The sequence below is a fragment of the Phocoena sinus genome, chromosome 12 (genome assembly GCF_008692025.1).
Source record: "Phocoena sinus isolate mPhoSin1 chromosome 12, mPhoSin1.pri, whole genome shotgun sequence".
In the NCBI taxonomy this organism is placed as follows: Eukaryota; Metazoa; Chordata; class Mammalia; order Artiodactyla; family Phocoenidae; genus Phocoena; species Phocoena sinus.
Window position 1 is genome coordinate 60194917 of NC_045774.1, and position 144179 is coordinate 60339095.

Here is a 144179-nt window from a genome sequence, read left to right on the forward strand (position 1 = left end):
TATAGATGTATTGAAAGTAAACCTCTGAGAAAATTCAACCCATTTTTACAGTTGTATCTATGGTAGAGTACAACAGTTATATCCCTAGAATAATGACTGGAATAGAATGTTCTTAATTACTGTAATTTCTAAGAAAAGAAAGATATGAATAGTTTTTATAAAAGCTGAAAACCAAAACAATATTCTAGTAAGCACTCAACCGAAAAGGAAATTCAATGGAATTTTAAAGCCCCATTCAGTTAACGTAAAGGCCGTACTATATATAGGAAACATCATGAGATTTCTCTCCTTAAATCTTCCATAAATTCAAAGGTGACATAAACAACTGGGAACTTTCACTGAAGAAACAGAAAAAGTGGTGAACTCAATGAACGCTTAATTTTCTGGTAACATTTCCACTGGAATTCTTGAATGCAGATACTACAGGCATGTTGGGGGCCAGTAAGTTAGTCCACATTTAATAGAAGTGTGCTGACTCTCACTGAACAGACCTCAGTTTGCACCATAATCCAACTAAAACAGTGCACTGTCTCTCCCAATTCTCAGCTCCTTCTCGTGGCTCGTATTCTGACAGATTTAGAGTTTCAAATATTCACTTACTTGTTCTTAAATTCTGGTTCCAAATACTAGCAGGCTTTTGTTTTAACTCTCAGATGAGATAATAAAAATTAATTAAAATGCAATTATCCAATAAAATGAAACTTTCATTCAGTCTATAACCATGTGTCCTCTGACTCATTCCAAATGGACATTTTGTAGACCACATCCTCGCTTCCAGATCATGTTATGGGGAAATAGGTTGCTTGGTTCTTGCCGGCCTCCTATTCTTTTTGAGAAGTTAGCTATTTTGCTGTGCTTTACTATAAACCTCTAAAGTGATAAAACTGCTGTCTAATTACTTAGATTTAGGTGCAGAATCAGATGTAAATCAGACTCAAACTTATTTGATAAAAAATCGGCAATAAAGAAGTTCCAGAGAACTGAACTGATGGCTTGGTACAACGGTTATGTACTGTGATACACTCTGTTTTACCCTCTTTTCATCAAACCAGCCTCTATTTCTTATACTTCGAATCACTTCCCAAAACATGAGAAGTTTTATTAGCTTTTTTGTGTTAAATAGGTCTTTCTCCAATAAGATGTCATCAAATTTTCATACTGAAACATGTATTTTTCTCATTCCTGAGGATTGGTGGGATATATTATCAAGTAAGTTATGCTCAAAATTATGCATCCAGTCCTATTTAGATATGTTTGAAATATTACTTAAAGATTTTTTTTAATCCATGCATCCATCCTCCCATGCAACTAACATTTATTAGGAAAACTGAATATGTGATATGTGCTCTGCTAGGTGACTTCACCTTCAGTCTCATCTCATATGTAAGAGTGCTTGCTTGGCCCAGAAAGTCCTCAAACAAATACAAGCATCTTTATGAACATAAATAAAAGCATATTATAGAAAACTGATCATTTCAATTATGATATTTATAATATTCCTAAATGTTTGCATGTAAGCCTTTGCAGGAAGTTCAACTTACTCGATGATTTATTTGCCACCCTCATTCTCAGTTAAGACTATTAGTACACAAACAATAGAACCGGTCAGAATCATACATGTAATCTTAGTATATTCTCTTGCCTCAAGTGGTTGATAGTCTCATGGGAAGACAGAAAGATAAATATACAATCTAATTTTTAAACCATTTCAAGTGATGTGGGAATACAGCATTTTAGGTATGGTGCTCCAACTAAAAGTTTTCGGGAAAGGTTTCCCAGAGTAGATGATGTTCTAGCTGAATCTTACAAGATGAGTTCTATTTGGCCAGAAAAAGATAGGTGAAAAAAGCATCCAGGAACAGAGAACAGCACCAGGACAGGTATGAAGGGTAGGCAGGGAATTACAACCATTTAAGTAAAGCATGAGGTATGCTAGTGGGACCTGGGACTGGAGACTGTATGGCCTCCATTTCAAAACTGGTCAGGCTATTTCAAAAACATTCAAAATGTACCACAGATCAAAAGGAGCCAGTGGAAGGATTTAAGGGGATATGAAATAATTAGGTTTGCATTTTAGAGTGATTGTTCTGAGTGCAATCACTGCTGTAGGTTGACTAAGAAAGAAAAAACAGAGGCAAGAGCTCCCATTCAGTGTCAGGAGGAAGAGATTTTCTGGAGAGCCCTCTCTCCCAGTGGGATCTGTTCATGCTATGGATGACTGAAGCTGTGGGTTTCTTCTTCACACTTGATTCTGGGCTCACATCCTCTACATCCCTTCTCCTCCCCTTCATGAGTTAAGCCTCATGCCCATTCTCTTGCCCTATAACCTGATTTCACTTCCTTAATCCTCTCATTCTTTAAGACCCCAGTCAACTCCTACAACTATTTTCTCCTGAACAGGAGACAATAAAAAAGAAGCAAATAAGTTGTATTGTTCAAAAAAACAGTATTGTAAAATTATAGCATAAATCTTATGTTTATGTATTTCACATACCTAATTATTCTTAAAAAAAACATATAGTATGGCTCTATTTAGCTTCCTTATATTTTATGCTTAGCCAGTGATATCTACATTTTAGGAAAAAATAACTTTAGTAGATACATATGCAACACCAGCCACTGACATAAAGAATACATAATGAAATAGTTATATTCCAAGAGAAAAATCAGATGATTAATTTCCAAGTATTTTTAGTGGAACATTAAAAGAGAAACAAATAGTATAACTATACATATGGGTACCCACTTATACTAATACACACATACAAACTATACATTATTTTTCTATTTTAAGCTATGCCATTGAACTTACTTGGTTACTAGAAAAATCTTTTAAAAATCACCCTGAAACAGCATTGTGGAGACTTAAGACAAAAAAAAAAAAAAAAAAATCCACTACTATATAGCTTTCAGTGTAGAACCCATAATGTCCTTGATAGAGACCATCATGTATTGGGACACATATGCTCTTTTCTACTATTTCTTTGATTAGCCCTCATTCTTGCTCTTCAGGGTTTCTATCATAATACAAAAAAATAAAATTTTAAGCCCAGAAGGATTTTTACAGTAATGCAAGCTATTGATCAATGCAATTTTTTCAACCACAGCTTACTACTGCATCCAGATTCCTTACAGCTCCAATATGCCCAGCGGGTTAATACTGGGTAAGGTACAAGCTGTTAGAAAACTACCAGTAAATTTTTTTCCCTCAAAGTTGCTACATATTTCAAGCTCCTGTGGGGCAGTAACAAGACCTTTATTTTTTGCTTTTGTCCAAACCTCAGACTTCAGACATACTTTGAGTGATAAAGATTAGTCATGAAACGCATATTCAAACCATGATTTTCTTGTGTTGGTTAATCCTAAAGCACTGGGGCATATCATGCCTGTTGTCCAGCCCAGAAAGACATCTTAAACACCTACCATCACCCCCATTCCAAGAAGACCATGAGCGAACTATAAATGGTGATTGCTATTGCCTTCTCTAATTGGACATTTTATCTTTCCACTATCTGCCTCCCCCAGGCTCTGTTTTGAATCTTCTACTTCTGCCTCCTGATCACAAGCCCGTTGGTTTGTAGCTAGGTCCATCCTATGTCTAACCTCTAGAGATTGTCTCTGCTTCAGAGGCAATTTTATAGGAAGCTTAATCTTCAAGGTCCCTCATTTGCACAGGCCCCTTCCATGACCCTGAATAGGAAACTAGCAATTTGCCCATAAAGTCTTTCTTTTCATTTACATTGAAAAGTAAGAATTTTGGGGACTTCCCTGGCGGTCCAGTGATTAAGACTCTGCACTTCCAATGTAGGGGGCACAGGTTCAATCCCTGGTCAGGGAACTAAGATCCCACATGCCATGCAGTGCAGCCAAAAAAAAAAAAAAGTAACAATTTTTATTTTTTTCTCCAAGAGGACCCCCCCCCCCCACCATATATTTTTATAAGCTTCGGACTCCACAAAACTCAGATCAGCCCCTAACTTCATCCCTAAGCTGGCTTTTTGGTTGAGGTCCCCCTTGTAGAACTCTTTTCTCTTCATTTCTATCAGCTGGGTTCCCCTTGCTGAGGCCAACAGCTATGTTCCAGCTTGGCCTAGGCTCCTCTAGGCTTCTGGGCACAAAACCCTGCCAGGCTCACCTCTGAGCCCTGCTTATCGGCATAGGAGAATAAGCACCTGAACTGCAATAAATAGTATAAGACAAATATTGCCCTGAAAGCATGTATGTGTATAAAATGCAAAATTAAGTCCCAACATAGGATAGAAAACAGTTTACATTCATCTGCTGCCAATTTCTCTGGGACATTTCCTAGAATCACATGAAAACTGAGAAAAAGAAAACTACTTCTAATGCCAGACATATCTAAGTATCTCTGAGTGACAAGGTTTAGCCACAGATCGAGGGTCTTGAAAGTATGTTTGTTCCCACCTAAGTTCTTGGCACCATCGGAGACTACAGTCCAAGTGGATAAAGCTGTACATGCGGGGCTGTCCACCTGCAGAATGGCAGGTGGAAAATTATTCAGGGGAAAGAGTTTAATTGGTGACCTTTAAAATAATGATTCATTACCTTAAAACACTTTTATTATGTCAGCGTGAGTGCTTCAATTGAGACTAATGTATTTAAATCAAAAACAGTAGGTCTTATTTAACCTACCTCAACCAAAATAGTACGCTTTAAAGAATTTGTTAGACTTCTTTATCTTTCCCTCCCCTTCCCCCATTCCCTTTTCATTCTTTTCCCTCCCTCTTTTCTTTGCTTCTTTCTTCCTTCCTTCCTTTTCCTCCCTTCTTTCTTTCTTCCCTTCTTCTTCCCCTCCCTCCACTAAGTACTGCTTTTGTTACTTGGGCATTCTCCATTTGTTCATTTGCAAATGAGGTGGTATCTGCAGAGTAGACTCTAACCCTAAATAGTGCAAATCCTTTCTCCATTTCCTGGAAGCAGCTGGCCAAAAATGACTTCAGGAATAACTCTTCCAACCAGGGAAGGAAGTCAGGCAGATGAGCATTTAATTTTTGATTCGACTCATTAGCTACTACATGGAGTTGCTTGGGTATGAAAGTGAGATAATACCTGTAAAGCACCTCATGAGGTTCTGGACCCTTAATAAAGGTTAGTTCATTGCATTCTTCCTCACAATCTAATACTAAGTCCTCCATCATTACCCAGGGTTATGGCACATATTACTATATGTCTAGCCCAATGGCAACCTTTTTAGGTCTTCCTTTTGGCCTGGATTTGCCCAGAAAGGAAAACTGGGAAAGTTGGCAGCCTATTAACCAATATGCTGAATGTGTTGCAAGAGTCACAAAAATCAGATTCCTACATGCTAACATGAATCCGAACCTAGAGCAGACATATGCAAGCCGGCAGCTACTCTAGTACCAAGAAAATAAACGGCTGGGCAGAAGCTATATTTACTAGGACATGTTTGTGATTTTTGAAGCAAAAATTTGTGACCAGTTTTCATTATATGCTGGGCTATGTAAGTTTTTATGGCATACACATTTATAAATAAAAGTATGAGAGCCTCTAAATCACTGACTTAGGCTGAAATGATGCCTCTAGGGTTTGGGATTATAAAAAAATAAAAGGAGACTGAGCAGGGATCATAAGGCAATATCCTACAGGAAGCAAATTGATACCTGGGATTACAGTAGCAATTCCTTTCTGGCATTCACGAAGGAACATATTTTAGATAAACAAATAGGCAGAACATTTTGGATCTCTGTAAATAGATCTGAAAAGTCAGGCAAGAGCCTTTCGCTATATGGGTGCAAATGACATCATTCATAACCTTTTGAGCAATTGGTGCATTTGAAGAGCTATAATTTGCACATATGAAACCGAAGTTGAACTATTCATTCTATTTCACATTATAGTCCTATTGGCAGAGCATGAGAAAGGCAAGCTATGACTAAATTTTTCATGACTATATTTTTAATAAGAAAATTTCACCTGTAATATTTCCATATTAATGTACATATGTGTTTTTCTGGATCTGAAAACAATAATAAGTGCTGATTTATTTCCATATCAGTCTTTTATGCTAAATGCCATAATTGCTGTTTTTTCTAATGGACGTACAGACATAGGAAGTTAAGTGACAGACAGAAGAGATCCTAAACCATAGTCATTTTCTATCTTTTAGTCATGTGTTCAACAAGTACCAGTGTGTAAAGTACTGAGTGAGAAGTTTGGAGGAGCTTGAAATGAAAAAGGACACATCACGTTATTCCTTAAGGAATTTAGAAACAATAGGAAAGAGGAAATGCTACACAAATATTTATGATGCAAGAAGCAGTTTAACATGTGCCATGAGAAATGTACAAACACTGGAGCCATAGAATTTCAAAGAAGGCAGAAGTCTGTCCAAGATAACTCAAAAAATCTTCATGAAAAAATGTTATTCAATCTAGACCTTGAGTTATAAACAGAATTTGAAACAAAGAAAATGTTGGTGAGCTGTATTCCAAGAACCTGATTTTAAGTAAACTCCCATTTGTTCCTGTTGGACAAAAACTCTGAGAGGTAAAATTAAAATCTAACAAAAGAAGGGAAATCCTTTGACTTTGGTGCTCATAATTTTCACCAATTATTTCTAATTGAGTGCAAAGATCAAAGCATACTAGGGGTCGGGCTTCCCTGGTGGCGCAGTGGTTGACAGTCCGCCTGCCGATGCAGGGGACACGGGTTCGTGCCCCGGTCCGGGAGGATCCCACATGCCGCGGAGCGGCTGGGCCTGTGAGCCATGGCCGCTGAGCCTGCACGTCCGGAGCCTGTGCTCCGCAACGGAGAGGCCACAACAGTGAGAGGCCCACGTACAGCAGAAAAAAAAAAAAAAAAAAAAAGCATACTAGGGGTAAGAAATAGCATGAGCAAAAAAAAAATCACTAGCTCTCTACTGGTTACTGTATTTGAGGCCTAATGACCAGAGATGGAAGGATGGAGGAGCATCATTGACATCGTCCTCTGGGGAACACAGGGAGCACTATAGTTTCAAATAAGAACACACACACCCTAACTCATGTAGTTGAGGACTTATTTTAAAATACATCAGAATAAGAAACATCAGTAATAAATTACTACAGGTTTGTTACATTTTCTTTTTTAGTGTGTTTTTCCATTTACCTAACAATGAAAAACATTATATTCTTTTGATTTTATTTGAATATACATTCATCTGGGATGGGGTGCAGGACATAAACTGGTTTATGCTGCTTTGATAAAGTACATAAATTAGTCTCCCTTTTATTCATGCCATTCCCTCTCATTATTTATAGCTATGCTCACCAAAGAGAACAAATAAATCCTATGACGACACTATACAAGCCCCTGTTGGAAATATTATGTGTTCACATACGCTAATCCCTTTCACAGGGTGGAAGGCACTGCAAACAGCTCCTCAGGCCCCGAGTTTCCAATATGCACTTAGGGTCACTCATGGGCATCTCCATAAACAAATGTTACTACTGGTTAAAAGCAGGCACTCAGGCACTTGGGACCTGGAGGAAAAAAGTGTAGTAGTGTTTGATACATGAATAACTATAAACTAGAATTCCCACCTACTTAAAAATTACTTGCAGGGTTATTACTAAAGCAACTTTCCCATTAATTCATGTTAATAACTCTTGGGTTTGAAAACAGTATCTTGGGTCAGTGCTGGTATATTTCACCTTCTCCAAGGTAATAATTTAAGTATCAGTAAATGTAAGATATATCTGACTACATCTTTTGCATAAGCAGTGCAAAAATATTCAGAACCAACAGGAAAAAATGCATTTGTATACTCAATTTGAATAGAATTAGTGAATCAGGTCCATACAAAGTAAACTTGAGCGTGAAGGAAACATATCCAGAGAGACAAGGCGCAGGATGAGCAGGGGTTGCCAGAGGAGGGAGAGAAGGGGGAGATGTGGGAAGACCACGCAAATAGCCTCTTTATACATTGAGATGGTTTTGAGAATAATAATGTGCTAGTTTCTTTTTTTTTTTTTTAATCCAAGTAGCTATTGAAGATTGTAATGATTTCAGTCTAAAAAGCAATGCTGGAAAGCCTCTTCAGAGATTGCCAGCTCCCACTGTGCAGAAACACTGTGTTCTTGCATGCTGGTGTAATGGAGACAAACAAAAGAAACACTTCAAGGAAAAGGGATGCAGAAGAGGGAGGGCGGAAAAAGCACGAAAGATGTGGTTCCCAGAAAAACAGTAAGAGTTTTAGCAATGACCAAAAGCAAGCATAACAACACCCAAGTTTGAAACTGATGTAAGTTAAATAAAAAGGTCAACAATTTAAGTAATATATTACATAATGATATTCTCAGTCAAAATAACAGTAACTTGTCATCAACAATAATGATCTAGTCCCACTTTCAGTGATACCCACTCCCCACTTTAAACTGGCTCAATTTGATTTCACCTTTTACAGATATCTGTTTAGGTTCCTATTGGGAACAAATTTATTTAAAAGATTTTTAGTTATGTAAACACGTTGCTTTGTTGCTTCTGTCTGCTTGCACATATCTCTCTTTTTCTCTCCCTTTCTTTTGGCAAAATAAATACTTTAAAAATCAACACACATAACTACACAATGAAAGTATCCTAATTAAGATGATTCTCCTTAGTTACTTCAGCTCCTATAAAGATTTAAACATGGTTTATTACCTCCAGATTCTGACCATTATAAAAAGGTCAATAATAATTACTATTTGCTTTCAAATGCTCTTAATGTTAAAACTTTCATGAGATGAAAATTACACGAGGTGAAAACCGGTATTGCGTGCATGTTCTAGAAAAATCTATGAAGATAAATATTCTAGGAAAGTATATTTAAATTTGTTTTTAATCTCACAAAATTTTAATCATCGTGTCTGTTTTTAAACCTACAAAATGAGGACTAACTCTGCTTAATGCCATTATTTCTATTCTAGGAACTGATGCTTCTTGGATATTCATTATATATCATTATAAACCAACGTATAATTACTAACTGTGTTATTCACCTTTGAATAAGGTTTATCTGTAGGTTTCATCAAAGTATTTTGGTGTTACTACATTTCGTATGGTGCAGTGTAAATGAGACATCTACTTCTTGTAACCAGAAACTCACTCTCTGGATAAGATCACACAGGATTATTCTGATAGAAGATCCTCACATCTCTATTTAGAAAGCAAATTATTATATCTGAAAACTGAAGAAAGGCGTTTCAGGACGAAAAAACAAAAAGAAATGGGCAAGACATGGTAGCCAAAAACTCCAAACCACCAATGCTGTCAAAATTATTTTTAGGGTCACAAAATAATCTGAGAACAATATATTACTTAAGCTTCTGTTTTTTGAGACATGATCTTGATTATGCTAGCATTATTATCACTGCATTACAAAGCTGAATTCTAAAATTTACCAAAGTATAGAACTTCCGTTAACTATTATACAAAAATATTTTACCAATGGACACAAAATATCATTGAATAATACTCTTTTATATAGTCCACTTAAATAATAGTTGTTTAATACAATATTTATACACTTAATATCTGAATAGCTATTAAACATACCTGGCTATATGAAAGGAGAATAACAAAGAACAATACAGGAGTTCTGCTCTCACTGTCAGTTGCTGTTTATGATTCTTGAACAAAGAAAACCTTTTATTGTTTAATATTATTCAAGAACTTGAAAGACCTAGCTGTTAACCACAGGCAGATCCATTCTTATTCATAACGCTCAAATGTTTTATTTTGATATATCCTGTCCCTTTTGTTTTTAATTATTTATTATTAGTGATAGCATATTATATATAATATGATAGTTATTATTACATAATGGCTAATATTTATGAAACATTTACCATGTGCCATGCATTTTTATAAGAGCTTTACATATACTGACACATTTAATTCAAACAACAACCTGAGAGATGTATTTTATTATCTCAGTTATATAGATGAAAGGTTAAATAACTTGCCCAAGAGCAAATACATTTTAAGTGGAAGTCAGAATTAAACCTTGGCCTTCCTTCTACACAATACTAGTATTGACAAGTCAATGCTTTCAGTGTCTAAATATATCTATATATTTGAATATATTCAAAATGCCATATAAGTTTACAGTATTCCCAAACAGTAAAACATATATGATTTACCAATAAAATTGTAATATACTTTTCAGGGAAACACTATTATAATCACATATGACTGTCCCTCCTCTGGAAAATAAAATTTTAAAAGATAAAGAAAAGGGAAAAGCATCTCTGATTGACCTCAAGAAGGGAGAAAAAGATGGAGGTCAACTAAGACTCCAAGGAAGAGCAATGGATTTCAGCCACTTCCTTCCTTTACCTTTTTTTTTGGTGATTTTAATAGGGTTATAGTTTGTATTATTTTCTTTGCTTACATTTTATTTTTAAAAAGGAAGAAAAAGAAGTGTTTGTCAATTAAAAATGATTAAGGGGAATGGAGTTTTATTTTACTCTTTCCTTTCAAGATCCAGACAGTTATTTTTCTAGAATACAAGTTTTTTTTGGAAGACAGTTTAATAGCACATTCTGTCTCTCTCCATTCATTATGATGCTGAACAAGACAGTGGGTGGGTGGCTGCTCATCTGGAGTTTGGTAGTGGGTTGCTGGCTAAACAATAGCAGGTCACTCTAAAGAAACAACTCTGATAATAGTAGAGAACTCTAGATGATGATGATCTGTGGTAGTCTCGCCTGCACCCATAAGTCTGTCTATGGCCTCTCACTCCTGGAACTGAGTTTCTGTTTACATTCAGATTAGATAGAGAAAGGGTGTAAGTAAAGCAACCTGCGACAGCAAAGTACAAAACTGGAAAGACCTAGTCTGTGCCCTCTAGAAGCTCACAACCTAGTGAATGAGTGAGTGGCAGAGACTAAGAGCGTTTACTATGGCTCTGAGGTACTGTACAAGTTGTTGGGGAAGACAACGCCACATAATCCAAGAAGGGGCAGAGGCCAAGGCAGGGTAATCAGGAAGCCTTCATGGAAGAGGTAACTTGTGTTTGGGTCTTGCAGAAGGTTTTATCATCAAGCCAACTAAAGAGAACAGGGAGAGGGATATGCAGAGATGAAAACATTTCTTGCCAGAAGAAAAATAAAGCAATCCAATCAATTTCACTTGTGCAGAAATCAGTTCTTAGGAACTACTTAAAAACTCCAGCAGGGCAGAAGGTTTCTCAGCCATTCCCAGCAAGTTTGTAATCCCACATGGGGCTCTCCTCATTCATTTGCCGAGAGTATGAATATGGGGCAACAGTGGTGAAATCATCCAGCTATGATTTTAACCCCTCAGCCCTTCTTCATTTAGCACCTTCCCCCCATTTTGCTGTTTCTGTATTTGGAGTTCTGTTAAGCAGGGTGCTTGTGGCTTTAAAAATGCAAAATGGTTGCCAAAAAGAACAGTTTTGCCATGTAGCAAATGTTCATACTCTGCAATGCTAATTTATGTCCTTTCCTATAGTTATACAGGTTGCTATGTGCAATGAATTAAACATTAATAAAAATTATTTGATGATGCTATTAGGGAATATATTGAGAAAAATAGATGCTTGAGTACAGGGGTTGCCATTCTAAGGAGACAGCGTTTTTTGGGTTTTTTTTTCAAGATTTGAAAAGCCACTGAAAGGAAAGCATTTGGAAAATGCAACTATTGAAAAACTTAGCATGAGTAAATTTCTGTTGTTTTACCTGGGTACTGGCTACATGGACGTGTACAGTTGGAAATAATTCTCCAGCTCTACACTTATGATAAGTATACTTTCATTTATGTATATTATATATATTAATAAAAACTTTAAGAAATTTTAGCATTAGCAATGAAATGTTTAATACATTCAAAAATACAGAAATACAACCATATTTTTCAGTTCCAAATCTAAAGTAAAAACAACATAAAAATAGGAGAAAGTGCTTCTCCATATAGAAATGGATTGTTTCATCTCTTGAAGAAATTCAATAAACGTAGTAGGAATGCTGGCTATGATATTTGTGGAAAATTCCCGCAAAATGTATACTTATGAATGAAGTATGAAACGTTATTTTTAAAAATCGTACTTGAGTTCAATACATTGCTGCTTTTGTTTCCACCTTTGTGTTTCTGTATAAGAGAACTGAACAGCCCTAGAGGCTGACAGATAGTTTATGTGGCATTTAACAACAGAGAAGGAGGCTCCATCAGCCAAGAGTGGCAATGAGCTGACTGACTTCATGGAATACTATAGGTGGGAAAATTACCTTGGTGCTTTCTACTTGCACTGATTTTTTCTTCTGCTGACACTTCTGATGCTCTGAAAGTTGCTTTGCTCACATCCTCTGCTACTGGTGTCAAAGAACACTCTCAATCTTCACATGCCAAAAGAGGAGGAAAACCTTATTTCAATGCCCAAAAGACTTAGCTCCTGTCAAAGATATTCATTTAACACTCACAGTTGGTCTATGGCAACTTGAAGATGTTGTCTTAAGAAGTAGGGCTGGTAGGGGGTGGGGTGGAGAAGAAAAGGCCTGGCTTTCTAGGGAAATCTTGTGCTTTCCATATCCTGAAGGCATGTAATAAGAAGAGGCTGTACACTCATAAATAGAGGGCAATTTCAACTGTTACTTACAAAGTCTGTGCTTCTTCAGGAAAAGGGGGTAGGGTTAAGCAAGCATAATAAGATCATTACAATTGGCTAAGAATGGGGATATTCTAAAAACAATAAAAAGTTTATTATTAGCAAAGCTTTCTCCTATAAAATTAACTGCCACTCCGTCTTATTTCTTATTTAGTTTTGGCCAGCTACAGCTAATAAATTTCATGATAAGAAAAGTCATCACCAGCATTAATTGCAAACTTTGAATCTTCTTAATGTTTCAAGTACTCTAAATACCATATCAAAAACATGGCCATTCCTAAATATGTGCGGCATTTAATCCTAATCTACATAAAACAAGCACATAAAGCGGGAAGTCACTTATAAAAAGGTAATCAAATATATTAGTAGAGATTTGCTATCTGGCTAATGGCCAACGGATGGCAAGCCATTCTTCAGTTTACTCTGACCACGTACACATTCATATCGCATGTCAATTTCAGACCATTTATTCATCTTCCACCCTTACCCACACCATAATATTCTTCTCTGATGGTATTATTTGTTACATCCTGAAATCCATCCCAGAACATGGTGAAGTACACAAACTTAGTTCATTGAGTGAGCCCTCTTTTCTTTCTTTAGGCTATTTTTAAAAACTGTATTCTACACAATAAATCCTAATTCAGCCAATACCAATTCATTCAAACAGCATCTGAATTTTAAAATTGGCTCCTTTTCAGACAATTAGCCGGAGTGCCAATTTCCCAGTCAAATAAAATCATTTTCCCATTAACATTTTTGGTTATATAATCTGCTATACAAATATAATACTATTAAAACTCAATGTGCAAATTAAGTCCCTAGAATATCTCAGTTGCTAATTTGGTCAGATAATTCCAAGCATACATTTTGCTGTCATTTAAATTGGAGATTTTTCTGCTGGCTGATTGCTTTCCAAGGGTGAGAGTGTGGCTGAAGAGCCCAGTGCATGTCTCAGATTTTCCACACTTTGTACACATGGAAACTGTCTTTGGGCTGGGACTCTCTCCTCTGTCTGTAGAGCATATTGTACTTGCAGCCCTGCCTTTCCTCCTTCTAGGCTGCCAGACACATTTGCCCAAAATGAGTCACTCAGTCTTTGATTTTTTGCATTTAAGTTTGGCCTGTCTGATGTTGTTTGCACAGCCATGCCACATTGTTAGAAGTTGTGATTCAGTGTGTTCTGGGAGCTTTTCTTTTGCCAGCCCTGCCTACTTGTAATGCCCTTATTTCAGTTCATGGTTGAACAGCTGACTCAGGACCTTAAAGTGAACCATCCCCCATGTTTGCCCAGTTCCCAACTTGCTGCTGTGCTGATCTTTGCTTCACAGCTACAGGCCCAGCTGGGGGCATACTTTTAGTAATCTTGCTTTCCCATTTTTGTCACATATGTCTTGCAGGTGATGCGGGAAGCTGCCTGCGACATCTGTGACAGATCCAGACCCCCCAACCATATGGAAGGTTGGACAGTACCAAACATTTGATTGGATCCAGAGTTTGGTGCCACATTTACTGCCAACCTTCTAAAAGGCACACAGGCCATCTTGAGTTGGTTTTATTTCTTTGTTTCCCAGAGCTACAATTCAGAGTAGTTTGATATTCAACAACATCAGTAGTACACCACTATCACCTACAGATTACTGGTTACTGGTTGTACAAATTACTTAACCACTTTAAGTCTTAGTTCCCTTATTTATCAAATTATTATAATAATCATTTCTGTTTCATAAAGTTAATAAAAAAGATAAACTGAGAGATGATACATGTAAATCACTTAGTATACACAAATGCTCAATATAGGTTAGCTATTGGAGTATATATGAATAAACCAGTTTCTTTAGGCATTAGCATAGCATAAGTAGCTTGTAAAAGGTGTATGTCAAAACATTTACTTGATCAGTTCTCATTTTATTCCTTGTAAATTAAAAATTTCTTGTACATAATTTTCATTAAATCTGTCTTCGAAAATGTAAGAACGTAAAGTTTCTAACGCTTGCTTCAGTCCCTAGACCAAGTAAAATATTTCAGCCCATTTCATACTTATTTCCCAAATAGCATTAATACTAATGTTCCATCCTCTCTGTGAAGGAAGGTAGGATTCCACTCTTGAATGTTCCAAGTCAGCAAGAGTTCTTGAAGCCACTTGGACTTCTGCCCACTGTTGGTTTTTCCATTGTGTGTCCATATCTCTGTTACTCAATTCTGAAAACTGGAGGCTAAGACTGGTTTTCTAGACCCTCATTCAGTTTCATGTGTTTGACCTCTGAGTCCCCATTAATGAAACCATTTTCTCTAGCTCTGTTTCACAGACTGACTTGTCACTGTGATATCGTCTAACCTTACAATATCCTCAAACAGGTGAAATGAAAGGTATCTGAACAGGCATCCTATCTTCCAAAGGATCTTTTTCTGCCTGTTGAGTAGTCTACTGAAAGATTTTTGGTGAGGGAGGTCTTGTTCAGCTGCAAATTCTTTTCAATGTTAATATTCACTGCCTTTTATACAGTCAAAAATCTGCATACTTTGGAGTCTATTATATAGTGTATCATGAATAAGTATACTATATTTTCCCATGCCTGATTTTCAAAATTTTGAAAACAACTACAACGCCATTTTCAAATTTTACTTTTTTTAAATGGAAGCACCTTCAATTCTATCATTCTTCATATCTAGCCTTCCTCCTATTTGAGTGGCCCTCTTCATTTAGTTCTTAAACATATGTGAACTACATTTTATTCTGTAGAAAGAACTTTTTCTTTGAAAAAGCACCATAAAGCAACAAAGAATTAAGTAATTTTTTTCCTTCTTTTTATCATAACAATATATTTTCCCAAAGGCAGAGGACTTATTCCTTTTCTTGTCCTAAATTTTGCTCCTTAGGGCTCTTTTTTCCTGATCACTCTTCTGTGAAGATTAAGATTTGGGGCACTTGTTTCAGCATTGCTGTCACAAATTTGTTACTTATTTGAACTCCTCCTTGTTTCCAGACTCCTTCCTCTACTTCTTATGTTTATATAATTTCTGGGTGTGGATAACACATGGCATTACAAACACACTGGTACCATCCCATGCCTCTTGCCTTTGTCACTATAGCTATTTTAAATTATAAATCAAAATTCCTTTTTTTAACACATCATCATTTTTTAACTGTACATAGAATTGTATATTATATTTCTCTGAACTTTCTGAAATTTACTAACTGGAATTATAAGGTTATCATATTTGGCTATGCAATCATATCACTATTTAAAATTCTAATATAAAAATATGATTTTTTCTCAAGGTTGAGAAAGTTCTTATACAAAAACAGTAGAATTTATCACACTGCTTTCTCACTCTTATGAGAAACTATGAGAGTAAAAACACATCAAATGTATTTTAGATTACTGGTATATAACAACAGGGCCATTCTTCATCACTGACTCTGCCAATGGACCAGTCCTATTATTGATAATAGGAAAGTTTCAGACACACCTTCCTTTTGGCTGGGCTGTGGATTCACCCACACATATACAAACATATTTTCTCAATGCCAAATACTACAAATTACATGTATCTTGTAAACAAGGTTTAGTCATCCATTCACTCATAAGTCTAATCCAATCAATTTTGGTGATACCAACAACATTACTTTAGTTATTTTAGCATTATATATAAAAATATGGTTGATTTTGACATATGCATATGTGCATATGTGCAATTTGAATGTGTATATATGTGATTATATATGTATAAATATTTGTAAAATTGTCCACTATTCTGTGCCCTGATCCTTTCCTCTGTTGTTTCTTCCTTAGAATTACTGGGCACTTTCTTGACACAGTTTCATATTTTTTACTAGGCCATACAAATTGTTCATACTTGCTTCTATGATTTCCTTTCATTATTATGTATATTATTATACTTATTAAACTGAGTAGCATGTAGTTTTTAAAATATTGATTGGAATTATTTATCTTTCTCAAAAGTTATTTTAACTTTTTAAAATTAGATCACTGAGTCTATTGCAAAATATACTCTTCCTTATGTTCTAAGAAGAACTCTACCACCAATCAAGTGGCAATTTGTCTGAAAATGTCAGCCATTGGCCACAAAAATATTAAAGATCTTTCTTTCTTGATGGTACATTCCTTTTACCTATCCAGAAAAATGACTTTACACTGGAAGAAGACATCAAAACATTAACTGTGTCTTCAAAGCCTTCAGTTTCCTTCCTAGGAAGACATATTCCATGATCCTTTAACCAAACTTGTTTGATTATTTAACGAATCTTCACTGAATGCCTTCTCTGTGACAGCCAGTCTCCTGGCTGGACAGGTAGGAGAATCTACCATAATGGGAAAGATTTAGTTAGCTGGTCAAGGGTGTATTGACATGTTGTGCATAAATCATGATTGCACTGGAGACAGGACTTCAGGTCTGAAACCAAATTCTACTTAGGATGGGCAGATCTATTAAGTGCCTCAAACTGACCTCTGATTCAAGTCATCCTACAGAATTTCCTCAGGAGTATGCTGAGACATTTGTTATACATGATCAGAAAGATTTGTTTCAACTCTCTACCTGAGCTTAGAAAGACTCAGAATTGGTTCCTTAAATGATGTGATGGGTCCTTATTCTGAAAAGGTAGATGCATTGGTTGTTGAGTATTTTTGTGTAAGCAACTTGAGAGTCAGGAAAGCAACACTTCCCACTAGGAGATTGCTATCTTTCTCCTGTTTTCAGGCATTCTTCATACCTATAAGTTTTCATAGTCTTGTCATTAAATAAATCCTACATCACCTTACTTTGTCTGTTGGCACCTTGCCACCCAAGACCATCACCACTTTAAAAACCTCAGAAATACTTTCAGAAGTCAATGTACGTCTATTTAGCCATATCAAGTCAACATTCTACCAATACAGCTCTATCTCCAGGCAACTTTGATAGAACTTTTATAGGACTCCTTGGTGCCCCTAAATTTATCTGCTCTAGGATAAATCTATCTTTTTATAGCTCATGGTTCTAATGTTTCCTCTATTGTCTGCTTCCACACACACGAGGGCAATGGCAATAAACATAGTGACTAAATCTTCCAGATAAATGGCTACTTCAGAAATGACCTAGTTGCTACTATCAATGGCATTCATAGGTAGGGTCCTAAGATCTTAGACATTAACTATGTCCTTGTGGGCATTTAAAATTTTTCATAATTCTCAAAGAAATGGCCATTATATCAAGGAGATAGCGTCATTATAAAGTACTTTTTGATCCTTAAAAAGAACATAGAGCAAGGGTAAAAAGTTATTTCTAAAAACAAACACTAAAGATCTGCACAGAACATAAATCAATAATTATTTACACAGAGTAAACTCAACATAATGAACATTCCAAAGCTATTGGTGTTTGAACTATCATAGCAGTGTTCCATAAGAAGTCCTTGTCTCCAGTGTGTTTACAGCCTTTTCTTCATGGACTACTGCTACTCAGACATAACTATCTATAATAATTTTATATTTTCGTGCATGTAAAATCTAAATTTTTAAGCTGGCATCCCTAGCCCTATTCCAGTACTGATTTCTAAAGTACCTTGAGCTCACTCTCCACTGCATACTTTTTGTACTCCTTCTTCAAGAACTAGCCAAAGAATTACTTCTTTTATGATATCTCTGCTCCTTGCCAATATCTGTACCTTTCTACCACTCCTAAAACTTGTCAAAATATGTTTTTCTGCTTTCCTTTATAAGTAAACTTTTTATAGAAGTAAAACATGTCTTAGTTAGCTCAGGCTACCATAACAAAATACTATAGACTGGGCGGCTTAAACAACACACATTTATTTTCTCATAGTTTTAGAGGCTGGAATTCAGAGATGAATGTATCAGTGTGTTCCGGTTCTAGAGAAGGTTCTCTTCCTGGATTGCAGATGTCCACTTTCTTGTTGCGTTCTCACATGGCAAAGAAAGACAGCAAGCTCTCTGGTGTCTCTTCTTATGAGGGTACTAATCCCATCCTGAGGCCCCCACCCTCATGATCTCAATTAATCCCAATTATCTCCCTAAAACCCCACCTCCACATATGATCACATTGAGGGTTAGGGTTATGTTAGGGTTCCGACATAAGAATTTTGAAGGAACACAATTCAGTCCATAGCAAATATACATTCAGGGAAGTGCAAAAATCATACGAATACACTTTGGTTAACTATTTCAAAGTAAATATACCCATGTGTCCATTCACTCCATGGATCAAGAAATAAAAATTGCCAGGAGGCATGAAGTCACCCTCTGCTACTTCCTCGTCATTGCTGTCTACAAATGGACCTATTATTCTGACTTCCACCACGAAAGATAGTTCCCCTGTTTTTGAATATTATACAAATAGAATTGCTTTGTGCCTGGCTTCTTTTGTTCAGCATTATGTTTGTGAGGTTTATCCACAATTTCACATGTAGCAGTAGTTGGCTCATTTTATCTTATTAATACTTATCTTAAAATATTTAATTAAATATTTTATTTACACATCACAATTTATTGTCTATTCTACAGAAGATAGATATTTGCTGTTTCCAGTTAGAAACTATTATCAGTAATGTCTTTTTACTTTTACATGCTATGGTACACATATCTATGCACTGTGCAAGTATATATAGTTAGAAGTAGATCTTCTAGGTCTAGCATTATGCTGAACCTTAGTTAGTATACAATTTATTATTCTCAATAATTTAAGTTTTGTTGAAGCCTTTGTTAGATTAAGACAGTACTTTTCTGTTCTGAGACTGCTAAGATCTTGTATCATTAATCAGTATGGAATTTTATCAAATGCTTTTCTTCACCTTTTGAATGATCATATGATTTTTCTCCTTTATATGGTTAATGGAGTGAAATACACTGATCAATATTTTTAATATTGAACAAGACTGCTAAAACAAATCTAACTTTTTTGTTGTGTATTAAAATTTTCATGTGCTGGTGGATTTTATGTGCTTACACTAAGTTTAAGAATTTTTTCTATGTCCATAAAAGATGGCTTTGTAATTTCCCTTTCTTGAAAAGTCCTTGTTAGGTTTGAGTATAAAGTTTATGCTAGTCTCCTAAAATACATATTTATGAGATAAAAAAGCGTTCCATCTTTTTTCCCTTAGAAAAGTTTGTGTAAGACTGTTGTTATGTCTTTCTTTAAGGTTAAGGTTATCTAAGCCTAGACTTTTCTTTATAGGAGGGTTTTAAATAACACGTTCAGTTTATTAAATAGATATAATACTAGTATACATAATTATATTATTTTTTGTATCCAGTTTGACAAGGTGAAGTTTTCCAGGAATTTGAATTTCGTATACATGTTCAATTTTATTGGCATAATGTTCACATGATTAAGACTGATAACTGTTCGTATTATCAGGATCTCTGATTATGTGCCTTTTTTTAATCCTAGCATGGATACGTTATATCTTTTTTGTTTTTTTCCTTGACCAATCTTTGGAAGGCTGTAAGTCCTATTATTCTTTCCAAGGGCCCAGCTCCTGGCTGTGCTGACTTTTTCAATTTTGCATTTGTTTATTACATTATCAATTTTGGTTCATACTGTAATTATTTATTTCTACTTTCTCTGGATTTAGTTCTTCTTATTTTTCAGTCTCTTGAGATGGATACTAAGATTACTGATTTTCAGACCTTTTTGTATATATACATTTTATAACTATGTATTTCCCTCTAAGCAGGGTTTAGCTGTATCCCATAGGTTGTTTTATTTTTTATTTCCATGGGGCTTGCCGGATCTTAGTTCCCCGACCAGGGATTACACCCGGGCCCTCACAGTGAAAGCATGGAGCCCTAACCACTGGACAGCCAGGGAATTTTCACATCCAATAGGTTTTAATATATTATTCTCATTATTGTTCAATTCACAACATTCCCTTCATATTTTCTCTGACTTTTGGAGAGTTTAGAGGCATAATGGTTAATTTTCAAACATCTGGGTATTTTCTTGTTGTATCTTTTGTTAATAAATTCAACCTTGATTTCACCATTGTCAGAGAACATACTCTGAGTTCAGTTCTTTGAAATGTATTGAGACTGCTTTATTGAAATATGTATATTTTGCTATCAGGGATTCAGTGTTATAAATAGATCAATTAGATAAAAGTTGTTAATTGTGGTTTTCACATCTTCGACTGTTATGTTAATTTCTTGTCTCTTTATTTTATCAGTTAGAGAAGTGGGTTTAATCTCCAAATATGATTCTGAAGAATTCTAGTTTGCCTTATAATCTTTTCAGTTATTGCTTTGTCTATATTAATGCTATGTTATTATCTGTACATAAATTTAGAAATGTTTTATTTTCCTAGTAGATCGTTTAATCATCATGAAATTTTCATCTTTAGGAACATTTTATTGCCTTGAAGTCCACTATCTTTTTACTGAAGTAATTACAATGGATTTTTAATATGTGCCTTCTGCCTTTTTTGTTCTTTTATTTATGGTGTGTCTTTTAAGAACTACATATTGTAGCATTTTTATTTCTTATAGTGACATTTCTCTTTCAATTAAATCTGTTTATATTTAATGAGACTATTAATATATTTGAATATAAATCTATCATCTATTTGCTTTGTGTTTATCCACTTTGTTGTTGCTATTTTTTCTCCTTTCTTGTTTTATTTTGAGCTAAGAAATTTTTATTCTTCAATTTTCCCTTCTATTAGCTTGTTACATATTTTTAAAGCACCTATTTAAGAGGTTACTATAGACATTACTAGCATGCATTTTGATTATAAATTAGTAGTTCTCTACCTTCTGGAAATAAAAAAGTACTTAGAACAGGTTCTTAGAATGTTTACTTAATACTCTCCACCATGTGTGCTATCATTTTAACGCATTATATATATATATACATATTTGTTGTATACAATGTTTTAAAAATACCACATTTTTATCATCTTTTTTACAATTTAATCCTTTGTGCATTTTTGCACTTTTTTATGGTTATATTTATCTTGTGCCTAAAGAATCCCTTTAGTATTTCTTTTCATTTTTAAAATCTTTTATTGGAGTATAGTTGATTTAGAATGTTGTATTAGTTTCAGGTGTACAGCAAAGTGAACCAGTTATACTCAGTTATACATATACATGTATCCACTCTATTTTTTTTTTTTAAGATTCTTTTCCCATATAGGCCATTACAGAATATTGAGTAGGGTTCCCTGTGATATACAGCAGGTTCTTATTAGTTAACTGTAGGGTTTGTCTTCTACATCCGTGACTCTACTTCTGTTTTGTAAATAAGTTCATTTGTACCCCTTTTTTTCAGATTCCACATATTAGTGATATCATATATTTGTCTTTCTGTGTCTGACTTACTTCACTTAGTATGATAATCTCTAGTTCCGTCCACGTTGCTGCAAATGGCATTATTTTGTTCTTTTTTATGGCTGAGTAATATCCCATTGTATATAGGTACCAAGTCTTCCTTATCCATTCCTCTATCAGGGGACATTTAGGTTGCTTCCATGACCTGGCTATTGTAAATATTGCTGTAATGAACATTGGGGTGCTTGTGTCTTTTTGAATTTTGGTTTTCTCTGGGTATATGCACAGTAGTGGGATTGCTGGGTCACATGGTAGCTCTATTTGTAGTTTTTTAAGGAAACTCCATACTGTTCGCCATAGTGGCTGTATCAATTTACATTCCCACCAACAGTGCAAGAGGGTTCCCTTTTCTCCACACCCTCTCCAGCACTGTTGTTTGTAGATTTTCTGATGATGCCCATTCTAACTGGTGTGAGGTGATAGCTCATTGTAGTTTTCAATGACATTTCTCTAATAATTAGTGATGTTGAGCAGCTTTTCATTTGATTCTTGTCCATCTGTATGTCTTCTTTGGAGAAATTCTATTTAGGTCTTCTTCCCATTCTTTGATTGGGTTGTTTGTATTTTTTTAATATTGAGCTGCATGAGCTATTTATATATTTTGAAGATGAATCCTTTCTCCGTTGATTTGTTTGCAAATATTTTCTCCCATAATGAGGGTTGTCTTTTCGTCTTCTTTATGGTTTCCTTTACTTTGCAAAAGCTTTTAAGTTTCATTAGGTCCCATTTGTTTATTTTTGTTCTTGTTTCCATTACTCTAGGAGGTGGATCAAAAAAGATCTTGCTGTGATTTATGTCAAAGACTGTTCTTCCTATATTTTCCTCTAAGAGTTTTATAGTGCCTGGTCTTACATTTAGGTCTCTAAACCATTTCGAGTTTATTTTTCTGTATGGTGTTAGGGAGGTTCTAATTTCATTCTTTTACATGTAGCTGTTCAGTTTTCCCAGTACCACTTACTGAAGAGACTTTCCTTTCTCCATTGTATATCCTTGCCTCCTTTGTCATACATTAGTTGACCATAGGTGCGTGGGTTTATCTCTGGGATTTCTATCCTTTCCATTGATCTACATTTCTGTTTTGTGCCAGTACCATACTGTCTTGATTACTGTAGCTTTGTAGTATACTCTGAAATCAGGGAGGCTGATTCCTCCAGCTCCATTTTTTTCCCTCAAGACTGCTTTGGCTATTTGGGGCCTTTTGTGTCTCCATACAAATTTTAAGATTTTTTTGTTCTAGTTCTGTAAAAAATGCTGTTCGTAATCTGATAAGGGTTGCACCGAATCTGTAGATTGCTTTGGGCAGTATAGTCATTTTCTCACTATTGATTCTTCCAATCCAAAAACACGGTATATCTCTCCATCTGTTGGTATCATCTTTAATTTCTTCATCAGCGTCTTACAGTTTTTTGCATATAGGTCTTTGGTCTCTTTAGGTAGGTTTATTCCTAGGTATTTTATTCTTTTTGTTGCAATGGTAAATGGGAGTGTTTTCTTCATTTCTTTTTCAGATTTTTCATCATTAGTGTATAGGAATGCAAGAGATTTCTGTGCATTAATTTTGTATCCTGCTACTTTTCCAGATTCATTGATTAGCTCTAGTAGTTTTCTGGTGGCATCTTTTGGATTATCTATGTATAGTATCATGTCCTCTGTGAACAGTGACAGTTTTACTTCTTCTTTTCCAATTTGTATTCCTTTTATTTCTTTTTCTTCTCTGATTGCCATGGCTAGGACTTCCAAACCTATGTTGAATAATAGTGGTGAGAGTGGACATCCTTGTCTTGTTCCTGATCTTAGAGGAAATGCTTTCAGCTTTTCACCATTGAGAATGATGTTTGCTGTGAGTTTGTCATATATGGCCTTTATTATGTTGAGGTAGGTTCCCTCTATGCCCAGTTTCTGCAGAGTTTTTATCGTAAGTGGGTGTTGAATTTTCTCAAAAGCTTTTTCTGCATCTATTGAGATGATCACATGGTTTTTCTTCTTCAATTTGTTAATACGGTGTATCACATTGATTGATTTGCATATATTGAAGAATCCTTGCATCCCTGGGATAAATCCCACTTGATCATGGTGTATGATCCTTTTAATGTGTTGTTGGATTCTGTCTGCTAGTATTTTGTTGAGGATTTTTGCATGTATATTCATCAGTGATATTGGTCTGTAATTTTCTTTTTTTGTAGTATCTTTGTCTGGTTTTGGTATCAGGGTGATGGTGGCCTCATAGAATGAGTTTGGGTGTGTTCCTTCCTCTGCAATTTTTTGGAAGAGTTTGAGAAGGAAGGGTGTTAGCTCTTCTCTAAATGTTTGATAGAATTCACCTGTGAAGCCATCGAGTCCTGGACTTTTGTTTGTTGGAAGATTTTTAATCACAGTTTCAATTTCATTACTTGTGATTGGTCTGGTCATATTTTCTATTTATTCCTGGTTCAGTCTTGGAAAGTTATACCTTTCTAAGAATTTTTTCATTTCTTCCAGGTTGTCCATTTTATTGTCATAGAGTCACTTGTAGTAGTCTCTTAGGATGCTTTGTATTTCTGCGGTGTCTGTTGTAACTTCTCCTTTTTCATTTCTAATTTTATTGATTTGTGTCTTCTCCCTCTTTTCTTGATGAGTTTGGCTAATCGTTTAACAATGTTGTTTATCTTCTCAAAGAACCAGCTTTTAGTTTTATTGATCTTTGCTATTGTTTCCTTTGTTTCTATTTCATTTATTTCTGCTCTGATCTTTATGATTTCTTTCCTTCTGCTAACTTTGGGTTTTGTTTGCTCTTCTTTCTCTAGTTTCTTTAGGTGTAAGGTTAGATTGTTTATTTGAGATGTTTCCTGAGTTAGGCTTGTATTCCTATAAACTTCCCTCTTAGAACTGCTTTTGCTGCACCCCATAGGTTTTGGATCGTCGTGTTTTCATTGTCATTTGTCTCTAGGTATTTTTTGATTTCCTCTTTGATTTCTTCAGTGATCTCTTGGTTATGTAGTAACGTATTACTTAGCCTCCATGTGTTTGTGGTTTTTACGTTATTTCCCCTGTAATTTATTCCTAATCTCATAGCGTTGTGGTCAGAAAAGATGCTTGATTTGATTTCAATTTTCTTAAATTTACTGAGGCTTGATTTGTCACTCAAGATGTGATCTATCCTGGAGAATGTTCCATGCACCCTTGGGAAGAAAGTATAATCTGCTATTTTTGGATGGAATGTCCTATAAATATCAATTAAATCTATCTGGTCTATTATGTCATTTAAAGCTCGTTTTTCCTTATTAATTTTCTATTTGGATGATCTATCCATTGGTGTAAGTGAGGTGTTAACATCCCCTACTATTATTCAGTTACTGTCGATTTCCTCTTTTAGAACCGTTAGCAGTTGCCTTATGTATTGAGGTGCTCCTATGTTGGGTGCACATATATTTATAATTGTTATATCTTCTTCTTGGATTGATCCCTTGATCATTTTGTACTGTCCTTCTTTGTCTCTTGTAGCATTCTTTATTTTAAAGTCTATTTTATCTGATATGAGTACTGCTACTACAGCTTTCTTTTGATTTCCATTTGCATGGAATATCTTTTTCCATCCCCTCACTTTCAGTCTATATGTGTCCCTAGGTCTGAAGTGCGTCTCTTGTAGACAGCATATATATGGGTCTTGTTTTTGTATCCATTCAGTGAGCCTGTGTCTTTTGGTTAGAGCGTTTAATCCACTTACGTTTAAGGTAATTATCAATATGTATATTCCTATTACCATTTTCTTAATTGTTTTGGGTTTGTTTTTGTAGGTCCTTTTCCTTCTCTTGTGTCTCCCACTTAGAGAAGTTCCTTTAGCATTTGTTGTAGAATTGGTTTGGTGGGGCTGAATTCTCTTAGCTTTTGCTTGTCTGTAAAGCTTTTGGTTTCTCCATCAAATCTGAATGAGATCCCTGCTGGGTAGAGTAATCTTCGTTGTATGTTCTTCCCTTTCATCACTTTAAATATGTCATGCCACTCCCTTCTGGCTTGTAGCGTTTCTGCTGAGAAATCAGCTGTTAACCTTATGAGAGTTCCCTTGTATGTTAGTTGTCATTTTTCCCTTTCTGCTTTCAATAATTTTTCTTTGCCTTTAATTTTTGCCAATTTGATTACTATGTGTCTCAGCGTGTTTCTCCTTGGGTTTATCCTGCATTGACTCTACACTTCCTGGACTTTGGTGGCTATTTCATTTCCCATGTTAGTGAAGTTTTCAATTAAATCTCTTCAAATATTTTCTTGGGTCCTTTCTCTCTCTCTTCTCCTTCTGGGACCCCTATAATGCAAATGTTGTTGCGTTTAATGTTGTCCCAGAGGTCTCTTAGGCTACCTTCATTTCTTTTCATTCCTTTTTCTTTATTCTGTTCCACAGCAGTGAATTCCACTGTTCTGTCTTCCAGGTCACTTATCCATTCTTCTGCCTCAGTTATTCTGCTATTGATTCCTTCTAGTGCATTCTTCATTTCAGTTATTTTGTTGTTCATCTCTGTTTGTTTGTTCTTTAATTCTTCTAAGTCTTTGCTAAGCATTTCTTGCATCTTCTCTATCTTTGCCTCTATTCTTTTCCCGAGGTCGTGGATCATCTTCACTATCATTATTCTGAATTATTTTTCTGGAAGGTTGACTATCTCCACTTCATTTTGTTTTTCTGGGGTTTTATCTTTTTCCTTCATCTGGTACATAGCCCTGTCTTTTCATCTTGTCTATCTTTCTGTGAATGTGGTTTTCATTCCACAGGCTGCAGGACTGTAGTTCTTCTTGCTTCTGCTGTCTGGCCTCTGGTGGATGAGGCTATCTAAGAGGCTTGTGCAAGTTTCCTGATGGGAGAGACTGGTGGTGGGTAGAGCTGGCTGTTGCTCTGGTGGGCAGAGCTCAGTAAAACTTTAATCTGCTTGTCTGCTGATGGGTGGGGCTGGGTTCCCTACCTGTTGGTTGTTTGGCCTGAGGCCACCCAACACTGGAGTCTCTTTGGTGGGGCTAATGGTGGACTCTGGGAGGGCTCACGCCAAGGAGTACTTCCCAGAACTGCTGCTGCCAGTGTCCTTGTTCTCACGGTGAGACACAGCCATCCCCCGCCTCTGCAGGAGACCCTCCAACACTAGCAGGTAGGTCTGCTTCAGTCTCCTGTGGGGTCACTGCTTCTTCCCCTGGGTCCCAATGTGCACACTACTTTGTGTGTGCCCTCCAAGAGTGGAGTCTCTGTTTCCTCGAGTCCTGTCAAAGTCCTATGATCAAATCCCACTAGCCTTCAAAGTCTGATTCTCTAGGAATTCCTCCTCCCATTGCAGGGCCCTCAGTTTGGGAAGCCTGACGAGGGACTCAGAACCTTCATTCCAGTGGGTGGACTTCTGTGGTATAAGTGTTCTCCAGTTTGTGAGTCACCCACCCAGCAGTTATGGGATTTGATTTTATTGTGATTGAGCCCCTCCTATCGTCTCTTTGTGGCTTCTCCCTTGTCTTTGGATGTGAGGTATCTTTTTTGGTGAGTTCCAGTGTCTTCCTGTCGATGATTGTTCAGCAGTTAGTTGTGATTCCAGTGCTCTTGCAAGAGGGAGTGAGAGCATGTCCTTCTACTCCACCATCTTCAACCAATCCTATTCCTGCTTTTTAATTGAGTTGTTTAGCCATTTACATTTAATATAATAATCAATATGGTTAGGTTTAATCTAGCAATTTGTTTTTCATTTTCTATTTCTTCCATATGTTTTTGTTTCTTCTTTCCTTTCTTTATTTTGTTTGACTTTTTTATATTGAGTGATTAAGTTCAGTGCTTTATTTGTTAGTACATTTGGCTGTACTCATTCAAGTACCCACCCATTCAACAGATAATGCAGTGATTAGCCCCACCATATACCAGGCTCAGTACCGTGTAGTGGGGAGTACAGAGGTGATTAGGACAGACACTGCCCACTCAGAGTTTCTTCCATCAAACATTTACATTTTTTTTTCAGAGACTATATTTTATAATTCTAGAACATTCATCAGATTCCTATTTATTAATTCCATTCTGTATGAAGTACTCAAGAGAATTTTTATTTTCTTAAAAGTATTAATTGCAAATACTTTAAAATTATTTATCCTAAATTTCAGTATTTCATGATCTGTGGCCCTCTTTCTTCTGTTTGTTTCTTTCTGGGATTTTGTTTATTTATTTTTTCTATCTCTTAAGGATGTATGGTATTTTTTTTTTCAACTGAATTCCAGATATAGAGTATAAAGATTTAAAGTCTCTGTATCATGTTATAATATTTTTTCCAGGCAGGCAGTTTGAGTAGAACAGACCATCTACTTAGGAGTGAGATGATCTGAGACTGGGTTTCAAAATTTGTGAGAAAATTTTGAAATTTTTTTTCAAGGTCCTTTCTCCTTGGCAGGACTTGATCTCCTATTTTTGCCCCTCAGCATGGTGAAACGGCAAAAAATCTCTGCTTATTCTTCTTGATTTCTCGGACTCCCATCTTACAATGTTTAGGAATCTGCAAATCCCTCAAGGACAACAGTGGCACAGAATATCAATTTCACCTCAATATGTTTTCCTTTCCCTAAGACCTTAGCTCTTCAAAACCTGCCTACTTTGGTTTCTCTACAATGCCTCCAGTCAGCTAGTTTTTATATTTCCAATAGCTTTTATATTGTTCTCCAAGCAAAGGCTGTTCTGATAATAGGATACTTTATCATAGTTCAGGAAAAAAATATCAGTATGTCTCTTATAGGCTTTTGGGTTCTAATAAAATGATTTACATATTTGTCTTACATCCACTACTAGTTTATGAATTTCTTATAGGCAAGGACTCTGACTCATTATCTTTAGTTGTTCAGGGACTGAGATAGAGTCAGCTCTCAGTAATTATTAAGGTTTTCAGTTACATCTCTTATTTCTCTCTTAAAAAAAATAAAAAGTCTGCACACTTCTCTTCTAAACTACTTACTCCCCCCCACACCCCCACATATCTCTCTACCTGCTACTCTCTGGATTGCTAGTATCATCGTTCCATTCTATCCTCTGATCTCCTTAAAAAACTATTTTAAAATACTTCAGGATTCTTTTCTTTCCTGACACTAACCAGGTGTGATCAGAACATAATCTATCATCTCTCAGTAAACATATACTTAATGCCCTGAATGCTTTAAGTGAAAAGTCAGTATTCTTCCTCCTTCAAACAGACTGTGAGCCCCTTGACAGCAGAAGCTGTCCCTTTTGCTTAGCATATATCCCCTTACGAAGTGGGTTCAACACCAGGTAAAGCAATGGCAGTTTGAGAAATGTGGTGCTGGTCACCTGCAAACCTCAGAAAGGGGGCTAAGTTATATTTGAGTTGAATGGGAATAACAAACTATAACAGAATTAATGAAATTTCTCCAATAATATAAGCACAATGGAGACTTTTCATTAATTTAATCTGTCATGAATGCTGGCATTTATCTTCAGACCCCTAGAATCTGTTTTCTAGGCAGAAGATCCCTACTCTTTAATAGAACTTGATGGTAAGCTCCGAATAACAAGCCATAACAGAATTAATGAAATTTCTCCAATAATGTAAGCACAATGGAGACTTTTCATTAATTTAATTTCTCATGAATGCTCACATTTATCTTCATACCCCTAGAATCTGTTCTCTAGGCAGAATATTCCTACTCTTTAATAGAACTTGCTGGTAAGCTCCGAGGTAAAGTCATATCCAGAAAGGTTAATCTTTATGTTTAAGTGCTTCTAAGCATTGAAATTCACAGTAAGTAAGCTTTTAATCAGTAATCATACATAGTAAATATATAAATATACATATGGAGAGTAAAATATCAGTAGCATTGTTTACCCATATGCAAAGACTGATTGAAACAATTCCTACCACTTCACTTAACATTCAGAATTTCATTGGGCCTACTCCAATTCTACCTTTACATATCAGAACAAAGACATGTGGAATTTTAAAAATTATATCAGTCTTTGAAGATTAGCAAACATGCCCCTTCTGAGTGTCACTTTTATCTAATTCAGCATCGTTTGACTGGTTTAAATCTTTAAAATAACCAAAAAAAAAAAAAAAAAAATTGAAAACACCTGCACAAAAGAATGCTCAATTCAACTAGTAGACAAAAAAGGGAAAAAAGGAAAAAAAAGTAAACATGGCACAGTAGGAGAATAAAGCTTCTGGGGAAAGAAAGCAAAGCTGTGTGACAGATGGAAAGGTCTCAATGGATGAATGGTACTACTACAAATAAGTAGCAGGCAGCCAGAGGGAATCAAATAATAATTATGGAAGAAAAATGAGGGTTAAAAAAGAAGAAAATAATGCTTTGACTCAAGCTACAGAGTCTATATTAATAAAATTTCCTATATTTAAAATATATTTAATTACCCATTCACAAAAGGTAGAAAATAATTCATATCAAATAGGGTAGACAGTTGACAAGTGAACCAGTATAGACAATATAAAAAGCTCAACATGTCCTTGGAGAGGAAGGAATGCATTCCACAATTTGTACTGGCATGCCCCCAAACCTGAACAGATTACTTTCTGACGATCAATATCTGTAACCACCAGAGGCCTGTTAAAGAGTTTTTTAAAAAATCAGCTTCAAAGAGACCTGGTCCCCAGCTTACATTTTACTTTTGCCAGTGGGTGCTGAGGTAAGAGTTTTGGACAAGGCTCATTTTTCTTCTCTTTACAGGGCTGTGTACTGAATACGAAGTACCCTAGCATGTTCTCGGGCTCTAGTCAGCTGGATTCAAGCTCTGTTTATAGATACTGTGAAAGAAGACCAATTCCCTTCACCACCCTGAAATCAGCCTGTGCATATTCAACTCAATGAAAATTGCTGGCCACACTTTAGCTGGGATTCTAAAAGTAAGTGCTTATTCATCAACCTGATTTTAGTCTAATGTCGAGTATAAGTGGAGTATTTGCTATTTGAATCAAGTGGTGTTACAGTTACTTGACCTGAAAACCTAGAACATTTCTTCCCTTCCCATTTCTATAATACATGCGAATATCAGTGAATCAAACAATAGTTTTCCTAACACATTTCTATCCATAATAAAATAATTAAAAGTATATTTCTAACAGTGCAGGAAATTTAAAACATATAACAGGGAAAGCCACATAATTTCCCCATGCTTAACCACTGTAGAATACTTACTTCAGTCTAGAACAACTGTTTCTAAAACATTACACTGCAGCACTCTACTTTGAGACATTCTCCTATTAAATTTTACATCATTAGGTACATTTGGGTACCCTATATATTCTACCCTTCTCTGGGCAGTTGATAACTCACACTATCAGGTGAACAGCTCTGAGAGGTTCCACAGCAAATGAACCTATTTAGCTCTTTTTAACCCAGCATTTCTCAAGTAGATTTGAATCATAAGTTATTTAAAATCCTAAACAACTTTAGGGTACATCCATCTGGAGTCGTTTGCCAAAATTCTGCCTTGGAGTTCACTCAAGTTCATGATCATTTCCCCTTTGACTAAAATAATTTTTTTTTCTAAGTAGTGAAGGTGAAAACTACAGAGAAGGCAGAGAATAATATTTCTCCTCCACCTCATCTAATATCCAGAACCTGTCTACCTGAATAAATGTTTGCAAGGAGGACAGCAATGGAGGGGGAAGAGAAAAGCCTCCCTTATTATAAGGATACATCTTATCACTCTCTGCTCAATCCCTCTCAACCTGCAAGTGACTGTTTTATTAAAAGTAAACTCGAGGGTGATAGATGAAAAGAACAACTGTAGCCTTTAATCACAAGGCTATGGCATTTCAGCAGTGTTGGTAGATGGAGGGAATAGTGAAATCACTGGAGACTTAAACAAATGGATTAGAAAAGGTCCTGAAGTGAGTTGCTGGATATATTTCAAAACAGAAATTTGATTAACTCATGCACAAAATGCAAGTGAACTCTTCCAATCAATAATCCAAAATTCCTAAGTATGATATCTGGATTGTGATATTTAAACAAAGTATGCAAATAATCAATGTGAGAGTTTCTGTGTTTGAAAAATAAAGTGGCAACATTGTATAAATTTCAGATTGTTTTATCCTTTATATCATTATTCCTATAAGATGTTCTGCAAAAATTCAGTCAAGTAAAATAAATTTAAGAATCCTGAATATGATATCTCATAGTTGAACATGTCTAACGCAAATTATCATTATAAAGGTCCTGGGAAGTCCTGCAATGCAGAAGGGCTTTGACCTTTGCTTGATTTTTTCTCTAACTTAATGGAATGGAGAGCAATATTTCCATAGTAGGACTATTCATATCCTAAGGTATACTTTAGGAAATAGTTTTCAAGTGTTTCTTACAACAGATTATGCTCATAAAGCTATGGAAATATAGAATGGTTTACAATGCTTGGGAGAGTGTCAAATGGTAATATATTAAAACAGTGTATCTCAAAGTATGATCAAGGAAATCGTAGCTTCCCCAAGACCCTTTCAGAGAACCCATGAGGTCAAAGCTCTTTTAATAATACTAAGATGTCATTTTACCTTTGCACTTTCATTGTTTCACATATGTACAGAGGAAATTTCTAGTGAAAATAAATATTGCTAGATGTAATCCACATAAACAAAATATTTTTGGAATGTTCAATAGATTTTAAGAGTTAAAGAGGGTCCTAAGACCAAAAAGTTTAAGAACTACTATTTTAAAGTAAACATAGGTCTGGGTACTTTTTAAAAAAGGTGGAGAGCCTACTATAGAATTTGAAAGTTTACTTTCAAAGGTAACTTCTTCACATTTTAATAGTCTTTGGATCAATGAGAGAGGGCATTCTATGTATATATTTTATTGACCAATGTAACCTAAAGCACCTCCAATATGACAATAAATTCTGTTAGTGCAGAATTTAAAATAGAAATGGTATGACCAAAGAGAGATAAACGTTTTAACTACCTATTTTTTTAATGTATTTTATTTTGTGCCAGGCATTGAGCTGGGTAAATCTGTGTGCACGAGACAGTTTGTAGTCTGCCCTTTTGGTGATAAAGCACCTATGACTTTAAGCAGAGATACACAAATATACCTGAATCTAAACCTACAGTTATTAATGATAACAACTCATTTAAAAATTAGTAAGAAAGTAGCATCCAAAAAATAGTCTTATTTGTCTTATTTATTTTCTCATTGGAGTCCTATTGAAGATAGTCAAGTAAGTTTTTTGTTTTTTGTTTTTTTTGATATAATCATGCACTTTTTTAGTCAGTGGGCATGAATATGGAGCAACATGCTAAGTGATGAGAAACAAGACAAGTTTTGCTGTCCATTATCCTCAAACACCTTGCTTCATGGCATGAATCTTTGGTAGCTACATCCTATTAGACACTAGACTAGGCTCTGGGGATATACTGATGAATCACACAGATAAGGGCCTTGCCTTCATTGGGTTATAATTGAGGAGATATACACAAATAAAATTAAACTTCAGGAGCATGCTGCTATTACCTGAATATGGAGAACCTAAACCTGGGACATTAGAGCATTATTCACCCCCAAAATGTGACATCCAATTGAAACATGAAGAATTAGGAGAAGTTAATGAGGTATGAAGTGTGGTGAAGAATGCTCAAAACCCTGGAGGTAAGGGAGAATATGACATGTTCAAAGAACTAACAGAAGTAACCGTAGCGGGATTGTGGAGTGTGTGTGAGGGCAGAGGTGAGAGCTGGAAAAGAGACAGGCTTAAGGAAAAATCTCTTTCTTAGCCTATGTTAAGGAGATTGGATTTTATTCTAACAGCAACTAAAGTTATTGAAGCTCTTTAAGTAAGAGAGTAGCATTATGAACTTTGAGTTTCATAAAGATCACTCTGGCTACTTTTTAGAGAATGATTAGGAAGAGGGCATGACATGGGACAAGGAAATCAGTTAAAAGGACACTGTCCCATCCTTGAAAAAGACAATAATCACAGCCTAAACTGAGGTAAGAATAGAGACCAGAGGGTCATTTTAGAAGTATTTAGAATGTTGAACATAGAAATTAGTCATGAGCTCTTAAAGTGAGAGAAAGAATTGAAGTACAACAGGCAGGTTTGGGGGCTTGAACCAATGAGAAAGGGAACACAGGTGACAGAAAATCTAAAGGGAAACATGAAGAGCTGAATTTTTATATATTAAGTTTAAAGTTAAAGCAATTGGATATTCAGATGTGGAACTAGAAAAGCTGTCTAGAGTAAATATGTAAATGTGTGCTTCACTGGCATGCAAATGGTAATTTAAGCAATAGAAATGGATGAGATCTCTAAGAAACACTGCGGGGTGGGAATAATAGAGGGCCCAGAACTAAGCCCAAACCACACCGATACGGTAATTGGTGGTATGATAATAATTTTCTGAAACACTTAAAAAGTATCCTTTATTAACAAATTATTAAAGTCAAAGACTTAAGAAAAGCTCCATTTCTCTGGCTTCTTCTTATCTGTATACCCCTTCTGGCATGCACACACAAGCACGACACAGAGCAATCTAGGATCTTGCACAAGTAATGGCTGATTGTGCTGAATGCTTACTACAACACAGACCATGTTCCATGCATTATTTCATATCATATCTCACATATGTAGTAGGTAGTATTACTATCCTCATTTTTAAATGAAGATACACATGTAGAGTCATCAAGTAACTTAAGGATGGCTATACTGTTAGCAAGTAATGAAGTCATGAAGTGTAGATAAAGAGACTAAAGAAGAATTAGGTAGATCTGAAGAATAGTAAAAGATCCAGGAGCTTTGTTTTCAAAAGAATATCTCAAGATGCTGATACTTAGAATGAGTTGAACCCTAAATGACCTTCACTTTTCCCAACAAAATTAGATTGTGCTGCTTGGTGGCACGCTGGAAACAGTTCCTTCTAGAAAGCAGAGTTTTACAGCTTTCCCCCAGGTTCCCAGGAATGTGGCCATGTGGTTAAGAGGCTTGAATCCCTTATTACACATTTTCCTCTCAATAAGTTCAGCATTACTTGAAATTTCTATTCTTCAACCCAGATAGTGCCTCTTGTATTACTGGTTAATCCCAGATTCCAGCTACAGTGAAAGTTACTATATGTGAAAAGAAATCAAGATTTATGCTTATTTCAATGTACCTACTCTATGATGGGAGAGATCATTTCGAGAGGAATCTGGTTTCAGAGTTATTTTCTATTTGTACTTTTGATACAACAAAGTAACATAAGACATTATGAACTCTTTCTATGAGGTCATTTTATATTCACTATATATAATAACCCTAGCAGCAACCAAGTTACAAGCATCTTCTCAGTAACTGTAGATACCAGTTTACAATAAGATAATGTCTATATTTTCAAAAGGAAATAATTCTGGTCTAAATATTCTATAATCAAAAAGTTCCATTTTAACATAGTAAAGAAATAAAATCATTAAGCACACAAGCTCTTAAGAAGTGTAATACATGGACACCTCTTTGAAAAATTCACAATGTGTTCCAGCTGATTAAGATTAATAAACATAAATGCCTCATAATCACTATATTAAAGAAATAGAAATCTCTTTTTTTAAAGAAAGATAATATATAAATATCAAAATCTTATTGACAAAAACAGCAGTGTGAAATAAGGGAGTCATTAATTGCATGTCAATTTATTTTATCTTTTAAAGTGGGGATGTAGGGGCTATCAATAGATATTGCTTCTAAGTTACAGAAGAAGAAAATATGTCAAGAAAAATTAAAAACAAGAAAACTGGAAAGAAACAGCACGGATGGGTTGAAAGAAAAACAAAGAAAGCTTGAAACATGTCAGAAATTAAGACAAACATATCAGATGTGACATTTAATGACAAAAATTTCTCTTAGGGGGAAAAACCTCAGAAAAGATAAAAAACAAATCTTGGTCATATGATATTTATCACAGAAACATCTAAAACAAAAAGAATTAGAAAGATTAAAATAATAAAATAAGTAAATATCCAGACAAAGGCAAACAATAAAAAATTAAAAGTAGAAATGAGAAATAGAGTTGCATTTACATTTAAGACACAAATCACAATGTATACACTTTTCTTATTCTGGAATGCTGACAAGGCAAGGGGAGCAGGTGAATCTGAAGAAGTCAAGCAGATAGTACAAGAAGGTCCAATATCCATCAGTTTAAACTAGAGAAGGGGCTCTGTGGACTATAGTAAGGAAATGACAGCTGAGAACCTCTTACCTCTTGCCTGGATGTTCCTCTCCCCAGATTAGACTCCTGAAAGAGAGGAGGAGAGAAAACCTGATATCCATCCTTTTTTGGTATCCATTGTATTAGGACCCATGACAGAAAGTAGGTCCAGTTACAGAAAAATAAAATTATATTTATTATTCATCTTAGGTTATGAATTGTGATTAATAACATCTATATTAGTTATTACATAATTTAATTAGCATCTTCATAATGAAGAAAAAGAAACATAGTACAGCCAAATCAAGAGATTTGGGAGAATACAAGGAGAGCAATACTTCCTTATGTTCTAACATCATTTTGTTTTGAATAGGATTTGAAGTAAAGAATGAAATTAGGTATTTATCTAAACTGAGACTGCCTCTTTGAAACAGATTGGAAACAATGTTACTACATTGTAGGAAAACTATTCAGCTTATATAACACCTAGAACACATTGGATACCAGGGCTTCGAAAAGGAAGGAATTTAACTTAGCCCAAGTTGATTCCAAAACAGCCTCTTCGAGTATATTTGTTCTAATCTGAGTGTTGACAGCATGTAGCAGATAGGCAAAAAGTTGAAGAGGGAGAGTGGCAGAGGGGAGGGTATCTGGGCCGAGATAGCAGCATTAGCAATGGCATGGTGAATGCAGAATGAGGGAGTATAATCAGCTCTAGATGCCCAGAGGCACGTGGACACACAGAGCAGGCAAAGCTGAGGCTGGAGAAGTTCAAGGGTAGAGAATGGAGGATCTCAAATGCTATCAACTGACTGTGAGAAAAAGTCAGTGAAAAATATCAAGACGGTATATTTAAGCTTTAGTTATATTACACTTAGAGTATTACAGAGAAGGTTTTTGCAGGTGGACAGACTAGAGGCAGGTTTTGCTATTATGCAACAAAAGTAGCTCAAACTGATAAGTATTTCTTCTGATCTGCTGACTTGTACATTAAACTCAAATTGAAGCTCCCCATTACTTCTAGAAGTTATCATCTTAGGAGAGGGAAGCCAGTAGGAGAATTAGAAGGGTGAGATACACGATTTCTGGTAATGATAATTATTGGTCACCAATATTGATCATTTGGAGTCTCATTAAAAATTTAAACAGATTCTCACAAGAGAATTAGCAAAACTGAGGATGGAGTTGAACAATTAGAACTAAATGACGTGGGGAAACTGATTTGATGTAGATATTGTGTAAGAATTTTTAAGTTATAATTTGCATTAAAGGATTAAGGGTGTAAATTATTATTAAAATACAAGCAAGCTATTAAAAATAAATTTCATGAAATAAATTCTTAGAGTAAAATTGCATGAGTGCAAAATATAATTTTAAACAGAAGCAATCATATCAATCTAGTCCCTGACATAGGACACTATATATAGTTTGCTCTCAGCAATCACCCTGTCAACTTAAAAAAAAAAAGGAACAGGAAAGGAAAAAGAGGCACTTAGTCACCACGTAGGTCCTGATTGACAACTCCACTCAAAAATACTGAAATTAGACTAATTACTAACTGGAAGAAATATGGAAGTTTTTGAGGGAAGAATATTTGTTTCTGCTATCTCTCCCCTAATACAAAGGGGTCTGAATTGACATGAACAGAATGAAGGCAATGTCTGAAATAAATAAACAGATACAAGGAAACAGTGTCTCCTGTTTATTTTACCTTCGATTCAGCCCAAGGCTAATCTTCCAAAGTGTATTTTGAAGGGACTGCTAGGTTCAAGCAGGTATTAAGTTAGGAATCAAGTTAGTTAGCAGTAAAAGAGACCAAGAATATGGTTATTTAAAAAACTGGTTAGACAGATCTCATATAAGAATCTCATAAATATGTTGACCTTCTCCATAGAAAAATACTTTTATGCATAATATTCTATGGCGCTAACAGAAAATCCAAAGCCTATCCATGGAACCTGTAAGATTCCAAATTCTCCACATTATAAAACCACATATCTCAGCAAACTAAAAATAGAGAACTTTCTCAGCTAGATAAAGAACACTTTAAAAAACCTACAGCTAACGTCTTACTTAGTGGTGAGAAATTTGAAGCTTTCCTGTTAAGATCAGGAAAAATGCAAGAGTGTCCCCTCTCACCACTCCTTTTCAACATCATTCTGGAAGTATGTAGTATTAGCTTACTATCTAATGCAATAAGACAAGAAAGGAAATAAAGGATATGTAGATTAAAAAGAAATAAACATAACTGCTTTTAGATGACATGATTGTCTATGTAGAAAATCCAAAAGAATAGAAAAAAATAGTAGAATTAATAAAAGATTATAGTAAGTTTGTATAATACAAGTTTAATATACAAGAGTCAATTGCTTTCCTATATAACAACAATAAACAAGTGGAATTTGAAATCAGAAGCAAGATGCCATGCACATTAGCCTTCCCCAGAATTAAATACTTAGGTACAAATCTAATAAAATGAGTCCAAGATTTATATGAGGAAAACTAAACCTCTGATAAAAGAAATCAAAGAAGAACTAAATACGTGGAAAGACATTCCATGTTTATGGATAGAAAGACTCAATATTGTCAAGATATCAGTTCTTCCCAACTTCATCTAGAGATCCAATGTAGTCTCAATTAAAATCCCAGCAAGTTATTTTGTGGATATTGAGAAACTGATCCTAAAGTTTATATGAAGAGGCAAAGGCACAGAAAAGACAACAAAATATTGAAGGAGAAAAATAAAGCTGGAAGACTGACACTACTTGACCTCAAAATTTACGATAAAGCTACAGTCATCAAGATAGTGTGGTACTGGTGAAAGAACAGGCTAATAAATCAATGGAACAGAATAGAGAGACAAGAAATAGACCCCATAAATGTAGTTAACTGATCTTTCACAAGGTAGCAAAAGCAATAATAATGGAGCCAACATAAAATGCACATGTATGTTACTGAAAAATCTGTCATGTTATGTAAGACATTTATAAGTCTACTGTCTGCTTTTTCTTATCTAAACAAAAAATTAGCTCTATGTATTACTTTAAATAGAAGAAAACATTTTTTTCTATAAAAGACAGTCAGACATTCCATAATAAAAAGGAAGAGTATATATAGCAAAAGTATTTATTGATTAAGTAGAACTACAGTGTTCTGATTCCTGGGAAGAGTAATTTTTCATTTCTTAGCACATAACAAATACACAAAAAATTCTGGAAAATTAATTAATGTACTCTAAATTACTAACTTGGAACTGTGCTGTATAAAGCCATCATCATCACTATGACTGTAATCAACATTGCCACCATCATCTTTTCCTAGAAAGTTACTTGTTGTGAGTCCAGTTCCTCACATATCCATTAGATGATAGAGCCAACAGTTTGCCTCTGGCTCCCACAATGGTTCTTACTTTTTTCCCTCCATTTTGACATAACTAAGGGAAACCCACACTCTCACGAAGAATTAATTTTGTATAGCAAAGATTCTTATGTTTTCTTGATTCTAAGGCAGTGCTTTCAATGTTTTCCCATTAATCATAGTTGCTTTGAAGTTTTGTAGATATCCTGTATGGATTTTAGGAAGTCCCTTTTGTTCCTAGTTTTACTAAAACTAGGAGTCTCTATTTTGTTGAAATTCTTTTTTGTATCTGAAGATATGACCCTATGATTTATCTCATTTAAGCTATTAAGATTTTAACTATAATAATTTTCTAATGTTAAGCAACCTTTTATTTCTGAGACAAATGTATAGTTTTTATACATTATTATATTTGGTTTGCTTAGCAATTTTTGTATTTATTTTCATGAGTAATCAGCCTACAATTTTTCTTCCTTTGCACTGATTTCTCATGAATTAGCTTTAATAAATGTATTTTTAATTGCTTATCCATTAGAGATATATATATACATGTTTATTGATATGCTATTCATAAGTATTTTACTTTGTATATAATCTCTTTTATATGTGTAGTTTTACCCCATTTTCATTCTTAATGTTATTTATAAAAATCTCTATTCTTTTTGATTAAATTTTCCTAGAGTTTTGTCTATTTTAGTAGCTTTTCTTAAGTATTTTATCAACGCTCTCTAGTATTTATTTTCTATAACACTGATTTCTGCTTTTAATTCTTTTCTCCAATCTTTTTCTGTTGTTTTTTTTTTCATAACTTTCTCAATTTAGAAGGTTAGACTTTCTTCATTTCTAATGTAAACATTTAGGGCTTTACATTTCTAAGTTCCGTTTTAGCTGCATCCCAGAATTTTTGACATGTAGTATTTTTTAAATAATTCAGTTCTAAATATTATCTAATGTCCATTATGAATTGTAGTTTTTGTTTGTTGTTAATGCCTAACTTAGTTGCACTGTAGTCAAAAGTGCGGGCTTTATGACACTAATCTTTGAAATTTGTCAAGTTAGTTTTTATAACGTAGCACATGGTTAATTTTCATATATGTTCCAGATGTGCTTAAAAAGAATGAATAGTTCAGACTTGTTGGATGAAGTACTTCATTTTCTGTCCATTAGATAAATTTGTACTTGGGCTACTCAAATTTCAATATCCTACTACTTAATCTGCCTGATTTGTCATTTACTTGGAGTTAAATTATATAGCAATAAGGCAGACTTGTCAATTTTACTTTGTAGCTTTGCCAATTTTTCTTTAAATGTTTTGAAGTTACATTATTAAGTTCATAACATATAGAATTGTTTTCCTGAGGTTTGAAACTTTTATCATCATGAAATAATCTTCTTTATCTGTTGTAATGTCTTTTTGCCTTTCTGTTTTGTTTGACCTTAATATAATTATACCAGATTTCATTTCATTAGACTTTATCTGATATATATCTTACTTTATTTTAAATTTCACATTTCTCTATCTATAAATTTCCAATGTGTCTCTTGTAACCTGTATACAGCTAGACTTTTTTTTTTAAATTCTGAAAATGTTTTTTAACTGGAGAGTTCAGTCCACGTACACTTATCTTATTATGTTTTCTATTTGTTCCACTATTGCTGGATTTCTTTCACCTCCAATTCTGCCATATTTTACAGGGTTTTTTCTTTTGTAACAAAGCAGATATATAATGATATGTAAAAATATGCTTTATAAAATAATCATAACTGGGACTTCCCTGGTGGTCCAGTGGTAAAGAATCTGCTGTCCAATGCAGGGGATGTGGGTTCGATCTCTGGTTAGGGAACTAAGATCGCACATGCCACAGGGCAACTAAGCCCACGTGCCACAACTACAGAGCCCACGTGCCCTGGAGCCTGCATGCCGTAACTAGAGAGAAGCCCACGTGCCGCACAAAGAGCCCACACATTACAAGGAAAGATCCCCTGTGCCTCAACGAAGATCACACGTGCTGCAACCAAGAACCAACGCAGCCAAATAAATAAATATTTTTAAAAATCATAACTGGTACTCTTCATGGGGCACTTTATATATATTATCCCATTTAATCCTTACAAGAACCCTGGGATAGAGTCATCTCAATAAAACAAAAAGACACTTTTATGACTCTCAATACTTAGAAAATTCCATGGGTTTGGGGAGCTGTGAGCCAGGAACCATGGATTCAGATCAAATATATATGAGAAATATATTTTGGTCATATGAATGATGAAAAATATATTTTTCTTATAAATTATAATACTGAAATGTTATAAATAGTTTAACTTTTATTTGGGGCTATTATTTGGAATATAATGAAAAATGTGAATTGAATTCAGACCCTGCTTTCCCCCAAATTTTCTTTTGCTAAGCATAACCTGTGCATCTGTGCCTTATAATCACTTTTCCAAAGTACACTATAATTTTATGCAATAATTTTGTGAAATCATGATATGTGTTCTCAAGCAATAAGGGTATATGGGATTTGAATTTGCATCTTATTTATTTCTCAGATAAAACCTTTCTACTCTAAGAGTGTCTCACAAGGCAAAAATACCTGGGTTTTAGATTCTTTGCTTAATCACCTAGCATGTGTGAAACTGTTAAATAACACAAGAATGCCATTTCCTATAGAAATGAAACCAAAGTTTCACCTTGGGATGAGTATAGTGTGACAACCAGATGTGAAGTAATCCGAAATGGTAGTCATCTTCACTTTGTGAGTTTAACTATAACATTCCAAAATCATTCTAGAATCTATGTAATTTTAAAGAAATAAAATTTTTCTAATTTTAACTAATTAATATTGTAACATTGACAAATCCTGTAACTACTCAACCTTGGTTAAATTCTATACTTATGCAGTTGTGCAATAAATGCCATTCTCCCACCTACAATTTCTTCTTGATTTTTTTGAGAGCCCATAAAAGCCTTTTTCAATAAACTCTCCAGCCTGAGTGAGCCGGAGGCCCCGAATCAGCGGCTCCTTTAACCCCGTCCTGTCTGAGCGAAAAAACAGACGCCCTCCAGCGACCTACACGCAGAGACAGGGCCAAATCCAAAGCTGAGCTCCTGTGAGCTGTGAGAACAAAGAAGAGAAAGGGAAATCTCTCCCAGCAGCCACAGAAGCAGCGGATTAAAGCTCCACAATCAACTTGATATACCCTGCATCTGTGGAATACCTGAATAGACAAGGAATGATCCCAAATTGAAGAGGTGGAATTTAGGAGCGAGATCTATGATTTTTTTCCCTTTTCCTCTTTTTGTGAATGTGTACGTGTATGCTTCTGTGTGAGATCCTGTCTGTATACTCTTGCTTCCACCATTTGTCCTAGGGCTCTATCCGTCCATGACTTTTTTTTAAAAATTCTTTTTCTTAATAATTAAGTTTAATTGTAATAACTTTATTATACTTTACCTTCGTTCTTTCTTTCCTTCCTTCCTTCCCTCCTTTAGACAACGAATCACCCCAAATTGAGGAGGTGGTCTCAGGGAGCAGGATTTATGATTTTTCCCCCTTTACCTCTTTTTGTGAAGGTGTATGTGTATGCTTCTGTGTAAGATTTTTTCTGTATAGCTTTGCTTCCAACATTTGTCCTAAGGTTCTATCCGTCCCTTTTTTTTTTTTTTTTTTCTAAATATTTTTTAATTCAATAACTATATTATACTTTATTTTATTTTTACTGTATCATCTTTCTTTCTGTCTTTTTTCCTTCTTTCCCTCCTTCCTTCCTTCCTCCCTCCCTCCCTCCCTCCCTCCTTTCTTTCCTTCTTTGCTTCTTTCTTCCTTCCTTCCTTTCCTCCTTTTCTTCTTTCTTTACTCATACTTCTACTAATTCTCCCTACTTTTTCTCCCTTTTATTCTGAGCTGTGTGGATGAAAGGCTCTTGGTGCTCCAGCCAGGAGTCAGGGCTCTGCCTCTGAGGTAGGAGAGCCAACTTCAGGACACTGGTCAACAAGAGACCTCCCAGCTCCACATAATATTAAACGGTGGAAATATCCCAGAGACCTCCATCTTAACACCAGCACCCAGCTTCACTCAACGACCAGCAAGCCACAGTGCTGGACAACCTATGCCAAACAACTAGCAAAACAGGAACACAACCCCACCCATTAGCAGAGAGGCTGCCTAAAATCATAATAAGGCCACAGACACCCCAAAACACACCACCAGACGTGAACCTGCCCACTAGAGAGACAAGATCCAGCCTCATCCAGCACAACACAGGCACTAGTCCCCTCCACCAGGAAGCCTACACAACCCACTGAAACAACCTTAGCCACTGGAGACAGACATCAAAAACAACGGGAACTACGAAAGTGCAGCCTGCAAAAAGGAGACCCCAAACACAGTAAGATAAGCAAAATGAGAAGACAGAAAAACACACAGCAGATGAAGGAGCAAGATAAAAACCCACAAGACCTAACAAATGAAGAGGAAATAGGCAATCTACCTGAAAAAGAATTCAGAATAATGATAGTAAGGATGATCCGAAATCTTGGAAGTAGAATGGACAAAATGCAAGAAACAGTTAACAAGGACCTACAAGAACTAAAGATGAAACAAGCAACGATGAACAATGCAATAAATGAAATTAAAATCACTCTAGATAGGATCAATAGCAGAATAACTGAGGCAGAAGAACGGATAAGTGACCTGGAAGATAAAGTAGTGGAAATAACTACTGCAGAGCAGAATAAAGAAAAAAGAATGAAAAGAACTGAGGACAGTCTCAGAGACCTCTGGGACAACATGAAACGCACCAACATTCGAATTATAGGGGTTCCAGAAGAAGAAGAAAGAAAGAAAGGGACTGAGAAAATATTTGAAGAGATTATAGTTGAAAACTTCCCTAATATGGGAAAGGAAATAGTTAATCAAGTCCAGGAAGCACAGAGGGTCCCATACAGGATAAATACAAGGAGAAACACGCCAAGACACATATTAATCAAACTGTCAAAAATTAAATACAAAGAAAGCATATTAAAAGCAGCAAGGGAAAAACAACAAATAACACACAAGGGAATCCCCATAAGGTTAACAGCTGATCTCTCAGCAGAAACCCTACAAGCCAGAAGGGAGTGGCAGGACATACTGAAAGTGATGAAGGAGAATAGCCTGCAACCAAGACTACTCTACCCAGCAAGGATCTCATTCACATTTGATGGAGAAATTAAAACCTTTACAGACAAGCAAAAGCTGAGAGAGTTCAGCACCACCAAACCAGCTTTACAACAAATGCTAAAGGAACTTCTTTAGACACGAAACACAAGAGAAGGAAATGACCTATAGTAGCGAACCCAAAACAATATGTAAAATGGAAATAGGAACATACATATCGATAATTACCTTAAATGTAAATGGACTAAATGCTCCCACCAAAAGACACAGATTGGCTGAATGGATACAAAAACAAGACCCTTATATATGCTGTCTACAAGAGACCCACTTCAGAACTAGAGACACATACAGACTGAAAGTAAGGGGATGGAAAAAGATATTCCATGCAAATGGAAACCAAAAGAAAGCTGGAGTAGCAATTCTCATATCAGACAAAATAGACTTTAAAATAAGGACTATTAAAAGGGACAAAGAAGGACACTACATAATGATCAAGGGATCGATCCAAGAAGAAGATATAACAATTGTAAATATTTATGCACCCAACATAGGAGCACCTCAATACATAAGGCAAATACTAACAACCATAAAAGGGGAGATCAACAGTAACACATTCATAGTAGGGGACTTTAACACCCCACTTTCACCCATGGACAGATCATCCAAAATGAAAATAAATAAGGAAACACAAGCTTTAAATGATACATTAAACAAGATGGACTTAATTGATATTTATAGGACACTCCATCCAAAAACAACAGAATACACATTTTTCTCAAGTGCTCATGGAACATTCTCCAGGATAGATCATATCTTGGGTCACAAATCAAGCCTTGGTAAATTTAAGAAAACTGAAATTGTATCAAGTATCTTTTCCGACCACAACGCCATGAGACTAGATATCAATTACAGGAAAAGATCTTTAAAAAATACAAACACATGGAGGCTAAACAATACACTACTTAATAATGAAGTGATCACTGAAGAAATCAAAGAGGAAATCAAAAAATACCTAGAAACAAATGACAATGGAGACACAACGACCCAAAACCTATGGGATGCAGCAAAAGCAGTTCTAAGGGGGAAGTTTATAGCAATACAAGCCCACCTTAAGAAGCAGGAAACATCTCGAATAAACAACCTAACCTTGCACCTCAAGCAATTAGAGAAAGAAGAACAAAAAAAACCCCAAAGCTAGCAGAAGGAAAGAAATCATAAAAATCAGATCAGAAATAAATGAAAAAGAAATGAAGGAAACAATAGCAAAGATCAATAAAACTAAAAGCTGGTTCTTTGAGAAGATAAACAAAATAGATAAACCACTAGCCAGACTCATCAAGAAAAAAAGGGAGAAGACTCAAATCAATAGAATTAGAAATGAAAAAGGAGAAGTAACAACTGACACTGCAGAAATAAAAAAAATCATGAGAGATTACTACAAGCAACTCTATGCCAATAAAATGGACAATCTGGAAGAAATGGACAAATTCTTAGAAATGCACAACCTGCCAAGACTGAATCAGGAAGAAATAGAAAATATGAACAGACCAATCACAAGCACTGAAATTGAAACTGTGATTAAAAACCTTCCAACAAACAAAAGCCCAGGACCAGATGGCTTCACAGGTGAATTCTATCAAACGTTTAGAGAAGAGCTAACACCTATCCTTCTCAAACTCTTCCAAAATATAGCAGAGGGAGGAACACTCCCAAATTCCTTCTACGAAGCCACCATCACCTTGATACCAAAACCAGACAAGGATGTCACAAAGAAAGAAAACTACAGGCCAATATCACTGATGAACATAGATGCAAAAATCCTCAACAAAATACTAGCAAACAGAATCCAACAGCACATTAAAAGGATCATACACCATGATCAAGTGGGGTTTATTCCAGGAATGCAAGGATTCTTCAATATACGCAAATCTATCAATGTGATAAACCATATTAACAAATTGAAGGAGAAAAACCATATGATCATCTCAATAGATGCAGAGAAAGCTTTCGACAAAATTCAACACCCATTTATGATAAAAACCCTCCAGAAAGTAGGCATAGAGGGAACTTTCCTAAACATAATAAAAGCCATATATGACAAGCCCACAGCAAACATCATCCTCAATGGTGAAAAACTGAAAGCATTTCCACTAAGATCAGGAACAAGACAAGGTTGCCCACTCTCACCACTCTTATTCAACATAGTTTTGGAAGTTTTAGCCACAGCAATCAGAGAAGAAAAGGAAATAAAAGGAATCCAAATCGGAAAAGAAGAAGTAAAGTTGTCACTGTTTGCAGATGACATGATACTATACATAGAGAATCCTAAAGATGCTACCAGAAAACTACTAGAGCTAATCAATGAATTTGGTAAAGTAGCAGGATACAAAATTAATGCACAGAAATCTCTGGCATTCCTATATACTAATGATGAAAAATCTGAAAGTGAAATCAAGAAAACACTCCCATTTACCATTGCAACAAAAAGAATAAAATATCTAGGAATAAACCTACCTAAGGATACGAAAGACCTGCATGCAGAAAATTATAAGACACTGATGAAAGAAATTAAAGATGATACAAATAGATGGAGAGATATACCATGTTCTTGGATGGGAAGAATCAACATTGTGAAAATGACTCTACTACCCAAAGCAATCTACAGATTCAATGCAATCCCTATCAAACTACCACTGGCATTTTTCACAGAACTAGAACAAAAAATTTCGCAATTTGTATGGAAACACAAAAGACCCCGAATAGCCAAAGCAATCTTGAGAACGAAAAAAGGAGCTGGAGGAATAAGGCTCCCTGACTTCAGACTATATTACAAAGCAACAGTAATCAAGACAGTATGGTACTGGCACAAAAACAGAAAGATAGATCAGTGGAACAGGATAGAAAGCCCAGAGATAAACCCACGCACATATGGACACCTTATCTTTGATAAAGGAGGCAGGAATGTACAGTGGAGAAAGGACAGCCTCTTCAATAAATGGTGCTGGGAAAACTGGACAGGTACATGTAAAAGTATGAGATTAGATCACTCCCTAACACCATACACAAAAATAAGCTCAAAATGGATTAAAGACCTAAATGTAAGGCCAGAAACTATCAAACTCTTAGAAGAAAACATAGGAAGAACACTCTATGACATAAATCACAGCAAGATCCTTTCTGACCCACCTCCTAGAGTAATGGAAATAAAAACAAAAATAAACAAATGGGACCTAATGAAACTTCAAAGCTTTTGCACAGCAAAGGAAACCATAACCAAGACCAAAAGACAACCCTCAGAATGGGAGAAAACATTTGCAAATGAAGCAACTGACAAAGGATTAATCTCCAAAATTTACAAGCAGCTCATGCAGCTCAATAACAAAAAAACAAACAACCCCATCCAAAAATGGGCAGAAGACCTAAATAGACATTTCTCCAAAGAAGATATACAGAATGCCAACAAACACATGAAAGAATGCTCAACATCATTAATCATTAGAGAAATGCAAATCAAAACTACAATGAGATATCATCTCACACCAGTCAGAATGGCCATCATCAAAAAATCTAGAAACAATAAATGCTGGAGAGGGTGTGGAGAAAAGGGGACACTCTTGCACTGCTGGTGGGAATGTGAATTGGTTCAGCCACTGTGGAGAACAGTATGGAGGTTCCTTAAAAAACTACAAATAGAATTACCATATGACCCAGCAATCCCACTACTTGGCATATACCCTGAGAAAACCAAAATTCAAAAAGAGTCATGTACCAAAATGTTCATTGCAGCTCTATTTACAATAGCCAGGACATGGAAACAACCTAAGCGCCCATCATCGGATGAATGGATAAAGAAGATGTGGCACATATACACAATGGAATATTACTCAGCCTTAAAAAGAAATGAAATTGAGCTATTTGTAATGAGATGGATAGACCTAGAGTCTGTCATACAGAGTGAAGTAAGTCAGAAAGAAAAAGACAAATACCGTATGCTAACACATATATATGGAATTTAAGGGAAAAAAATGTCATGAAGAACCTAGGGGTAAGATAGGAATAAAGACGCAGACCTACTGGAGAACGGACTTGAGGGTATGGGGAGGGGGAGGGGTGAGTTTTGACAGGGCGAGAGAGAGTCATGGACATATACACACTAACAAACGTAGTAAGGTAGATAGCTGGGGGGAAGCAGCCGCAAGGCACAGGGATATTAGCTCGGTGCTTTGTGACAGCCTGGAAGGGTGGGATGGGGAGAGTGGGAGGGAGGGAGACGCAAGAGGGAAGACATATGGGAACATGTGTGTATGTATAGCTGATTCACTTTGTTATAAAGCAGAAACTAACACACCATTGTAAAGCAATTATACCCCAATAAAGATGTTTAAAAAAAAAAAAAAAAAAAAAAAAAAAAGGAAGGGCAAATTTGGAGTTTTCTTAATTATTATTTTTAAAAAAAAAAAAAAAAAAAAAAAAAAAAAAAAAAAATAAACTCTCCAAGTCAAACCCCACTTTTACTCTTTTTTTGAACTTCTGATTTTCATTTCTATATCTTGCCCTTCTTCATACATAATGTTTTAAATAGTTTTTACACTGCAGCACATATTCCATCTCCTCAGATGAACTGTAAACTCCTTAAAGGCAGAAGGCTTATTTTCTATTATATTTTACTATCTAGGTATCTTTTTTTTTTAAACATCTTTATTGGAGTATAATTGCTTTACAATGGTGTGTTAGTTTCTGCTTTATAACAAAGTAAATCAGTTATACATATACATATGTCCCCACATCTCTTCCCTCTTGCGTCTCCCTCCCTCCCACCCTCCCTATCCGATCCCTACTATCTAGTATCTTAAAGTATAACTAGAGAGAGAGTTTCAGTGTTCTCCTACATTTTGTGTTTATGGCATGCTCTGGAATATGGTTTTGGGTGGCATCTTAAAGGATAAAAGAATCAAAATTACCCTCCATTACTGAACAATATTTAGAAAACAGTAATGACTACACCATAACAGTGACTCATCTGGGCTACAAAAAAGGCTGTATATCCACCATATCATTGGCTCGCCCTCTTTTTACTTGTGTTGTTGGCTTTGAGCTGCTTGAGAAGAACTGTTTATTAAATAGATCTCATTTTTTTACATATGAATGGTGTCAGGTTCTTCCATGTAAACATAAACATGAAATCCTTCTTGGTGCTAACTTAAATTTCACCTTGCCTCTTTTCCCCTACTTCCAGGAAAAGACACATACTCTGCCTTGTGGCATGATGGGCCCACCTCAATAGTCTGTGTAAAAGAAGGCCACAGGTTATTTTGTAGAAAAATAACACTTTCTATATTGATTTGAACATGGTACAACATGGCACACCTTTTAAGTCCCACACACAGGGTAAGAAGAACTGTCAGCTGACTCTACAAAAGCATAAACCAGAGCAAAATTTTTGCACTTAAGAACATTAAAACCTCAGATAAGACAACTGTGTGAAACTGTAAAGCACTCCAACCAACATATAGCTTTACTCTGAGCAATATAATAGTAAAGGTGTTTTAGACCTAATACACAGAGTTCTAGGCATAATTCTGTTAAGCAGCTTTACATTTTGCCATTAGAACTATTTCCCTTCTATGTTAAGCTTTAATATCCTTTCAAATGCATTAATGTGTCCCCAGAAAAGACTCTCACAGACTCCTGCCTGCTTTGAATATTTCCATTTTAATAACAGCTTCAGATCTTCACTCAGAGCTTTATATACCCCTTACTGTCACAGAGGCTTGTGAAAGACAGAAGGAAACAGCTCGTCATCCACAAAAGTCATCCAATGTACTGTTGTTTGCTTTAGAATACAGCCCACAGGAAAATTAAAGAGGAACATCATTTACATTTGATTTTCTCTATCCTTTGGGCTCATCTCTGAATATTTCTAGAGGAATTTTCTAAGTCCCTGTAAGAACTGCTTAAATCTTTTCCTTTCTGAGAGTGACTAGAGCTCCATACTGAAAGAGCTAAAGTCTCTCTCTCAGACTTCAGAAAGGCAGAATAGAGGCAAGTATCGTTTTAGACCTTCATGGTATGAGGTCTTATAAGCAGACTTGCTACTCAGTGGCACAGCAGCTCAGAGATAAGGAATACCACTTCACCAAAGCAGCAGGGTTGAAACAACTTTTGTGACAGTAGTGATAGTTCTTCAGGCTTGTCTAAAGGGAAAAGTGAGCATTTTATGTTTTGTGAAATTTCTGATCATATCATTAACCACTGTTACACTTAAGGGAAAGTCTGAAGAGTTTAGGGTAATGATAATTTTGGAGTGAGGGAGAGGGATAACTTAAAGCAAACTGGAAGAATAGTCCAGATATAATGAAGACCTAGGAGGTCTTCATCAAGAAAAATAAATACAAAATTGGAACAAGTGAGAATGATTGTGAAGACACCAAGAGGAAGGACATGGGGGTAGGGAAGGAACAATAAACTATCAGAGGACAGAGGAGCCTGTGCACATATTGTATTTTGTCCATATTACTTATGTACAAGTATCATCCTATTTCATATTCCACTCTCAAAAAATGTGATTTGTCAAAGATGGTTAAACTCTCTGTTCCCTTACTACATCTTGGTTCATTTGAAATTGCTAATGAGAACACAAGAAGGCAAAGCTATATACTCTAAGCTGATGGCTCACTCTGACACACTCTCAAGAACAGGAATGACATTCAACATTATGTGACCAGGCTCTGACCTAAGTGGTGGTTTGGAAATAAGTTACTGTGTCACTCATCTTGATGACAATGACCCATTTGAAGACTTAAGCTCTTCACCACACATACTAAACAACTCCAAATGATCTTATCTGATTGATTTTACTTGGTAACTTGAAAATAACTTTGAAGAGCTATTCTATTTCACTTTAATTAGCACATGTCTTTAAAGAGTTGAGCATCTTTAAAAAAAATAAATACTATTTTTTTTTATTATTTGATGTATCTAAACAACCAAATCAGCAACCATTTCCTGGACTCTGAATGTTAATATCCAATTGCTTGTCACCTTTCATACTGATATAACACAGGAAGCTCCAACTCAATACATTCTAAACAAAATTTAACATTTTTATTCCCAATTTTCTTCTTTCTTGTCTCTTTCTATTAATAATGCTTTATTCTGCCAGTATTCCAGGCTCAAATCCTTGGAGTTACCTTTGAGTCTTCTCTCTCAAACAAATCTCACATTTTAAGTTTATAATTTTTGCTTCCTGATATTTTATACTCTAAATCATTTATGTTCTTACAACTACTACTATAAAAATGGTCTTCAAAGAACACCAGATGATCTATTGAAGGAAGAAAAAAAAAAAATCAGAATTTCTACTTTAAAAAAACTTCATTTTGGGCTTCCCTGGTGGCGCAGTGGTTGAGAGTCTGCCTGCCGATGCAGGGGACGCGGGTTCGTGCCCCAGTACAGGAGAATCCCACATGCCGCGGAGCGGCTGGGCCCGTGAGCCACGGCCGCTGAGTCTGTGCGTCCGGAGCCTGTGCTCCGCAACGGGAGAGGCCACAACAGTGAGAGGCTCACGTACCGCAAAAAACAAACAAACAAAAAAAACACTTCATTTTATTCTATTTTTGAATATATGCATATATATATATATAGATAGATAGATAGATAGATTGATCTAGATATACATATACATATATCTACAGAGAAAGAGAGAGTTTTTTTCATACTAAAGATATCCAACCTAGCATGTCTTCCAGCCAGGTGTAAGCCTTCTCTGCTTCTTACCTGACTTGTTGCAATAGTCTCTTATTGGTTTTCAGTCTCAAGTCTCAGCTCTAATGGAACCAGGCAAGATGGTATTGATTGGCCATCTGGTACATTTTGACCCCAGTTCTTTGCTCTTACCATTTTCTCTACCTAATGTATCCTTCCACTCCAGTGACACCTGTCCCATCTTACCCCATCCTTTTGGACTCAGTTCAGATGACCCTTTCTTAATCCTCTAACTGAAGTGATCTTTTCCTTCTCTAAATATCCATGACAGGGATGCCCATACCTCTTTTATGGCAGGCTTCACAGTTAGCATAGTTATTTAATTTTTAGGTATTTGCCCAAGTATTCAATTGCAAGATTCTCAGGGAGAGAGTCCATGTTTACATACTCCTGGACACTGGGCATAGCCAGCACAGCACCTTACACATAGTAGGTACTCAACATACGTCAGTTTAACTAAGTAATTAAAATTATGAATAGCAATTTCCTTAACTTCCTCCAAGTTGCATTGCAATTTGTGTTTTCTTAAGGCTACTTATATTTTTAACTACAGTATATACTTGGTAAAGGATTTCACAACTCTCTAAATTAGCCCATGGTGATTACCCCTATTGTGCAATTTACCACTATTTTATTAAGGCAAGATTAAAGATAATACTTCATTGGAAGAAGTAACAGTGGCATTAACTTCTATTTACTTTGACATAATAAAGCTTTAATAAAACATGGGAAAATTGCATTGAGGGGGGTAATTAATTATTCTAACATAAAATTTAAAGGGAACTTAATTCCTTTCTTTTTTTTTAAAGGGAACTTAATTTCTTATTCTGCATGTTTAGTGCTTTAAGATTAGTGTCATTAATGTCCTTTTTCTCATTTATAGAGGATACATAAAAATGTTCAACCCTTTCCTATTTGTTTTCTCATTAAATAATTCTGAATTTATATTCAAGTTCATAAACATAAGAACACAACTTTAAGATGCAACAGTTTTTCAGAAGTAAATATCCTTATAGAATGTCAGGGCAGGGAGAGTTTCGTGGGAGAGATTTTACCCCAAACCAAAAAAAAAAAAAAAAAAAAAAGTCATCCTTGTCTACATTTTGAGTGTTGAATCAAAGAAAATTCTTGTTTGTTTTATATCCTCTGGCTTTATTACATCAGACAAGCTTCAAAGGGGCAGAGCACAAAGAATTGAAAAATAACACAGCTGCATATTGCAATGGAGTGTTCTGCCTCTGCCTGTGTTTTGTTGTTCATGTAATACTTTTCAATAAATAAAGATGTCAATCAACTCTCTTTGCAGCACATCACGTTTGAGATTTAAACCACTTCAGACACATCAGTGCCCCAAGCTCATGCATTTAACAGATAAAAATTCAGCTTTTTGTCAAGGCAGAATGCAATATTGATTGTAGGTGGTATTTAGGCAGAGGAGTGGCAGAGCAATATTACCTTCGCAGTCACATATGGTCCACTATGGAGGCATAACATAAAGTGCATTACACTCTGTGTAAAAATGTTTTCCTAATGCTAAGCATTGATTAATACCCATTTCCAAATACATTCCTGAGAAAGGATTCCACATGCAGCAAATTGTGAGGGTGGCAGAGGGGGGTTAGAAACACATGATAGCAATCATGAAAACTTTGATCACTTGATTTGATTCTAGTGCTTTGTAAATGAGCATAATTATTCAAACATGCTTCATTAAAAATCATGACTGTACAAGTCCTTCGGTTTAATGATCCAAGTATATACCACGTGAGCTAAGCTTTAAATAAGAATACCAACTGGGTGCTAGGAGGCTATGAGAGAGATATTTTTCTTAAAATCAAGAGAAAGTGCAAAAACACAAACTCTAAAAACGAAGTCAGGAAAAAATCTAAAAGTTAGACCAGTAGTGAATGTGGTGGGTTATATTTTTCTACTTATCTTTACATCTATCTGAATGTCTCTTGGGGCCACCAAAGGTTAGATACCATGTCACTACTAAGCTACTGGAAGATTGGCATACAATTCCTGTAAATCTCAAACTAATTATTGATACATTTGAATTTTAGGTGTCACAGCTACTTTTGACCTTTGAAGGTTGGCTGAAGAAAAGTTTGACAGTTCTGGAAGTGTTCACAGATACTAAAAGAGGTTGTTTCAAATTAATGAAAAAGGGAAGAAAAACTAAATTAATGATGCCAAAGATATTAATAAGACTACTGTTATTAGAAAACATTTAATTATGTATGAGATCTCATTTAATAATAATGTCAGGGCTTCCCTGGTGGCACAGTGGTTGAGAGTCCACCTGCCAATGCAGGGGACACGGGTTCGTGCCTCGGTCCGGGAAGATCCCACATGCCGCGGAGCGGCTGGGCCCGTGAGACATGGCCGCTGAGCCTGCACGTCTGGAGCCTGTGCTCCGCAACGGGAGAGGCCACAACAGTGAGAGGCCCGCGTACCAGGAAAATAATAATAATAATGATGTCAATTTCACTTATACTGCAAGATACATAAAGGACAATAAAGACAGCATACAAGGTACTCTGTCATTTTGGTTGTTCTGTTAATATTATTAACCTAAACAAAAGTGAATCATGTTTATGGAGTTAAAATACAGGGTATAAGGGGGGATGAGTTTTAAGTTAAATTAATCTGCTCCTAAATCATTCAGATTCTGAAGCATAATGGGTAATTACCAAGACTCCCTGATTTTATATAGTGTTTATGATAACATGGAGTTGGTTTAAGAATGGATTGTCACTTTTCATATCACTATTTTTTTTAATTTTTGACAATTTATGTAGCATCATCAGAGACACATTTCAAAGAGTTTATAACAATTTTAAAGCAGATTAAATTTTAGAGTGTAATGTATTTTTAAAATATATTTTATTTAAATCTACAGGTATATTGCCAAATATATTAAGCACTACAGAATTAAAATGCAAACTCTCACTGGTGGCCTTATAACACCAAGAAAATAGTCATTAATCTCAGAAATGTTGAATTGATCATTTGCTCTCATGCAGTGAAATAGCGTCAACATCAGGTCCCTGGTCACCTTTCAAGTTCACCAATAGCTTGGTGGATCTTGGCCAGGTGCCTAGATCAAATATTAGCAGTGTACCTATTCAGAAGTGATTCGTAAGAGGAAAAATGACAGATGATTCACTTTAGTCCCATTGAAAAAATGTAAAAGTGACCAAAAGCAACTAATTGATGTGATGTACTAAGAAAATAACTAAATCTGTAGCTCTGGGTAGTCTCAGTAAGTCTTATGTTAGGTAGAAAATACAGGCCCAAATTTGTACAGAACTCTTTCTCTATGGACATATTATGGGGTGTTAATAATCAGCCATGAGACCACAGCCCTCAGGGAACTCTCCTGCAGAGCTACAGCCATTTGCCTGGAGTGTTGCCATCTTAAAAAATTAATTCACATCTCCCATGTTATTAATATCACAGTCGTAAACTTCTAAGAAACAAATGAATGCTTCTACAAAATAAATCTGGGAAGACAAATTAGAAAATTAAATTTAAAACTATAGTAGTTAAATCATAATAAGCAGGAAAGATTGAGAATTTAAATTCTTTGAATGCAGAGATCATTTTTTATCTAACTTTACTATCATAACAGTTGTCATTATATTTAACTCAATACATTAGTTTTTACGTGAATGACATTCATTTCATTCTGGTCATTTATTCTGGTTTTCTGTGAAAAAAATGTAAACTTGGTGAATCCAGGTAATAAGTAGTTCAGCAAACTTGGAGTACAAGCTACAGGAAGAATGTAGGTAAGCGATAAAAATAATAATGTCTGTAGATAATTATTCTCTCTAGCTATTTATGGTATGTCAAGGAAGTCAGACTTTCTCCTACAAACAGTGAAAATTTCTGAAGGATTTTAAATTGGAGAGTGACATGATCAATACTGTGCTTTAGAAAGAGCACCTTGTAGTGAGCATATAGAGGATGAATTTACACAGGGTAAGACTGATCATTTATAAAAAATTATTGCATTATTTAAGAAAAATGATGATCCAAATTACGGTATTAACAGTGAAGGTGATTAAAAAGTGAGGAAGGAGGGATTGGTCAGGAAGAGCCAGTATAATAATAGCATAAATAAATGAGATTTACTTAGCACTACTAGGTGCCAAGCAATACAGGTTAGGTAACTTGCCAAAAGTCACACAGCTGGTAAGTGGCAATGATGGGATTCTACACAGGAGGCTTGCCTCTGAGGGCTCCTTCTTAACTACTGCTTTATGACTTGTAGATTTCTAGCTTACGTGACATGGCAGATAGTCATGCTATTCCCATACACAATGGGAAACAGGTTTTGTGTGAAATATGTGAAATAGGAAATAGCAGGGTTTCTTAACCTTGGCACTATTGATACTATTAATTCTTTGTTCTGGGAGACTATCTTGTGCATTGTAGAATGTTTAGCACCATCCCTGACCTCTATGCATTAGATACCAGTAGCACACTCTCTACTCCCCACCCCAGTTATGGAAATGCTTCTGGACATTGCCTAATATCCCCTGGGGGCCAAATCATCCTCTATTGAGGACTATTGGTTTATGAAAAAGATAAAAATCCAGTTTTTGCTTGTTTCTTATATTGGATTCAAGTTCCAGGCATCTAGATAATAATATCAACCAAAAGCTAAAGTTATGGAACTAGAATTCAAGAGATATTCTAACTGGAGCTATAGATCCAGCTAGAATCATCATCATCATAAAGCGAATAGCGGATCTGCTTTCCAAGGACAATGTGAGACGCACAGGGGTCCAAGAGTACCCTGGGGGTGGGGGCACAAGCCTTTATGAATTGAGATGAAGAATCCTTAAATAAGGATGAGAAGATAAAGAGGAATAAGGAAATCAAGGGAAGAAGGCATCTTGAATAAAGTCAAATATTGTAAAAAGTCCAAATCAATAAATTGAACTGAGCAGTTAGTATGTTACTGGCTACTGTTGCTGGGGCCATTTATAATTTTTTCCTTGAAACTGTATTCTTTTCTTTTTTCATTTCTTTAAGTATCTCTTCTCTGAATTCATTTATTATATGTCTATATCTTAATCGGTCAGATTTCAAAGTCTTCAAGAATCAGCTGATTACACACCCAACTGCACCTCCTTCTTAGAAAAGCAATTTCAGGCTAGTCTTTATGACCAGCAAAGTCATGTGCTTTCAAGAATAACACTTCCACTGTCTAACCCAAATGCCAATGAAAATTAGTGCTCCATAAAAGATGGTGAATATACTGAATGATCATGTCCTCCTTGCATAGAGAGTTGGAAGGTGTAACAGATAAAGAGATTAAGAGACCAAGGGAAAGAATCAGACAGGGAGGCATTGAAATGGCTGAGTATGAGAGCTTTTGTCTCACTCTTAGAATAAGCCCCAATTATATGAGATTACTGGGGCCCTATTTTTCTAACAACCTGAAAGACAAACACACACAGAAGCTGGTTCCAGAGACAGGGCTATGATAAAAGACTCTCAGATAGAACATGGACATGGTGGTGGCACAAAGGCAGAACCAAGGTGAGAAGCAGGCAAAGCAATCACTCCCTCTGAGCACTTCTCTAAAAGCGGTTGACATAACAGTTAAGACTGTGGTACAAGTGGTAGTGGACACCAACTAAAAGAAGACCAAGACATACAGCAAAGTAAGAAACAGGGTCACATCTGTTTAATAAGCTGATATCCCATGGCTGACCTTACCCAGCAGCTTCACTGTCCTCAGGGAAGAATCTAGCTGAAGCTCTGCCATGGCTCTTAGGGTACAGTTGGGGTCAGTGAATATCATAAAGTCTTGGAATCATAACAGACCATGATAGGCTGTGAAAAAGCAGGAAATTAAAATTGTTTTCCTCTGTTAGCTCAATGCATATTGCAAGTAAAGTGCTTGGTATTGCTGTATAAGAGTTGTTTTGAGTGGTTAGGAGTGTACAGATAGGGACATTATTTTATGCATATATATATATATATATATATATATATATATAAAACATATGTATGTATGTATGTATGTATTTTAGTGGGGTTTTTTTGGCTTTGAGTAACCTCTACTGAGTCAGGAGTTAACTATGGTTCAAGATTCCACAGCTAGAAGATTGAAGAAAATGCAGGTTATTACGTGATTGTTGCTTGTAGTCAGCATGCTGAAACCTGTTCTTGAAACAATATATGTGAGCTAATTTTAGAACAACCTGTATATCCAACCAAATCTTATCTTCACAAAGTTGGATCTCTCATAGAAACACACAAAAAGAAAATTTTGGAACTATCTGAGAAAACTGAGGTGAGAGTAGGTTGCCCTACCAAGTCCCTGTGAAGTCTTTCACACAGTATTCACCATCCTTCAGGAAGAAAGTGACTATTTGTCATGTTATGATGTGTAATTCACAAGGAAGATATGATTGAGATGCAAAATGGCATTAGAAAGTGAAGAAATTCCAACTAGAATTGCTTTCAGGAAGAGTCTGGACTTGGAGTCAGCAAACTGTGGCCTGCTAGTGGGCGCTCTGCTTTTGTGAATACGAATACATTTTTATTGGAACATAGCTATGGCCATCCACTTGTTGTCCATGACTGCTTTCAAACTACAATAGCAGGTCTGAGTAGCTGCAAGAATGTCCCATGGCCCAGTAGCCTAAACTGTTTACTGTTTGATCTTTTCAGAAAAAAGTTGCTAATCCTTGGTGTAGATGAGGTATTTCTCACTGAAGAAGGAGAGAATATTTAGCCAGTGTACCCCAGGAGCAGGAGAGCCAAAAAAGCTGTGCCGAAATGACTGGTTAGGAGGTTCTCACCAGAGACCCTAGTTTTGTGCATCAACTAGAACCGGCAGCTGCAACTCCAACTGCTTTCCTTGCTCTCTGAACGTACTCAGGCACAGCACTGGCCTGTGATGTCCCACATTGAAGAGCTAGGCAATCACTGATCCTGGAATAAGGTAGCCCAGAGGGGGCTTTTTGTTTGTTTGCTTTTTTGAAAGAACTACTTTTACCCCAGGTGAATAAGTATTAATGCCAGGGGAAAAGGGGGGTTTCATAGTTAAATAATTTTGGAACATGTGGACATACTTGATTAAATAAAGTTAAATATGCTTCTTTACTCCATAATTTTTCAATCTTTAGTAGGTTAAAATGCCTTGTGAATCCCCAAAAAGAGGGAAAAGTTAACATGTAAGTGGATTTCAAACTTATTTGAGCACAGCACTTTTTTTTTCTTTTTTCAGAGTATTCACAGGACTTAAATTTCTTAGATATTAACTTTGAGAATTCAAAGTGAAAGAATACAGATCTGTTAGAAACTCTCTTGTCACAGGACCTTAGCATAAATTTTTCCTCTTGGACTATGTCTCTCCTTTCCCGGCACACATACACTTTTTCCTGGTTAACCCCAAGTCACGATCAAATTTTTAGCACACACTCAATTCTTCCATGACCTAAATTCTGTCAGGTCACCTGTTTTACATATCCATAGTCATGGGTATATTGTTTTATTTATTTGAGTGATGATTTTATAAATTAGCCTTGCTCACCAGACTCTCAACTTCACGGAGATAACTGCCATATTCCTATTACCCAGAATAGTACATAATAATGTATGATAAACATACAATAAGCACTGATTAAATACATGGACGAGATCTATAAAGTGCATCAAACAACACAGTGCTGCTATTACAGTCCCCATCAGAACCTTGAGAACTCACTCCATTAAAAGCTGACTGATAAAAGATGATTCTAATAGATTAAAATCTCCATATGCTCAGGCTTTCACAGCCAGGATGGAGTTATTTTCTGACCATAAAGCTACTAAGTGAGTAGAGGCTTACTCAGAGCAAGACAAACAGCTCTAATTGATCCAGGCTTCAAGGTAAGATGCCCGTGACTTCTCTATATCAAGTGTCTGAGGCAGACAGCCATGCTGGAGAGAGCCTGGGGCTGTATCCTTAGAACAAGAGCCACTGTGAAGGCGCTGGAGTTTTGAATGGAGAACATAGTCCCTTCAGGGTCACTCTCCTGAGATGCAGCTCCTGTTCTGTTGCTGAACTTCTGTGGACACCCCACTCGTGACTGAGACATGTACTGATTTTAAAGTATCTGTGGGATATTGATGTGAAGATGCCTAAGATCCATTGCTTCTGAATTCAGGAAGGTAGTCTTAGATGAGGAAATCTATGTAAAGCCATTAGTATGGATAAAATCACCCAAGAAGGCATGGGTTAAAAAAACAAACAAAAAAAGTAGGAGAACTCTGGAGAAGGCATCTTTAAGGACAGGTGAAGGAAAAGAAGACTGAATCTAAAAAGCTCCAAAACAAAGATGACTAGTTGTTAACATTTGTTAAATCTAGCTAGTAAGAACACAGTGTCATGCTATTTTTCGCACTTTGAGTTTGTTTGAAATATTTCAAAACAATTTTTAAAAGAGCCTGAGGAGTGACCAGAAAAAATAGGAAGTAAAGCAGGAGAGAGCTGCTAAATTGAATCCAAGGAAGGATAGCATTTCATGTAGGGAGAGGTCAGTGATGAAATGGAGAGGTCAAGCAAGATAAGGATTAAAAACTGTCAGTTGTTTTGTCAATTGAATGGTTATTGTGACCTGACTGAGAAGAGTTTCAGAAGACATATGGGGCAGATGACAAACCTCATTTAGTATAAGAGCAAAAAGAAGATGAAAAACAGCTATTAAAGAATAAAGCTATTTTTTAAATCTCACCTATCAACAGGGTGGGTAGGGTAGATTCAGGATTGTTTAATTCAGTAAAATGATATCAAGGATGCAGTTCTTTTCATCTTTCTGTTTTGTCATTTTCACCATTTGGAGTTTGTCCTCAGGCTTGTCCCCTTGTATTATGAGATGGTTACAGCAGCTTCAAGCATTAAACCCTCAAAGAGCAATAACCAGAAGCAAAATTTTAAAAGGAGAGGGGAAATGTTTTCTATCTCTTTGTGAGGTGAAGAAACTCTTCCAGTATCATCCAGGAAACGTCCTCTCATTCTCAATGGTCAAAATAGTATCACTGTGCTCAGCGCTAGATCAATTGTTAGCAAGGTGGGTGGGTGTGCAATAAATAACAAGCCAGACTCCTGAGTCTACAGATCAGAGCACAGCACCTTCTCTGAACACAAAACAGCAAAAGATAAACCCCTGATAAAACTTGGGCTCTGCTATGCTAGCAAGAAGTAGCAAGGCACTGACTGTGCAGGAGGGAGGAGTTGAGATAGACAGTGATGTCTGCCACCGCCTACACTGAAAGGAAACATCCAGCAGGAGGGATAGAGGATGGGAGGGTGGAAGCCAGGACATGGGTAGAGAGATCAGTCTTGGGCAGAAAGGACTCCCACTCCACTGAGAAGGGAGAAGGTTAGGCAGAAGAGAGGGGTTGTGGAAGAAGAGGTCAGAGGCAGGTAACTTTCAGGAGTTCAGATGGGGTTGTTGCAGGTTTCAGTAAGTCAGGAAATACGAGTGTGTATACACAGAACAAATAGCAAGTCGCCAGAGCTAGAGATGGAGTCACTGGGAGGAAGCCAGGCCTCACACATCTAATTCCCAAATAATTAACAGAAGAAAGATAATTAGCTCTACATGGATATGAAAGGTATGACTAAGTTAAATAGGATTGTGGAAATATGGGATGGCGAAGTGTCTTCGGTGTCAGTTTGGTCTTAAAAAATCTTCATAGGTTCACATTTATTTAAATCCTACTAACATATAAAAATTAATATGCTTATTAGACAACACATGTGGGAGAAAAGTTTCACATAGAGCTTGGTATAAGGTAGATCCTCAATAAATGTCAATTTCTGATTTGAATAATACTCTATACCAGCTCCATTAAAAGTCCAATTATATCCAACCCAATTTACATAGTTCTCCATATTTTCCTGGTCCCAACTGCCCCTTGAAACTTGGAGGCTTGCTTGATTAAGAGCCCCAGCCAGCTGTGGCAGCTTCTCCACGGTCAGGACCAGGCTCGGGCATGGCTTTTGATGATGTCCTCTACAGCCAACTAAAGATGAAAACACGCTAGTGGTCTGGTACCCAGTCTCAGAAGTACAGTGCCCCTGGACATGGGGCCAGGCTTCCCCAGTGATTACTAGGAGGGGCTGGCTAACACCACCAGAAGTGAGGGAGTGTTAAGCACTCACAGCTCCTCAGAGTGGCTCCACAGTGAGACTTGAGCTACAATAGTTCAGCCGAGTTACTTGATTGAACTTGTACCAATGAGTGCAGGAAAATAGAAGGATCTGGCAAAGAAATTTCTCTCCCTTTGCACACCACCAACTGTCTTTTCCCAAAACTACAGTGGTTCCCTAAAGCCTGACATAAGAGTGTCCCAGGATCAAGCGACTGGCTATGGATATCTATGAACTGTCCAATCTTGGTGATACAGGGCATTATAGTATTTGCTTCCCTCCTTTCCTGCCCCACTCTCCTTTTCTTCCTGTTCATGCTGTTCTTAGATTTCAAACCAACCTTCACACCTCCTTAAAGGGTTAAAAAGTGAGCATTTCCTCCAAAGGCTGTTTTCTAGGGAATCCCAGTGAAGACTCAACAAACAGCTGGATTGCTGACCTATTCAGTATATACAACAAGAGTGTGAGGCAATAAGGTTGTCTGCCAATACCCAAATGCATAACTCCAGTTGATGAAAACTGCTCAAACAGCCAACCAACCTGAGCCCGTAAAAAAATAATCCAACCTTAAAAGGAATAATATAATCATTTCAAAACAATCCATGAAAAATACCTAGCACAGGTCTGGCACAAACTCAAACTAGGCACTCAGTAAATATTCATTAGGTGGTTTGTTCATTGATTTCCATTGATTTCAGTAAAAACAAAGGACAACTGGGAGGGATATAAAGCACTTATTGTCCTTCACTTTGAGTGTGCACAGTCCGAGACAATTTAAAATCCCCAATGAATTACAATAAATGTTTTCATGTTCAGTACTGGATCACATGGGGGACTCCATGCAGCAACTGTAATATGAGACTATTGATAGAATTTCAAACAACAGAAAAACAGCCTAATCCATGATTATTTGGGTAAGAAACAGCACAGACCACTGGAGAGCAGCACTGAGCCAGACCACAGCTGGCAGCTGTTAGGTGAAAGGCAATTGTGCCAGGGATGAGGCACTGTGATGTAATCCAGGACTTGCTAAACTTCAAACAAGTCATCCATAGTCCATCTGTGCCCCCGCCACCAGTTCTGTGGATGTATTGTGAATATACACTTGAGAATGTCACATGGGCTATATGGTACTTAGTCCTTTTAACTATAATTAAATCCTCAGTGTTGTAATAAATCAGAATCACCTCTAGTTGCTGTATGAAAATAAGATCTGTGTATAATTCTAATTTACCCTAAAATTCTCACAATGCAAGTCACTTGCGTACAAATCCTAATAGTTCAGAATGGGTAACAACTAATTGCATTCTCCTCAAAAATGCTTTAATAACAAAATGAAATAGCTGATTAGTCCAATTTTAAACCTTTATTAAATTTGAAAAACTTCATAAATAATTTCTAGCCCTAATAATATGTTTGCTATTTAAAAATAACAGTTCAAATACATCTAATTGCTCACAGTATCTTTCCCCAAAAGACTGGTGAATAATAATTTAATGTTGTAGCATCTGAAACAATAATCCCATGAAGTGTACTATTATTATCATTTAACAGAAAATGAAACTGAGTCTTAGAAGGTGTAATTATTTTGCCTCAAGTCATTCAACATCAGATGTTGAACTAAAGATTTTTGATGCTCTGCCAATTATTATTACCCCATAACAGATTCTGAGCAAAGAAGTCAAATACTGTCCAATTTTTAGTACATTTGATTTTAATCCATTCATTCATCAAATATTTATTTAGCACCTTCTCGCTTTGAGTATTTTTCTGATACATTCCATCTCACATCACATATTTCATACAATCCTCAAATCTGTGCAGTTAACCTGGGAAGTGAGATGAGCAGCTATTACTATCATTATTGTAACTTTTCCTCGAAAACTTACTATGTGTTATTAAATAAGTTATATTAGGCTAGTTACCCTAATAACTTAATAAATACCCTAATAAATACCCTAATAATAGCTAGTTAACCTAATCTTAAAAATAAGATTATTAAAATAATCTTTAAACCTTTACAGATCACACAATTACCCCTTTAGAGATGTGAACCAAGGCTCTCAAACTCCAAGCCTATGATCCCATCCATGGCCTATTTTATGGTAGAAAGGTTTAGAGTTTAGAAAGCTATTACTTTATTGAAAGTCAAAACTTGAAACAGTAAGAATCAAATCTTTTAGCTCAAGAACTTAATATTTAATTTATAAAAGTTAGATTTTAAAAGTCTCACATTTATGGCTAAAGCCCAAAATGTAAACAGTAGTAAAGAAAACAAAAAGCACTGCTAGGATTAACACAAGATAAGCAGTTACAATCTTTTATCTCAGTTGAAGGAAGAGATGAAGACTCCACTATATCCTTTGCATATGAACTTCATTATTGAAAAGCTGACTCACAGTATAAAACTTTGGAATTAACATTAATTCAAATGCATTCCTTTCAGTGCTTTTCAGTTTCAGGAAGACAGGGTATGCAAGTCAAGGAAGTGGAAAGAACAGATACTGAGTATAGGGATAAAGATCATTTAACTGTCCCCCATTTTCCTGCTTCACTATTTCAGCCATAGTCCACTTATACCACTGTCAATGTCATGAACAATTCTTTTGAATAATGTATTCATCCAGATACTTTCAAAAAAAGATATGATAATACACAAATATCCCAAAAATAAGATTAATATCACTTCCTTTCTTTGCTTTCATTCCCAAAGTTTAAAGGACTCAGAGTCACTTGCAAGATGGAAACCAAATGCTTTCAATTTTGATGCCATCTTAAAGGGATTCAAAGTAGGTGCTAGGATTCAAAGGCTCCCTTTGAAGCAAAAAAAAAAGAAAACACTCAAGAAGATTGGTTTTTGTCTTGCATTAGTGATCTGTCTTAAAAGTCACTAATGTCTATTTCTCTTTTCAGTCTAGCATATAAGTGTGTGCTGCATAAGGTTCAGAACCATGTCAGGTGCAAAACCTCTTGCAGGGACTTTACCAAATGCCATCATTTACATTTGGAAATGGTAACATTCATAAACAAAGATGAAACTGAAGATAATACCAAAAGTAGGATTTGTTTAAAGTTTTGGGGAAATAATTACCTCTTGATCTACTGAGCATGTTGATGAGGTGCTTCTTTGAGTATATGCCGGTTTCAGTGAAGAATCGGCATAGCTATTCCATTTTAATCAACTAGCCACTAAACATTTAATGTTATATTTACTAAAATGTTTCCAAGTACCTAGAACATTGGCGTAGGTGGTTTGAACAAGTTTACATATTAATTACATCCACTATCTCAAGTTGTCCCTCATCCTCCTATCATAGCATATGCTTAGCATAGCTTCTATACTCCTAAAATGACATGTAAGGCCCATTGTGAGCTGACCCCTGCCTCCCTGCCCAGACTCATCCTTCACCATCCCTTTGTCTCCTCAGTTATTTCCTTTTCCCAAGCTAAAACTGCCTGGAGTAACTACTATTTGCATTTATGGAAATCCATCAGCTCTATTACCCCTGTGCCTGTGTACATGTGCTCCCAGTGCTGTCCCTGTGCTTCTCCTTCCCTGGCCAACTCTGACTCAGTCCACCCAAGGATTAGGTGCCCCTCTGTGTGCCTTCAGAGTAGTAGTCTTTGTGTGTCTCCACCACATGACCCCTTTAAGCTAATATGTATCATGCTCTTACTATGTGTCAGCCAGTTAATCTTCCGAGCAACTCTAGGAGGTTGCCACTATTGCCATCTCCATTTATCAGACTTAGCAACTTTAAGTATATTCCTCAAGATCACACAGGTATTAAGGGTCAGATACAGGATTCAAACTCAGGTCTACCTGACTGCAGATCCCTTGCTCTTAACAAATACATTATTTCTAAATGTCATAATGTATTGTGATGCTGGCTACAAATTCACTGTCCTTGTCTTCAACATGATAATTTGTCCATTGGCACATTATGGAGAAAACTTTCCACACCGCATGCCAATAGAATTTTTTTGATTTACAAATGAAATGTTTTCAATATACCCATAGTAGTTTCTAATTAATGCTGCTTTCTTTTTCCTAGGAGGTTAGTAACCATCTGATTAACAGTAAAGAATAGAATTCTGCCAAATTACATCATCAAAGTTTACAAGCTGTGGTTTCTACAGTTCACCTTATCCTCTTCTTAACACTTTCTTACCTGGGTCATTACCTTTCTGACTTTCCATTATTCCTAATAGTGTAATGATAATGTTACTGTGATCCTATCTTTATGTGTTTTTAATATCCTAGAATGAAACATGTCTATCTGATTTAGGAGTATTATTCACATGTTACAGCTGGATGTGCTCTTGCATCTTTGTCCCAGTCTTCAGTTTGATTTCCCTCCTTTGTGTCACTTCTATCTTTTCTATTTGCATACCGCTTTCCTTGATGTAAAATGTAGCAATTGGAGTTGAGTCATCCTGCTGTTTTCGCTCAGCTGGTAGCATTTGCCCAGCTTCCTCAGGAGAAAGCCTAAGCCTTTTTCCTCAGTTACTTCTACAAACAAATAAAAAGACCATTTTGTTTGTATTTAGTATTTGGCAAGGTTTGCCCCAATCGTTTTTGGCATTTCTGATACCATTGTTTCAACTCCCAACCACATAAGGTATTCCAAGGGATTAATCCATTTAAAGAACCCAATGTCTCTCAATTGTCTTGTTCAAAACACAGGAAAGGTCATAACTACAAGGTCCAGAGGTGCAGATAACTACTGATTTTTCAGCCTTACCTAAGCTATGCAGACCTCATCCTAGAAGCACCAAAGGCAATATGTGTACAGATTCACTTTATTACTGTTTGTGATGGCTTAGGCTTGATTCTTGGATTCCCATTTCACACCAGAATTTTTTTACCAACATAAATATGCACAGCTCAAAGTCCTCTCTTTTTCAGGAAAGAGAGAAGCAAGCCAATCTATAGAGTTCCCATTGGCCTTAAAATCAGAACACATCAGGAGTGCCTTGTTAGATGAATTTAGCAGCAGGGAAGCCTGCAGCTCATCAGCTTTCTATTCCTCAAAAGTAGGTACTTACTGCAGTCAAGAGGAATTATTCCTGAGTATTTCTGGTCATGGGGATGTTTTCATTACTTTAAAAAAATGTCAGAATAAGACAAAAGTCCTCATATTTGTTTTCCTCTACAGTATTACATTTGATTCAAATGCTCTTTTATCTACTCTGAGGGTTTTAATTAATAAGTGAAAATTATATATTCAAATAAAATTCAAGTTAATAGTATTTTTATTCATTCTATAAACAAACAAACATTTAGACAGTCTACAATGGCTCGGGTGCTATGTTAGGTGTACAGATAGATATGAAACATGTACGCCTCCACCCTCAAGGAGAAGAATACACAGTGGTAAAGAAAGATATATTAATGGAGTATGCTGAAGACTGAATGACAGACTAGAGGAGGAACAGATGTGATCTTCTTGGCAGTGTTCAGGAAGACTTCATAGCAGAAGGAAATGAGGAAAGAGAAGGGAATTCACTGTGATTGGGTACCTAATATGTTCCAGATCCTGATTAAGCACTCAACAAAAGCCATCTTATTTAAACTTCATCACCTTCCTTTTACATAGACAGTCTTTCCCCTCATTTTTAGATGAGGATAAGGCTCAACATATTACATATCCCGTCCACATCTTGTGAGTGATATTGCTAATATTCAAAATCTGTCTAATTCTAAAATTTTTACTAACTCCCTATATTATTCTGCCTTCTGGGGGTCATTTGAGCTACATGGTAAAGGTAAGTTTACCTTAAAAACTTACCTCAAAAACTAGGTAAGTTTTTGAAGGGTATACATCAAAGGAGTTTTCCAGGCAGAGAAGAAAAAGAAGATAATTCCATGAAGAGGGATCTCTATTTTAAAAAGAAAAGTAATGCAAAATAATATAGAAAAAAAGAGAAACGCTAAGACTAAACTTAAATAATAATAAATTTACCCCCATCAATATCTAAATGTGGTAGGTCTACTATGAGTATTGCCATTCTCTCCATGTTGTGCTCTTCTCCATGAGTCCCCTTGCCTATTTGAAATTTTTAGGACCTATCTACAATCTTGATATTTCTAAGGTTAAAATAATAATTAGTAATGGGATTTTTTTTATGTGCCAAGCACTTTCTAAAATCTGAATATACATTAATTTCTTTATAAGAATCTTATGAGGCAAGTAGCACTATTACCCCCATTTTAAAGATGAGAAAATTTCAGTATAGGAAATTAGGTAACCTACCCAGGGTCATAGAACTAGGAAGTGGTGGAGCTGTAATGTGAATATAAAAATCTGACTTATTCACTACACAATACTGCCTCCTCAGTTTTAGTCACCAGTAGAAGCAACTTAAGATTCAGATGGTTATCATATGAGATAAGAAATAAAATGTGACAAACATAAAAAATTTGGAAGGCTATATAGATCAGAGTGACTTAGCTCTATCATCTCTCATTTCTCAGCTATGAGAGTTTATTCAAATTATATGTTGCCAAGCAAAAACTACTCATTCTCAAACCGCTCCATTTTTTTCTCCCTTGGAGCTTTGTTTTGTAAAATAATCTTCCCTGATTAAGATGACTATCAACTGCACTCACTTGCTAGAGATATTCAATGTCTGTTAATAGAAATACAATCACAATCATATTCATATGTCAGGCAGCAGAGCATTTCAGCTATCCCAAGCATCGTTTTATTTCTTTGAGTAAGATACATGTCTGTCATCAAGAATTAAATGGCCTAAGGCTCTGCTACTTTTATGGAGGAGTATGCTTGTGATATAAAACTTCCTGTACTCCTGTAGATTACAACTAGAGATTCACAGGGAGAAACAAACAAAATAGAGAAAAAAAACCAAAAGAAAAAACATAACATTCTAGGGCTCTGGAAACTAAACAAAGCAAATGGATTGTACAGGGAAGGTGAAACTTGGAAAAAGCCACTGGCATAGAGTGCCCTGTTTTTGTAGCTTTGCCCTGAGGGCATTCACAGTTATACCAGTGGAGAAGGGTTGCTAAAACTCTAATAGTCACCATGTTTTCTGGCTAGTTGAACCAGAGGAAAGGACATGCACGACTAGGGCAACCAGAGAGTAAGGGGGAATACAGTAAAGAAAAGAGTCAGTGATCAAAGCTGCTGCCCACCACAAGTGGGACAAGGTTTGAAGTTTGAGTCTAATCAAGCTAACTGCTTTTAAAAACAAAACAATACCACTCTTTGAAAAATAGAGCAGAATCCAGAGGATCCAAAACATGACATGTCCAACATCCAGGAAACTATGCATAATTATTCTATATTCAAAGAACTAGGAAAATATGACGGTCTCAAGCAAGAAACAAATAAGTATAAGTCAACTGCAAGATGGCCCAGTTGTTGAAATTGTCAAGGATTTTACAGCAGCTATTAGAAATGTGCTCACTGAGGTAAAGGAAAATATGCCTGTAATGGATGAAAAGATAGGAAATTTTAGCTTAGAAATACAAAATAAACCTAATAAAATTTTTGAATTAAAAAATATAATATTTAATTCAATAAAAATGAAAATAACAATCTGATTTAAAAATGAGCAAAAGACCTGAACAGATACCTTATGAAAGTAGATATACGGTTGACAAATAATTATATGAAAATATGCTCCACATTATATGTCATTAGGAAAATGCAAATGAAAACAACAATGAGGGACTTCCCTGGTGGTCCAGTGGTTAAGACTCTGCACTCCCAGTGCAGGGGGCCCGGGTTCAATCCCTGGTCAGGGAACTAGATCCCACATGCCACAACTGAAACATCCCACATGCTGCAACTAAAGATCCTGCACACCACAACAAAGATTCTGCGCATGGCAACGAAGATCCCACGTGCCGCAACTAAAGACCCGGCACAGCCAAATAGATAAATAAATATTAAAAAAAGAAAAGAAAAGAAAACAATGATGAGATACCACTGCATGCCTACTAGAATAGCCAAAGTGCAAAACACTGACAACACGAAATCATGGTACTGTCACTCACACACGACACACACAAAAGCCAAAAAATAAGCTAGATGGAAAAAGTATTAAAATAATCCAAAGGCAAAAGAAAAAGAATGCCCCCCAATAAAATAAGGAAAAAGAGAAAATAATAGACATAAATTCAGGCATATTAATAATTACATTAAATAATAATGTATCCTCCAAGATATTTATCTATTACAAACAAAAATAACAATGGAGAAACCCAGCAGACACTAACTTAATCAAGTGATCATGGTTAATATGATAAGATATATCAGCATCATGCACCCCCTGATATGATAGACTGCAAAGGACAAATCACCTCTATAGTATTCTTTCCTAAAATGCATAAACTTAATTTAATAATCAAAACTACAGTGAGATATCAACTCATACCAGTCACAATGGCCATCATCAAAAAGTCTACAAACAATAAATGCTAGAGACGGTGTGGAGTAAAGGGAACCCTCCTACACTGTTGGTGGGAATATAAATTGGTACAACCACTATGGAAAACAGTATGGAGGTTCCTTAAAAAAACTAAAATAGAACTACCATATGATCCTGCAATCCTACTCCTAGGCATATATCCAGAGAAAACCATAATTCAAAAAGATACATGCACCCTAGTGTTCACTGCAGCACTATTTACAATAGCAAGACATGGAAGCAACCTAAATGTCCATTGATAGAGGAATGGATAAAGAAGATGTAGTACATATATATAATAGAATATTACTCAGCCATAAAAAAGAATGAAATAATGCCATTTGCAGCAACATGGATGGACCTAGTGATTATCATACTAAATGAAGTAAGTCAGACACTGGAAGACAAATGTCACATGATATCACTTATATGTGGAATCTAAAAAAAAAAAAAAAAATGATACAAATGAACTTATTTACAAAACAGATTCACAGACCTCCAAAACAAACTTATGTTTACCAAAGGGGAAAGGTCAGGGAGAGGAATAAATTAGGATTTAGGGATTAACATATACACACTACTATATATAAAATAGGTAATCAGCAAGGACCTATTGTATAGCACAGGAAACTCTGCTCAATATTCTGTAATAACGTATATGGGAAAAGAATCTGAAAAAGAATGGATATATGTATATGTATAACTGAATCACTTTACTGTACACCTGAAACTAACACAATATTGTAAATCAGCTATACTTCAATATAAAATTGAAAAAAAATCAATGTTTGCCTGGAATTGTGAGTGACAGGAGGAATGGTCTGCAATAGGGCAATGGGACGCAAGGAATATTGATTGTGATGGAAATGGTCTGTATCTAACTGTGGAGGTATTTCATGGGTGTAAACAGCTGTCAAAAATGATCAAATTAGATGTAGTATATTTATATAAAGTTGACACAAATTTTTAAACAGAACTAAGTCTATAAATGTGACATCTAAATCAATTTCTAACCAATGTTTATTTGCGCACACACACACATACACACACACACTGGTTAGAGCTATATATCCATACCATCATTCAATTTAATCATTCAACCAATGAGTCTTGTAATGTGGAAAGTACCAAAAAAAAACTTGATGATTTATATATTATAAAACTAGGAAGAATGGCACAATCGGAAAGGATGAGGCCTTTTTAAGGCAGCATGCTGAAAGAGGGCAGCTTTTCTTGTCTTTTTCTGTTCAACATCACAATTGTGATTACAATTATATAATGGTTTCTACCCAATTCAGATAGCTCTCTTTTATTTTAACCATTCTTAATAGATTATGTTAATTCAGAACTGCATAATGTTAACAGATGGATTAGCTGAGAATAAGTAAAAAGCCACACTGTGAAATGAATTATGTACATTTTACCTAGAGTCAACTTAAGCAAACATACCAATTACTATTACAAATAATATATATAATATTAACTAATCCTCATGAAAAAAGAACTTATAAAACCATTAATCATTAATGTATCAAAAGAAAGTACCTGACTGTGTTCTCTTTAGTTTATTATTTTGTTTTTGTCTAGATCTTGCCTGTCAGCTATACCCACTGCTTTTTCTTTGTCCTCTGTCCACTTGCCCTGCACGTCTCTACTCTTTGGTGATGGTGGTAGATGATATTATTCTGGCTTTTAGCTGGAAAAAGGACATTCGCCAGGTGGAGAATTACTTGGAAATACTTCCCCCATGTTGCAGATATAATAAACTCCATGATACTTCCATCTGCTTCATCAACCATCCTCCACAGCTACAGTACAGCACGATTGTATATTTAATGATTTCTTGTCTTCTTTGTGAAGACTTTGCAATAACTCTGTTATGCTCTGCCACGTGTTAATACATTGCTCTTTTAAAAGCCCTGGAAAATTATTTTTGAAATGTGAACTTACTCCATTACCCGAGTTTAAAGACCCTGAGTGTCTTTTTCTTTCTGGGTCAGAATCATAAGTATACTCATACAGTATGAGGAGCAAATTTTTCACCTCATCCTTCAGTTTTTTTCTTACTTCATATATCCCAACTCAAAGTATAAAAGAGAGGCAATAATGAAATAATGGAGTTGTTCCCCGGAGTTGAGTTCTCATCTCTGATTAGTTGACTTGACCTCTTCATATTCTTCTCTGAACTGGAGGTAATAATATCCAATCTTCTTGCCTCACAGTATTCATTAGGATATCAAAATGAAGAAATGAAAATATTTTGAAAATTTGAAAATATGAGAATATTTAAAATATTATAATTTTTAATTGTATCACTTGGTGTGTTTAACAGGGGTCACACTACCTAAAATATTAATAAGTAAAATATAGGTATTGCTCATATTTAGCTTTTCTAAAATTACTTAGGAGATAGCATCAATACTCTGCTTATTGTTGACATTATTTTTTAAATGTATACACCCTAAAATGTAACAATTTATCTCGTGTGAGTATTCTTTATATGGAAAAGAATATAACTCCTGTTTATCTCATCCACTAAAAATTGTATTAATTTTTAAAGAATCATACAAAAGAAGTGATTTTGAATAAAAATCCAGGTAGATTTGAATAAGGAGCCTGAATTATGAGAGCTGCCAATTGTGTTATTTAGCTGAGATTTCTGCCATTACATTGTGAGCCAGTCCCATAAAGATCATGTCACTCTGGTGTCACTATCTTAGAGGATTGAGACAGACAGAATGATTTAAATCAATATAATTACTGAACTAGGGTTCAACAAAAGCACGTCTTGTGCCTCTCAGGACATTTTTACTCAGTGCATATTTGAGGAGGAGATGGAGTATGGTCAGCCTTGCTGACAGGCTTGCCTTAGGTTGGCCCTATAACCACTAGTTTTGTTTTGCATTTTCTTTAATTGGTTTAGGGAGGGAGAGAGGAAGGAAGGGGATAAAAACCTTTTTGTTCTTCTTGTCAACAACTGGATTAAGAAGAATTTAAGTAGGAATAATATTTTATGATTAATTTTATTCCATATGATTTTATGGATAAATATATATATGTATACACTTATATATACAAATATATATCTGTATACACTTGAATAAAAGCCTCCCAGGAAAATCTGCATTCTACTTTCTTCTGCCTTCCACATTCTCTTCCTTTTTTCCCACCCAAATCAATGTTAATGGTAGCATCATGTGGTGGGGACAGCACTGCCCATTGACCTAGAAATGTTTGGATCTAAGTTCCAGTATTACCATTTAATAGATGTGTGATCTTGGGTAAGTCATTTATCCTGTCCAGGTGGTAGAAAAACCACGTTACGTGTGTCAATGTCAAAGATCACTTCCGGTTTTAAACAGAATTAGCTTATTGCTTTTTAATTCATCAACAAGTTGTTATGATTCTCTTCTGTGAATACTGACTTCCCTCTCTTTGTGTCAATTAACACTCCTTATGTTAAAGTTTTCGTGTGTCTTAGGAAATACATTTAAAATACACCTGAGTGCCCAAGGAAGGCTTAACTAAAAAAAAATTTGAAAATTCAATATCCATAGGGAAAAACACTTACTACTGTCATTTAAACTGATACTAAGAATCAGTTTATTGAGATGGAAAATTTGTTGTCTTTTTCAAATATTACATGTGAATGTATCTGATCAGTGATTTGTTATCAAAAAGCTAAGGCTCAATGGATATAATAATCTCTCATAATAAATAAAACTTTAGAGATCATAATAAGTCAACAAACCCAACACATCATATATTCTAGAATCCCAACATTATCTCACAGATTAATAGTTTCTGGAATTTAGCTCAACAAGCAGATTTGTGAAGTATCATGGAGACTTCTGATGTTCCAGGTCAAGGAACCCTCTTAAGGTAGAGATTTTCTGGGATGTGAAAGCTCTCTATGTGGCTCATTTATAGATTATAGGGCTTTTCTACAGGTTAAAGGTATGTAGTTACCCTGGTAGATGCAAAAGCAGAACATCACATATCACAGTAAAATACTCCAGGTGCCTTGTCATTGTCTCCTGGTTGCCTTTGCCCTGCTTTCCATTTAGTTATCACTGGGATTCTAGAGCTTTTGAACTTGAAAAAAGGTTAGACAGCACACTGCTGGAGCAGTTTGTGAGCATCAGCAGATTCAGCTTGTAATTTCATTGATCTATATGGGCTCACTGTTTGCAAACCAGCTGCTGCACTGTTCCCCCACAGCTACTGATTTCAGTAGCATTGATTTTTTTTTCCCCCTTACATTAACATAGCATTACTTCTTTAATGGGCAATAAATGACTAGATGTAAATACAATCAGGGCAGCAACAACAAAAGGAAAATGTCAAACCTATTTTTATTTAAGGAATCCTTTCTATTAATTTTTGCCATAAAAATTATAACACAAATTATTGACAAAAGTAATGCAATTTTGATTTTAGTGCATTTTGTTTGTTTGTAGATGTGTGGTGTCTGCCAAGTGGTCTTCTTTTCCTAATGCATTAGGCAAAGCAATACAATAACGGTGCTTTTATGGATATTGTAAATTTGCACCATTACCTTAGTACAACTAAATTCTATTCTTGAAAGAAAGCAGAAGGCAGTACACCGGTTTCCGCTTAACTCCACAGAGATTGAAAATGAAGGTATTTTAGATTGTGTCAGATGACTAAAGGACTCCTTTAAGATATTGCTTAATTTCAATAAAAATAGAAAAAAGACGAATCTTCGATATTAAATAACTCAGTCAATATAAAGATATAACCCTTACACATCTTCCTGATGCACATTTAATGTGTGTATCTGTGTGTGTGTGTGCACATGCGTGTGCACAGGGTAAGCAGTATTTAGAAATTATTTCTCAGAGATCCTTTATAAGAGTTAAAATCTGTAAACGATAATTGTGGCAGAGGATATAAAAAGCATGCATTTTAAAGTTCATTATGCATAGATATGTTTTAGGTGGTGAAAGACATGAAAAGAACTTAAAAACAGGCTTTCACTTTTTGGTTGTCAATTTAGTTACTTTAAAGAAGCCAAAAAAATAAAAATAAAAAATAAAGAAGCCAACTGCCATTAAGCCCAACCAATAATTTCAATTTGGAAAAAACAAAGTCAACAATGTGTTTTATTTCATAAATTTTAGAATTTCCACTGATTCCCGTTTCTACTGAATATATACGGCCAATCTCTCACATCAAACAGTATCTATTACCAAGCCTATTGTTTTCTTTTTTGTTTGTTTGTTTTGAGATGAGCAAAAATCTTCTGGCAGCAACTTCCTCAGATGCCTTATGCCAGAACTCTAACAAATATGGTTTTGAATTTTAAAGAAAATGGTACTGAATCTAAAGTCTAAAAAAATCGCCTATTTTTAGCTATGCCTTTAAAATATCTCTATTTGCTTTCTCGATAGTTTTCCAGCAGTTTCCAAACTTCACTGAGGTTCAGGGACCATTACATTTCAAATAAGTTGAAATAACTATGTTCAGCAATAATTTTTGTTGGTATTTTGTACATCAGTTTTCTTTTTTTTAAATTCTGTGTTGTAGACAGGTGACAAAAGTATCGAACTGAAGTAAGATTCACCAGAATCAATTATAGAGATGGCAAAAATATCTACAGCAACATCTATAGTACATTCTAGTGTAACCCTTCCATTTTAATGGTTTTATTATTGTTTTATTGTTGTCACTGTTACTTACAAAAACATTTACTCATTTCTTCCACTCTATTATCTTCTTTCAAAATTATGTCATTGTCTATAATTCTCATCGGCGGTCTGAGTCATCCCCAAGCCTGAGGCCTATAAATGAATTTAGCATGAAAAGTACTTTATCCTGACGGTATTGTCCAAAATCTCACTGTCAAACAGTGAACCGCTGCTGAGTCTGTCATTTTGTCTTGGATGATTCTTCTACCCGGTCACCAAGCTACCATATCCACTTCCTGCAATACTTATCCGTTCTGCTACACCTCTTGTGCTAATAAATTTTAAAATATTTATTTACTTTTTTGTAAATGAACTAAATTCTTCTCATTTCTCTCTTGACCACCAGAAGAAAATCAGGAGAGTGGAGCTTCTTCTCTTTCAGTTCTAAAATTCCAGATTTAGGAAGGAAAGGAATACTTAGAAAAATGAAATCTTTTTCAGATATTTTTTGGAGGCAAGGAATAGATAAATCTTTTTATACAGATACTCTTAGATTCCTTTTTTAGAATTTTATATAATCCATATTTATTTATATTATCTTTAAGCAAATTCCAGCCCAAGGAGTAAGGTCATAATTTATGTGGTCCAGTAAATGTCCAAAACTTTTCTAATATTTCAACTACAGTAAGCTACATTGATTCTATTATTCAACTAATGTGTAAAGGTATTCAAGATCACACTGAATTCTTTCTGTTACAACTTACTTTGTCTTTAATACTAGACAGACTTATTTCCAAACTGAAATGCCATAAATATAAAATTATACAGAATTTACCAGGCTTTCTGGATTAATTTACTTAACAAAACTACTATTTAGGGCTTCCCTGGTGGCACAGTGGTTGAGAGTCCGCCTGCCGATGCAGGGGACACGAGTTCGTGCCCCGGTCCAGGAGGATCCCACATGTCGTGGAAAGGCTGGGCCCGTGAGCCATGGCCACTGGGCCTGTGCGTCCGGAGCCTGTGCTCCACAACGGGAGAGGCCACAGTGGTGAGAGGCCCACGTACCACAAAAAAACAAAACAAAACAAAACAAAAAACCTACTATTTACCTTAAACTATTTAATGAGCACTAGCTGGAAGTAAGAAATGACCAAGTCATGTCCCCAGGCTCAGAGAGCTTACAATCCAGCAGAGATTACATAAGGATACATAATTCACCCTATTTTTGTATAAAACTTCCTAGAACTGGTAAGATACTTCTTTCACTGTCTACTGTAGCAGAGACAATGGTCTATGGTCCACACACTGTGGATACACAGGAAGACTACATTTCCTAGGTGCATTGTAGGCAGCTGGGGATATGGCCAATAGAATGTAGATGAAAAAGATGAATTTCATTTCCAGGCATGACCCCTAAAATATCTCACATGATCCTTTTCTTTTATGTACTGATTGAACAAATGAAGTGAATCCATCAGAGAATTCCAAGGATATCCCAGAGTGTGATGGAGCCAAGAGAAAGGAGTCTGAGTGAAGAACTTCCCAGGTGAACTTTCTGACTTACAATGGCTTGTGACAGGAGTGGAAAACAAACTTTTATTGTGTTTAGCCTCAGAGATGTCAGGTTTGTATGTTAACTTCTCTTAATAATTCTCTATGATCACTATCTCCCTTATTGCCCCATGTTGTAATGCAAGGGCATACAAAAGCATTATCAAGGAATGTAGGGTTTGGGGTCCTCATACTAAAAGAGACTCAATTCTTGCCTTTATAAAGTAGCTTATTTCTTCTTGTGGATTTTTCTGACCATGTTTTCCTACTAGGTGATCTCAAGGGTCTCATCCTTCATTGAAAATCATATAACTGTTTCTGACTTTAATTTTGAGTGGTCTCAAAAATGAGATAATCAAGCTTAAAACTTTTAGCTACCATTTATAAAACACTTACCAAGTACCAGACAATATCTTAATCACTTGCAAACTTCATTAAAACCCTTTAAGGTAGATACTGTCATATCCATTTTATATATGAGGAGATGGAAACTTACAGAACTGAAATAAATTACCAAGTTAGTAAATTCTAGCACAAGTATTTGACCCTAAGTCTATGAATGCTCAAACTATTAATTCTTTTAACCTAGTTAAATAGCATCTTTTATTAGAATGCCTCAAATAATAATATGTGTCAGTATACTATCTTACGATAGTCGTATTGACTTCTGAGGGACCCCTTTTTCGTGAGTATGTTTTATTTTTTGACTATGTTCTTTTTTTCCATACATTCACTTTTATTTTATTTACTGTTTTCTTTATGAGGTAACACTGGTTTATAACATTATACAGGTTTCATGTGTATAGCATTATAATTCAACCTCTGTATATACTACATACAGTGTGTTCACCACCAAAAGTCTGGTTTCCATCCATCACCATACAGTTGACCCCCTCTACTCATTTTTGCCCTCTCCCTACTCTGCTTCCCCTCTGGTAACCACCAATCTGTTCTCTGTATTTGTGTGTTTGTTTTTGTTTTGTTCTGTTTGTTCATTTGTTTTAGTTTTGTTTTATAATCCACATAGGAGTGAAATCATAAGGTATTTGTCTTTCTCTGTCTGACTTATTTCACTTAGCATAGTAACCTCAAGGTCCATTCATTTGTTGCAAATGACTAGGTTTTATCTTTTTTATGGTTGAGTAGTATTCCATTATACATATGCACCACATCTCTTATATCCATTCATCTGTCAACAGGCACTTAGGTTGTTTCCACATCTTGGCAATTGTAAATAATGCTACAATAAACATAGGGGTGCATATATCTTTTTGAATAAGTGTTTTTATATTTTTCACATAAATATCCAGAAGTGGAACAGCTGGATCATATGGCAGTTCTATTGTTAGTTTTTTGAGGAATTTCCACAGTTTTCCATAGTGGCTACACCAACTTACACTGGTGAATAAGGGTTCACCAGTGAATACACGTTCCCTTTTCTCCATATCCTCTCCAGCACTTGTTATTTCTTGTATTTTGATGATACTCATTCTAAGGAGCATGAAATGATATCTCATTGTAGTTTCCATGTGCATTTCCCTAATAATTAGTGATGTTGAACATCTTCTCTTATGTCTGTTGGCCATCAGTATGTCCTCCTTGGGAAAATGTCTAGTCAGATCTTTTTTCCATTTTTAAATTGAGTTGTTTGTTTTGTTGCTGTTGAGCTGTATGAGTTCTTTATATTTTTCGGATATTTACTCCTCCCTGGATAAATGATTTGTGAATATTTTCTCCCATTCCATAGGTTGTCTTTTCGTTTTGTTGATGGTTTCCTTTGCTGTGGACAAGCTTTTGAGTTGATGTAGTCCCACTTGTTTATTCTTGTTTTTGTTTCCCTTGCCTGAGGAGACAAGGGAATATCCAGAAAGATACTGTTAAGACCAACATCAAAGAGTGTACTGCCTATGTTTTCTTCCAGGAGTTTTACGATTTCAGGTCTTACATTCAAGTCTACAATACATTTTGAGTTAATTTTGTGGTATAAAACATTGGTCTAATTTCATTCTTTTGCATGTAGCTGTCCAGTTTTCACAACACCATTTATTGAAGAGACTATACTTTCTCCATTGTATGTTCTTGTTCCTTGTCATAAATTAATTATTCATGTACATGTGGGTTTATTTCTGGGCTCTCAGTTTTGTTCCATTGATCTGTGTGTCTCTTTTTCTGCCAACACCATGCTGTTTTGATAGCTATATTACTATAGTTTTGTTTTGTTTTGGTTTTGTTTTTGTGGTACGCAGGCCTCTCACTGTTGTGGCCTCTCCCACTGCGGAGCACAGGCTCTAGACGTGCAGGCTCAGCGGCCATGGCCCATGGGCCCAGCCGCTCCGCAGCATGTGGGATCCTCCCGGACTGGGGCACGAACCCACGTCCCCTGCATCGGCAGGCGGACTCCCAACCACTGCGCCACCAGGGAAGCCCTCATTACTACAGTTTGTAGTATAATTTAAAATCAGGGATTATGATAACTCCGGCTTTGTTCTTTTTTCTCAGGATTGCTTTGGCTATTCAGGATCTTTTGTGGTTCCATACAAATGTTAGGATTTTCTGTTCTATTTGTATGAAAAATATCATTGGGATTTTGATAGGGATTGCATTGAATCTATAGATTGCTTTACGTAGTCTGGACATTTTTAATATGTTTATTCTTCCAATCCATGAGCATAGAATATCTTTCCATTTCTTTGTGTCCTCGATTTCTTTCAACATCTTATAGTTTTCAGCATACAGATCTTTCACCTCCTTGGTTAAATTTATTCCGAGGTATCTCATTCTTTCTATTGCAATTGTAACTGAGATTGTTTTCTTAATTTCTATTTCTACTAGTTTGTTGTTAGCTTACAGAAACCCAACAGATTTTTGTATATTGATTTTGTACCCTGTAACTGTACTGTATTTTATTCTAACCTTTTTTTGGTGGAGTATTTAGGGTTTTCTATACATAAAATTATGTCATCCACAAATAGTGACAATTTTACTTCTTTCTTTCCAATTTGAATAACTTTTATTTCTTTATCTTGCCTAATTGCTTTAGCTAGGAATTCCAATTCTATGTTGAATAAGAGTAACAAAAGTTGGCATCCTTGTCTTGTACCTGATATTAGAGGAATAGCTTTCAGTTTTTCACCATTGAGAATTATGTTAGCTATGGGTCTGTCACACACGGCCTTTATTATGTTGCTGTACATTCATTCTATACCTATTTTATTGAGCATTTTTATCATAAGTGGGTGTTGAAACTTGCCAAATGCTTTTTCTGCATCTGTTGTGATGATATGCCTTTATGTTTCATTTTATTAATGTGTTATATCACTTTGATTGATTTGCAGATGTTGAACTATCTTTGCATTCATGGAATAAATCCCAATGGATCATGGTGTATGATTCCTTTAAAGTACTGTTGTATACAGTTTGCTAATATATTGTTAAAGAGTTTTACATCTATGTTCATCAGAGATATTGGTCTGTAATTTTCTTTTTTGTGTTGTCTTTGTCTGGTTTTGGTATAAGGGTAATGTTGATGTAATCATAAGATGAGTCAGGAAGTATTCCCGCCTCTTCAATTTTTTGGAAGAGTTTGAGAAGGATAGGCACTAAATCTTCCTTGATTGTTTGTTATAATTCAGCTTGAAAGCCATCTCATCCCGGACTTTTGTTTTTTGGCAGGTTTTTGATTACTGTTTAAATCTCCTACTAGTGATCAGTCTATTCAGATTTTCTATTTCTTCATGATTCAGTCTTGGAAGGTTGTATGATTCTAAGAATTTATCCATTTCTTCTAGGTTATCTAATTTGTTCATAGTATCTCTTATAATTCTTTGATTTTTGTGTTATCCATTGTAATTTTTCCTCTTTTGTTTCTAATTTTATCTCAATCTTCATTTTATTTATCTCAATCTTCTCTTTTTTTCTTAGTAGTCTAGCTAAATGTTGTCAATCTTGTTTTTCTTTTCAAAGAGCTAGCTGTTAGCTTCATTGATCTTCTCTATTGTCTTTTTAGTCTCTGTTTCACTTATTTCCACTCTGATTTTTATTATATCCTTCCTTTCACTGATTTTGGGCTTCATTTGCTCTTCTTTTTCTAGTTTCTTTCAGTATAGTGTTAGATTGTTTAGTTGAGATTTTTCCTGTTTCTTGAGGAAGACCTCTATTGTTATAACCTTCCCTCTTAGTACTAATTTTGCTGCATCCCATAGATTTTGGCATGTCATATTTTAATTCTCATTTGTCTTCTCTATTTTTTATTTCTCTTTTGACTTCTCCTTGACCCAACAGTTGTTCAGTAGCATGATGTTTAGTCTTCTCATATTTGTGATTTTTCCCAGCTTTCTTCTTATAGTCGATTTCTAGTTTCATGCCATTGTAGTTGAAAAAGATGTTTGATATTATTTCAATCTTCTTAAATTTACTGAGACTGGTTTTGTGTCCCAACATATGGAGACTGTTCCTTTTGCATTGAGAAGAATGTGTATTCTGCTGCATTTGGATGGAGTGTTCTTCATAAATTTATTAAGTCAATCTGGTCTAATGTTTGATTTAAGACTGATGTTTCCTTATTGACTTTCTGTCTGGATGATCTATCCATTAATATAAGTGAGGTGTTAAAGTCCCTACTATTATTGTTTTGATGTTAATTTCTCTTTTAAGTCCGTTAATACTTACTTTATATATTTTGGTGCTCCTATGTTAGGTGCACATATATTAATAAGTGTTATGTCTTTTTGATTGATTATTCCCTTTATCAATATATAATGTCCATCTTTGTCTCTTGTTACCTTTTTTGGCTTGAAGTCTATTTTGTTTAATATAAGTATGGCTACCCTTGTTTTCTTTTGTCTGCCGTTTGCTGCAAGTATCATCTCCCATCCCTTCTTTCTTCACTTTTAAAATGAAGATTCTATTTAAATAATTTCTTGATTTCTACCTTTAAGCTTGCTGATTCTCTCTGATTTTATATGGTCTGCACCATTTTCAATGCTTTCTATTGCATTCTTCATCTCATCTATTGACCTCTTCAGCTCTAGAATTTCTGTTTGATTCTTTCTTAGAGTTTCAACCGCTTTGGTAACATACCACTTTTGTTCATTAATTTTATCCCTGAGCTCATTGAACTGCCTTTCTGAGTTTCCTCATAGCTTGTCGAATTCCTTCATGACAGTTAATTTGAATTCTCTAAGTGTTAGATCACAGACTTGGCTTCTGGAGAATTGTATTTTTTTTTCTTTTTGTGATACCATGTTACCATGGTTTTTCATGGTGCTTAATGATTTATTCCTCTGGTGGCTCATTTGAAATAGTGAACACATTTCTTATTTAGGTAAAACTTTTTTTTACTTTGATTCTAATTCAACAGGTTGGTACTTAGAGGCTTTTCTTTTGTTTTTCAGTAGGTGGCACTATAGCACAGTTTTTGGTTTCTCTTACCTGAGCTGCCTCTGGCTACACTTGAGAAGTGTCACTTTCCAACCTCCACCACCTCTGCCAGAGGTGTCACTGGTGGTGCCTTGTTGTCTCTGTTTGTGCCTCACAGTTATCTTGCTGCTACCAGGGTCACTGCTGACACGAGTATCACTGCTCGGGGACAGTTGAGATGGACTATGCTGTATCCAAGTTCTCCTTGGTTTGTGGGCACTGCTACTACAGTGGGTGATGGGATAATGGCGGGGGTTCAGGATCAAAGGTGTCTCCACTGCTTCTGGAGTTGTCAGGTTTGTGGGCACCACCACCACGGGCAGGGGCCAGAGTCACAGGAGTGCCAAGGCTGGAGGGACCAGGGTCTCGGACCCTGTTGCTGCTGCTGCCCAGTTCTCTGTGGGCACAGGTGACAGAATCATAGGCTCTGCTTCCACTGTTCCTTCATTCTGCCTTCTCTGAAGTCCACCCACCTTCAGATGTATAGACATACAAATCTCTCTGTTGTCCTGGTGTACTGGGCAGGGGAACCTTTGTTGAGTTATAGATGTCTTACTAGTTGTAGATTGAAAGAGTGAAGGAAAGGAAGCTTCTCACACCACCATGATGCTGACATCACTCTCCTTGACCATGTTCTAGATAGATGAGTTTCCCATACAGATAAATTCCAGAAAGGTGAGATGTATTTTCTTATAACAGATTAAAAATAATCTCTTACCTAATATATATGGATATAATTTTTTATACTTAAAACATTTTTATTATAGAAAATTTTAAATATAAACAAAAGTAAAGAATATACTTCAGAAACTTCAAATTATTTCATATGTAAATGGCAGAATAGATAATATCTTTTAGATATCTCTAAAAGACAATAAAGCTTAACATACATATATACATATATATAAAATTGTGATACTATTATCATACTTTAAAAGATTAAAATAATTTGGGTAAGAATTATCAAAAGAAAATTCATGTATTTGCTAAATAACATATATTGAGTATATATCATATTCCAGGCCTACCTGAACATCTTTAAGCCTCAACCAATAAATTTTTTGTGCATGTGTGAAGAAATTTCTCTGTAGTAATAATTGGCAGAAGTGGGATTTCATGATTTCAAAGTTATCCAGTTACAGACACAAGCAAAGGATGCCCTTTAGAAAAGATAAGTCTCCTAGCTGGAATTCACTTTGAGTCTCTGAAACCTCTTACATGGTTAGGGTCTATCCCATAAATTTAAACACCTATAATTCTACATCCAAATTACATAGCTATTTCTTTTTTTTTTTCTTTCTAGCAGCCTCTAAGCTGGCTGTTATTTTAAAGGTTTTTTTAAAATTTGTGTTAAATGTTGTGAATTTTATATCTGTGCCATTAAACATTTACACTTCAAATTATTATCAATAACATTCCTATTATTGCAGTTATTTACAACTTGCTTGTTTACAATCTCTGTATTATCCAGGATGCAACAGAATTAACCTACTCCAAGTTATTAAATTTTTCCTTCTTATCAATGTTAACGTTCTAGGACTGAAAACAAGTACTTAGAAGATAGCTACTAATTGCCAGGATTCAATCCTCAAGTATGTTAATAATTCCTAGAAAGTATGGTCTGGCTTATGAACTGGAAGTCAGGTTGTGATCTGTTTCTGGCACCCTGACTCTGTCTTGTGTATCATTTATTGCATATGTGCCTCACTATCCTTGTTGTTAGAAGGGGGGTAACAAGATAATAATACACATCCCTGTGTTCCACACAAAAATATTGTAAGAATGAATACTCAGAAAGAACTTCTGAGCTTAGTGAGAAAAGGCACTTTAGAATATAAACACCATTCAATTATTCTTATCACTGTGAGCTAGAAAAATGCTAGGAAGAAATAGCATGATTATTGTGGCATGCATTAAGCCAAATAAGAGAGCAGACTAGTGGGGAATCCCATCAAAGATAAAAATTACTTTGACCAATCCTTCCTTCCCTCTAGCCACTGAAAGAAATTATTTTTATAGCCATGTTTAAATGATACCCTAACTTCCTTTCATTTTGCTTAAAATCTGTGATACAGGATTTGTGCTTAAATGAAATTTCCATCAGCTTTTACATATTAAAAAAAGCAAATACATTTTAATGCACATGTTGAACATTAAATCATTTTCTGCTGCAGTTATTGCAAGTAAATAGTAATTGTAAAAGAGATTCTTTTTGATGAAACAAAATGAAAGTAGACTGCTAATGTTCACCTCAGATTTTCTCATCATTTCATTAACTGTTCAACTAGGAAAGATATTTTTATAATGATGGGCAAGAAAATCATACTCATCAATATGTATCCATATTCATATGTTAGTACACTAACTCTGGAACCTTAAGATAAGAGCACAGAAATATGTGAAATGCATATGCCCCTTGAAATGATTTGTGAGAACTATTTTATTTGTTCAACAACTGTCTCTTCATTCACAGTATTCAGACACCAAATTCATTAAGAAATATAACAAAATTTAAATAAGAATTAGTTTGCTTTTCCACAGACTTGTCTTTTAAGAAAACAGGAATTTGACAGACAAAAATTAGTGGAGCAGATTAGACTCCTTGTGTACTAGCTACAAACTTCTGTTCTACTTTTGTATCAACTGTAAACTCAAAACCTGTCCCTCCCCATTTACTCTTTGTATCTTTATAAAATATTTTTCTTTACATTCAACTCTTTTACTTTTCTACATATGGCTTGCCCCAAACCTTAAAGTAATTATGCAGTTTAAGACATTGCGAAACTGTAAAGATTCAGCCTGTTTTAAGCAAGAATAATAAAGCAGCAAAGCTTTGAAAAGACAGGGAGCTGAGAATGCTACTGCTGAGCTTGCATTGCCCCCTATGGTTGCTCTCTGACAGCTACGGAGGAAGAGAAGCAACATGCTCTGTCCTCTCGGTGTACAGCAGCATCTGGGTACTACACTTTGAGCTTCAGCTCAGTTCTGAATAAACACCTTATAGCATGAGATCATCGATCCAGATGCTAATATTTTGGAAATGTATATGCTTTATTTCAACTCTTATTAATGCAGTAAATAAACAACATTTCACTGACTCAGTCACTTTAGTACACATTGTCAACATTACACAAATTTTCAAATTATGGTAGTGAAAATTCTTTCATATAACAAACATTTTGATAGTTACTTTCAAGTATGTAGCTTTCTGAGGAAGACACTTCTTTTTTTCTGAACTCCAATTTTACGTCTTGTCAGTTTGGTACCATCTAGCACTGAGTCTCAAGTTTAAGTTGTGTACACATCTATATTTTTACTTCCAAACTAGATGGTGAGTTCAGTGAAAGCAGGGGCTGTGCCCCATGTCATTGTATACCCACACAGTGATAGCGAGTGCTGCTATCAAGAAAAGCTGCTCCACTCCCTAATACCATACACAAAAATAAGCTCAAAATGGATTAAAGACCTAAATGTAAGGCCAGAAACTATCAAACTCTTAGAGGAAAACAGGCAGAACACTCTATGACATAAATCACAGCAAGATCCTTTTTGTCCCACCTCCTAGAGAAATGGAGATAAAAACAAAAATAAACAAATGGGACCTAATGAAACTTCAAAGCTTTTGCACAGCAAAGGAAACAAGACCAAAAAGACAACCCTCAGAATGGGAGAAAATATTTGCAAATGAAGCAACTGACAAAGGATTAATCTCCAAAATTTTTAAGCAGCTCATGCAGCTCAATAACAAACAACCCAATCTAAAAATGGGCAGAAGACCTAAATAGACATTTCTCGAAAGAAGATATACAGACTGCCAACAAACACATGAATGCTCAACATCACTAATCATTAGAGAAATGCAAATCAAAACTACAAGGAGATATCATCTCACACCAGTCAGAATGGCCATCATCAAAAAATCTAGAAACAATAAATGCTGGAGAGGGTGTGGAGAAAAGGAAACACTCTTGCACTGCTGGTGGGAATATGAATTGGTACAGCCACTATGGAGAACAGTATGGAGGTTCCTTAAAAAACTAAAAATAGAACTACCGTACAACCCAGCAATCCCACTACTGGGCATATACCGAGAAAACCATCATTCAAAAAGAGTCATGTACCGCAATGTTCATTGCAGCTCTATTTACAATAGCCTGGAGATGGAAACAACCTAAATGTCCATCATCGGATGAATGGATAAAGAAGATGTAGCACATATATACAATGGAATATTACTCAGCCATAAAAAGAAACGAAATTGAGCTATTTGTAATGAGGTGGATAGACCTAGAGTCTGTCATACAGAGTGAAGTAAGTCAGAAAGAGAAAGACAAATACCATATGCTAACATACATATACTGAATTTAAGAAAAAAAATGTCATGAAGAACCTAGGTGTAAGACAGGAATAAAGACACAGACCTACTAGAGAATGGACTTGAGGATATGGGGAGGTGGAAGGGTAAGCTGGGATGAAGTGAGAAAGAGGCATGGACATATATACACTACCAAACGTAAAATATATAGCTAGTGGGAAGCAGCCACATAGCACAGGGAGATCAGCTCAGTACTTTGTGACTGCCTGGAGGGGTGGGATAGGGAGGGTGGGAGGGAGGGAGACGCAAGAGGGAAGAGATATGGGAACATATGTATATGTGTAACTGATTCACTTTGTTATAAAGCAGAAACTAACACACCATTGTAAAGCAATTATACTCTAATAAAGATGTAAAAAAAAAAATGCAGATCACAACCTTCCATGGGAGTTTGCCCCCAGTTATTCAGCTTTAATTAGGAGAAAACGGTTTGATTTACCCACAATCATCTCTCATTCTCCTTGTTCTAGTTCCTAGAGAATAGACAGGACAGAGTTTCCTCTAAATTACATCCTTTGGATTTGCATTCCTGCTTGTACCAAAATAAACACCATGCTATGGGAAAATTAATTAAAAAAAAAAGCTGCTGTATCAAGTGAAGATTATTGATATGTTTGTTTGAATTTATTTTATTACTAATTTAATTGTCTTAGGTCCAGTTCCCTAGAAACAGAGCATAAGAAAGTAAATTGGATGCATGAGTTGTACTAAGGGCATGATTTTTAGGCAAAGCTTGCAAAGGAGGGAGAAAAACAAGAGAAGAAAATACTGAGGAAAGATGTGGTCTCAGGTAAAATCTAGCCTTGGCCTGATCCTCAACATGGGTAGAATGGGAGTCTGAAGCATAAATTGCGCTGCAAAGATGCTCCTCCTTGAGACAAGAGAGCCAGCCTTTTGTACCCCTTATTTTTGGGGCCATTAGCTGTGGCCACCCCTGGATAGTGGCAGGTGTGTAACCTGCTGGGTGAGGGAGTAACCTCAACTGAGGGCAACTCTCCAGAGAAAGGGGCAGCTGTGAGCTGTGAGTGTCCAATGCTCCTTGCAAATGGGGGACAATACAAGGGCCAGTAAAGGGAATCTGGGCTGAGCATCTACAGCATCCATTACATTGTTCTTCTTTCTTACGTAAGATTTACTCCCATCCAGGCACAGATTCTCCAGGATTCTGTGGTCACAATTCTTGAGGAAACTTAGTAGCTGCTGCAGTTGGTCTTATGGCAAAAACTAGTACTCATCTCCCTCTTCTATCACCCTTTCTATATTCCTCTCTCTCTCTAGCACTTCCACTGGACTTGGTAGCTTACCTAGTGGAGTAACACAGAGCCTCATCCCTGAGGGTTGAACCCCTGTTACAAGGACATCATAAGGAAGGTCGTGGTTGCTGTACTTGCCCATTCACAGTTACAAATGAGCATGAGAGGACCTAGATACCTCCCTCCCCCACCCTAGGGAATCAAATAAGTGTCAAACACGTTCTTTCCTGCTCCTAGATGTCCTGACTCCCAAAGAAGACAAGGGTCAATTACTCTTGCTCTGTGTTTACTGGTCTACTGCCACTAGGTGCCCAAAACAACCAGGTAGCAGTTGTACCTTTCCATTTACTAGGAATCTTACTGTGTCGACAGGTGAAGGACCCCATCTGGAAAGCCAGCTCCTCTAGACATACAGAGCTTAAGGTTTCAGGGTCAAGAAGCACAAATTCCCCAAGCAGGTCAATGGAAATGATAGTGAGTGGGACCACTCCTTCTTTCACCTCTTAGTTCCCAAAGCCATATGTATTAGTTTTCTAGGACAACAGTTTCTGGATGGTACAGTAGGTGATTAGATCAATCGTTCCCAAGGTCATGTGCCCACTTCTCTACTTTCTTTGCAAAAAAAAAAAAAAAAAAGTCTCTTAGTGTGAGATGTTATTACACAGGACTTCATGCCAGTAAATCAAACACTCCATGAGCAACTGGAGTATGATATTGGTCAAAGTCCTGTGGGCAAGAAATGTGAACCCATACAAGTCAGTCCTGGTCAGGATAAAGTCTGCCTCTTTCAAGATAGAAAGAGTCCCATTAAAAAATGGCAGCCAGGGCTTCCCTGGTGGCGCAGTGGTTGAGAATCCACCTGTCGATGCAGGGGACACAGGTTCGTGCCCCGGTCCGGGAAGATCCCACATGCTGCAGAGCAGCTAGGCCCGTGAGCCATAGCCGCTGAGCCTGCGTGACCGGAGCCTGTGCTCCGCAATGGGAGAGGCCACAACAGTGAGAGGCCCGCGTACCGCAAAAAAAAAAAAAAAAAAAAATGGCAGCCAGTAGCTGACTGGTCTCCTTACAGGATGGTATCATATGACACATTCAGCACTAATCTCTGTTGTTGACAGCTAAGGCATTCAGGAGCAGCAATTGGCTAGACAGATCTTGGTGAGACAGAGAACATGTTCTTGGGCATATACAGAGATTCCATCTCTGCCACCATGGGCCCTCTATTCACATGCTCATGATGCCATCATTGTCATGATCAGGGAGAGAGGCTGACTGATAATAAGTGGCCAAGTCATCCTGTCCATTTGGTTATATAGTGATTCTTCTATAAAGGTTCCACACTGGTGTACAATAAAAAGAGCTTCCTGTTTCCTTTCCGCTCCATCTACATATCTCCTTCCAGACATCTTTATTTAACCTTGATCTCACACTATTGCTCCTTCTAGATCCCATGGCTAACCATCTAAATTATTTATCACTGTCTATGAATTGATGAATATTATTACTTCAAACCATATCTCTCTTTACACAATAACTAGGATCTCTGCCCAAAGCCCTTCCACTGGTAGGTTTCCCTTCCTTCATCATTGTCTTTCAAAGCTACTCTTGAGTGGAAGTATAATGCATCAGCTATTCATTTTAGGGTTGCACCAACATATTGACTTATCTGTGAACCAAGCTCAGATTTTGTATTCCCCTCTGTCACCTACTCACCGGAAACCCCTATGAGGTCTGTCACAGGATGTCTTCCCATAGACGTAGACTCAGTTCTAGTATTTAGAATACTGGATGTTTTGTAAGAGTCCCCTTGAGATCAACACCTATGAAAGGGAGAAGAAGAAAGCAGGATTGGAAAGAAGTCAAGTTCTAAAGCAGCCTTTGCCAACTCCATGGAGATGTCTGGATAAATACCTCTCACAGATACCTAAACTGACCCTTCAGAATCAGCCTGAGTTAGGCCAAAGTGACCACACCTTTATATCTGCATTGATTGGTAAGAGACATGACAATGAGGGAGGCAGCTTTATGCAGCTGAAGCAATCCCTGGAAGATATGAGAGCTGAAGAGTATCTTTTCACAGCACCCCTGCAAGATGGGGCATTGAGCCCTCCATTGAAGAGGGTTCTGAGAAGTTCATCACAGTGTCCATCAAAAAGCCATTGGTAATAAGCTGAGGCAAGGTTGCTGACACAACAGTGATAGGTAACAGGGAGTTCTGGCTCCCTTGTTTGTGCAGCCCTCAGGAGCCCTCTGGACCTGCTTGAGCTTACATATCCTGGATATGTCACTCCCATCTTATAATGGGTTGATGCTGGGTGGGCCAACCCTACCCAATCTTATGTCTTGGTAGTCTGACATAACCCAGCTCATGATGAAAAATTCTTGCTGCATGGTCACTTGAGATCCCACTGTTAGATGCTTCATCTCTAGGAGGGCCCACTAGCATGCCAGTACCTGTCTGTAGAATGGTATATAGTTCTTTGCTGCATATAGCATGTCCTTGCTCCAGAAGTTCAGGAGTCAAAGTTGCAGCTCTTCTATTAGGGCTTGACAGAATCTCCATATAGCATGATTTTCTACCATAAAATGGTATTTACGAAGTATGTATGAAGTATACATGAGGTCTTCCTGGCTATATGGCTAGTAGCGGGCTACTTGAACCACAGCTGGACCACCTCCCAAGTCATTTCTTGCTCTAGGCCTTTTTAAAATCTAGCAGCTTCTAGGTCATATGAGGCATGGGTTAGAGCAATATTCCCAATTGAAGAATATTCTGCCTGAAGAGGTCTGCCAAGAGATATGATTCTTAGTAGAAGGAGATGCCAGGTGCAATAACTTGTCCTTTACCTGGGAGGGGATGTCCTGCCATGACCTTGACCATAGGACCACTCCCCTACCAAAAAAACCAAAAACTGTACCACAGAGGCAGCTTCTGAATATTAGTAGAGTCTATCTTCCACTCTGTGTTACTTTGGAGATGTGCCTGCATGTCCTAGGCCACTGAACCCCCGCCCCTCTGAATCATGCCATCGCTAAGTATTTGTGAGGTTTATCCTCCACCCTCTGGAGCACACATGTTTTACCAAGGAACCAATAATTATCGCCACTTCTGGTTCAACAATATATTGAACCAACATGATATTCTGTGGAATATCCATTCTTGATCCATTCTTGATCTCATATATGATATTCTGGGGGATATCCAGATGACCCATGCCCAAATGAAATATAAGACAATTTCAATATACGAAATATATTATGCGACATTTAACACAGCTCCAAGGACAGTAAGTGTATATTGTCTGTGTCAAGTCAGTGTTAACTGCTTCTGATCTTCTTTTATACGCATGGAAAAGAATGTATGCCAAATCTCAATAGCCACATATCCAAAACTATGTTAATCTGCTCAACTAAAGATATCATATCTGACATAGCTGTCACAATTGGGATTGCCACTGGTTAACTTTATGGTTAATTCACTGTCATCTTTTATGAAACATATGATTTTACATGGATCAGATAGATGAATTAAATGAACATATAATGGTACCACAATCCTTACAACTTTAAGGCTTTGAGAATAGATCTAATCTCTTCCATTTCCCTGTGGATACAATATTATTTTAGATTATTTATATTGGCTGAGATGGGGTTAGTGGGGCAGTTTCGTGGACTTTCACTTTCACTGAAGTTGTTCCTACTACGCTACTCACAGAACTATAAGAGAGTTCTGCCAACTGCTAAGTATGTCCATTATGATTATCTGATTATATACATCCTAGGCTGAGATTAAGCTTTACTCTTGAGTTCTGTGACTCATAATTAAGTCCTATGCTTGGTCTTCAATCTGTCTGCCCTCCAGCTGCAAGAGTTGAAGGTTCTTTTAAAAGCTGCCAAAGAGGTTCTCTCACTCTCATACTTGGCTTTAAATTAGTGACTGATTGCCTTGGGCCTGTTATTTCATCTCTTCAAAGCACCAGTGGTATTCAGAAATAGCCTCCCAATTCCACAGTCTTTATAATTTATATTTCTCTTGTACCTCTGAAATGCCAGAGATATTGCACAAGCCAGTTCATCTCCTTCTTCCCATATCCTATCCCAGTTGACCTCAGTGACAGCTGTAGCAATTGCACTGTGTTACATGCCAGAGCTATGCAAACTCCATCTACCTACCACCAGTGATGAGGTACTTGTTACAAGCCAGACTTCATGATTCTAACTCCAGAATCTCATTCTTAGAGTCTGCTTCCTTAGACCACCTTTGGCACCATCTTTGGTCAGTTTCCTTGATAATAGAGCCCAATCCAGACTTTCAGATGGAAGAGGAAGATCTCTTCAAGAATAGTTATAAGATGCTGGGCATATACCCAGAGAAAACCATAATTCAAAAAGACACATGTACCCTAATGTTCATTGCAGCACTATTTACAATAGCCAGGTCATGGAAGCAACCTAAATGCCCATCAACAGAAGAATGGATAAAGAAGATATGGTACATATATACAATGGACTATTACTCAGCCATAAAAAGGAATGAAACTGGGTCATTTGTAGAGACGTGGATGCATCTAGAGACTGTCATACAGAGTGAAGTAAGTCAGAAAGAGAAAAACAAATATCGCATATTAATGCATATATGTGGAACCTAGAAAATGGTACAGATGAACCAGTTTGCAGAGCAGAAATTGAGACACTGAAGTAGAGAAAAAAACTATGGACACCAAGGGGGGAAAGCGTCCGGGGGAGTGGTGGTGTGATTAATTGGGAGATTGTGATTGACATGTATACACTGATGTGTATAAAATGGATGACTAATAAGAACCTGCTGTATAAAAAAATAAATAAAATTAAATGAAAAAACAAAAAAAGAATAGGTATAAGGGTGGGAGTGAAGCAGTAAAAGGAAGGAGAAAGAGCTCATCAGGAATGTGGTCTCAGCATTGGCATCAGTAATAATTTTTGGATATGTCTATTCAGACAAGGAAAACAAAAGCAAAAGTAAACAAATGGGACTACATCAAACTTTTTTAAAAAGCTTTTGCACAGCAAAGGAACTTCTAAACAAAATGAAAAGGCCACCTACTGAATAGGAGAAGGTATTTTCAAATGATATATCCAATAAAGGGTTACTATCCAAAATATCACACTTGTCAGAATAAATATCATCCAAAAGACAACGAATAACAAGTGTTGGTGAGGATGTGGAGAAAAGGTAACCCTTTATACACTAGATGAGAATATAAAGCAATGCAGCCACTATGGAAAGCAGTATGGATATTCCTCAAAAAAATTAAAAATAGAACTACCATATGATCCAGCACTTCCACTCCTGGGTATTTATCCGAAGAAAACAAAAACACCAATTTGAAAAGATATGTACACCGCTATGTTCATTGCAGCATTATTTATAATAGCCAAGATATGGTAACAGTCTAAGTGTTCATCAATAGAAAAATGGATAAAGAAGATATGGTATATACATGTATATACAAAGTAATACTAGCCATAAAAAGATAATGAAATCTTGCCATTTCCAACACCATGGATGGACCTAGAAGTGAAATTAGCGATTATGTGAAATAAGCCAGACAGAGAAAGACAAATGCTGTATGATCTCACTTACTGTGGAATCTTAAAAAAAAAAACCAAAAAAACAAATGAATAAACATAGCAAAACAGAAACAGAGTTATAGATACAGAGAACAAACAGTTGCCAGAAGGGAGGGAAGTGGGGGAGGAAAGAAATAGGTGAGGGAGATTAAGAGGTACAAACTTCCAGTTGCAAAATAAATGAGTCAAGAATATGAAATGTACAGTGTGGGGAATATAGTCAATAAGTATGTAATACCTTTGTATGGTGACAGATGATAACTAGGCTTATTGTGATGATCATTTTGAAATGTATAGAAATATTGAATCACTATGTTATGCAAAAGGAACTAACATAGTGCTGTAGATCAATTATACTTCAAAAACAGACAAACAAACTCAGAAGAAGAAATCAGACTTGTTACCAGAGAGGGCATGAGGGAGGGAGAATTGGACAAATGCAGTCAAAAGGTACAAACTTCCAGTTATAAGATAAATAAGTTCTAGGGATGTAATGTACAAATGATAAATATAATTAACACTGCTGTGAGTTATATATGAAAGTTTTCAAGAGAGCAACTCCTAAGAGTTCTCATCACCAGGAAATTGTTTTTCTATTTTTTTAAATTTTGTACCTATATGAGATGATAGATGTTCACTAAACTTATGACAATCATGTCATGATGTATGTAAGTAAAATCATTATGCTGTATACCTTAAATGTATACAGTGTTGCATGTCAATTATATCTCAATAAAACTGAAAGAAAAATAAAAAAAGAATGTGGTCTCAGGTAAAGTCTAGCCTTGGGCTGATACAGGCAGATTGTAAGGAGTCTGAAATATAAATCTCACCACAGTGTTGTCTCCCTTTGAGTCAATGAAGCTAGACTTCTGTACTCCTGTATCAGTCAGACATAGTCTAAATGCCATTCCTGAAGTGGGGTAGGGAGTGTCACAGCCCACTGGCTAGACTGCTTCCATCAGCCAAGGGCATTTTGTAATAGGGAAGAACAAATCTGACTCCATATTGGATCTGTTTCTTTTACTTTAACCTTTGTATTCTATTGCTTTTGCTATAAGTTAATCACTAAAGGGATGTTGCCTATAGCTTAAAGTATACATAATGGCCCATCTCCAGGAACCTTGCCTCCCATGCCTGAGCTGTAAGTTAAAATAACTCTGTTTAGCTCACAGAAAACATCCTGACCAGGCCCATCTGTGAATGGCTGCAGGAAAGAAGAAATTAACACATCCCCTTTGGAGTCTGGCCAGAATCAGGAAATATTTGCAACAACTTACTGCCTTTTTTTCCCCTTTACCTCCTTATCTCTCCCTCTATTCTGTGAAAGAAACTAGCATCCAAACCCAGGTGAGAAGGTTCTTTTAGACACTAGCCCACCATCTTCTCGGTCCTCAGGCTTTTTAAATAAACTTACTATTCCTTGCCCCAACAACTCATCTCTTGATTTATTGGTCTGTCGGGCAGCAGGCAGTATGAGCTAGGACTAGATAACAATTTCTCAGGGTACAGGAGGTAGGGGATGGGGGCTAGGAGGTGGGAGTGGGTTGAGAGCTGTGATATATTTGTAGCCAACACTGCTAGCAGCTGGGGTATGGGTGCAAAAGCCCAGGGAAGGAGATCTAGGCAGGGACCATAGATTCTACTAAGCTAAAAAAATTACTGACCCTGGCATCAGGAATAACTTTCAATTAATGACCCCAGATAGTTTTTTTATATAGTAAGTTCATCCAAGATCTGTTTGGGCATAGAAAAAATATATAATATATAGAAATGTTCATATAATCAAAGACTCATGAAGAAGTTTCATACGATCACATTGAGGAATCAGAATATTTGCTTGGAGTAACTTATAAGATAACATCAAACTGAGGGCTAGAAGTTGGCATCACATAGCACTCAGCTGGAGAGGACATTCAGAACAAATTCATTTGGCTGCCAGCACAGCTCCCTTCTTGTCTCCTTCAGGAGTTGGTGCCAGCCAGCAGCAACTCAAACTCTATCGGAGTCTAGGTGAGGAACTTATAAAGTAACCAATTCAGAAAGTCAGTGCTTAAAAAATTAATTATAACATTACTGGCTTCATCCTGATGACAGATAAAGAAGAGCTTCTCTTGAATCTATCAATAAATTGTTAGTATCTAAAAAACCAAAATTCTATCTAAAATATATCCTAAAAAGCAAAAATCACAATTCTATCCACAGAGTAAAGAGCAATAATCACATTTCTACCCACACGGTAATTCAACTACTGAATCTGTTCTTCACAAAACTAAAGTCAAGAAAGCAAGTTTCCTATATATATATATAAAGTAGGATATAGAGTATCCTACTCTATATCAGCACAGCCGTTTAGCATTCCTTTGGCATGACCAAAAAAAAAAATCAATGGCTCCCATTAGCCAGTCCATTCCTAACAAGGACATTAAATATTTTCATCTCCTCCCTCCCCATTAAAACTTAAAGAAAAAATGTCTCATATTATAATGATTTTAGTCTGTGCTTTCCCTATAAAATCCCACTGACATGATGAAAAATAGAAAAGCAAATTTTAAAAAAGAACTTAACATTGCTAAAATGCAGAAGCCATCAACGATCAAGAAACACTAATTTTTTTCCGGAAGTTGTGAAGGAGAATGACTAGACTAAAGGAAAGGTTGATCGATGTTGATTACCCTGTTATTCAACATTAGAAAGGAAAAGAACTCAGCCTATTAAGTGAGTGCTTAGCTTTCTCCAACAGGACGCAGGAAATACCCAAGTTTCACACAGCAGGGTATAAAGCAAAGACCTTTAGATTGAGTCTGTCTCCCAGAAGGACTGGCCACTGCTTTTTTTTTTTTTTTACTACAGCTGGTGGGCAGCCTGTACTAAGTGAAGTTTGTATTTTACTATGGTGTTCCTCAACAAAGACAGTGAGTAAAAGAGGGGATAGGGGTTTGCAACATCTCTAACTTTAAACCATCTCAACAAGTCCAAAATGAAAAAAAAAAGACTAAGTTGAACTGTGAACTCCTATAACACACTAACCATCATTATTGCCCTCTTTTCTTCTTTCCTACTGGCAACTGCAGCTTTGAACTTTGTTGGGCAGCCCTAAGTTCCTACCAACAGGAATTGGAGAAGAGAGTGCCAGTAAGGAGCAAATCGAAGGATTTGGAAACTCAGCTAAAGGTCACAGGAAAGTGAGTCCCAGTTTTCTACCCCAGGCTTCACAGGGGTCAGAGAGTCTTGGAATATTTCAGAGTTAAAGCTGCTTCACTGGATCCTTGAGCTGCCTACTGATGGATCTCACCTACTGGACTGTCCTCTATGGTGAACTCCCCCGCCCATCAAAGTCCACTCACCATACCAGCACAGAGTCCACCACCAATATCAGAGCAATGTTTATAAAATAGTAACATAGACATTTCTTGAAGACTATCAATAAACAATCGTTCAAATAAGGAATACTGAGGAGTTGTTAAAAGAGATGAGTTAGAGCCAAATTAACTAAGATAAAAAAATTGCCAAGACATTAAGGAAAAAAATAGGTATGAAAGAGTCTTTACAGCATGGTTACATTTTTATTTGAAAATTTTAATCATGTTTAAGTACATGCAATGTATTATATGGACATAGAACATAATGCAAGCATAGAATAATAGCTGAAATAAAATGTAACAAAATGTGCATTGTGATTGCATATGAGTATTAACATTATAGGCAATATTTTTACTTTTTATATTTTTATTGTTTAAATATTTACTTTTTAATCAGAAAAAAATCAGTACAGATTTTTCCATTTATGGTGGTAGCTTATCATATGGAACTGATAAAGAAAGTTTGATAGTCTATGGCTGTGCATGTGTATCCTCTCTTGAATATGTGTTCTTTTTCTTTTATCTTAACAATATCTTATGTAGAAGTTGAGAATCCAATAGAAAGAAATTCTGACCACTAGGCAAGACAAAATCTTGCTTCACTCTTGAAAGAAATGGCTCCCCATTCAGGCTATATATTGGTATAGCTCTGGCAAAAGTACAACATTCAAGGACAACTTTAGCGTTATGGTCCTACTTCTTTTATGTGACTGTGTTAACAGCAATTTACATCTGTGAAATTTGGTTATTTGGTTATTTCCATAGCATAACCTTCAGACATCTATTTCTGGTAATAGCGGATTAAGTAACTCCACCTAACACTCCTGCTAAAGACACTAGAAAACCTGAATAAACATCAGAAAAAGTAGATAAATATTATTTGAATGTATTAGAAAGCAAACAAGGGATTGAAGGCCAAGAATGGGGAGAAGGTGAAACCTAGACAGGTAAGCCTGGCAGTTAGGGCCACTTTTCTCCTAGGGACATCTGCTGTTTCTGAAAATTTGGTTAGGAGTCAGAGTCAACTACAAGTAGCTCTCTCAGGGACTGATGCCCAACTTTAAATCATCTTGATCCTTGAGCTTGGGTTAAGGTTATCCCAGATTGCTAGTTTTTCTGACTGCCTGACAGAAGCAAAAGTGAATCCTCCCTGTAGAAAGACAGTCTTATCCTGAGCTTCAGGAAACTTTTATAAATTTTCATGAGATTATTTTCATTTTGCCTGATGGGCATTTGGTATTTTTTGTAATATGAATCTGCTGATGATGAAGGCCTGCTTGATTAAAAATAACTTCATTTCATTTTTATTATGGAAGGATATTTTTTCCCTTGGAATAGAATTCTAGGCTGTTAGTAATTTTCTCTCAGTGTCTTAAAGATATAATCCCTGACTCTTTGTTTCCATTGTTTATAATGTAGTATCACCAATGCTCAAAATTCAAGGTAGCTTGAACTCCAAAAGCCATCCCAGTATTCTCAGTAAGTCAATAATAAATGGACTAGATAGACTTCTACAATAGGTCTCCATTCAATATCTCCACTTCCCTAACATCGACTCACTCATCAGTCCACTGCAGTGTGGTTTCTATCCCCAATATTATTCTGGAATTATTCTCATTAAAAACAATAGTATCTGTCTTACATGCCAAAGAACATTCAGTAATATTATTGTTCCTCAGAAGCATTGCCCACAGTCAGTAACATTTTCTTTTATGCTAGATTCTCGTACAAACACTCTCTTGGTTCTCTTCATCTCTGGGCATTTCTTCTTCCTCAGCTTTTCAAACTCCTCTTCCCTTTACGGCCTATATTTTGGCCATATTGACAAGTCTTTTGCTTCCTCAATGCCACACAATCTTCTGGCTCCTTGTGCTAGTATCTCTCTGCCTAAAAAAGCCACTCCTCCTATCCTGGCAAATTTTTTGTTACGTTAAAGTATTTTCAACTTGTTTCTCAATTTAAATTTCCTCTGGAAAAATTTTTTTTCTATATTCCCAACACTAGGTTAGGAGCTCCCATTTTGTGCTACCAAGCATTGGTTGTAGTACTTATATTTTACCATTGATTATTTGTTTAATTATATTATTTCTTGCTAGGATATCAGCTCTAAGAGGATAAGGCCATCTATTTATTCACTACTGAGTCTCCAAAGTCCAACACATTGCTAGCCTCTATAAGGTGATGAATAAATATTTACTGAGTGAATAAATCTGCTCTGGTCTTTCCATGTCTCCATGTACCATGCCAGTTCCCCTAATCAGCTTTCATTATTGAATTTCTACAAAGGCCTCCAAACATATGTCCATAGCTTTCTCCGGCTCACTTATATCCTAACCTACACATTGCTTTCAGATTAATGCACTCCATTTGGCCTTTAAATATGATTAAATATTATTATCCCCCTTCCCTTTCTACCAGTCCTGGGCAATCTCATCTATCTATTCATACACACACACACACACACAGACATGGACACCTTCAAATGTAATATGTTATAGTCACATATTTATTAAATATTGAGGTACTCACAGGCTTGAAGATAACATGTGGTTACTTAGAAAAATGGATGATACTGAGTTAAATTTTGGAAAACATCTTATAGTTATCTATTTGTAACATAAATGTGTATTTCTTATACTTTCAACATTTGTTACATAAATAAATTATAAGATAATGCCCACAACATAACTTATTATCTTCCATATTTCTAAGTGTTCACCTGTCATCTTCAAAGCCAGGAGTCTCAATTTCCTCATTATTAAAATATGAGTAATGATATCACTTTTCATCATTTTAGTCCCTTTCTTTCCTTTCTATTTAAATATTCCACAGACAATCTTGGTTACTCTGTCAAACACAAAATTCGTTAACTCGATCACATCACCAAACTTTCACCGTTTTTTATAAATTGCATCATTGTATGGACTAAATTGTGTTCCTCCTCCCAGACTCTTAGGCTGAAGCCCTAACCCCCATTGTGACTGTATTTGGAAACAGAGCCTTTAAAGAGGTTGTTAAGGTTAAATGAGGTCATAAGGGTGGAGATCTAATCCATAGGACTTTATAAGAACAGGTGTTTTTATAAGAAGAGGAAGAGACACAAGGGATGCACATGCCCAGAGAAAAGACGATGTGAGGACACAGTGAGAAGCCAGCTGTCTGCAAGCCAAGGAGAGAGGCCTCAGGAGAAATCAACCTTGCTGGTATCTTGATCTCTACTTCCAGGCTCCAGAACTCTAAGGAAATAAATTACTGTTATCTAAACCACCCAGTATGTGGTATTTTGTTATGGTACTTTTAGTAGACTAATGCAATCAATCGCTATGTCACGAAGTCAAACCATCTCATATAATCTGGGAAAGGTCCTTCTCCCTTTACCTTGGTATACAGATTTATTTAAGATTCTTATCAATATCTTCCTTCTAAATATGGCTGGATTTTGCATTTTTGTCTTTATCCCCACTTTATCTACATAGGTTCAAATTTCTTCATCTGCCTGAACTATAGCCCACTCCTAACTGTTCTCTTTCACCTCCAGTGTTGGTGCCCTTTATTCTGTACTCTACCTGCTACCTAGATCACCTTTCTACAGGACGACAAAGGTGGTTGACTTACTTCCCTCTCTTGAGCCTCTAATCTCCATGAGCTACAGGACAAGGGACAAATGCCTTATTTTGGAATATGTGGTCCTTTGAAATTGGACCCAACTGAACTGTATAGCCTTTCTCCATTACTATTTCTGCAGACTCCAGCCACATGAAAAAGGTCATAGCCTAGCCAGCCTTCCTATACTGGATGCCAATGTTTGCTTATTTTTCTCTTGACTCAGTGAAGCATTTCCAACATACCTGAACAGAAAAGGCTGTTCACTTCACTATGTGGTCATCACTGTTTATTCTTTTATAAATACCTCTGTTATACATTCATAGAATGCAGTGAGTACATTTACATGGCTATCTCACTAAACTATGAATCTTTGAGAACAAGAACAGTATGTAATTCATAATCATATTTTGTGTATTTAGCATTTGGGCCTGACCATAGTATTTGACAAAGAAGTGTTTCACAAATTAATATATAAAATATTAATTAATGGTATTAAATCATAACTCATTTTTTTGAGTTCAAAAGTCTTTAAAAGGGGGAAGGGTAAGCTGTGACAAAGTGAGAGAGTGGCATGGACATATATACACTAGCAAACGTAAAATAGATAGCTAGTGGGAAGCAGCTGCATATCACAGGGAGATGAGTTCGGTGCTTTGTGACCACATAGAGGGGTGGGATAGAGAGGGGTGGGAGGGAGGGAGATGCAAGAGGGAAGAGATATGGGAACATATGTATATGTATAACTGATTCACTTTGTTATAAAGCAGAAACTAACACATCATTGTAAAGCACTTATACTCCAATAAAGATGTAAAAAAATTTTTTTAAATAATAAAAATTTAAAACAAAACAAACAAAAAAAAAAGTCTTAAAAAACATTCTATTGGTATAGAATGAAGGTTGGGCTTCTCATTCGAGTACTCAAGACACGCTCCAGTGGACAAGAACTATGTTTTTCTACCTTTATGCCTCTGTTTACAGTGTTCCCACAGTTCAAATATTACCTCCCACAAGCTAGAAATAACTACATTTTTAAAAACATCTTTATTAGAGAATAATTGCTTTACAATGGTGTGTTAGCTTCTGCTGTATAACAAAGTGAATCAGCTATACATATACATATATCCCCATATCTCCTCCTTCTTGTTTCTCCCTCCCACACTCCCTATCCCACCCCTCTAGGTGGACACAAAGCACCGAGCTGACCTCCCTGTTACTATGCAGCTGCTTCCCACTAGCTATCTGTTTTACATTTGGTAGTATATATATGTCCATGCCATTCTCTCACTTCATCCCAGCTTACCCTTCCCCCTCCCCGTCCTCAAGTCCATTCTCTACATCTGTCTTTACTCCTGTCCTGCCCCTAGGTTCATCAGAACCTTTTTTTTTTTTTTTAGATTCCATATATATTTGTTAGCATATGGTATTTTTCTCTTTCTGACATACTACACTCTGTAAGACAGTCTCTAGGTCTATCCACCTCACTACAAATAAGTCAATTTCATTTCTTTTTATGACTGAGTAATACTCCATGGTATATATGTGCAAATCTTCATTTTTTTTTTTGAGGCTTCTTCCATAGATTTTATTTATTTATTTATTTTAACACATTTATTGGAGTATAATTGCTTTACAATGGTGTGTTAGTTTCTGCTTTATAACAAAGTGAATCAGCTATACATATACATATATATTCCCATATCTCTTCCCTCTTGCATCTACCCCCCTTCCATCCTCCCGATCCCACCCCTCTATGTGGTCAATAAGCACCGAGTTGATCTCCCTGTGCTATGTGCCACATCTTCTTTATCCATTCAGCTGTCCATGGACACTTACGTTGCTTCCATGTCCTGGCTATTGTAAACAGTGCTGCAATGAACATTGTGGTACATGACTCTTTTTGAATTATGGTTTTCTCAAGGTATGTGCCCAGTAGTGGGATTGCTGGGTCACATGGTAGTTCTACTTTTAGTTTTTTGAATAACCTCCATACTGTTCTCCAGAGTGGTTGTATCAATTTACATTCCCACCAACAGTGCAAGAGGGTTCCCTTTTCTCCAAACCCTCCCCAGCATTTATTGTTTGTAGATTTTTTGATGATGACCATTCTAACCAGTGTGAGGTGATATCTCATTGTAGTTTTCATTTGCATTTCTCTAATGATTAGTGATGTTGAACATCCTTTCATGTGTTTGTTGGCAGTCTGTATACCTTCTTTGGAGAAATGTTTATTTAGGTCTTCTTCCCATTTTTGGATTGGATTGTTTGTTTTCTTGATATTGACCTGCATGAGCTGCTTGTATATTTTGGAGATTAATCCTTTGTCAGTTGCTTCATTTGCAAATATTTTCCCCATTCTCAGGGTTGTCTTTTGATCTTGTTTATTGTTTCCTTTGCTGTGCAAAAGCTTTTAAGTTTCATTAGGTCCCATTTGTTTTTGTTTTTATTTCCATTTCTTTAAGAGGTGGGTCAAAAAGGATCTTGCTGTGATTTATGTCATGGAGTGTTCTGCCTATGTTTTCCTCTAAGAGTTTTATAGCGTCTGGTCTTACATTTAGGTCTTTAATCCATTTTGAGTTTATTTTTGTGTATGGTGTTAGGGAGTGTTCTAATTTCATTCTTTTACATGTAGCTGTCCAGTTTGTCTGGCACCACTTATTGAAGAGGCTGTCTTTTCTCCATTCTATATTCTTGACTCCTTAATCAAAGACAAGGTGACCAAATTGTGTGGGTTTATCTCTGGGCTTCCTATCCTGTTCCACTGATCTATCTTTCTGGTTTTGTGCCAGTACAATACTGTCTTGATTACTGTAGCTTTGTAGTATAGTCTGAAGTCCAGGAGCCTGATTCCTCCAGCTCCATTTTTCTTTCTCAAGATTGCTTTGGCTATTCGAGGTCTTTTGTGTTTCCATAAAACTTGTGAAATTTTTTGTTCTAGTTCTGTGAAAAATGCCAGTGGTAGTTTGATAGGGATTGCATTGAATCTGTAGATTGCTTTGGGTAGTATCGTCATTTTCACAATGTTGATTCTTCCAATCCAAGAACATGGTATATCTCTCCATCTGTTTGTATCATCTTTAATTTCTTTCATCAGTGTCTTATGGTTTTTTGCATACAGGCCTTTTGTCTCCTTAGGTAGATTTATTCCTAGGTATTTTATTCTTTATGTTGCAATGGTAAATGGGAGTGGTTCCTTAATTTCTCTTTCAGATTTTTCATCATTATTGTTTAAGAAAGCAAGAGATTTCTGTGCATTAATTTTGTATCCTGCTACTTTACCAAATTCACTCATTAGCTCTAGTAGTTTTCTGGTAGCATCTTTAGGATACTCTATGTATAGTATCATGTCATCTGCAAACAGTGACAGTTTTACTTCTTCTTTTCAGATTTGCATTCCTTTTATTTCTTTTTCTTCTCTGATTTGTGTGGCTAAAACTTCCAAAACTATGTTGAATAATAGTGGTTAGAGTGGAAAACCTTGTCTTGTACCTGATCTTAGTGGAAATGGCTTCAGTTTTTCACCATTGAGAAGGATGTTGGCTGTGCGTTTGTCATGTATGGCCTTTATTATATTGAGGTAAGCTCCCTCTATGTCTACCTTCTGGAGGGTTTTTATCATAAACTGGTGTTGAATTTTGTCGAAAGTTTTTTCTGCATCTATTGAGATGATCATATGGTTTTTCTCCTTCAAATTTTTAATATGGTTTATCACATTGATTGATTTGTGTATATTGAAGAATCCTTGCATTCCTGGGATAAACCCCATTTGATCGTGGTGTATGATCCTTTTAATGTGCTGTTGGATTCTGTTTGCTAGTATTTTGTTGAGGATTTTTGCATCTATGTTCATCAGTGATATTGGCCTGTAGTTTTCTTTTTTTGTGGCATCTTTTTCTGGTTTTGGTATCAGGGTGATGGTGGTCTCATAGAATGAGTTAGGGAGTGTTCCTTCCTCTGCTATATTTTGGAAGAGTTTGAGGATAGTTGTTAACTCTTCTCTAAAAGTTTGATAGAATTCGCATGTGAAGCCATCTGGTCTTGGGCTTTTGTTTGTTGGAAGATTTTTAATCACAGTTTCAATTTCAGTGCTTGTGATTGGTCTGTTCATATTTTCTATTTCTTCCTGATTCAGTTTGGCAGGTTGTGCATTTCTAAGAATTTGTCCATTTCTTCCAGGTTGTCCATTTAATTGGCATATAGTTGCTTGTAGTAATCTCTCATGGACCTTTGTATTTCTACAGTGTCAGTTGTTACTTCTCTTTTTTCATTTCCAATTCTATTGATTTGGGACTTCTCCCTTTTTTTCTTGATGAGTCTGGCTAATGGTTTATCAAGTTTGTTTATCTTCCCAAAGAATCAGCTTTTAGTTTTACTGACCTTTGCTATCATTTCCTTCATTTCTTTTTCCTTTATTTCTGATTTGATCTTATCTTTATGACTTCTTTCCTTCTGCTAACTTTGGGGTTTCTTTGTTCTTCTTTCTCTAATTGCTTTACATGGAAGGTTAGGTTGTTTATTTGAGATGTTTCTTGTTTCTTGAGGTAGGATTATATTGCTATAAACTTCCCTCGTAGAACTGCTTTTCCTGTAACCCATATGTTTTGAGCTGCCATGTTTTCATTGTCATTTATTTCTAGGTATTTTTTGATTTCCCCTTTGATTTCTTGAGTGATATCTTGGTTAATTAGTAGTGTATTGTTTATTCTCCATGTGTTTGAATGTTTTACAGATTTTTTTCCTGTAACTCATATCTAGTCTCATAGCTTTGTGGTCAGAAAAGATACTTGATATGATTTCAATTTTCTTAAATTTACTGAGGCTTGATTTGTGACCCAAGATATGATCTATCCCGGAGAATGTTCCATGGGCACTTGGGAAGAAAGTGTATTCTGTTGTTTTTGGATGGAATGTCCTATATTTATCAATTAAGTCCATCTTATTTAATGTATCAGTTAAAGTTTGTGTCCTTATTTAATTTCATTTTCTATGATGTGCCCATTGGTGAAACTGGGGTGTTAAAGTCACCTACTGTTATTGTGTTCCTGTCAATTTCCCCTTTTGTGGCTGTTACCATTTGCCTTATGTATTGAGGTGCTCCTATCTTGGGTGCATAAATATTTACAATTGTTATATCTTCTTCTTGGATTGATCCCTTGATCATTATGTAGTGTCCTTCTTTGTCTCTTGTAATAGTCTTTGTTTTAAAGTCTGTTTTGTCTGATATGAGAAGTGCTACTCCAGCTTTCTTTTGATTTCCATTTGCATGGAATATCTTTTTCCATCCCCTCACTTTCAGTCTGTATGTGTCTCTAGGTTGAAGTGGGTCTCTTGTAGATAGCATATGTACAGGTCTTCTTTTTGTATCCATTCAGCCAGTCTATGTCTTTGGTGAGAGCATTTAATCCATTTATATTTAAGGTAGTTATTGATATGTATGTTCCTATTGCCATTTTCTTGATTGTTTTGGGTTTTTTATTGTAAGTCTTTTCCTTGTGTTTCCTGCCTAGAGAAGTTCCTTTAGCATTTGTTGTAGAGCTGGGTTGGGGGTGCTGAATTCCCTTAGCTTTTGCTTGTCTCTAGAGGTTTTAATTTCTCCATCGAATATGAATGAGATCCTTGCTGGGTAGAGTAATCTTGGTTGTAGGTTTTTCCCTTTATTCACTTTAAATATATCCTGCCACTCCCTTGTGGCTTGCAGAGTTTCTGCTGAAAGATCAGCTGTTTACCTTATAGGGATTCCTTTGTATGTTAATTGTTGCTTTTCCCTTGCTGCTTTTAGTATTTTTTCTTTGTATTTAATTTTTGATAGTTTGATAAATATTTGTTTTGGCATGTTTCTCCTTGGATTTATCCTGTATGGGACTCTCTTAGCTTTCTGGACTTGATTGACTATACCCATACCCATATTAGGGAAGTTTTCAACTATAATATCTTGAAATATTTATCAGTCCTGTTTTTTTTTTTCTCTTCTTCTTCTGGGACCCCTATAATTCGAATGTTGGTGTGTTTAATGTTCTCCCAGAGGTCTCCTAGTTTGTCCTGAATTCTTTTCATTCTTTTTTCTTTATTCTGCTCTGTGGTTGTTATTTCCACTATTTTATCTTCCAGGTCACTTATCTGTTCTTCTGCATCAGTTATTCTGCTATTGATTCCTTCTAGAGAATTTTTAATTTCACTTATTGTGTGGTTCATGATTGTTTGTTTGCTCTTTAGTTCTTCTAGGTCCTTGTTAAATGTTTCTTGTATTTTCTCCATTCTATTTCCAAGATTTTGGATCATCTTTACTACCATTACTCAGAATTCTTTTTCAGCTAGACTGCCTATTTCCTCCTCATTTGTTTGGTCTGGTGTGTTTTTGCCTTGCTCCTTCATCTGCTATGTATTTCTCTGTCTTCTCATTTTGTTTAACTTACTTGTTTGGGGTCTCCATTTCGCAGGCTGCAGGTTTGTAGTTCCCGTTGTTTTTGGTGTCTGCTCCTGGGGGTAAGGTTGGTTCATTGGATTGTGTAGGCTCCCTGGTGGAGGGGACTGGTGCCTGTGTTCTTGTGGATGAGGCTGTATCTTGTCTTCCTGGTAGGCAGGACCCCATCCAGTGGTGTATATTGGGGGTGTCTGTGACCTTATTATGATTTGAGGCAGGGTTTCTGCTAATGGGTGGGGTTGTGTTCCTGTCTTGCTAGTTATTTGGCATAGGGTATCCAGCACTGTAGCTTGCTGGTCGTTGAGTGGAGCTGGGTCTTGGCGTTGAGACGGAGATGTCTGGAACAGCTTTCACCGTTTGATATTATGTGGAGCCAGGAGGTCTCTAGTGGACCAATGTCCTGAAGTCGGCTTTCTCACCTCAGAGGCTCAGGCCTGACACCCCACAACCACCAAGACCCTGTCAGCCACACAGCTCAGAAGAAAAGGGAGAAAAAGGAAGGAAGGAAGGAAGGAAGGAAGGAAGGAAGGAAAGAAAGAAAGAAAGAAAGAAAGAAAGAAGGAAGGAAGGAAGGAAGGAAAGAGAAAGGAAGGAAGGAAGGAAGAAGGAGAAATAAAGAAAGAAGAAAGAAAGGAAGAAAGGAAGAAAAAATAAATAAAGTTTTTAAAATAGAAGACAAGTTTTAAAAAGAAAAAAATTAATTAAAAAAAAGAGAGAAAGAAAGAATAGAGCAACCAAACCAAAAAGCAAATCTACCAATGGTAACAAGCAGTAAAAACTATACTAAAAAAATGAAACCAAACAAAACGGACAGTCAGAACCCTAGGACAAATGTCAAAAGCAAAGCCATACAGACAAAATCACACAAGGAAGCATACACATACACCCTCACAAAAAGAGAAAAAGGGAAAAAAAAATATGAAATAAAAAAAAGAAGACAGCAACCAAATCAATAAATAAATCTACCAATGATAATAGCTCTAAGTACTAATCTTAGGTAAACATAAAACCAGAAACAAATTCGATGCAGAAAGCAAACCCCAAGTCTACAGTTGCTCCCAAAGTCCACTGCCTCAGTTTTGGGATGATTCCTTGTCTATTCAGGTATTCCACAGATGTAGGGTACATCAAGTTGATTGTGGAGATTTAATCTGCTGCCCCTGAGGCTGCTGGGAGAAATTTCCCTTTCTCTTCTTTGTTCACACAGCTCCTGGGGTTCAGCTTTGGATTTGGCCCCACCTCTGTGTGTAGGTCTCTTGAGGTCATCTGTTCTTTGCTTAGAGAGGACTGGGTTAAAGTAGCAGCTGATTAGGGGGCTCTGGCTCACTCAGGCTTGGGGGAGGGAGGGGTATGGAATGCGGGGCACGCCTGCAGCGGCAGAGTCCGGTGTGACGTTGCAAAGGCCTGAGGCATGCCATGTGTTCTCCCTGGGAAGCTGTCTCTGGATCATGGAACCCTGGCAGTGGCAGGCTGCATAGGCTCCTGGGAGGGGAGGTGTGGAGAGTGACCTGTGCTTACACACAGGCTTCTTGGTGGCTGCAGCAGCAGCCTTAGCGTCTCATGCCCATTTCTGCTGTCTGCGCTGGTAGCTACGGCTCATGCCCGTCTCTGGAGCTTGTTTAGGCCGTACTCTGAGTCCCCTCTCCTCGCACACCCCAAAACAATGGTCTCTTGCCGCTTAGGCAGGTCCTGAGTTTTTCCCGGACTCCCTCCTGGCTAGCTGTGACGCACTATCCCCCTTCAGGCTGTGTTCACACAGCCAACCCCAGTCTTCTCGCTGGGGTCTGAACCTAAAGCCCAAGCCTCAGCTCCCAGCCCCCACCCGCCCCAGTGGGTGCGCAGACAAGCCTCTCAGGCTGGTGAGTGCTGGTCAGCACCGGTCCTCTGTGCGGGAATCTCTCCACTTTGCCCTCCGCACCCCTGTTGCTGTGCTCTCCTCCATGGCTCCGAAACTTCTCCCTTCAGCCACCCGCCATGTCCACCAGTGAAGGGGCTTCCTAGTATGTGGAAACTTTTCCTCCTTCACAGCTCCCTCCCCGAGATGCAGGTGCCGCCACTATTCTTTTGTCCTTGTTTTTCCTTTGCCTACCTAAGTACGTGAGGAGTTTCTTGCCTTTTGGGAAGTCAGAGGTCTTCTGCCAGCGTTCAGTAGGTGTTCTGTAGGAGTTGTTCCACTTGTAGATGTAGTTTTGATGTATTTGTGGAGAGGAAGATGATCTCCATGTTGTACTCCTCTACCATCTTGAAGGCTCGAAATAACTACTCTTAATTTTGCCTTCTTAATAGAATCTATTTCCATCTAATAATATAGTTATTTATTAGTGTGTGCTAATACCTCTGTTCGACTTTAAGATTTTTAATGTAAAAATCCATATCTGATTCATCTTCAAAGAATTAATGCCTAGTCCTATTCATTTACCAGAAACTCAGTAAAAACATTGTGACATCCACTTTATGAGTATTTGTTGAGTATATCAGTCTCTTTCAAACATTTTGATCATGTCTTCTCATAAAAAAATGTGTTGTGCATACACACATATTATATATTTAATTATTTGGAAATGAAAACATGTATTAATATACTAACACATTATATGGATTATAATACAATCAGAAAAATGTTAAAAAAATTAAAGATAAAAAATAAATATAAATGGAAGTCCTTAAATTTTTTCCTGTATCCCATTACTTTATGCTTATGTATGTTTTGTGGGGTAAGCCCTTCTTTGGAGATCACTAACACATTATTCCCATTATATTATAACACAAGAATTATTAACAACCTGCACTAGTACTGCTTTAATCATCCAGTGTTGTTGAGAAATGAGCATTCTGCATAGTTTACTTCCTATGTAATGGACGTTTAACCCATAACAGGAAAGGAATCTGGCTAGCTGCCAAGTTGCTCATTGAATGCCTACCACATGTCAAGCACTGTGACACATCCTTTGTGTCCATAATCTCATTTGATTCTAAGAACAATCCTGCAAAGTTTAAGTCCACCTTACAGATAAGAAAACAGATTTTCAGAACATTAAAATATTCATGACAGTCACAGATGAGACATAGGATCTGAATCCACATTTGTCTAAACTTACACCCTAATATACCCAGTATAAATTCTTCCTAGTCACAGCAACTTTTAAACTCATAGGTTTAACCTCTCTTTTAAACACATATGTTTAACCTCTCTTGACATTGTCCTCAACCTGGCCCTCTGGCCTGTGCTGTGGCAGTCCACACAGGCATGGAGGCTGAGGAAGGAAAGAAGCCCTAGCTCACAGACACTGATCCCCAACACTATAAGAGTATCCTAATGCCCTTTGCAATGATGAAATTTCATGTTGTCAACTCACTTTCACATAATCTGTCTCACCGTCTTATAGGTAAAATAATGCATGTGCAGATGCAACACTTCTTTTTTGCAAAATTAATTTCTGAATCAAAAATTAAAGCAGAGAAAAATCAAATAACCTTACCTTCTTGAAAATTATATTGCTGTAATTTTTCTTATCAATGTCTATTGAGCTTTGAGCATCAGTTAAAATGGGTTTAGTTTTTGTCTATATAAACTAATAAAAATAGTCATCTTTTTGACTTTCACTTCCTCTAGGCTACTTACTTCAGATAACATGATGGAACACTTGACCATGATTGCAAAAATCTAGCACAATATTTTAAAGAACTTTATCATTAGAACATAGTACTTCAGAAAATGTAAGTCACAATTTTCTTCAAATTATACTTTTCAGCACAATTTTAGGCAGAAGCAGCATTAACTTTATATGCAAATCTTAAGAACTACAATGATATTTAAAAGCTAATAAGAATTTCTCAAGAAATATGTTCTGAAAAATATCCTAGGACAAAAAAATTATAAATATTGCCTCACATTAGCAGAATTGTACAAATATTTAGCAGAAGAATATCATGGCTGTTCTTAGATGGGTTTATGATAATAAAATGATTCTTTCCACTGAGAATAACAGTGTAGGGGTAGAAAGAAAAAGTTAGTATTATATATTTGGAAGAGCTTGTCCCTGACATTTTATTTAAATGATGAATTTAGCCCATATAAACAATACTCTGTTCAGACTTCGGACATTTGATTCTCTATTACTTGCCATGATAAATTTTGGCAAATAATGGCGAACCAGGTGAGTTTCAACATTATGGAACAATTGTTTAAAAAATTCACTGCAATTTCAAAAATTATTTTATAGCTTTTTAATTTCCTATCTCCTATACTCATATTTCTCTATTGTTCATGCTACATATCAAGTGCTAATTAGAAAGTCCAGAGAGTTTACTTACATTTTTGTTTAAAATGTTTTGCTTTTTAAGTAGTACTTGGAAGAGACTGTTAACATATTGTTTCCTCACATATATTCTTCCCTCTCCTAGGAAGAAACCCTCAAGTTTGAGATGAGCACACAAATACAACTTCCTGGCTGTGTCCACAAGGGATTAGGGGTGCCATATACCTTCTTTTTTTCTCACTACTACGTGGAGTGCAGAAAAGGCGTGAGCCATGTGTAAGAGGGACACAAGTGAGGTGGCAGACGGAAGGAGCTTCGGGTCTTGGCGCTGTGAGATTCATTCTGGCCCTCGACCAACTCTTTTTCTTAAATGAGATAAACCTCATTCTGCTCAAGCCATTCTACTGGGGGTTTCCTATTACGAATCTTTTTTTTTTTTTTTGTCCTTAAAATTACTGGCAGAGATGGAAGCAGATTTTTCAACTGAAAAACCAGTTTTACTAGAACACAAGCTCAAGCAGGTAAGAGTTAAATAGATTTTTCTTACTTTAGAATACAAAACAAAAGGAAGAAAAATGAAAAACTATGCTCATACATGCATTCCAAAATTTGCTAATTAAACACATGCTTATTTGGTATTAAAAATGTCACGTTTCCTGCCATGAGTTGCAATGTAGAGATGAATAAAGCATAGTCCCCTGTCCTTAAGCATATTATCGTACTAGCTGAGAGGACACACAAATTGTCAAGCATTAACTATTCATTTATTCACTTTTTTCACTCATTCCAATGGTAGTGTGAGCACAGAAGTACAGAGTAAAAGTGGCCCAATTCACTCCGGTAGGTGGAAAAAGGATATTCTCTTAGAATATAGTGCCTGGAGTGAATTTTAGAATATGAGAAAGAATTACTCAGGAACGAATGTCGAGGAGGCACAGCAAAGAGAATTTGGGAGAGGAATCATGGCCATTTGAATTTATCTGGATAGTTATCAGCTTCTAATTGATGACTCAAGTAAGATAAGGACTGGAAAGTCTTAAGTACATTGGGAAATTAAGTGGAGTGCGTGAAGGTGGGGAAGATCACCAGGGCAAGTGGGAGGGCATCACAAAACCAGATTGCCATAGGTTGTTGTCTGAGGAGTAGATGGACACAAAAATAAAGAATAGACTTTCAGGATGCTTGGTTGTGGAGAACTCACACCTGTGCCATTCAAACTTTCAATGAAATTAGTTTGGTATTCTCATCAGTGGATGGGCTTTGTAACACAGCTTAGGTCAGCTGCTATGAATAACATCAGAACCCCAACTGGAAACTGCAATTCTTTCTTTGCAATTTTGTATTATGGCTCATTGTGGCATTATGAAGAATCTCTTCCATACTGGCAGACATGCCTCTAGAATGGTGCTACCAGAATGTAGTAATAATCTAGAAGGCTACTGACATTAGTATAACCTGGCTTGACTTTTCATTGCTGAGTTATGCTAGTGTAGTGTGTAAATATCACAGCACCTGGATGCTTAATAGATAGCTAAATCTGCAAACTGTTATATATAGAATAGATAAACATCAAGGTCCTACTGTATAGCACAGGGAACTATATTCAGTATCCTGTGATAAACCATAAATGTAAAAGAATATAAAAAAGAATGTATATATATGTATAACAATCACTTTGCTATACAGCAGAAATTAACACAACATTGTAAATCACCTATACTTCAATAAAAAAAAAAACAGAGAGAGAGAGAGAGCTAAATCTGAATGGCTACTTCCTATTTGACTCTCTTTTCCCTTTACTTTCTACAACTGTCAGTCTGCAAGTGAAATCCAACCTACAGCCTGTTTTTGTATGATTCTAAGCTGAGAAAGGTTTTTACATTTTTAAAGGACTGGAACAACAACAACAAAAATATGCCACAGAGATTTATGTGGTCCACAAAGCCAGAAATATTTACTATCTGGTCATTTGCAGAAAAGTCTATCAACTTGTGCCCTAGAAAATGATATAGAGTTATCCTACCTCTGCTTTCTGCCCTTTCCTTTCACAATCTCGTCTGATTTTAAGAGGGCTTATTGTTTAATAGTCTCTAAGACTATTCTCCATTTCTAATCTGTCACTTTATTGACTGTTACTCAATTCTTCTTGTTTTTTCCTATATCATTTACCTTCCATCTTCTTTCCTCTTGTGACTCCTAAAATCCTTGACCTCAATATAGGGGAGCTGGGCATTTAATAACCCTACACAAAAAAAGTATTTCTTGTTGGTGACTAATTACAAAGTATCAGAAATGTAATCTTCAAGTATTCATCTTACTTTTTACTGATTCTTCAGGTCAAAAAACCAACAAACAAGAGAAAGTTGAAAAAAATTTCACACCTTCCTTATCTAGCTACTTCCCTCACTCCTTTTTCTTAATTTCACTCCTTTTATCTTTGACTATCATTATCCTAATTAGCTCTAGTCCACTCACTTGTTATCAGTCATTTCAACTCCATGTAATTGAAGAAATTCTTATTTTTTTTTAACTTGAGTTTCTGTGCATGTGTGTTTGAAATGTCAAATGTAGTCATATACATCTCTTAGAACTTTCTAAATTATGTTTCACGTTTTAAAGGTGAATTGAAGCTACAGAAAAGTGACCTGGGCATTTTCCAATATGGGTTTTCTACTCTTTTCAGAGAGTAGGCTTGGTAATTGCCAATGATCAACATAAAAAGGAGCTACCACAACAGTTTTCACATTACAAATACTTCCCTTAAAAATATTTAGTGGTATCTACTTCAACTTTTTTTTTTTTTTTACTTGTTAATGGTCAGAAAATATGTGTGTTTTTCTCAGACCTTTCCATTGCCACAGTCTTGTATAAATGACAGGGCAATGTAGTCCTAAAAGTCCAACACTATAAGTGTTATGAAAAAAAGTTTGTTGTGCAATGTTCTAACTTCCACCTACTCCATAAAGACAAAGACAAGTTCTCTCAATATTGAAGTATATAGAATATATTCTGGTTATGCAAAAATAAGAACTTCAAGCCTGAATGGCAACAACATTTCTATGTAATGAGCCTGTTACATACACCAAATTTAAATGTCTTAGGTTTTTACTGGTATCTTTTAGAGGCTAAATCAAACCCTAAGGATGTAATCAAATTAAAAAGGATTAGTACTCATTAATAAGCCTGGCAGTAATATTTCATCAAAGTTTGCTAAGTCTCTCTCTGCAAAAACCAATAGATAAAAGCAGGCAGTGCATAAAAGTGTCTGTCTACTGCATTAAAACATGACGAAAATAATATTTCTTAACATTGCCAAAGAACCATCTATTTCTGAAGATCATACCAGTTCCCACTGCATAGGCCAGTAAGGGTCATTAAACACCAATGGGTCTCTGAGTCCTTCTTCAGAGTCAATGACATTGTAGACTTCACTCGGGATCTCATTTTCTTCCACACAAGGTCTGCAGGGCAAGAAGGCAATGAACTATGAAAAACATAATCACTGCTTTTACTGTTGCTTTTTTTGTCATAAAAATTCCATTTATTTAAATTCCATTAAAAAGCACATTTGGCTGCCAAGAGTATAAATATATACTTTTATTATACTTAGCATTTTTCATTTTCAAAAAAAAGTCTGACATTTGTTTGGATAAAAATGCTAAAATATTTTCAAACTACCTGCTTTAGCTAACCACTTTCTACGTGTTTGTTGCATATAATAAATGCTGGAAAAACAAGTGATTTAGAATGCAGTTCAAAAACTGTATATATTTCCCATTATAAGTTATCAGCTTACACTGATCATTATCCTTACTACGTCATGTGCCTGCCACTATGACTTTTCCCAAAATACAGCCTCTTAAGGGAGTGATTTAAATTACTTGAGCTGTAGTGGAAAACATTTTTTAAAAATCTCATTTATCTAATTGCTGTGAAGTATTTAATAAATCATTAACCGAACAAGTGACAGTATTAGAAATTCAGAAAGGCTCTTTAACACAACGTTCTCCTTAAGACAAAACTATAACTCAGTCATTCACATTTGCCTGTGCAATTTGGAAGATTACCAAAACCAAATATTGGGGGAAATAATTAAGCAATGACATTGACAATACCACTGTCTTAGAAATTAAATTTAAATTTAGTAAAATTAAAGGTAAAATTAAACTATCAAATACTAGAGTCATTCTTATTTAGGAATATATACAAGATTAAACCAAGATTATAAATTTATTAAAATAGAAAGTATATCTAATTTCATTATCGTCCCAACACTGTGCACATGAGGTGTTTGGGAATTATTTGCCAATTTATTTCCAGAGTATTGAAATGGAATAGCCAAGTAGCAGCATTTACATAAGATGTCTAGGAATGCTCTCTACAACATCGTTTGCAAAAATAATAAGCTGGAAACAACTTAAATGTCTATCAATATGAAATTGTTCAAAAATCATGTTATATTCACATAATGAAATACTATTTAGCAGTGAAAAGAAACTTGATCTATAGATATCAACTGGATCCATTTGGATAAATTTCAAGAATTGTAAGGAGAGGACAGAAGAATACATATGCTATGTCATCATTTATATAAAGTTTTTAAATCATCCCAAAACAAGTTTTAAAATCATTTTAAATTACACACACACACACATATATTATATATATATATATATATATAAAATACACACACACATATATATAGTATTTGAATCTAAACATATTTAGGAGACTCCTCTGAAGAGGGCAAGGAGGGGACTAGTTTTAAGGGAGGGGCACACGAGGAATTAAACTCTAGTGATTTACTTCTTTAAAAAACCTTGAGCAATTATGACAAAATTATGAGTTTAACAAATATAGATGGTGTGTATCTGTTATACATTATATTGGTGTGCATATCTTATGTGTATATGGAATATGTTATAATGAAACAAAACACACACACACAAACAAAATTAGTGAGACCTAGCTGTTCCATTAATGAGCTAAAAAATGGCTTCTGTACATTGGCCCTATGTTGTCTATTTCTTCACAGCAGCTCGGCACTGTAGCTCCAAAGCCCACCGAAAAATCTCAAATTTTTACACATCCAGTTGCTTTAAATGTAGCCCAAATAAGCAGGTTTAGCTTTTAGAGCCTTCCTGCTTGCATACCACACAAAACTGCACCCAAGATCTGTTAACCATAGATCAGATAAACTCTGTGGCTATAAAGAAAGACCCCAAACTGCTGCTGCCCTTCAGAGTTCTCTGACCCAGAGACTCTCCATCATACTGCTCAGCAACATCATCTAGACAGGTAATCCCCTTCTGATCCTTCTCTGATTTCCCTTGCCCTCCTCCTCTTCTAGGTATAGTTCCCCAGCCATTGCCTCTGGAAGGTCTCCTGCTGTGAGGGACATTTCCCAAGTGCAAGCCTGTCAAAGCACTGCCCAAATAAAACTCATTGTGTGCTACTGCCACCTCATGGTCATATCTGTTTCTTTTGATCAGCCCCCAGATCCCTCGAACTCAATACACCAGGGAAAAGAACTAGAAAATATATCAGGATAATTCTAGATTCTATCCTCCAACTTGACCCTTTCAGTAGTTAGAAGGGTTCAAATAACATTAATGTAGCTAAACATGTCCAGTCTTTGATAAGAAGAGGATCATTATTTCTCTGGGAATAGTTTTTAGCTGTGAGGTTTTAGAAACTTTTTGGATGGCTATTTAAGGGACTGAAAGATTGTAGCACGGAGCATGGTGTTCAAAGGGCCGCATGGCATCTTCTCAGCCTGCCCTGCTGCTTGCACTGTGAAGCCCTCCACCCTATGTCACTGCGATGACCACAAGGCCTGTCAAGCATCAAAGCGACAGCATTTGAAACTTATGTAATAACAAATTTAAGTAGGAGAAGAGAAAAGGAAGTTTCATCAAAGGTAAGAACTTAAAAATACTAAAGCAATGACAATAAAAGTGGAATAAAAGAAAGCATAAAGCAGTAAATAAAAATTAATAAATGGAAGTTAATCACTAAAATTAAATAAAAGTACTTAGGCATAGAAAAAATATGTTTATCATAATTTCATTTTCTCTTTCACGTTGTATGTTCATATAAGCATTCATGGATGAACACTTAAGAAATGTGAAACTGGGACAGGGATCAAGAAAATCTCTTATGACCCTCTGTACCCTTTGAATTTATTTTATACCAAGTGCATGTACAACCTTTACATTAACAAAAATTTTAAGACAAAACAAACATCAAAATCTCCTAGATTTTCAATGGAATTTTAGAATCGATATTTTAATAAAAATTCTAGTTTTTTAAAAGCTATTTATATCCAATAGAAAGTCAGTGGGCTGTATGTATCCCAATGTCCAAAATTTTGACCTCTGCTCTGTATCTTCAAAATTCTACTGCATATAATTGGAATTCAGAAGTGTAGGAATCCTATATCTTGAGACAACAAATAATAAGAATAAAATAGGTTACTTCCTCCAAGATCTGATATAAATTAACATTATAATGCATTGAATCTGAAAATACCCTTGTTTTGTTTAGCTCAAAATAAAGTGGGTCTTTTTTTTCAGAAAATTATATTTTAATGTATATACTTCTATCTTCATATCCCATTCAATTACTTTCTCAGGATTAACACTGAGAGGAAATCTAAATATTTGGAATCTAAACAGCTTAGCCTTTCAAAATATTTTTCTCTATACTTATATTTTAGCACGTTGTTAAATTGCACATTTTCATATCCCTCTTCCTGACTCCTGAACACACTGACCTGCACTGAGTCTTTGTGGGTGACACTGAGATGCAATGAACAACAGGTACCTTCCCCATCTTGAATGTCCTGAAGAGCACCTGCTGTCTTCAAAAATGATTTAAGTGACCAGGTTTGAGGCATCCCATTGCAATGATTATATTTCTTATAACTGAAGAAAAATGTGTGAAAGCTACATCTCTCTGTTGGATCCAAATTCACAGAACTGCATAGCTGAGATTCAGAGCCCTAAATAGGATGTCATATAGGAAAATGCCAAACTGGCTCCAAGTGACGATTCCTTTTCAATTTTGAAAACAGTAATGTTAACCATTGCAATCATTATCTATTATCCTTCTGCTAGATGTTTTATAGAAAAGCTCTATTTTGGAACTCAGTACATTATTTCACAATTCTACTAGTTTTCGTTAATCATGCATGCGTATACTCAAGCACACACACATACGTACACAGCTATTTAACAACCAAATGAAGATACAAAAAAAATTTAAAAATAACTTAGCACATATACTCTTTTTATTTCTTAACAAGTTTCCTTTACTTTTTTTTTAGGGAAGTAAATGTGACAGATTAAAAAAAAAAAAAATTGGCCCAGAGACTATCTTTGAGACAGCCATGGGAAATAATCTGCTATAGAGAATGAAGCCACAGCCATGATACAGTTAGAGGTTTGGGAGCCTCGCCAAGAACAAGCTGATAGGGCCTGCAGACTAACCTCAGTTTGTGCAGTTTTCAGGCAGATAATAGCTGCATGATTAGAAACCACTTCACTGACTCACCTGAACCCTATTTCCAGTTTTCCTTTTCTGCCAATCTCACAGCCATGGTTTAGAAAATATTTTTTCTTTGAAGAGATACCAACTTATTAACTATCCACCTGACAGTGTACACAAATTTACATCCAAGCAGGATGTCCTTCTACAGGAAATTGTTAAGACTTTAAAAATTTTTAAGCAATAATGCAAATATACTTCACTGAAAAAAAATTTGTCTGAAATAATAAATATTTTTATTCTTCCCCTTTATTACATACTACAAAAAACAATCAAACAAAAGACTTGTGTATTCCCTTACAAACTAGTAAATCCATGTGCTAGAAAAGGGGTCAATAAACTTTTTCCGTAAAGAACCAGAGAGTAAATAACTTAGACATTATGGGCCTTTATAGTCTCTATAACAACATTCAACTCGACCATAGTAGCCAGAAAGCAGCTATAGACAATGCATAAATAATGGCCTGAATTCCAGTAAAGTTTTATTACAAAAACAGTGCAGGCAGGATTTGACCTTTGGCCTTTGGACCATAGTTTGTCGAACTCAGTGCTGTTCTATAGTATGATTTTATCAATGATACAGCTGATAACTATAAAAAGGAACATTTATAAATAAGTATAAAGGAAAAAATATCGATTTCCTACTGAGGTATTGTGTAATTGTGATCTTAAACTATGGCATTAAATTCCAGAGATAAGGTTTCTGAAAAATGACAAGAATTAACAAATACACTTCTTTTTAGTTCTTCTGCTTTGGTCTTTCTATTTACTCTTCAAAATTTTTGTTGTGTTTAAAAAATAGTAACCGCCATACAACTAGAAAGAGGGAAAACTAACATTTCAAAGGTCAGCACTGCTGACAACTGAGTTCTCTGCCAGGTGAAAATGGGCATTGACTCATCACAAGAAAACAGAAGTGGATGTTTCCAATGAACGCCCTAGAAAGTGTGTTTTTAATGAAAGATTAGTCAATAAATGCAAAATGTACTTCTTCCAAAACTTAAGGTTCAAAGTAGAAGCTTTCTAGAAGAGATTTCTAGAATGCATCAGATATTTGTTTAGCTCCGCAAACCCATAGTACTGCCTTTATTTACCATCCATGAAGCATTCTCACAGCCAAAATGCAGTGCTTAGTAAGCATCTTACCCCAGATGGCTTGAAGATGTACAGTAGCCCTGAAATTACAATATGCACCATGACTTGTTTGGTCATCCAACTTTGGGAATGGAGCACCCTTGTCTCTATAATGAGCAGTCTGATGTCCCATGCAGTTTACCTGTGGTAAACAGGAGTAAACATAACTAACCAAATGTTGGCATATTAGTGAGATGCAAACAGAAATATTTTTCTTTTTTCAAGAGGCTTTAAGCAACGAGTAGTCACCATACATATTTACTCACATTTGTACTTTCATGCAGAACAGTATGCATTTAAAATTTTTCAGCATAAATTAGAATTTACTCCAGGGGAATAGTTTCTCAAACTCAACATCTTACTAAAAAAGCCAAAGAGTATAAGTCGAAGAACAAGATTTGTTTCACTTTTGCTTTTCTAATTACCAAAAATATCTCTTCCCTCAACTTTGTTTCCTCTAATTCTAATGATTCTAATTCAACCAAATAAATATTGGAGTTTGGGTTTTTCACATAAAAAACCAGGGGTATTTACACAAATCCAAGCATTTTTTTCATGCAACCATGTGAAATTACTATTAAAAGCACTTACAAATGTCTTACCATTGTATGTCTCCATGCAAATAGAAATAACATGATTAAACAGTCTCTGTATGTATATATGTATTATATGGCAAGATACAATTGAAATCAGGTGAAAGGAAAACTTTTAGGTAATTTCTTTAGAAAAGTCCCTTTTCCTATGTTGCAGATGTATATTATTCCCATCTTTGTTTTGCCCCTAATACTCTGTATTTGATAGAAAATGAAAGGGAGGCAGGCACACTGACATTCCTCTTCACGTTTCAGGGGCTTCTGCCTCTATTATGATTGTCCAATTTGGTTGTAATATTCATTTTTAGAGGTGACTATTCAAATTTTGGATTCCTAAAACTATCTCTAAAGTCTGATAAAATATGCTTCCCTTACTTTCTAAAAGAATATGACATATATACACTACCAAATGTAAAATAGATAGCTAGTGGGAAGCAGCCACATAGCACAGGGAGATCAGCTCAGTGCTTTGTGACCACCTAGAGGGGTGGGATAGGGAGGGTGGGAGGGAGATGCAAGAGGGAGAAGATATGGGGATATATGTATATGTATAGCTGATTCACTTTGTTATAAAGCAGAAACTAACACATCATTGTAAAGCACTTATACTCCAATAAAGATGTTAAAAAAAAAACCAAAAAGAAAACCCAAAAAAGAATATGAAAGAAAGGTCCAGCAAGTACCAGTGCCACTTTTTCAGACCTTCAGATTATTCTGGGAAAAAACCCTGTGTTGCTAATTAGAAAACATTTTCTTTCTCAAAATTAGTTGAAAACAAAATTCCTTTTTCTGGTTCTCTAAGAAAATAATAAAAAGCACAATGTTGAAAAAACAAAACACTTGGGCAAAGGCAAACCTCATAGACTACATCCAGAGTCTACTTTACATGATGCACACAATGTCCACAAATGTTGAGGCTTTTTTGAAAAGCATGTTTTTCTTTCATATAAAGATAAAAAGAAAAGCTTTTAGGTCATGGGCTATGGGGGGAAGAGATAATGTCTCCAGTGCTTTGATGTTACAAGTAGCTCTTCATTACAGAAGATTTCTGGTGGCATAATAAAGGTCCTGATAAACTGAGCTTGAATATTTAATAACCAGCTTCTACATGGAAGCTTTGTGACTTTCCTGTCCTTTGCACAGCAGAGCAACCATATATGTATTATGAACAAATAACAAAGCTTTATCATTTTAGTGTAGAGATTTTAGTATTTAAAGATACGATGTTACTAAAAGGGAGAACGTTATTTCTATATTTCTTAGGAAGATTTCTGTATAGAAATGCTTCTAAAGTACCAATTGACAAGAAATTAGGATAAAATAACCCACTTGTAGTTAAATGCAACATATAAAATCAGTTTCAAACTTTTATGCATTGTATGTAAACAGAAATTATAGCCAATTGAATGACACTCAAAACTCTGATGCGTCACCCTGTGTTAGTTTTGAAGTAAAAGGTAAATCTAGGTGAAGTTTTACAACTTACATGTAAACAAGTTGCCTGAGTTTTAAACTTTGGCATTCTAGACACAAGAATTATTTAAAGAAAAAAATTGTCAGGTCTCTTTTAGGAAAATAATACTTTTGATAAAATTCTATATACATGAAAAATCAAAAAGCTAATAGAACTAAAAATGAGAAATTATAATATCCATATAAGAGGTACCATCACAAATCATCACTGTTTGGCAAACTCCCTTCAAGACCTCTCTCGTGCAAGATAGATTGGGCATGTATAGATCAAGTATATATAGATACGGGTATAGATAAATTGGGCATACATACATAGGGGAATATATAGGCATATATAGATATGGGCATATACAGATCAATATAAACATCTCCTAATTAAAGTCATATCAGTATACACAGTACTATGTGACCTGCTCTTTTTCTTACTAAGAAAAATGTCATCTTTCCAAGTCAATAAAAATACATTTTTAACAGTTGATACAGCATTCATTTATACCAAGCCTTGCTTTTGCAGTTTCTTGGTGGTGGACACTTACTAATCATCTTTTTGTAGCACAATAATAAAATGTTATTTATGTACCAGTTGATTTATAGTGCATCTCTTTCCAAAAAGAATTTATGGTGGCTTACAGTAAAAATATAAGTAAATAAAGAAAATATGATTTAGCACCAAACAAACCAAAAATAAACAAATAAAACAGGAACCAACAAATGAAAACAAGAGAAAAATATGATTCTCCTGGTAAGCGAAGTTTTGAATAAAAGTCCTTACTTCAGGGTATCAAAATTTATCACTAAAATACCTATGAAAAAAATACAAAAGGAAACTAAATACTAAAAACAAGAATCAACAGCCCATTGTCCAAATCTAGGAAGAATCTCTACTAACTTCAAAAGTAACCAAATTAGATCATGAAAAACAATGGCTCACAATTATCACCACAAGTGACACAAGAAGCAACAGATATTCTGATCATAAAGAAGAGAAAACAACATGTGAGTTTTTGCAATAGAATATCTCTGCAAAGAAACACAGCAAACTGGTACAGTGATTGTCTTTAGCTGGGGCAAGTGGAGAACACTGGGAATCAGGAAGAAGGGCATTTACACTGATGTCCTTTCATGTCCTTTGTACTTCTACCACACACAGAAAAAGGTATTTTCTCACGAAAAAATAAGTTATAATGTCTAAAAATTATTAAGCCAAATACAGAAAAATTCAGGTTATAAAACTATAAGTAATTAATATCCCAAATTTAAGGAAAATAACTATATATGCATCTGAATGAGTGGATGATGGGTGGGATTATTATTTATTTTCTTCTTCCTCCTTTCTAGATTTTCTTCCACTCTTCTACCATAAACATATTATTGTTGTATAAGCAGAAAAACTCATACTTAAAAATAACTACAACTAAAACTATGAAAAAATAACAAAAAACCCCACTAAATGTAAAAACTTATTAATTCAACCAAAATTATATTCAAAGAGGGAATTCCCTGGTGGTCCAGTGGTTAGGGCTTGGCACTTTCACTGCCATGGCCCTGGGTTCAATCCCTGGTCAGGGAACTAAGATCTTGCAAACCTAGCAACACGGCAAAAAAAAAAAAAAAAAAAAAAAAGGGAGACATGAACTATAATTCATTCATTTTCATTATTTCTTTAAAAGAAAAGGTACAAAAATAAATGAAGTCAACTTGAAGAGTTAGCCAAAGAATTTAAAATACCAGTGTAAAACCAGGCAAAGGAAATAATATAATATATAAGAAGAAATTTTAAAAAGACAACCATTAAGGAAAAACTAAGATATCTTTTAAAACATTACAAAAGCCCTTAACAATTATAATTAAGAAAAAAGTGAAACCTAAAAGAAAGGAGAAATATACAAAGAAAGTAAAATCTCTGCTAATGGATCTTTGAATTCATCTCCCCTGTTTCCCCTTGTCCATTCCCCCATACTGGTTTCCTTGCTTTCTCACACATGCCAGGCACATGCTTGCATTCACACTTGATGTTCCCCCTACCTAAAATTCTTTCCCCAGACATAAGAACAATTCACGTCCTCAAGCACTTTAGGTCATTATTCAAATTCACCTTTCAGTGAGGCCTTGCCTATTAAAGATATATATTTATATTTATGTTTATGTTTATACATACACCACATAAACACACATATTTTTGTATAGTTGAATAGAAAAGATAATATATTTGATATATAGATTTTTTTTAATCTGTGAGATTTTTAAAGGTGACATCACATAAATACTCTTTCATACATACTCTTTTCCTTAACAATATATAAGAAAAACCTTTAGAAGACACTAAACATTTTTGTAAAATACTAATTTTTAACAACTGTGGTATCCAATCGATGGATGTAACATAATAGATTTAAAAATTAACAGTCTGGGGCTTCCCTGGTGGCGCAGTGGTTGAGAGTCCGCCTGCCGATGCAGGGGACGCGGGTTCGTGCCCCGATCCGGGAGGATCCCGCATGCCGCGGAGCGGCTGGGCCCGTGAGCCATGGCCTCTGAGCCTGCGCGTCCGGAGCCTGTACTCCGCACGGGAGAGGCCACAACAGTGAGAGGCCCGCGAACCCCCCCCAAAAAAAAAAATTAACAATCTTAACTTTTATTAGTTTTCTATTTTTTATTGAAATAAAATATGAAAGAAACATTTTTATGAATTTATTAAAAATTTAGTGATTACCCATAATGAGCTAGAAACATTGCTTCAGCACAAAGGAGAAGAGGCAAGAACAAAGATGCAGTTCCTGCCTCAAAGAGCTTAAAATATATGTAAGAGAAGAAGATGGCAATGATGCAGATAAAGATTAAAAAAAAACCCATAATTATAACCTTGATATAGTGCATCATGGGAAGAACTGGGTAAGAGTATCAACTGCTACTGGATACTGAGGGAAAATCATGATGAGGAAGCAACATTTCAAGGGAGACCTGAAGGGTGCCCAATGAAGGAGAGTGTTCTAGGCAAAGGATTTGTGTACTGAGCATTTCTGTGCATTGCATAAAATCTTGCAAGTTTGTATTTCCTTAGGATAAATAACCAGACATTAAATCACCAGATCAATGGGCATGGCTATTTTTATAGTTTTTGATACATACAATCTAATTTCCCAACATTGAGTTTGTTTCAAGATATAACCCCACCAGCAGAGTATGAAACTATCTATTTTACTGTTCCCTCGCCAGCACTGGGTATTGTGTTTTAACCTTGATTTTTAAATTACACTATGAGAATATAATTATTTTTGAAAAATAATAAAATATGTAAAGTGTTAAAAATGACTAATGAGCTTACGGCTCTCAAATTTCCACCATCTAGTAATTACTACATTGAACATTTTACTGTATATTCAAGACACTCCTCTATACAGATATACACATTTGAAAGTTATTATTGCCCTTGTATTGTGGTGGTTTTCCACTTAATATATTAGAAGCTTTTTCTAGAATTATAACTGTGCATCAACATTTTCAGCTTCATATGCTTACTACAGTAAGTTTAGCCAGTACCACATTGTTATTTTTCTGGAATTTTACTATTAAGTCTCTAAGTTTAGATTTTTAAAAAATACTTGTTTATCTTGCCTGTGGCTTTTCGAGGTTCTTAAATCAGTGGATCAATGTGTTTCAGTGGTTCTTAGACACTGTCGGTCATTGTCATTTCAAAACTGTCTCTGCATAATTTTCTCTCTCTTCTTCTGGGATACAGATTAAACGTGCTAAGTAAGTCCTCTTGTCAGGTTCTCTAGCTCTCTTACTATTTTCTGAATTTGCTATATTTTTCTCTCTCTACATTTCATTCTGCATAGTTTCTAATGACCTACCCTGAAGTTCAGAATATATCAAACATACATAATTTGCTTATAAACCCATTTTTTGAGTTCTTAACATCGACTCAGATTTTAGTTGTTATAATTTCAGGTGGGCTTTTTTGCATAATTATATCACTTTTTATAGTTTTCAGATTTTACTGAAATTTGTAAGCTTAGCCTTTATTTCCACTAACATGGAAAAAAATAATTGTCTCATATTTCTAATATCTGGAATGCAGAGGTATGTTTTTGTTCTTTGCTCTTTCTGTTGATTGTGGCTGATGCTGTCTCGATTCATTTTATACCTCATTATCTTTGGTTGTTTGCTAAATGTTTATTTGAAAACCTACATTTATAAGTAATTTGAGACCCAGGAAATTATATATTCCTTCAGAGGGAAACTTCATTTCCTTCTGCCAGTCATGTAAGGGGGGTAGCCATCTGAGACCGAGGCTTAAGGTTTTGGGACCATGTGGATAACCGCTCAGAGTACATTTCATGTTCCCTATTCCCAAGGGGACAGCCTGTCAGGGATCCAGGCCAGAGTAGGGGTAGTTCCCTTTGATAAGGACTGAACTTCAGTATCTGCTTCACACTCTACCGAAATTCCAGCTTTACAACTTAGGTATAGTCAAAGACTAACTGGGCCATACCTTTTAAAAATCTATTGTTTTCTCTGTTCTTTGTCTGGTATTTTCTTACCATCTTATTAACTGCACGATCCATTTAGGAAGATGCTTTGCATTGCTTCCAGTTTTGTTTTTTTTTAGGGTGAATTGGTCTACATTATCAATTCATCATTATGAGAAACAGAAGTCCCCTACACTTAATTCGAATTTGTTTGAAATTAATTTTATTTCTGTAACAGAGAACAAACCTGACTACTATTGAATCTATTCTTTAGCTTTAAACTTTGTGCTCTGTTGCCTGTGGTTAGTCTTGCTGGCTCTGACCTTTTGTAAAAGAATGTTGCCTAGAGCCTGAAATATACAAGATAGCCCATACTCAAGGCTCTGACCTTTAAAGGTATAACACTTTTCCATTCATAAAAACATAAAAAGTTGCAGAACAGAGAATAACATTTGTCTTGTGGGAGGTTTATAGGAACACTGTGACCAGATCTAGCTGGACAGCTATCTGCAAGAGCAAAGGATTCCTGGACCAAAAAGTCTGGCAAAAAACCCCAGCCACAAACCCCTTCCCTTCTGGTACAAAAGAAGCCTGAAAAATACAACTAACTATGACATATGAGTATAACAAATTACTAGATTAAAAAAAAAAAAAAAAAAGAAGAAGCCTGAATTCTAACTTGGGTAAGATGGTTCTTTGGGACACTAGTCCACTATCTTCTTAGTCTGCTGCCTTTCTGAATAAAGTCGCTATTCCTTGCCCCAAAAATTCATCTCTTGATTTTTTTGGCCTGTTGTGTGGCGATCAGTACAAGCTTGGACTCAGTAACATTCCCACTTGTAGTTGTTGTTTTACTCTGCAAATGATGTCATCGTGAACATTGCTTTAAATACACTTAGTGTTCCTCTGGGTATTTCTTTATATTTCTACAAATAAATTGTTGTGTTCAAATAGTATGCATTTTAAGGCTTTGACATGTATCACCAATTTACCCTCCAGAAAGAATATGTTTATTCTCTCTTCAGTTTTTCATCAGAAAGTCAATTCCTCCCAGCTCCCCTCTCCATCCCGCATTCACAGACATTTACACATACAAGCAGGTAATGATTTTTCATTTTTGGCAGCTTGATAGGTATATAAATATAAACGTATATTTTCTTTTGAAGTGTTTATTTATTACACTTCTAGTGAGACTAGCATATTTATTGAACATTTGTAGTTCTTCATTTGTGTATTACTTAATCAAATTTTCTTAATCATACAAGGGTAGTCAATAGACAATTTTATTCCTATTTATACTATTACAGATTAGGAGATACAATGTAATTATATAAAAAGGTTAATTTTAAAGTAAATAAAGTAAATGTAGTCATAATGAAATTCCAATGATATGACATTCTGGAAAAGGCAAAACTATGGGGACAATAGAAAGATCAGTGGTTGCCAGGGCCAGGGACTAAGAGGGAGGGAGGGACGAATAGGCAAAGCACAGAGGACTTTTAGGGCAGTAAAAATGCTCTGTATGATAACAGTGGATACATGTCATTATATATTTGTCCAAACCCATAGAATGTACACCAAGAGTGAGCCCTCATGCAGACTATGGACTTTGGGTGATTATGATGTGTCAGTATAGGTTCATCAATTGTAACAAATGCACTGCTCTGGTGGGAGAAGTCAGTAACAGTGAAGGCTATGCATATGAGGGTGTAGATGGGAAATCACTATACCTTCCCCTCAATTTTGCTATGAATCGAAAACTGCTATAAAAAATAGTCTATTAAAAATAATAGGGCTTCCCTCGTGGTACAGTGGTAGAGAGTCCACCTGCCGATGCAGAGGACATGGGTTCGTGCCCCGGTCCGGGAAGATCCCACATGCCGCAGAGCGGCTGGGCCCGTGAGCCATGGCCGCTGAGCCTGTGCATCCGGAGCCTGTACTCCGCAACAGGAGAGGCCACAACAGTGAGACGCCCGCGTACCGCAAAAAAAAAAAAAAAAAAAAAAAAAATAATAAAAAATAAAACTTAAAAAATAAAGTAAATGTAGTCAATAAAAGAAAAATAACATGAAAATCTGAGTCTTTAAATAAAGCAAAGTAAGACCAGAATTAACTATTTAATGCAAGAATCAGCAAACTTGCAGCCTACTTTTATTAATAAATCCTGACTGGAATACAACCATACACATTCATTTATGTATTGTCAGTGTCTGATTTCACACTACAATGCCAGAGCTGAGAAGTTGCCACAGACACTGTACTGCCAGCAATGCCTAAATACATGAATCAAGAATGATTGGTCTTCGACAAGGGGTTAATATCTAAAATATACAAATAGCTTATACAACTCAATATCAAAAAAAACAATCCAATCAAAAATGGGCAGAAGACCTAATAGACATTTCTACAAAGAAGACATACAGATGGACAACAGGCACAAAGAAAGATGCTCAACATCACTAATTATTAGAGAAATTAAAATCAAAACTACAATGAGGTATCACCTCAAACCGGTCAGAATGGCTATCATCAAGATGTTTACAAATAATAAATGCTGGAGAGGCTGTGGAGAAAGGGGAACCCTCCTACACTGTTGGTGAGAATGTAAATTGGTCTCAATACTATGGAAAACAATATGGAGGTTCCTTAAAAAATTAAAAATAGAGCTACCATATGATCCAGCAATCCTACTCCTGGGCATATATGCAGAAGAGACGAAAACTCTAATTCAAAAAGATAAACACATCCTAATATTCACAGCAGCACTATTTACGATAGCCAAGACATGGAAGCAACCTAAATGTCCACTGACAGATGAATGGGTAAAGACAGTGTGGTATATATATGTACAATAGAACATTACTCAGCCGTAAAAAAGAATAAAATATTGCCATTTTCAGCAACATGGATGGACCTACAGAATAGTAAGTCAGAGAGGGAAAGACAAATATTATATGATATCACTTACATGTGGAATCTAAAAAATAATCCAAATGAATTCATTTATGGAACAGAAACAGACTCACAGACATAGGAAACAAACTTATGGTTACCAAAAGGGAGGGCGGAGAGATAAATTAGGAGTATGGAATTAACAGATACACACTACTATATATATAAAATATATATATATATATATATAGATACACAATACTATATATATAAAATAAACAACAAGAATTTACTGTACAGCACAGGGAACCCTAGTCAGTATCTTGTAATAACCTATAACGGAAAAGAATCTGAAAAAAATACATGTATATATAACTCAATCATTTTGCTGTATACCTGAAACTAACACAATATTGTAAGTCAACTATGCTTCAATTAAAAAAAAAAAAGAGTGGTCTAAATTCCTCCTAAATGTGAAACACTAGCAACATGCATACTAAACTCCATCACAACCCTCACCATTAATATTATCATTAATCTGGATAGTATTTAACATTGCTCTATAATTACATATGAAAGGTAAATAAGCAATATAACTGTTGAAGAGGAGAACAACTCTCTTGTTTGCATCAAATATGAAAACACAAGAGAAAATAAGAAAAAATGCTGAATTAGTAACATAATTCTGTCATTGAGTAGATATCTATATAAACAAAATCCCACAGCTTTCCTCTACTTTATCCTTAACCAGTTAGAAGATGAAAATGGGGAAATGCTCTTTTTAATAGCCATAAACACATAGGCTATTTTTCAAAAACACTCTAAGGAAATCTGTAGTTTCTTTACAAATAAAACTTCAAAATGAATAAAGAGACACACTAAGTTTTAGACTGTGGAAAACTTAATATCACCAAAACAGCAATTCTTTCTAAGAACACTGAGGTGTTAAAAACAATTTCAGATTTTTAAAAAATGATTTTTAAAAAAACAATCATTTTATTACCTGACAGATGAATTTAAATTTTACCTGCACAAATGCACCGGTTTGAAAGCTAACAAAAAACTAAACTTTTAGTTTTCATCTTGCAATTACTTCCTTGAGACATATAGACATATGACATCTTTGCCAACATGATTTATTAGCACTTATTTGTTTGTTTAAAAAATATTCATAAGAGCCTAATATGTGTCAGACATTGCATTCAGTAAATTCACAAACTGTGTAATTTTGGCTATTTTTCATTAACTGCTGAGCTCGGTTAATCAACATTAAATATAAACATTTGTTCATTAAAAATAAAACATACTATATATAAAATAGCTAACTAATAAGAAACTACGGTATAGTGCAGGGAACTCTACTCAATACTCTATAATGACCTATATGGGAAAAGAATCTAAAAAAGAGTGAATGGGGCTTCCCTGGTGGCACAGTGGTTGAGAGTCCACCTGCTGATGCAGGGGACACGGGTTCGTGCCCCGGTCCAGGAAGATCCCACATGCCGTGGAGCGGCTGGGCCTGTGAGCCATGGCCGATGAGCCTGCACGTCCGGAGCCTGTGCTCCGCAACGAAGAGGCCACAACAGTGAGAGGCCCGCGTACCGCAAAGAAAAAAAAAAAAAGAGTGAATGTATGTATATGTATAACTGATTCACTTTGCTGTACACCCAAAACTAACACAAGCTAACACATATTTTAAATCAACTATACTCCAATAAAAATTTTAAAATAAAATAAAAAATAAGAAAAATTAGATGTGTCACAGTTAACATCTAGAAACTACTAGTTCTATAAAATTATGAGGAATTTTAAACAATGACTACTAAGTATTATCAGTTATTAATGGTGATAAATAATTATCATTAATTCCTAATTTCTAAGAAATAATCAAGTTTTAAATAAGTTAAATATCTCAGCTGAAACATATTTGAAGATTTCACTGAAATTAATAGGTTTCTTAATTTAACATATTCCCATTGCAGAATTATGTATTGTATATGTATAGGATGATGCACAGTATATATTTATTTTATTATCTCCTCATAAATCATCCCCTTCCCCCAGTTCCTTTTCAGTTGTTACCCTTTTCTGAACTGATTCCAATTTTCTGACGTCTTTCCAATATTGGACTTCCCAGAAATTTATGTGATGTTCCTGCTAGATGCAGCTGTTCAGTGGCAGAATTTATACTAAGACAGTCAGATCCACAAAACGTCAGTTGAGTACAACAGTGTGGGCAAAGGTCCTGCAGTATGCCATACTGGCCTATTCTGGTAGGTCTAATTTCTTCTAAAGAGACCAACTACAGGAAGGAGGTTGAAGAGAAGGATTAGTGGAGAAAGGAAGCAGTTAGAGTGAGTGGGACATGGAAAAACAATAAAGAAAGCAAATTTCACTAATGACTAATACTTTAGCCATTTGAAGAATATTTTAATAATAAATGTTCTCTAGAATGTTTTCTTTCTAATCACTATTATTCTGCATACAAAATTACTTACATAGGATTTTTATAACTTTCAAAGATTATTATGTGGTCATTGGTTCATAGCTATTAAAAGTTGTTTTTTTCTTTTTGTTTTTACCTCCCTGTATTTTGGACCACCAATCATCTCCTCCCCAGTTGTCACCCTCTCCTTTTTTCACCTTTACAACACTAGAATTTTTGCAACAGCAATTGAATTTCTCCTTCTAGCCTGTTAATCCCTGTACTGACACCACACAAGCACACACACACGTGTGCACACACATACATTCATGCACTTCCCGTGTTTGTCCAATCTCCTCCATTTACACTCCTAATGTCTGCAATCTCAGTTGCTCAGACCCATATTTACAAAGAAAATGCACATCTAAATCTATGCAGCCTCTTTTTTCAATAAAGAGAAACTTTATATGAGTTCACCTGTTACACTACAACAACTTTTCAAACATCAATTTCATCTTGTTATATAGTTGGACCTCCATTAGACATCTAATTGAGGAAAAGAAAAAAGTATTCCACAGAATATTCAATATCAGTAGAAATAAGCTAATACAGTTCCTGAAGAACAAGAACCATATCTGATTTTCCCCTTCAGTGCCTGACCAATGTTCAGTGTCTGATAAATGTTTGTTGAATAAGTGAATTTAAGAGATCTAAGGAAGTCAAGAAAAAACAGTTATTGAGAAACAGGTTACCATAGTGGTTAAAAACAGACTCTGGGCCCTAGTAAAATCCCATCTACACACTTACCACCTCAAGTGAGTTTCTGAACCTCTCTGTGCCTCAGTTTCCTCATCTGTAAAATGGGGGTAGCAATAGTAACTACTTCATGTGGTTATTTTGAGGAGTACATAAACTAATACATGTAGAGTATTTAGAACTTGGTAAGTATCATATACATGTCATACTTTTCGTAGAGTTTTCAACCTTCCCTTAATTAAAAAAACTGACTCTTCTATACAACTTATTTGCCTATCATTTCTGGAGGAAAATGGCTGGGTCTATAAAGGTCATTCTACCCTCACTTTCCTAACATTTTATGGAAACCACGTTTTTTTGAAATGAATTGTTTGCTCTGGGCTACAATGGAGATACAAAGATGGCAAAATGTAGTGGTAAGTGAACTAATGGAGGAGCACATTTACTGAAGTAAGAGAGCAAATGGACCAGAAAATTATGTAAGTGAGTTACAAGATATTCTGTTTAGCCTAGTGCATAAAACATGGGGTGAGGAGTTAGAAGATTTAGGTTTGAGGTCCAACCCCGATACTTAGTAACCCCTTTATTTTGCACAGGTTAACCTTTCTTAGTATCATTTTTTTCACACGTCATTATGCCACAAACCATGCCACAGGGTTCCTGTGGTAGTAAATAAAATAATTAAGTTAAAACATACATAAACAAAAAATTTAGTCTTATATACTAAATTCTGAATAATTTATATAAGGTATACTGGTCTTTTTCTTTCAACTTTTCTATTTAATTGATTCCCCAACTAATCTTGAAACAATACCAAACCTATTTAAATATTGTTCCTAACTCTTTTTAGACATATTATTTGCCACAATACATTACGAATACTAGAGTTAATAGACTATGGACTGCAGTTCTGTGAATCCAATTGTTATATTTCTTTATATAAGTCATTCATTTTTTAATTAAACCTCTGTTCTACAAACATATTACTGAACTTCAAAACAGAATGATTTTAGTAGTGTTTGATTTTCTTTGTCATGCATTAAATTGTATCAACTCCTGATGAATAGCACAATCCAAGAGAAACAGGAAGGGCAATCTGTGAACACACTGTAGTGGCTCTGTTCAGGCATCCAACAATTGCACACCTATGAAGCGAAAGGCAAGGTACTAGGAGCAGGGGACCTAACATAGACAAGATCATCCTGGCCCTGACCTACACAGAGTGCAATCTAGTGAAGGAGATTTATAATTAAACAAGATATTATGAAAATCTGTAGAATAAATGATATGATTAAGGCAGTACAAATCATCTTTGGAAGCCAAAGAAACATAATTTGGAATAAAAAATCAGGTAAGGTCTCCTGGAGGAAGAAACTTTCATGCCAAGATCTGAAGACCATCAGCCAGGGGGAAATAAAGATTATATGGCACATTTTAAAGAAGTAAAACATCCTAAACATTGGTAGCATAAAAGTGATGGGGAAATGTCATAAATAGGAAAGCAGGAAATAGATTATAGAGCTCCTGCAGATCAGGCTGAGGAACAGTGGAAATCCATTTAAATATATTAAACAGGAGCATGGTCTGATCAGATCTGTGTTTTAGGAGGCTAGCTTGGCTACTTTATAAAATATGGATTGGTTTATGAAAGCTTTTCTAAAAGCAAGATGGTTTTGAGAGAGATCAACTGGGATTCTACTCCTGTATCCCAGGTGGGAAATGATAGTGGTTTTGACAAGGGTAATTGCAGTGGAAAGCATTATGATGGAAAAGTGTCTGAGCTTGATGATTCCCTCACTGATTCATTCAGCCATTCATTTAACCAGTACTCATTAAAAGCCTACTCAGTCAGGCAATGAGCTATTGCTGTGAACACAGCCTTAGACAAGACATGGATGCCTTCATTTGTTTATAGTCGAACAGAATATTTAGGTAGGAACAACTAGCTTATTGCCATTTGAGAAATAAAATGGTTCCTTCCCTTTCACCAAAGTATATTTCCATCCAAGTGGAGATGTCCAACAGGTCACTAGATAAGGGGGCCTAGAATTCAGGAGAGAGGTTTGGGACTGATACATAGAGTAGGGAGCCCTCAGCACATGGATGACAATAAAAGATGATTCCAAGAAGAGAGGGCACAGTGACGTGAGGAGAGGAAACAGGACAAAGGAGTAAGGAATGCCAATATTTAAGCGGGGGGCAGCCCTTAAAGAAATATGAGAAACCATGGTCAAAAATGGAAAGAAAGTTAGGAGATTGTGGTGTCCTAGAAGCCAAGGAAAGAGAATTTCAAAAAGTAGACAGTGTTCAACAGTGTCAAATGCAACTGAGAAGTCAAAAGTGAGAATTTTCTAAGCATTGGATTCATTGCAACATAAGCCACTATGACCCAGTGGAAAGTAGTTTCTATGAAATGGTAGATTGAACATGAAATTTTAGTGGACAGAAGATCCTACATTTTGTAAATTAATATCATGTATGAATTTATAATATCAGAGAAATATTTGGCACAAACATCTTAACTACATGATTGTTTCCACAACTGCATTCCACCCTAGATTTGCTCTAGAATGTCCATGTCCAGTATGAAGACTGGTACCTAGAAATGAACAGGATTCCAGTTATGACCTGACCTGCATGAAATAGGGTGGAGCCATCACTTCCTCAATCTGTAAATTGTACTTTATTAGACATTGATATTACGAGAATTCTGATTAGTTTCTGTGGTAAGGACAGGCTGGTTCATGGGGAGTCAAGTCTCACTGGTAACTCATGAGAAGCTTGTTACCTTGTTATTGACTAAATCCTTTGTACGTTTATTATGCTCTTTCTCTATGACCCTTCATTTTTATGTTGTTATTTTACTCCTAATTAAATATTTTTATTACAGATTCAACCCATTGCTCAACTAGGATCTCTCTGGAGAAATAACATATTTACTTAACAAACACATTGTAGCTTTTACTATGCTAAGCAATGCTAAATTTTTTGTGGAGCTTCTTTCTATTCTGCCTTCACATTACCTCTGAAAGTGATTAGCATGCAATTCATTGTCTTCCTCCAAATCATTAATGAAGATATTGACCAAGGGATGACCAAAGACAGAGCCCATAGCACACCATAAAAAATCATCCTTTTTACAGACATCAATCCATTAAGAAGCATATTTAGGATATAACCACTCAATCAATAAGTTACTAATTTGCCTGCCTATGCTATCACATAAGATACATGTCCCCAAACTGTTCAATAGTTTAGCATCAGACACTCTTAAATGCCTTGTTGGACATTCATTACGTTACACCAATTCTACCATGTTTCTTTGACTGGCCTGTCTAGTGAACATAGCAAAAATAGTAATAACCATAAAATTTTAGTAGAACTTGACCCAAGCTAGTTCATAGTGGTTATCACTTTATTTTCTGTCTATCCATGAATTATTTTAGATAATATAGAATGCCTTAAGGTAAAAACTGTAGGTCAAAAATGTAGGTCTACAGTTTCTAGAGTTGCCTTTCTAAGTTTGAAAAATATACAAAAAATTGGAACACCGATCTTCCATAGCTTCAGTTTTCTATGATAATATTGCCTGGAAATCCTATCAGTGTTCTGGGATTTAACTCATCTACATAAGGAAACATACATGTATTTAGATTACGTATTTGCTCACAAAAATATGTTTAATTTTCTTAGGCTTAAATATTTTCTAACTACACTATCTCCCATTTATTTCCAAAAAAGAGAAATGAACTTGATAGTCTTTCCACCTTCTCTCTGCTTTGGTACTTTATATTAGAGTTCCCTGGAAGTCCATACCATCTTTGTTGTGATGTTGAGGACTTCTCCCCCACAGTTTATTTAGAAAAATAGCAAAATTGTTTTACATTAATATGCACTTGAATTCAACTTTCAGATATTTTTCCTAAGTTGCTTCTGTTTCAGAACAGTTTTTATTATGTCAGGAATAACTTGAATATCCCTGATGGACTTATTGGGAAGACTGCATTATCTATTATTCAGTAGGCTTGCTTGAGCTTCTCAAAACCATTGCTCTGGATAATTAATAAATAAACCTGCCAATAAAATAATTCATGTGGAACTGACAACAAAGTAAATACATTTATTTGCCAAAATTTTCTAGCAGGAGCATTATTAAAGGAGGCGCTATTATTTTCTTTTTAGTTGGCTTAGGATCCAACTTACCTAGTTCATCAAATAAAATACTTCTTTTCTGTTAAAGTCATCATAAGAGGACAGAGTGTAGCATTATTAAAAAGTGGTTCATTGCTTGTTATGGCAATGCACCTTTGAAGGGCACAGAAATTATTTTAATTGGATAAACTAGATGTTCTTTGTGTCCATATGGAGTGTTGAATTTAATGATTTGGTTGAATGGATGTCAGTGTTTCTGTTCAATCTTTCAATTAAACTAATATTAATCTTACATTTTCTAAAGAAAGCTTAATAGCACAAGATAACGGTGATATCTCCAGGACATACAGTAAGGTCACTGGATATAAATGAGCCCACATTGTTTTTCTGAATAATTTTGTAGCGAAGAGGGAAGCTGTGGAAATTGTAGTTATGTTAGCTTTTCTCCCTTTCAGTCTCTTCAGACCAACACTAAAAGATTTATGTCTTTCTTTTGTTACATTGTTATACCTGGCACAGTTACCCTACTTCATAAAGATTATTTGTAAAGTCGTCAGTTAATTTCTTGTTTTGTCTGTTTTAACTCACAAAAATCAAGATAGCCTTTCAACCAATGCTTTTTAAATTCTGGAAGGTCTATTAAAATTATAATCCCTTTCTTTGTTTTTCAAAACTAATTTCATGTGATTTGTACAATGTTTCAATCACATATCATCACGCTAGGAAACAGATTGGGCATGCGTTTTCTTTAAGAATTATATGAAAATATAAAGTTATAAAATACTGAAATAATTTTACATTGCTCATAAAATTGTAAAATTTTGAGAGTGCTTCAGTTTGAAAATGATTGGGGTTCTAAAAACATGACTCAAAGAGGTTGTAAAATTACAAGGACACTTCAGCACTCTGTGAGCATTTCTATCCAGAGGTGATCAACAGCACAACTTGCTGAGCAATTTGCCTGGTATTTGTAGGAAAGTCTTGTTCTTTCAAACTGAAGAACTCTTAAAAATACGAAGAAACTCCAAAAATTTTAAATTGCAGCATGTAACATACATGCCCCCAAATCCAATTCATTCTCTAAATAAAAACATTATTACTTTTAAACTATAAAAGGCCTAACCACAACAGAACAACAATCTATCTATCCCACCCAATTCGAATGCCAAGTCACTATAGCTGTTATGTCTCCCAATCTGGGATATTCTGACACGAGGAATTGTTCATCAAACAAGATTATGTAATTCTTTTAAACTCCTCTTGGGTTATTATTTTGAAATTATCTCTAAATTTCTTGCTGAGGATCCTGTGACCTTTGGAAGCCATTCTGAATTTAGATAAATTATGTGTACTTGTATATAAAATACAAACTATGTCTTCTCAAAAGTTATATTTGTAAATAAAGCTAAATGTTCAAGGAATGTATTAATTCCTCTGAGTCTATTTATACATCTATAAAATAGGGATAATAATGTCTACTTTAAAAGTCCATTGTGGAGTTTTGATACATAAACAGCCTACTACACTGCCTGATATGTAGTAGATGTATAAAAAAATAGTTGCTATTTTGATATCATCATCATTATCATTATAATAATCATTGCAAACCTGAAGTTTCATGTTATATAGGAAATATTTGATTTCAATTGTAACTCTAATGCAAATTTTATCATCTTGAGCAGATTATTCACATTTTGGGGCCTTGTCATAAAATGTTAATAGTCGTTATTTATCTGGACTGTGGAATTTTTTTTCTATTTATTTATTTTTTCTTTTTCTCAACTGTATTATCTGCTTTTTATGTTAAATATGCATTACCTATACAAAATAAGAACAAATACCATGTACTATTTTGCCAAGCATACTTGGCACTTGTGTATTTACAAAACCACACTGACAGGCAACAGAGAGACAACTGTATGGTGTCTCTAAGGAAAATGAAAACAGAAGACAGCATCTAAAGAGATTCATAAGTTGCATGAGATACCAATGATAAATGAAGATTATGAAACATCTCATGAGCCACAAATCCCTTCTATACCCTCAGACAAATGTGAGTTGGGAGGAAGACTTCTCTTCTCTATGTTTTCCACTATCACATCTCCAGGGGCTAGAATAGAAGATACTGAGGTATAGACGGTGCTCAAACACTTTTGTTAAATGAACGGCCTGGATGAGGACTGGCATTCCAAGTCAGCTGGTGAGGCTCAGCTATGGAGAATGAGACTTGGGTCAAGATGTCTAAGCCAGGTCTTTTGATCCTAAGTCCCTTTTCTTTAAATCTTAAAGTCCATTTATCCCTAACAGCTGTATGGATAAGTAGCTGAAACTGAAAGAGAAAAAGGTGGTCCTGATGGGCCACCATTCAATAGAGGTGGAAGAGGTTACACAGAGAATTAGAATGAAGGAAACTGGCTTAAACCTCTTGACCTAAATTATGTTCACCAATCCAATTTTTCCGGTAGTGGGGATTATCAGGCACATGCACAGTAATTAATAAATTGTTCCTTTGTTCCTCATTAGACTACTGTTCTTTAACAGATCTTCTTTGAAAAGAAGCCTAGACAGAAGATGGATTTACAGGCAGGACTTGAACTCCAACACATATTGTAAAAGCATCAAGGACAGGCATACAGTTTAGAGGTGAAATAATTATCCAGAAAGAATCTCTGGAATGAGTCAAGACAGAGTTTTAAAAGGTGAGTAGGAGTAATTAGGTAAAGAGAAAGGGAGACTTTCCTGCTAAAAGACACCTCGACAAAGTGACAGAGACAAAGCATCATGTGAATAGGGAAATGGACAAGCAGGTTTAGAATGCTAAAGAATAATTTACAAGACAGAGAGGGATAAGAGATAAAACCAGTGGTACAGGCCAAATCATGAAGAGCTTTGAACACCAAGCAAATGAACTTAGCCTCTACTCTATAAACAATGAAAAACCATTAAAGAAATCTAAAAAAGAGAGAATACCAGCAGTTAGGTAGGAGAGAGATAAAGCTGAAACAGGAAATCAGTTTGGAGACTGTAATAGTCAAAGACAAAAAAAAAAAAAAAAAGAAAACCTGACTAAATTTGACTATCAATATATAAAAAGTTGATGACTGTACCAATACATATTTAATCAAATTTTGACAATTTTGGAATACCACTCTTGGAACCTTTGAATTTAATCCAAAGGGGAACTGAAAAAACATGATTCTAAACAACATATAGAACCACAGAAGAATGTGGATTTTATGAGTTCACTGACTGCACTGCCATTGGCAGCATAGTCTGAGTTGGAGAAACTTTGGACCTGGGACTTTCTGCTCTACCAGAAACTAGGAATTCTACTGAGGTGTCAAGGCAAATGGCTGAAAACAGAGATGGGGTATCCAACACAACCGTGAAGGGATCTAATAACTGCTACTCCACACTTTCATCAAATGACAAATTATGATTGCCTAATTGGTGGCATAATGATGACATCATCTGACTTTTCCATGCATTATTTTATTCCTTTGTATGATATTTGAAATGTCTGTGAGCAATCATTGGCATGCTGGGGACCAATTTAAGAGCATGAATGTTTACATGAGGAATAGAAAACTTAAAAGAATCTATAATTATCTGGATTTTGTTTAGCAGATCTGAGGGCAAAACCCAGTTTAATTATTTATTTCGTCAGAGCAAATATTATATAAAACTGCTGGTATGTCTCTGAAGATCACAACCAATCTCCCATTTTTTCATGTCCCATGGATAGGTCTGGATGTGTTTGTGAATTTGTTTTGTTTTATTTTAACAAATCTTGTTCCAAATAAGAGCTGAGTCTATTGTCCTAGGCACACAGCGTAAACCTTACCTTTCTTAATAATATTTTATTATTTAAAAATTGGCTTAAAATTAAACATTCATAAATAGTTTGATTCATGAAAGTAAATTTGAGGTTTTTAAAAAAAATTATTAGAGTAAATTAACTGAATTTTTAGAAATTTTGTAACAATGTATACCATTTGAATTTCAGAATTTATCATAAAAGGCAAAGATTTGAGAAAATAATATAATTTCTTAAGGATAATGTGTTAGAATTCATACTTTGTGATAGAACAGGAAGTCCTAAGTCCAGAATTTCTCCAAGTTTTTATTAGTAGTTAAATTTAGAGTCTATATTTCTAAAATAGGTGGAATATTTTATACAATTACTAAATACAAAGCTGTATTAGAGATAGGATTACTATTTTATTCAAGATTCACAATCTCTAAAATTTCTAGTATCTCCTGCTTAAAAAGCAATACAAATTGTTTTAAGTACACATAAATTGGTTGCAAACTAAGACTCATAAAATAATTAAAATTAAAACTGACAGATAACTCAAAATAATAAACATTTTATTTTTAGAAAATCCATTCCTGTTAGAAATACATATACATGATATTTTCTGCATTTCCATCTTCCTCTAATTCATCACTGTAAACCTTCACAGAAATTTTGATAGTCTGGTGTTCATTTACAACATTTCACATTTTCTTAAAACTCATTATCTCTACCATTATTTTAGCTGCTTACTGGAGAAAGCATGCAGACCCATCCCTGGGTATTTTCCTCATAAAGAAATAGAAATGTCTCAGATACTGAGAACAAAGCTGAAAACAGAGAAATAAAAGATTTCTCTGAAGATTCTGATTGTCTGTGATTTTTTTACATGTGATAGTAGTGTGACAGAATATGGTTTCCCTCTAAAATATCAGAGCCAAAAAGATCAAATGATTTATTTTAATTTTTCAAGATTATGTGGCACTTTTCTTCTCATACAAATGTGAAATCACAAATATCACAGCTAAATATATACCTAAAATAGTAATATCATCTAAACACATATTGTATATAGATGTTTTTCCCATGAAATCTAAGAATGCCACTCCCTATTCTGTAGACGTATTTGGAATTATTTCTCAAAAAACAAAAAAAAAAGAAAGAGAAGAAAGCTTTTCTACACAAAGCTAATAAGCAAGAAATCTGTGTCATTTGTTTATAAATGCAACTGTGCGTGATTTAACTCATCAATCAATCATTCATGTTTATTGAACACCTATTATGTGTAAATCATTGTTTCATAACTGAGACTTGGGAGTGCCTCAACCAAATCAATAATTCAACTGTGAAAAACAAAGCCCAGAGGTGTACCGATTCTTTCTAGTTTTCTATACCCTAGATTTACATTCATGCTATTAAATTGGCCCCTGGCGTTATGAGATTTAATTAATCCATTAATTCTAAAATCCCAATGAGATGTGTGTTTTACAAGGATATTTGCTAGGGTGGCTAGGGGTGCATCCACAGTGTTTCATTCGTTATCTAATCTTTAGGATCCTCTCACATCCACAATTAAGGGAACAGGTGCCCTGATCTTTCAGAGACAAGATACACTAGCAGTTGCTGGGCTCAATTGCTTTAGTCATTCTAGGTTTAAGGGTACCATGATTCCCATCTCTTTATGAACCACAATTCTTACTAAACTTACTTCTTTGATTCCTCTAGACTAATCACAAATATTTTACCTACTGCAGAGTAGCTTTTAGCCCAGCTTATTTAATTTACACACGGCCTATACCAATTTTCCTAAGATGACTCATGTGGTTTGACTCAATTAACCACACTGTTCACCAAGCACTATAAAAGTAAAAGAAGTCTGTTTATTTGCATACTGTAAACCAAAAAACTCAAAATATGGAAATAGCATCCAACTGATCACTCCCAAATGTCTTACACTTGACCCTATAGCAGAATGTTCCTATAATGTGCATTTATACCCTTGAGCTGGATATGGTTTATAATTAATGCAGTATAAACAGCAACTCTTGGATCATGATCCAGCTTCACAGGACCCTTATCTTCCTGTCCAGCAAAAGCTAAAAGAGAGTAAGGACAGAGGGCATTATCCAAGAAGGATATCTGTAAGATCCACTATAGCAGCTGTGATCTGAACAAGGTGTCTTCAGTTTACCCCAGTTCTTGACCCACATTGCTTATGGTGGTCCATCTCAGGAAGACTAGGGCAGTGTGTTATGAATATTGCAATGGGGAGGGAGAGTGGCTTATTTTCTCCTTAGTTCCAGCCTAAATATTATTAGCTCAATTGATCTATCTTACCTAAAGAGACAAGTTTTTACATAGGATTTTTGTCTCAGTCATATTGTCTACCCCCCAATACATCTGCTATCCTTACTCTCAGAAGATGGCCTATTTCTCTGAAATAATAGAAACAATTAGCAGAAACC